The sequence below is a fragment of the Phocoena sinus genome, chromosome X, assembly GCF_008692025.1.
Source record: "Phocoena sinus isolate mPhoSin1 chromosome X, mPhoSin1.pri, whole genome shotgun sequence".
NCBI classification, from domain to species: Eukaryota; Metazoa; Chordata; class Mammalia; order Artiodactyla; family Phocoenidae; genus Phocoena; species Phocoena sinus.
In genome coordinates, this window is record NC_045784.1 from 115,653,670 (window position 1) to 115,783,083 (window position 129,414).

Here is a 129,414-nt window from a genome sequence, read left to right on the forward strand (position 1 = left end):
AACCAAGTGATCACGGTTAACATTCTCAATAATGGGACAAAATGACATCATGTGTGTCCTGTGTGATGCACTGCAAAGGACACAGCATCGTTTCTGTGCTATTCCTGACAAAAGTATATAACCTGAACTATGAGGAAAGATTAGACAAACCCAAATTGAGGGACATTCTATACAACAGCTGCTGGTCCACTTCAAAAAGGTCAATGTCATGAAAGTCAGACAGGTTGAGGAATATTTCCACATCAAAGAAGACTAAAAAATAATGACAGCTAAAAGCAGTGTGTCATCCTAGATTGGACCCTGGATCAGAGGGGAAAACCAATAAAGGACATTAGTGAGACAGTTGGCTAAATGTGAATACGAACTCTATAGGAGGTAAGAGTACATCAAGGTAAGTTTCCTAATTTTGATGATTGTACTGTGCTTATGTAAGAACACTTTATCCCAAATACCTAAGCTGGCATTTTCCTAAAAATAATATTACATGTTGCCAAGGGATGCCTACATATGTAGCAAAAGTATGAAGGTACGCACAGAAATCACTACCAGCAGGGAATTTTTTGGATGGTAGTGTTTGAGGTAGCAATCAAATATAATCAAGATTGTCCTTGAAAATCTCTTAGGTAGTCACCAACCCTTCCACTGTTTCTATGGTTGAGCCCTGAATTCAATAGCGTGCTTGAGGTTGGGGGGACATGTATGGAAATCATCAGACTCCTAATTGGTCTGGTGGGATGCTCATAGCAGGAAAGAGAAGGGAGAACAATGACAGCCTGGACCTTCACCAGATTAAGGGTCTGTTGTATTGTCAGAAACGGGGACAAAGTCTCACCAAGCTCAGCACTCTGTGTGGGAGGGTACTTCAATCAGCAGAGCCATATGGCTATCTAGACCTTCGAGTTTCCAGGGATGGATGGCTCATAACATCCCATGATAGCCTTTCCTGGTGTTTATCAACCCCTATCATCAATAATGACTTATTTATGTTTAACTCATATCTCCCACTGCAATTTTAATCCATTTCCTATTACTCTATAGATACAGAGAACAGATGGTCAACATTCTCCTTATAACCTTCCTGAGAATGGAAGATAGCCATTGAAGCCCTTCCTCCTCAGGTGGTATTTTTTTTCTTGACCAAAGGGTTCTGACCTCTTCGTTTTTTTGCACATTTCGTTTTCCCGTCAATTATTTCATTTGCACTACATTGGATTAACAAAAACCCAGTGTTTTTCTTTGAAAAGGCAACACATACAGATGATTACAATTCTAATAGTACAAAAGCATATGCAGAGAATAGTGAGTTTCCTTCCCATCCAAGACCTCTCAGTCTCCTTTCCTAGAATCAGTTATTCTCACCAGGGTCTCCTTTCAGAGATTTTTAAAAACATATCCAAGTATGTATGAATATATTCTCCTCTAAATTCTTTTTCAATTCAGCAAATATTCGTTAAGCACGTACTATGTGCCAGGCACTGTGCTAACTCTTGGGGCACGAGAGGAGAGATGTGTTTTCCTGTCCTTAGGAGGGGAGCAAGATGTAGTCATCCATTCATCAAATCTTGATTGAGTGCTCCATGTGTGCCAGGCAATGTGTGAACCACTGAATAACATGGAGCCCCAGCCCTTCCAGAGCTCCTGGGGGACGGGGAGAGACGGACCAATGATCAAGCATGGTGGGAAATATAAACCACCGCCAGGGGGCGCCAAGATGCCTAGCAATTGCCCCACATCCTCTTGTAAGCTGCATGGCCCCACGTAGGGAGCAGACCTCAAAAGCTTAAGCCTTGTTGCTGGTGAAAAGGGGAAGCGGTGGAGTTATATGCAGGAGCAGGGGGCACTGACACCTGTGCCAGGCCCTGGCCTAAGCCCTTTACACCCACCGTCTCACGTAATCTTCACAGTGATATGGGGTGAGTGTCATTATTCACGTTTTCCAAACCAGGACATTGAGGGCTCCAGAGATGTTAGGGAACTGGCCGTAAATCACACAATGGAGATTCAAACTCGTCTATCTTCTGCAAAGCCTGGGCTCTCATCCACCATGTTGATCACAGTTTCTGGGCTTGGGGGTGAGTAATGCGTGATTCTGATACACCCCTTCTCCCCCCCTCCCCCCATGGAGTACCTACAGATAATAGGTTGACTCAACCTCTTATTTTATTTTATTTTATTATTTTATTTTATTTTTTGGACTCAGCCTCTTTTTAGACTGACTTTTTCCATTTAAGGTGTGAAGTGGAAAGGAAAATACATTGGTCTGGGAGTCAGGAGCCTCGGTTCTAGTTCCTGCCCTGCCTCTCATAAGGTCCATGACCTTGAGCAAATCATTCTACCCTGTGGACCTCAGGGTCCTGAGCTTGGAAATGCAGAGGGTGGCAGGAACCATCTCTGGATGGTTGATGGGATTTGATATTTCCATCATCCCAAAAAGGCTGTAATGACACATTCTGGGGTAAAAACTACATCCCCCATCTCGAGAATGATACCAACAAACCAGTTCAGTAAGTCTACTTCTTTTTTATTATTTTAGCCACACCTAGTGGCTTCCAGGATCTTAGTTCCTGGACCACAGATTGAACCCAGGCCTGGGCAGTAAAAGCGCTGAGTCCTAACCACTGAACCACCAGGGAAGTCCCTCAGTAATTCTACTTCTTTTCAAGGCAACTTGAAGGATGGATCTGCAGTGACGGTAAACTGCTGGCTCCCCCATACTGACAGTGTGAGATGTGAACAAGTTAATACTTTCTTGGCCTCTGCTTTCTGCTCCACACCCCCTCCCCACTTCCTCAATAAAGTGAAACGAGCTTGAGTTAAGTGAGCAAGTACCTGTTTAATAGATCTAATTTAATTAAAGCCAAAATCAACTAGCGACTGAAGATAATCGTTAGTGAAAACTGGGAAAGAGCCCTCAGATTAATGGGTTATTGCGGGTGTGTAATAACCTGAGAACTTTGCTCATGCTGACTTCATGCTCGGGAGAGCAGCCCCATGACGTGCTACCAGCCACCAAAGAGAGGATGTGCCCAACCAACAAGCCCCATAAAGCTAAGAGCAGAGAGGCTGGTCTGATCCACAAGGGAAGGTGAGTGAGGCATGGCCAGCAGATAATGAAGCTCCTGCTTGTTTTTGCTCGTCTCATTTCACATCAAACACAGGGATTCAGAGACCAGATCTGGTCATTGGAAAAGCAAACTCTTCTTTTGGACCCCACGGTGACACGGGGGTGGGAGGCTAAGGGAGTCTAGTTCTCAGGTAAGTGTCTTCCTCTCTTCCTTCCTTCCTTCTTTCTTTTTTTCCTTCCTTTAAATTTCTTTAAATTATGAAAGTAACAGATATTCATCATACAAAACCAAATTGCATGTAACTGTATGAGGCATTAAAGGTCCTTAATCTCTACCCTCCCTTTCTCTCTTTCCCTTTTCTTTCTTTCCTTCTTTCCTTCATTTTTTAAAAAATTATGGGAGTAATACAGGTTCACTGTAAAGTAATCAAGCAGTACAGAATGGTATGAGGCATACAGGAAACTGATTTCATTCCCATTCTTCCTTCCTATCTCTCTCGCCCCCTTCCTTCCTGTTTTCCCTCCCTTCCTCTTTCCCTTTCTTTCTCCTTTCCTTCAATTTTTAAAATCACATAGGTAACGTATGATAATTATAAAAGAATCAAGCAGTACAGAATTGTATGGTATATAAAGGAAAAGTCCTCAGTCCCTGCCCCCTTTACCAACCCACCTTTTCATGCCTGATAGACACAGAGACTTACCTTATTCCTTTTAATGATTGCATAGTATTCTGTAGAGAGAATGTCCCATGATTTATTTATGGGGTGTGAGGTAAGTTTCTGAAACATACCGTGAAATTGTTATAAAAGTTTAGAGGAAATTCAAGAAAGGTATAAATTAGATTGTTTGCTGCTGAAAATTCCATTTTATAGATAGCAATCATATCCATTTCTATAGCACTTTATACTTTGAAAATTGCGTTTGAAATATAACCTCATTTGATCCTCTTTTATAGCTGTTCTGGGAAATAGGCAGATTATTATCTCTGTTTTTACAGATAAGGAAACTGAGGCCCAGGAAAATGAAGGAACAGCAATACGGTCTCAAAGCTAGTTACGGATTCGCAGTCTGTTCCTCTTCCAGCGCTGGAAGCTGAAGCTGCCTTTCATCTTGCAAGTTATAAAAGATTTCGACATCCCCTTACTTCTAAGCTCGTAGTTTAGAAAATCCATCCAAGTCATACAAATGCCCTTATTATTCTAATGAGAATGGCAGTAGAACACTTGGTAAATATGAAGAGCTTTATTAATGGCTGGCGCTCATAGCAAGCCCAAGACTCATTTGGTTTCCTAATTGGCTTCTGTTACTTTAAATGTAAAGTGAGTCTATTCACTCCAAACCCTGCTTAGAAGTGGAAAGAAATACAATATGTTGCATTATCCTATAAAAAAATGTTTAAATCAGTAGTAAATCATTCAGAAGTGTATTTTATTTAAAATCAGAAAATGCCCATCAGCATCTTACTGCCAACCTTCTGTAATATGTTTCCATAGGATTTGTAGTTTCAATACCGTTTTGGTTGGAGAAAGGGGGACTTCCAGTGTGTTTCCCAAATAAGTAGCTTTAGTTACGATTATTTAAGGAGAGAAGGTGGATAAATGTAATGAGGTGGTCGGGTTTCTCTAAACAGGTCTGCTTTTTAAAAATAGCAATGATTTGGGAATTCCCTGGTTATCCAGTGGTTGGGACACTGTGCTTCCACTGCAAGGGGCATGGGTTTGATCCCTGGTAGGTCCCACATGATGTGCAGCGTGGCCAAAAAAAAAAAAAAAACCCAAAAAACAACAACAACAAAAATGATTTAAAAATAGCAATGCTTTGATGAGTTACTTTTGTTAATAAGATCTTGCATAATGCTTCCTCCAAAAAGTTTAGGATCATTAAAACAGCAAGTTGTTGGGTTGAAGTTGTGTGCATTAATGTTGAATATATCACATTGTGTAATTATGCATTTAATGGCTGCCTTCCCCTCTGGACTAAGTGCCTCGTGAGGGCAGGAATCTCTGTCTTGTCTTCCCAGCACTGTATTCCCAGTGTACAACACGGTGTCTGACACATAGTAGGCACTCGATAAAATGTGTTAAACGGATATGCAGAAAAATCAGTCGGTGAGGTTGCAGCCAGGCTGCATAACTCAGGCAAGGGTCTATACCGTGGCTGCTGCCATGGCTTTGAGCATGAGGAAAAAGTCTTGTGTGGGATGCGAAGGAAAAGTATAGTCTCATGTACTCGGAGATCGTTTGTTCTGAATCTGAACTGGGCATATTTCTGACTTTTTGAACGCAGGTTTAGACAATGAAAGAACACATCATATATCAGAGGCTTTATCTCATGTTGAGTTTTATCTTTCTCTCAGGTAAGAAAATGTATTATTATCTTTTTCAATATCTCATGGACAGTAGGTTACCGAAATAAATCATTTGAAAAATTGCTGGGCTGCCTCTCAATGGCTTCCTGTCGGTCCATATGGCTATAGGACAAGCTGGAGCTTCAGCAAGTGAATCCACTCTCTCAGGATTCCCTGTGACTGGTGGAGAACTGGCCCCAAGTACACAGTAGCTTGGACTACTGCTGTCTTTGACATATCTTAATGAAACTCTGACATGCCATTTGGTGGCTAATACACACCTAACATAAGATTTGGGTTTTCTTTTAGGCTGTTTTCTCTTATGCATAATGCTTTATTTAAAGCTCCCTGGAGCATTATGATATCATCTTTCTGTCTCCATTATATATATATATATATATATATATATATCAACAATCATAGAGTATAGACAGGGAAGCTGAGGTGTGACAAACAGGCATCTGTTCTGGGAGGCCCAGTCCTTGCCTAAACTCTGATCAGAATGGAGATAGATTCTGTCTTTGTTTCTATTCTGCAGCAAATAGATGATGGAGACAGTTGAACGGAAGTAGCTGGTAATTTGGAGACATAAGAACGAGGTTGTCTTGGAAGACTGCAATCTCGTCCATGTTAAGTGAATTCAGTTGGTAATATTGCTCATTTAGCACATCAGTCTTAACTAAAAGGCCATACATGCCCATGAGGGACAGTTCCTTGATGAAACAGAAGTGGGGTTTGATTTGAGTGGCCCTCAGATTTGAGAGCTGATCTTCTGGAAAAATACCAAATCATCATCGCCATCAACAACAAGCACTGACTGTGTGCAGAGCCTGATGGGAAACCATGTTTCTTATCATAAAGCTTGAAGTGGCATCTAGGGGGCACAGTGGCAACTGTGTCGCCTGGCCTTGACTACCTGCTAGGATGTTGATTTCTCTTTTCCCTGACTATTTCCTCAAAGGCAAGAAACTGTGTTTGCTCCATTTCTTTATCCAAAACATCCAGCACAGGTCTTGACACACAGCTTGTCAGTACATATTTGCTGATTTAATAAATTGATGCAGTTTGAAATGATAAAACCTTGAACACCTGTACGGTGGTGGTGTATGTGACACAAACTCTAAGTGGATTTGTGTGTGTGTGGGCAGGGCATGGGGCATGGATAAGAGGGATCTAGGAATAGAGCGATCTAGAAGTCTTTAGTGTAGTCATGGAAGAAAAAGTGGAAGAGTGTGTGATACTGGAAGGTTAGAATGGGTTTTGTGAGGAATGTCATTGGTCAATGAAAATTATGATAGATGTGCAGATTGTAAACCTTCAAATCCATGAGGCAAGGCAGTGTTTCTTTTAGGTTATTAAACAGTTTTCATTGTCCTTCAGTTGGTGAGAAAGTCATCATTTTCTTCCTGGAACAAAAATTGGTTCTTGAAAAAAATAGTATGACTAAGGTTCAGTCCCCTTCAGGCTCCAGAAGAGTCACCAGCCTCCCAACTGTGAGGGTCATCGTGGGAGACAGGGCGAGGGCCAAGCCTAGATCGGGCAGAGGGTGATTCAGATGCTGTCGCTGGATGAGGCCTGAGTGTGGAGCAAAACCATGTCCATGGAGGAAATACCAAGGGTCAAGAAGAAGAAGTCAAATCATTGTAAAGTCTAAAGGTGAGAGCAGTGCCAGAAAGAAGGGAGGAAGACTGAGGTCAGGAACTGAATAGTTGCAGAGTGGAGCGGGGGAGGGAGGAAGAAAGGGTAGACTGTAAGGAATAAAACAGAAATAGCCTCTGGGCTCCCTGCTTTTATTCTTGCTCTGCGATAGCCTATTCTCAACACAGCAGTCAGAGCCATCCTTTGATGTATTAAGTCAGATCAGTCACTCTTCTACTCAAAACTTGCCAATATGTCTCCATCACAATTAGAATACAATCCCAACTCTTTAATTAGCCCTAAAAAGCACTGCGCTATCTGGTCTCAGTGCCTCTTGGGCCTCATTTCCTACTATGCTTCCTCTCCCTCTCTCTCACTCCAGACACACCAGCTTCCTTCCTAGTCCTTGAGAATGGCAAGCATAGTCCCACCTCAAGGCCTTTGCGCATACTATTACCCATGTCTGGGTCACTCTTACTTCACATCTTTGTAACCCTGGCTCTTTTTCATCTCCTAGGACTAAACTAAAATGACTCTTCTTCATAAGTTTTTTAAAATGTGTATTTATTTATTTAGTTTTTGGCTACTCGACTTGCAGGATCTTAGTTCCCCAACCAGGGATCAAACCCGTGCCCCCTGCAGTGGAAGCGTGGACCTCTAACCACTGGACCGCCAGGGAAGTCCCAAATAACTCTTCTTCGGAGAGGCCTTCCTTAACTATCTGATTGAATGTAGACGTTCCCGTTCCCCTCATCCCTGCCCCTCGCATTATCTAGCTCATCAGCCTGTTAATTTCCTTCCGAGTACTGTTCACAATTTGTAATTCTCTCTCCTTGTTGAGTGACTGCTTCTCTCTCTCTGGAATGTTAAACTGACGAAGGCCAGGGACCTGGTGTGGACATGTGTTCGCTCTATCACTGCACTCCAACACTGCCACATAGTTGGGCCTCAGTGATCATCAGTGTCAAGTAAATGAATGGTCCAGGGTACTTCTGGCTTTATGAGTAAGGGCATCCATTTTGTTGGGTGAGACATGGGCCTTGGGCCCAAGTTTTGAAGGAGCAATCTCATTACCTTTGTGAGGGTAATTCTTTTGCCTCCCATTCCAACAAGAACTCTTGGCAGGCCACATGCGTGGTCAGCAACCTGGGTACTGGAGGAGAGGACATGTTGGATAACTCTGTAACTGGTGACTGGTGAGAGAAATGAGGCTCAAAGTTGGATGCTTCTATATATGGCAGATCTGGTTTTTTGGTTTTGTCTTTTTTTACATTTGTAGAGGGCAAAGTTATTCATTGATGGTAGGAAATTTCTTCCATATACAATGTTCCAGGCTTAATATATCATCTGTTTTTATTAACTAATTAATTTTTATTGAAGTATATTGATTTACAATATTATATTAGTTTCAGGTGTACAACATAGTGATTCAGTATTTTTACAGATTACACTCCATTAAAAGTTATTACAAGATAATGGCTAGAATTCCCTGTGCTATACAATATATCCTTGTAGCTTATTTCATACATAATAGTGTATACTTTTTAATCCCCTACTCCCTTATTGTACCTCCCCCTTCCTTCCCCCACTGGTAACCACTAGTTTATTTTCTATACCTGTGAGTCTGTTTCTGTTTTGCATATACATTCGCATTACATTTTAGAGTTCACATATAAATGATATACTGTATCCAGTGTCTGACTTATATCACTAAGCATAATATTCTCTAGGTCCATCCACGTTGCTGCAAATGGCAGGCTTTCATTCTTTTTTATGGCTGCGTAATATTCCATTATATAGATATAGATATAGATATCACATCTTCTTTATCCAATCGTCTGTTGATGGACACTCAGTTTGCTTCCACATCTTGGCTCTTGTAAATAGTGCTGCTTTGATTGTTGGGTGCATATATCTTTTTAAATTAGAGTTCTCATTTTTTCCAGATATATACTCAGGAATGGAATTTCTAGGTCATATGGTAACTCTATTTTTAGTTTCTTGAGGAACCTCTATACTGTTTTCCACAGTGACTGCACCAATTTACATTCCCACCAACAATGTACAAGGGTTTAATCTAAAGATTAGTTGGTTACTCACAAGACCAGTGGGAAGTATAGGCAATAGATGGCAGTAGCTCTGGGCCTCTGTGGTTGTCCACAGGTTGGCTATGGTGATGTGGGTAATGAAGCTCCCCAGTATCAAGCATGAATCTACTGTATCTACTCAGACAGCCATGGGTCTGCCAGCACCTGGTCTACCAAGTTTTTCAATGCTCCTGGCTATTCATTTGCAAGGATTTGTGATACTAAGAGCCAGAAGAGCCCTTTTATGAGTGAGTAATGACATTTCCTAGTTGAGGCAGGCATGGTGCGCCCTTGGCAGAATGCTTACCTTCACAGTGGGCAGTTTCTCTACAGGATTGAAACAGCCAACGACTCCGGTGGGACCCATCCCCCAAATCTGCTCTGCCCCCTCTCCCTCCTTGAATAGAAGGTATTGCCAGGTGGTTAGCTGGGCCTTGAGCCTTATGCAGTATTATGAGTTGAATTGTTTCCCTCCCACAATTCATATGTTGAAGTCCTAACCCTCAGCACCTGAGAATGTGATCGTGTTTGGAAATAGGGTCATTACAAATGTAATTAGTCAAGGAAAGATGGAGTCACACTGTAGTAGTGCGGACCCCTAATCCAATATGATGGTGGTCCTTATACAAAGGGGACATCTGGACACAGACAAGCACACAAGAAGAAGGCTGTGTGAGGATAAAGGCAGCGATTGGGGTGATGCAGCAGAAGCCACGGAACACCACATATTGTCAGTAAACCACCAGAAACTAGGAGAGAGGCCTGGAACAGATTTTTCCCTCAGAGTCCTCAGAAGGAAGCAACCCTGCTGACACTTTGGCCTCAGACTTCTAGCCTCCAGAACTGTGAGACAATACATTCCTGTTGTTTGTGGTACTTTGTTACAGCACCCTAGCAACTATTACACTCAGACTCTGATGCTCGGTCAGGTTCTCTGGATCAGAACTCTTGGGTAAAGTAGAGGAAACAGGTCACCTCATGGGGGAGAAACAGTGACCAGATCATGCCCACAGTGCCCAACCAGGGGTAAACCTCATTCGTCCACTCCTCCTAAGATGATGCAGGGCAGTGCACCTAGAATCTCAGTCCCCTAACCTTTGAAATACTTTCACATTTCAAGGAGAATCTTTGCCAAGAGAGGACAGGAAAACAAGTATAGAATATATCTGATGATTACTAATGCTGTCTCAGAAAATAAAGGGACTTTACTGAAAAAAAGTCATGCAAATTATCTATCTCTTAGAGTTCTAAACGTCTTATTCACTGCCTTTAATTTAATTAATTTATTTGTTTGTTTATTTATTTATTTATCAGCCACGCCTCGCAGCTTGCGGGATCTTAGTTCCCTGACCAGGGACTGAACCCAGGCCATGGCAGTGAAAGCCTCCTAACCACTGGACCCCCAGAGAATTCCCTCACTGACCTTTATTTTTTTTTCATGGTCCAAGTATGTGGCGATTTTTATTAAGAACAACTTTGGTTCTAAGAATTCCACCTTGAATTCTGTAATGCTTTCCTTTAAAAACAATTATACAAGAGCAAATACAAAGAATATTAAATTATGAAAACAAATCCATTAAGGCTCCCTTTATATATATTATATACACTCAAACAAGTCAAGATTTTTCAGAGTAGAAGAATAAAGTCAAATGTGATAGCTTAGAAATCAACACTACTTTAGGGTGACTAGAAAACACTGAGCTATTTTAAGAAAACCGCAGAGTGGAAAAATGGAGCCATTTTTGTCCAAAAATGTGGCTCAAAGCACTGTCCATGAGTCCTAGGGGTTTGGACTGTACAGCATTGAAGTGTGAGGGGGGAATGATGCCTTTTTAAACTCAGGCTTATGAGCCGAGCTGATCTGGCAACTACAAAGAGCTTCTCTATCTGTACGTTCCACTGTTCACTGAGGAGACATCAGTGAACACTGATTCAATACAATGAACACTTGACACAATTTACAAGTCTTTTGGCCAGACCTTGGACCTAATCACTAATAATTTTGCAGATTTGCCTCACTGACTTTTTTTTTTTTTTTTTTTTTGCGGTACACGGGCCTCTCACTGTTGTGGCCTCTCCCGTTGCGGAGCACAGGCTCCGGACGCGCAGGCTCAGCGGCCATGGCTCACGGGCCCAGCCGCTCCGCGGCACGTGGGATCCTCCCGGACCGGGGCACGAACCCACGTCCCCTGCATCGGCAGGCGGACTCTCAACCACTGCGGCACCAGGGAAGCCCAACCTCACTGACTTTTAAAATGGATGTATTTGTTACTTTTGGGGTCTGATGGGGAGAGGGAACTATCTCCTGATCTTTTGCCAAAGGTTCTCTAAAACAGAGGGCAGGGCACAAGTTCAGTCTGTAGTTCAGAATTTGTCATCCTATGCCAGATGCTTCACCCACAGCACTGATACTTTTGCACAAGGGACAGCCCTCCATATGCTCACCTGTCAGCTTCCAACTCAGTACCCTAATATAGGGAACAATGATTATATTCAGTAAATAGCAGTAAAGTACCTACTACGTGCCAACCATTATGCTGAGCACTGGAAACTGGCAATAGTGGCCAAGACTCCAGTTATACTACTGCCCAGAAAATCAGATAATACAAAAGTAGGAGCATTCTGGGAAAAACTGGCATTGTTTTATGCTCAGTGAATTCAATTCTGCTTTAAAAATTGCTTAAACTTGGCATCCTCAGGCAAAGCAGTTTTAGAATTTAGCAAAAAGCAAAATAGAATGACATCTTGAGTGAGTATTGTGGCAATATGGCAAGAGTATTATTTTCCCTCTGGCTCCGCCAGAGAAAGACCTGGGGCACATTCTCTTGCTATATCAATCTGCTAGAGAGTTATAAAATGGTAGCTGGCAGATAAAGATATCATGAGAAAAGAAAACTACACACCAATATCCCATATGAATCTAGATGCAAAAATTCTTAACAATATACCGGCAGACTAAATCCAGCAGCGTATTGAGGATTATCTACCCTGATCAAGTGGAATTTATATTAGGAATGCAAAGGTGTTTCAGCATATAAAAATTCATCTACCAATGTAATACACTACATTAATAGATTGGAGAGAAAAAAACATATGATCATCTTAATTGATGGAGAAAAAACATTTGACAAAATCCAACACCGTTTCATGATAAAAGCACTCAACACTCTAGAAATAGAAGGAAACTTCCTCAAGCTGTAAAGGGCATCTATGAAAACCTAATAGTGAACATCATACTTAATTGTGAATAGGTAAAATCTTCCCCTAAGATCCGGAACAAGACCAGAATGCCCACTTCTGCCACTTCTATTCAGTATTGTGCTGGAAGTTCTAGCCAGAGAAATTGGACAAGAGAAAGAAATAAGACATCCAAACTGGAAAGAAAAAGTAAAACGATCTCTGTTTGTAGATAATACGATCTTACACAAAGAACATCCTAAAGAATCTGAAAAACAGATGATTAAGTTAACAAACAAATTCAGCAAATTGCAGGATACAAGAGCAACACATAAAAATTAGTAGTACATTCTATGCACTAACAATGAACAACCTGAAATGAAGTTAAGAAAACAATTTCATTTACAATACTTTCTAAAAGAATAAAATACCAAGGAATAAATTTAACCAAGTAGGTGAAAGACTTCTACACTCAAACCACGAACATTGCTGAAAGAAATTAAAGAAGACCTAAGTAAATGGGAAAAACCCCATGTTTACAGATTTAATATTAAGATGACAATATACCTCAAAGAGATCCAAAGATTCAAGGCAAACTCTATCAAAATCCCAATGGTCTTTTTTAGGGAGTTCCCTGGTGGTCCAGTGGTTAGGACTCGGTGCTTTCACTGCCGTGTGCCTGGGTGCAATCCCTGGTGGGGGAACTAAGATCCCACAAGCTGTGCAGCGTGGCCAAAAAGAAAACATTTCAATAAATAAAAAAAATTCCAATGGTCTTTTTTACAAACATGGAAAAGCCAATCCCACAATTCACAAGGAACTGCAAGGAACACTGAATAGCCAACACCACCTTGAAAAAGAACAAAGTTGGAGGACTCACACATCCCGATTTCAAAACCTACTACAAAGTGCAATAATCAAAAGCAGTGTGTTATTGGCATAAGGATAGACATAGATTAATGGAACAGAATTGAGAGTTCAGAAAGAAACCCATACATGTATGGTCAATTAATTTTCCACAAGGGTGCCAAGACCATTCAATGGGGAAAAATAATCTACTTAACAAATGGTGATGGGAAAACTGGGTATGTAAACATATATGCATGTATACATACAAATACATGTAAACACATGTAAAAGAATGAAGTTGGACCCCTACTTCACACCATATATAAAAATTAACTCAACATGTATGAACAATCTAAATGTAAGAAGTACAACTATAAAATTTTAGAAGAAAGCATAGAGGTAAATCTTCATGACCTTGGATTTGACAATAGATAGGTTCTTAGAAATGACACCAAAAGAACAAGCAACAAGGGCAAAAACAGATAAATTGGACTTCATCAAAATTAAAAACTTTTGTGCATCAAAAGACACTATCAAGAAAGTTAAAAGACAGCCTACAGAAAGGGAGCTATATGCAGGTCATATATCTCATAAGGTCCTAGTATCCAGAATACATAAAGACTGCTTACAACTCAACAATAAAAAGACAACCCAGTTAAAAATGGGCAAAGGGGGCTTCCCTGGTGGTGCAGTGGTTGAGTCCGCCTGCTAATGCAGGGGACACGGGTTCATGCCCCGGTCCGGGAAGATCCCACGTGCTGCAGAGCGGCTGGGCCCGTGAGCCATGGCCGCTGAGCCTGCATGTCCGGAGCCTGTGCTCCGCAACGGGAGAGGCCACAACAGTGAGAGGCCTGCGTACCGCAAAAAAAAAAAAAAAAAAGGGCAAAGGACTTGAATAGAAGATATGCAAATGGTCAACAAGCACATGAAAAGATGCTCAATGTCATTAGTCGTTAGGGAAATGCAAATCAAAACCACAATGAGATGTCACTCACACCCTCGAGGATGGTTATAATACTAATTTAAAAAAACCCAGAAAACAACAAGAGTTGGCAAGGAGGTAGAGAAGTTGGAACCCTCATATGTTGCTAGTGGGAATGTAAAATGGAGCAGCCACTGTGGAAAACAGGTCAGCTGTTACTCAATAAGTTAAGCATAGAATTACTATATGACCCACTCCTAGGTATATACACAAAAGAAATGAAAACATGTGTTCAAACAAAATGAATAACATGAATGCTCATGGCAGCACTGTTCATAATAGCCAAAAGGTAGACACAACCCAAATATCCATTAATACATGAATTAATTTTTAAAATGTGGTATACCCATACGATGGAAATTATTCAGCCATATAAAGGAATGAAGTACTGGCACATGCTACAACATGGATGAACGTTTAAGACACTACGCTAAGTGAAATAAGCCAGACACAAAAAGCCACATTGTATGATTTCATTTATATGAAATGTCTAGAATAGGCAAATCCACAGAGACAAAAAGCAGATTAGTGGTTTCCAGGGGCTGATGGGAGGGGCAGATGGGGAGCGACTGCTTAATTGGTACAGGGTTTCCTCTGGGGGTGATGAAAAGTTCTGGAACTAGATAATGGTGATGATTGTACACCATCGTAAATGTACTAAATGCCACTGAATTGCTCACTTTAAAATGATTAAAATGGTGAATTTTATGTTCTGTGTATCTTCTCGATACAAATACAATGATGCCTGGCACTCCTGGGGGCTGTAACATAGTCATTTAAATGGGGTTTATGATAAGGTTTCCCCAACAGGGAAAACACTTATGTCATAATGTTAAGTGAGGAAAGCAGGGTACCACATTTTTCATACAATATGATCTCAGCCACATAGAAATGAGCAAAACCCATGCACAGAACCAAAACAGCAAAAGAAATATTGTAAAATGTTAATGGTGGTTGTCTCTGGGTGGTGGAACTCTGGCTGAGTTCGTTCTCATCTTTTTACTTTCTAATACTTTCCATTTTTTTCTTTTAAAAAGCATGTACAGTATCACTTTTATAATGGAAAAAACACCTCTTTTTTTTTTAAAGTGGGGGAAACAATACATGTAATTTAAAACAAAAGGAAACAGAGGATAGAGGCGAAGAGACACAGAGGATGGCCAAATCAATTGCTTCAGGGGAGCAATCATGCAATTTGAACTTGAAAATTGCCAGGGAACAGATGGCAGCGTTCAAGCAGACATCTGCAATGGATAGTTAAATCATATGCAAAGACACAAGTGGCTTTTGAAGTGGGCCCTGGAGAGGCCCGCCAGAGAACACTGGTTGCCTGGCCAAACAGAAGGGCAAAGCTTCTGTCCCAACTCATCACAGCCCAGCCTCCTCCAAGCCCTGCTCAGGGCCTGGAGGCTGCAGCAAGGGCTCAGCGCAGACGTGCTTGCATGTGTGAGGGCGCAGAAGAGGTTGTGGAAGAAGAGGCCTCTAATAATGACAATGGCAAACATGGCAGCTGACATTTACACGGGGCTTCGCAGTTTATCAACTTTCTCACAAACGTGACCTAAACATTAGTTGTTGCATCAGTTTGTTAGTTATTGCATCAGCTTTCATAACGTCCCTACGAGGTAGGTAATTATTACTCCCATCTTACCGTGGAGGAATGAGGTTCAGAGAAGTGACGTGAGTTTAACATTCATATAGTGCTCACTGTATGCCAGACGCTGTCTTAAAAGCTTTCACATGGGGGAGGGATAAATTAAGAGTTTGGGATTAACATGTACACACTACTATATACACATTACCATATGTAAAATAGATAACCAACAAGGACCTACTGTATAGCACAGGGAACTATATTCAATATCATGTAAAAACCTATAACGGAAACGAATCTGTAAAACAATATACATATTATATATGTATATATATTATATATGTATACATAATATATATGTATATCCAAATGACTTTTGTGTGCACCCGAAACTAACACAACATTGTAAATCAGCTATACTTCATGAAAAAAAAATTTTTTTAATTTTAAATGCTTTTACCTGCATTCATTTCCCATGTTCACACAGCTAGGAAGGGGCAGAACTGGGACTTGAATCTGGCCTTTTTGGATTCCACTACACCACACTTCTGCTCAGATCTAAGCAAGACTTACCTCTGTCTGCAGAACCTTAAGGATGGCCACAAGTGGTTTCTATCTATCTGTCCTATGTATCTATGTATGTATGTATATATGTATGTATGTATGTATCTATCTATCTACCTATCATCTATCCATCCTTATTTTTCTGATTATAAATGTAACACATTGTTTATTAAAAAACGCAAATATTACTGAAATAACATAGAAAGTAAAAATCTCCCTAAATCTCAAACCTGAAGATACTCATTCTTATCTGGAGTGTATTCTTTCAGATTTTTTTCTAGTGTATGCCAGCACACACATTTTTCTCTTATTTTTGAAATAGGATAATACTATATCTATACTTATGTAACTCCCATTTCACATAATAGTAAACCTTGGAAATCTCTCCATGACTCTATACATCTACTCTGTTTTACTATTCCAGCGTATAGAGGTGACAATTAACTTCTTGAGACATAGAGATTCTCCTCTTTTTTTCTCAATTACAAACAATGCTGCAATAAATATCCTTGTACTTGCAGCTTTGTACACATGTATGTTTGTCTAGAATAAATGGATAGAAATGGAATTGCTGGGTCAAAAGCATATGCACAATTATGTACAATTAAAATTTTCATAGATATTGGAAGGCAAAAAATGGTATCTTATCGTTGTTCTAACTTGTGTTTTAAAAATAGTGAGAGCCCATCTTTTTATATTTCTGATTTAGTTACTTGCTTGTTCATGTCCTTTGGCAACTGGTTTTATACTATCTTACTGCAGAGAGCAGAGGCCCTTGTAGAGCATGTGAAATTATGATACATTCTCTTTTAAGGGACAAGTAAGCCCTGGAGATTTATGTTCACCATAATAACCATTCTTAAGTGTTGTATTTGACGTCATTTTGGAGGGCTGGACAGAAAAGCAATGTTAACCAACCATAATTGAGACTTGGGTTTCACAGCAATTATTGCCATGTGGGATTAACTCTTGATTTATTAGCCACATGAAAGATGATGATACTATAATCACATAAGCCAAGGACAGAAAAGAGTACTTGCTCATCCACCATGAATGGTTCAGAAATAGCTCCCTGGCAGGTGGATGCTATGAGTTCTGGCGTATGGTTCTGTGTGTGTGTGTGTGTGTGTGTGTGTGTGTGTGTGTGTGTGTGCAGGCGAGTATGTGTAGGCAGACATGTATTTATTTGCTTTTGGAAGATACTCAGTGGAGGAATGGAGGGAGAGAATTCTGTAGGGCTAGGGAGTATCTAGAAGCTTTCATATGGGGACATCTTCCCAAAGCAGGGAAGTTGTCACTTCCTGCCAGCCTGTGTAGTGTGCTCTTACAGCTGTCAGTTCTAGAGTGGCGGTCCCAACATTACACCCCTAATTCAGAGAAAGGTTAACATTCCATTCTGCCATAAAGCTCTTTTTGCTTTGTCTTGGGCTGTGCTGGGAGTGGAATTAAGTTGATGTTCGGCAAGCCTCAGATATTTGCCTAGTGCCCTGGGTTGTGAGGTATGCGATGGTGATAGTATCATGATTCATTAATAGCTACCTATGAAACAAAGGGCATACTCAGTTTATACTTTCATAGATATTGCCAAATTGCCCGCCAAAAGACTGTACCAACGCGCATGTCCTTCAGCAACATTTGAGAGCACACATCATGTCACTTAATCTTCAAACAATCTTGCAAGGACAGCAGGTAGGGGTGTTATTTGGCGTAGACTATAGTGGTGGCCCTGGGTTGTGCATTCATGCAACACTGTGGCCCTGAATTCCCATTTTACTGAAGCAAACGGTGAGGCATCTGGAGGTTAAGTTACTTGCTCAAAGCGACCCACCTGATGAGCGTCAGAGCTGGGATTCCAACCCAGGTTGCCTGACTGCAGAGCCAGTGGTAACCAGGTACGTGGCCGTCTTGAGCCTCTTAAAGCTGCAGCCCCCTTAGTGAGGAAATGGAAAGGAGGAATCAGGATACACTCCGGGCAGCGCCCTTTCTCCCTTTCCTGAACGCAAACGGAAGCCCTGCAGCTTCAGCATTGTCCATCCTTCAGGCCCCTGTCAGTGCCTCAGTGAGAAGCCGTCTCCAGAGACAGAATAAATCAGGTAATTTGGCTCAGGAAAAGGCATTGGGGAAATAAATTGCTGTTGCACCGTGAATACAAGAAGGCAGTTAGGTAGATGGAAATAGTCATCTTTTGATTATATGAGTGAGGATTATGTGCAGCAAATTTTAAGTCCAAGCTACCTTTTCCTTGGTCTCCCCCCAACCCCACTTCTAACCGCCCCCTCAAAGTGTTCAGTTGGTGTGTGCTCTGGGAACACTAATCTAACTTTTCTTATTAGCCCAGGCAAAATATAATTAGGAAGAAGCTCTTCTGCCAAAGTCAAGTCACATGCTAACGTCAAATAGAGATGATTTTTGTATATCAACTATTTTGGCTTACTTGCACCGGTATTGACTCATAATAGTATTGTATAATCTGGATTTGGCTCTATGGCTAAAAAAGATGTTAAAATTGATTTTTTTGTTACAAAAAATTTCATTTGTTTTCTCTTTTCCCTCCCCCAAATGTGGACAGGTGCACTTTCACTAAAAGGAAAAAGGTTGGATTTTTATGGCAGAGCTGACACATATGTGAGCCTGACCAACACCATTCCCGAACTCAGTCGATTCACAGTATGCGTTGACCTGCGATTTGTGGGTGCCAGATCAAATGATTGGATGGCCTTCTCCTATATTACTAAAACTACTTTCCTGGGTAGAGAAGACATAGACCTTGGACTTGCAGGAGACCATCAGCAGCTAATCGTGTACAACTTGGGCAAGACCTTTTACATCCGTTACCACCTGACTCCATTTCAGTGGCACACAATATGCTTGATATGGGACGGTGTGAAAGGCAGATTAGAGCTCTTCCTGAGTAAAGAAAGGATACTGGTAATGATCGATCAGCCACAAAACCTGGCGCCTAATGGGACGCTGGTTCTAGGACATTTTCGCAAGAAAGGGGATGACCGTGTTAAAGACATGGTTCCTAGGTTCACCAGCAGCTTGTACTACTTTCAACTCTGGGACCACATCCTGGGAAGTGAAGAGTTTATGAAGTGTTTGAGCGGAAACGCGGTTAGTTGGGAAGAAGACGTTTGGCTCATCAACAAGATCATTCCAACCGTTGACATGAGAGTGCGCTGCGGTGAGTAACTGATGAATTGTCTTCCTTAGCAAGGGTAGTGGTGGTGCAGAACTCTTCTGCTTGCTACTATAAACAACCCACTCCTAGGCCCAGGCTCTGTCTTCCTCAGAGGGGCCCAAGGTTGCCACAGTTTTGTCGTCTACTTTTTAACGTAGAGCAAATAGTACTTTTTGTCTTGTATTTTGATATGATTTCAAACTTACAGAAAAATTGCAAGAATAGGACAAAAATTTTCTATATATTCTCTACCCAGCTTCACTGTTACATTTTCCCCATATGTTTTATCATTCTCCCTCTCTCTCTGTCCCCTTCTCTTTCCCCACTCCATACACACACACACTCTCTCTCTCTCTCTCTCTCTCTCACACACACACACACACACACACACACTCACAAACTGTTTCTTAATAATTTAAGATTAAGTTGCAGACATAGGGCCTCATTTCCCCTAAATATCTCAGTGTGTAATTTCCTGAGAATAAGGACATTCTCTTACATAACCACAGTACAGTTGTCAAAATCAGGAAATTTAACATTGATATGGTACTAATATCTAATTCATAGTCCATATTCAAATTTAGCCAATTGTACTAATAATTTCTCTTATAGTTATATTTTACTTGGTCCAGGATCCAATTCAGGATCATACATTGCATTTAGTTATGGTGTCTCTTTAGATTCTAATGTGGAACAGACCCTTAGTTTTTCCCTGTCTTTCATGATGCCAATTTGTCTCAATACCAGTGACGGTAACTTTGATCACTTGATGTTAATGATGACAGATTTCTCCACTGCAAAGTTACTCTTTTTCCATTATAATTGAGTAATTTCCTGAGAGATATTAGGAGGCTATATCAATATCCTCTTCTTATCAAACTTTCACCCAGTAGTTTTATATCTATCGACGATTCTTGCCTCAATCACTTATTACTATGATGACTGCCAAATGACGATTTTTAGAACTCCATCATTTTTCTACATTTATTAGTTAGCATTCTATTGTGAGGGAGAGTGTTCTCTTCTACATTTACTTATTTATTCCTTCAGTTGTTTATATGTTTATATCAGCATGAATTCATGGACTCTTAGTTTATTCAATGGGTTGCAATCTGTTGCTGTCATTTATTTTATCGCTCAAATTGGCCCAGATTTGGCCAGTGGGAGTCCTTCAGTCTGGCTCTTGTGTTCTTTTGACACATTCCCATTATTTTTCGAGCACTTCCGTACTTTCTAGCACAACAAGATGTTACAGGCTCATCTTGTAGTCTTCCCACTCAGCCCAAGAATCAGCCATTTTACCAAAGAGCCCCAGTCTTTGGTATTGATAATTGATAATACCAATATTTGATATTGATAAACCAATTCATTTTTCTTTTGAGAGCAATGACGTTGTGGGAGAACTGTTAGATGGAATTCTTGTAAGAAAACTGGGTTTTTGGAATTACACATGTATTTCCTCCCTTCTTTCCAGTTTTTAGGAGGAAATATAAGGTTGATTTTCTCTGTACAACCCCACTCTCCCGTCAGATCCAATCTTCTCCATCGTCAACAGCTGCAGTCCTGAAGCGTGGGTAAAGTCACTGATAACAGCAACAAGATAGAATTTTTTCTCATTTCCTGAAATGTTCACTTATTCTTAGAGGAATAGTATTTACTGTTCTTATGGATTTGGGAGGGGGTAGCGAGGGAAGGGGGGCTAGATCCATGCCTAATAGGACTCCTGCAGACTATGGAGATAGGTTTTCACCAACGGTCTGGATGCTGTTTGAGTTAATGGCAGAGGGTTTCTGTGTTTCTTTGAGCTCAGACTAATGCAAAGGAACAGGAAAGCCATTCCTTTGAGCTACTACCTGAAGGCATTTGGTTTTTCTCCTTTCTGAAGGCTTGAAAATGAAAGAGAAAAGTCCTAGCTGGCTCTGATTACAAAAGCGAGCTACTAGGTTAAGCCTGAACAGCTCGCTCAAAGCAGTTTAAGGTAACTTTATCATTGATGGAAGGAACCAGAAGTATGGCTCTATTAAATCCATATGCTTAGCAGTGGTCTTTGAAAACCTAATCTGGCCAGTGAATTGCCATGGCCTTTCATACCACTTTGCTGGTAAATGACTAAATCTAACTGAAGTGATAAAGTGTTAGGTGACCCTCATTTATTTTGCTCTTTTGTACACTTTTTAATGTACAATCTATCCTCTTGGTCTGATTAAGTCTTGGTGGGCATAATATACAAATAATCCAATACAACAAACAAGCCAAAGAAAACATAACCTAAAATGACAATCAGTAAAAGGAGTAGAAAATGTTATTTCTACTATTCAGGTTCCTTCAAATGTTCTTTCCAAACCTTAGACAGGGTTTCCTAACCTGAGGTCCAGAATGGCCTTGACAGGTGAGCAAAGCCCTTGAGATGGTACGCACCATTCTAAAAATGCAAGATGAATTTTTTCCTCCGGAGGACAGTCTATAGTCTTCATCATATTCTAAAAAAATGTAATCGCTGCCTTTTACTAGGTCCTTGCCATGTGTCACCCATCAAATCAGTAGTGGAGCTGGGATTTGCACAAAGATCTGTCCTGTTGCAAAGCCCATTCTTTTCACCCCACACACCTTGCACGACTGCCTCGAAGGAGTCTGTGGCCCCAAAACAGTCATGAGCCACTCTCTTAGAAGCTTCCTTTGAAGAGAATTGCTGGTGTTGATAATCCACCTGGGGAAATTAAGCTACCAGCTATGGTCACTGCCTGTTCACCACTGAAGGAGCTGTAACACCATAGAATTTCTTCTACCTCCATCTTGCTGTCTGACATCTGGGGAAAATGAAGGCAGTTATCTGAATAAATAGGAGTGGTTACTACATGTCTAGCTTCAGCTTTTGCCTAATAAATTGATATTTATGGTCCATAGAGGGATTATGACCTTTCAAAACTAAATTTTAATGAACACATTGCTAGGTTACAATTCTCAATAAATCTATTTACACATAAACTATATATGTGTATATTTATGTATTCATGAGAACAAGGCTTTGGGGGAACATTTGCTGAAAACCATGAATGCTACCTGGGTTTAATAAACAAGTATTCACTGTAGTTGGAGATGTCTCAGGAATATTTAAACAGTGCAGTGATAAATAATAATCATGGCAAAGGTGCTAGTCATTAGTAATTTAGTTTTGGAGTAGTTTTTAAGCATTTTTTCTTTATTAAAAAAATTACAAATGCGATAAATGATTGTGAATAAAACAAACTCAAACAATGCAAAAATACATGAAGCATAAAGTAAAACCTACCCTGCGTCCTCTCCACAGAGGTGTCTATTTTTTTTTAGAAATTTTTTTCCTATGGATTTATAATGTGTGTGTGTATGCATGGGTGTGTATGGATGTGTATAGTTAAAAAAATAAAAATAATATATGCATATGTACATATAGGTTTACAATTTGATTTATTTTAACTTAATATTATCATGGACACATCAGTAGGTTTATATCCAGCTCATCCATTTTGGGGCTTCATATATCCATTTATAGATGTACTATAATTTATTGAACTAACTCACCACGGTTGAGCATTTAAATTGCTTCCAAATTTTTGCAGTTACAAGTAATGCTACAACGAATTTTCTTGTACACACATCTCAGTATACATGGGCTTGTAATTTCATAGGACACATTATTAAACGTACAATTTTAAGAGAAAAGGATATAAGCTTTTACAATTTAAGTTGGTTTACCTTTTTTGCTAGTTATTTTATTAAGTTAACTATTCATTAAAATTGATTTAGTTTTTACAGTAAAAGTAATAGACATGCATGGTTAAAATTCAAACAATGCATAAAGATATAAATTAAAAGTCTCCTTTCTCTTCGACCCCCTTACCCCAAGTGCTTCTCTCTAAAAGTAATGATTAAAAAGTTTTTATATATCCTTGCAGAAACAATTTAAAACTTGGGTTTGTGTGCAAATATTCTTTGTTTTTCTTTTTCACAGTTGGGATCATCATCACAAGCATAGTCCTCTGTATCATTTTTTTACATTCAATGATATATTTTGCAGATATTTCCATATCAGAAAGTATAGACCTACCTGATTATTTTGGGTGTAGGGGTTATGATAGAGCTATGCTATAATTTATTCAATGATCTTTCTTTGAAGGACTTTTAAGTTGTATCCAGGTTTTAGCTGTGACAAAAATCTAATGTATTTTTAAAAGGTATGGATGGTGACTGGAATTTCTTGACGTGATCATTAGGGACTGATGAGAAGCTGAAATTCCTCTCTAGGTAAATTGAGAGTAATTTCCTAATCTCAGCTCAGACACGTGATCCAACAAAGGATTTGTTCTGACTTCCTATGTATGTAGGTATGTAGATTAAATCACTCTTAGTTAATGCATTTGAGAAATCCCTTCTTGGGAAAGAATGAAGTAACATGATTTGAGTCCATTCTGCAAAATCTACCCTGTATCAAAACATAGGGTTCCTGTGTGTGTGTAGCTATCGATTTGCTAAGATTTATTAATTAATCTAATGCTCCAGCTGCTTTGAATTACTTTATGAACTAACCATTCTTAAAATATGCAGAGATTGACTATATAGTTTATGTACTTTCTAAGGCCTTTGGCCCACTATTAAGCCTTCTATCCAGTTATCAGCTCTGATAGGAAAGGTTTCATTGTGATGGGCTCTTCTAGCTAAAAGGCAATTTGGTTTTGCCCCTGTACATCAGTTCTCTGTGCTATCCTCATTTTTCATCACGCAAGATAAGCAAGAGCTGTTTGTAGTTCATTCAAACCTCCTAATTTGTAGTCTCCTGCACAGGGTGACATTCGCCTATGGATTCAGAGATGGAAGCTTCTAGCCTGTCTCTCTCTCTATTGCAGGATTCATTTTTCATGTCCTTGCCTGGAAACTGAATACAGACAACATTTTGAAAACAATTTTTTTTTCCTCATCATGTTAAAGATGCTCATTTCATATTTTTTCTACCCCACAGGCAGATGTGTCTGTGACAGTTTCTGGTCACCATTATCTCTCACAAATCTAATAAACACGCTCTGAATTATATTTCCAGAGGTCGTGATTGAAAGAAAAATCAGATGCAAAATGTGGGCTAGAAAAACGCAAAGATTTAATATGAGGTGATATACCCAAATCACAAGCAGAATTTGGTACCTTAGCAAATGTTCTACTTAATATTCTGTTGGCAGGTACATCCGCAACAAAATGCCTCATAAATATGCAGCTACTCTATACCTCTGTTCTCCAGCTCCCAATGATTACAATAATACAATTTGGTCTAAAGTGAAGGAGCAAATGGCAATTAAGCCCACAGGCCCCTGTGAATTAGCATGGATTATCACCACTTTAAAATACAGAGACAGCAAAGCTCATGCAGATCATTTGTGCAAGTGATCACTTGTTCACAAATGGGAACAGGATGAATGCGGCAAAACATGTTTGTAAGCCCTTCAAAGATGGAGGCCAGACTCCATGGCTTCTGTGGTCCCTGCAGTACAAATGGACATTCAGTTATCATTCAACTACCTGCACGGTGCGGGCTTTTGCATTTGCTTCTTTTAAGTTGAATTTTTATTGAGATAACTGTAGGTTCACATGCAGCTGAAGATCTCTTGTACACTTTGCCCAGTTTTCCCCAATTGTAACATTTTGTAAAACTATGGTATAGCAACCAGAATATTGACATGGATACAATCCACTGATCTTATTCAGATTTCTCTAGTTTTACTTGTACTCATTTGCGTGTGTGTGTGTGTGTGTGTGTGTATTGAGTTCTATACAGTTTGATCACCTGTGTAGGTTTACGTGTCCACCACCACAGTCAAGATACTGAATGGGGGCTTCCCTGGTGGCGCAGTGGTTGGGGGTCCGCCTGCCGATGCAGGGGACGCGGGTTCGTGCCCCGGTCGGGGAGGATCCCACATGCCGCGGAGCGGCTGGGCCCGTGAGCCATGGCCGCTGAGCCTGCGCATCCGGAGCCTGTGCTCCGCAACGGGAGAGGCCACAACAGTGAGAGGCCCGCGAACCGCAAAAAAAAAAAAAAAAAAAAAAAAAAAAAGATACTGAATGGTTTCAACACTGCAACCATCCATGGTGTTGCCCTGTTATAAACACGCCCACCTCCCTCCTTCCCTTTTCCCCCACTTCTGCTTCCCACATCCCTAACCCTTGACAACTACAACTAATCTGTCCTCTGTTTGTAAAATAACTACAACTAATCTGTCCTCTGTTTGTAAAATTTTGTCATTTCAAAAATGTTAATAGGGCTTCCCTGGTGGTGCAGTGGTTGAGAGTCCGCCTGCCGATGCAGGGGACACGGGTTTGTGCCCCGGTCTGGGAAGATCCCACATGCTGCGGAGCGGTTGGGCCCGTGAGCCGTGGCCGCTGAGCCTGCACGTCCAGAGCCCGTGCTCCGCAATGGGAGAGGCCACAACAGTGAGACGCCCGCATAACGCAAAAAAAAAAAAAAAAAAAAAAAAAGTTAATAAATGGAGTCATGAAATATGTAACCTTTAAGGATTGGCTCTTTTTTCCACTTAGCATTATTCTCTGGAGAGTCATCCAGGTTGTTGTATGTATCCATAGTTTGTTCCTTTCCATTGTAGAATAGGATTCTATGGCATGGATATATCACTGTTTGTCTAGCCATTCACCTCTTAAAAGGCATCTGGGCTGATTCTAATTTTTGCCTATTACCAAAAAAAAAAAGCCTGCTATGAACATTTCTGTACAGGTTTCTGTGTGAGAATAAGTTTTCATTTCTCTGGGATAAATGCCCAAAAGTGTAATGGCTGGGCATTATGGTAGTTGCACATTTAGTTTTATATAAAACTGTCAGATTGTCTTCCAAAGTGGTTGTGTCATATTCTGTTCCACCAGCAAAGTATGAGTGGTCCAGTTTCTCTGCATCCTTGCCAGCATTGGGTGTTGTCACTATTTTCCAATTTTACTCATCCTAGTAAGTGTGTAGTGATTTTCATTGTGTTTTGTTTTTTTTTTTTTTTTTTGCAGTACGCCGGCCTCTCACTGTTGTGGCCTCTCCCGTTGCGGAGCACAGGCTCCGGACGCGCAGGCTCAGCAGCCATGGCTCACGGGCCCAGCCGCTCCACGGCATGTGGGATCTTCCCAGACCGGGGCAGGAACCCGTGTCCCCTGCATCGGCAGGCGGACCCTCAACCACTGCGCCACCAGGGAAGCCCTTCATTGTGGTTTTAATTTGCATTTCCCTGATGCCTAATGATGTTGAATATCTTTTCCTGTGATTATTTGCCATCTGTATAACCTCTTCAGTGAACTATTCATGTCTTCTACCGATTTTTCTCTCTTTTTCATTGAAGTATAGTTAATTTACTATGATGTGTTAGTTTCAAGTGTACAGCAAAGTGATTCAGTTATACATGTATATATTCTTTTTCAGATTCTTTTCTATTATAGGTTATTACAAGATATTGAGTATAGTTCACTGTGCTATACAGTAGGTCTTTGTTGTTTACCTGTTTTATATATAGTAGTGTGTGTATGTTAATCCCAAACTCCTAATTCATTGCACATTTTTTTCATTGGATTTTTTATTTTTAATGTGGAGTCTTGAGAGTTCTTTATATATTCTAGTCCTTTGTTGGATATATGCTTTGCAAATATTTTCTCCTAATCTGTAGATTACTCTTTTATCCTTTTCACGTGGGCTTTCACCAAGCAAAAGCTTTTAGTTTTGGTGAAGTACAATTTATTGATTTTTCTTTTTGTGGATCATGCTTTTGGTGTCAAGTCTAAGAACTCTTTGCTTGGTGTTAATTTGTATCCTCCAACCTTACTGAACTCACTTTTAAGTCCCAGGAGGTTTTTTGTGTTTTAGGTTTTTTTAGGTTCCTCGAGATTTTCTACATGGACAATCACATAATCTGCAATGCCTTTTTTTTTTAACATCTTTATTGGAGTATAATTGCTTTACAATGGTGTGTTAGTTTCTGCTTTATAACAAAGTGAATCAGTTATACATATACATATGTTCCCATATCTCTTCCCTCTTACGTCTCCCTCCCACCCTCCCTATCCCACCCCTCTAGGTGGTCACAAACCACCTACCTGATCGCCCTGTGCTATGTGGCTGCTTCCCACTAGCTATCTATTTTACGTTTGGTAGTGTATATATGTCCATGCCACTCTCTCACTTTGTCACAGCTTACCCTTCCCCCTCCCCATGTCCTCAAGTTCATTCTCTAGCAGGTCTGTGTCTTTATTCCCGTCTTACTCCTAGGTTCTTCATGATCTTTTTTCTTTTCTTAGATTCCATATATATGTGTTAGCATACGGTATTTGTCTTTCTCTTTCTGACTTACTTCACTCTGTATGACAGTCTCTAGGTCCATCCACCTCACTACAAATAACTCAATTTCATTTCTTTTTATGGCTGAGTAATATTCCATTGTATATATGTGCCACATCTTCTTTATCCATTCATCTGTTGATGGACACTTAGGTTGCTTCCATGGATCTTTAATCCCTATGGATCCTGGTTAAAAAGCTACTGACATTTGATTGGATTACCTCTATTTGGGATATGAGTGATTATTTAAGGAATATTGTTTCAGGGCATGGCTGTAATTGGGATCCACATTGGGTTTCAATGCCTAGGCTTGCAAGGGTGCCTTCATGTTTTGCTTTAGCACTGTGATTCTCTCTTCTAAAATTTGTGTCTGACTATTTTAGGTGATAGCTTTCTCTTGAGCAGTTCAGCATTTGCAGAACTTGGCTTTTATTATCTAAATTTGCTAATTCTTGATTCTTTTAGGTAGAGTCTCTTCTTTCTCCAGGGTTTGTGATGATTCTGTGTAAATTGAGGGCATGCACTTATGGGTACTGGATAATTGAAGCACTAGCACACACTGTCTTATTTCTTCTCTACATATTTCACCGGTGGAAATCTCATCTCAACACTGAACCTCTCTGGGCCTAATATCTCAATGACGGGATTGAATACAATCTCCAACACAGTGCTAAAATTCTGTGATTTAATTAAGGAAGATTTGAGTTTTTATTAATAAAGACTTTAGAGGAAAAACCTTGAGACAGTAACGTCTCTGGAAAAAAACCACTTTCATCTGAAAGATTCAATGGGAGGTTTGCTGAATTATACAAATCCAGGTTTTAAGTTAAAATGAACGTTGCATTCATTCCTAGGAGATATCTAGTACTTAAAATGCCACCTGTTTGGCAATTTTGTTCAACTCATTTGTTTTTCTTTTTCTCAGTCTTATGCTTCTTTTTGAGATGCTTACGGGAAGTGTCAATAACAATTAACATCTATAGCTCAGCCCTCTCCAGATAAAAATATCACGCCTAACTCCCATCCTCCGTGTTCTAATAAGAGTTTACTCGTTATGGATTTCTCTAACGGTGCTATTTGAATGCTGGATCAAAGAAGATTACTTAAGCTTTTGTGTTATGTAGTGTTTTATTGTCTTCCTAGAAAGTTAACGCAGCTCAATCATTAATCATTTGTAAAGGAATGGGAATTGTGAAATCTTCTCTCAACAATTAGTGCATTCATAGGGAGTGATTCAGGCCCTGGGATGCCACACTCCTCAAATGTGATATAAGTGACACTGTAACAGGTTTGCTAAGCCAGTTGGCTGTGGTAAAGCCATCTGCAAAAATGGGAGCCAAGATCCTGACAATTCTCTTTTTACTTGCAGTTATGGAAAAATTTGAATGCAGAAGCTTGAAATAAATATCGTGCTGCTGAAATGTACCGGTTTCTTGATACTGCCTAATAGGATGTGAATCTCTGATAATTGAAACGATGCTGTAAAATTAAGTAAAAAAGTACTTCTCATATCACTTTGAGTTTTCTTTTTATAAATGTGTGAACTTTTGTCTACTCATCTATACAGTTAGTTGCAGGTTTCTGATCGTCACTCATTCTACTTGCTAATGACCACGAAATCCCAAAGAATATCCCCCACACATCTCAGAATTTCTATATATGCAAATTAAAAGTAATTTTCATGCTCGAGACAGTGAAATAAGTTAGTAGATTGTCTACCACCATAATTATTCCTACATCATAGGTATTATGCTTCCCAGGTAGATAAATTCAAAATGCTAATTTCCCAACGGTAAATATGCATGATTTCATTTTGGGTGATTTGAACTGGTAAAAAATTATGACTCAGTGTTGAATTTTACCATGCACCATTTTCACTTGGATGTTCCACCATCATTCCAAATTCCACTTATCTGAGCCTGAAGCGGGTGTTTTTCTTCCGAGTGAGGCTGCCCTCCCAATTTTCCTATTTCTATGAATATCACCACTGTTCTCCAAGTAGCCCAAAAGCAAAAGTCAAGTTCTCTGACATTTCTCTGTCTTCATCTCTTAAACCTCTTCACTAACATAAACTGTCATGTCAATTCTTCCTTTGCAATAGCTGTAGGATTAGGGTTCCCCACACTAGTCTCATCTCATTCCAAGCCTTCATCATTTCCACTTGTTCAGTTAGCCTGCAAATATTTATTGGACATCTACCACATGCCAGGCCCTGTACTAGGCACTGGGAATGTAATGGTGAGCAAGCAAAGAAAGATGAAGGCCCTACCCATAAAGTGTAGTGAGGAAGACAGGTATTAATAAGCACACACACATGAAAAACTGCATCTGTGACAAGTACTATGAAGAAGAGGTATGAGGGTTGTCATAAGAGGTATGTCATAAGAGCCTAGAATAGATTGGTTTGACCTAGTTATGGAGGCAAAGGAAGGCAGTCTTCCCTAAAAAGTGATGCATGAGCGAGATCTGGAGGCAGAATAGAAGTTAATCAGATGAAGAAGGGTGGGAAGATCATTCTAAGTAGAGGCAACAGGACATGCAGTAGTCTTGTGGTGGGAAAATAATGCCAAGTGTTGCAGGACTAAAATGAGGCTGCCGGGCTGAAGCCCAGAAAACAAGGGAGAAACTTAGTACAAACTGAGGCTGGAGAGGCAGGTAGAGCCCAAACCATGCATAGTTGTTTTAGGCTCTATTAAGAAAACTTTTTAATCCTATGAGTAATACAAGGCCACTAACGGGAGCTGAGTATGTGAAGGTGTGTGTGTATGTGTGAGAGACACGTGATCAAATCTGCATGTCAAAAAGATCATTCTGATTGCATTATGGAACAGATTGGAGGGGCCCCAAGAGTAGAGGCAGAATCTAGTTGGGAAGCTACTGTAGTAGTCCAGGTGAGAGATTGATGGTGGCTTGGTCAGAGTGGTAAGTGATAAAGGTGAGGCTAAACAGGTGGAGTAAAGAGCTATTTAGCAGGTAAGATCCATAGGACAAGATTATGGATTGGCTATAGCAGGTGAGAGGAAATGAAGGAGACAGAGGGAGAGGGTTTTGGCTTACACAATTAAATGTATGATTCACTGTGGGAATACTGAAAGAGAACCCAGTTTGGAGAGAGTTCAAGTTGGGGCATATTGAGTTGAGGTGTTAATGAGATATCCAAGAGATGATGTCAAGTAAGCAATTAGTTATGTAAATGTGGAGCTCAGAATAGAGATCTGATCTAGAGATATAACTTTGAGATTCATCTGTATATATGTGTAAGTTGGAATCCTAGATGTGAAGAAACTATAGAGGGACTTCCCTGGTGGCGCAGTGGGTAAGACTCTGTGCTCCCAATGCAGGGGGCCCAGGTTCGATCCCTGGTTGGGGAACTAGATCCCACATGCACGCTGCAACTAAGAGTTCGCATGCCACAACTAAGGAGCCCGCATGTGTCAACTAAGACCTGGTGCAGCCAAAATAATTAATTAATTAAAAAAAAAAGAAATTATAGAGTGAGAAGAAAAGAGGTGCTGGGACCAAGCCTTGGGGAGCCCTGATATTTAATGGCCAGGTGAAATAGGATGTGTCTGCAAAGGTGATAGCCAGAAGGAGTGGTCAGAGAAGTAGGAGAAAAACCAAGAGTGCGTTATGTCATAGAAGTCAACTCAAAGAATATCTTAAGAAGGAGGGAGTGGTCAACATTATCAAAAGCTGTTGAAAGGTCAAGTGAGATGAGAACTGAAAAGGTATCCATTGTATTTGTCTACATGGAGGCCATTGGTGGCCTTAGTGAGTGCTCTTCAGTTGAATGATGATGGCAGAAGCCAGATTACTGTGGGCTAAAGAATGGGTCAGGGGAGCATGAAGACAGCCAGTAGAGATCAATTTTCTTTAAAGAAGTTTGGGTGTGATGGGGAGCAGAGTGACAGGGCAGTACCTGCAGAAGGATGTGGGTTTTTTTAAATCTTATTTATTTATTTTTGGCTGCTTTGGTTCTTTGTTGCTGTGCATGGCTTCCTCTATTTGTGGCGAGCGGGGGCTACTCTTCGTTGTGGTGTGCAGGCTTCTCACTGTGGTGGCTTCTCTTGTTGCAGAGCACGGGCTCTAGGCACGTGGGCTTCAGTAGTTGTGGCACATGGGCTCAGCAGTTGTGGCACACGGGCTTAGTTGCTCCACGGCATGTGGGAATCTTCCCGGGCCAGGGCTCGAACCCGTGTGCCCTGCATTGGCAGGCGGATTCTTAACCACTGCGCCACCAGGGAAGCCCGGGGTTTTTTATGTTTTATTGCAACAGACTGGAACATGTTTTAAATCAGGAGGGGAAGGGAAAGGAGGGATGACTGTTGGTGTCAGCTTTCTGAGACGGTAGCACAGCTAAGTTTCTACCTGATGACTTCCTTTGTTTTTTTCCTATGAAATAAGAGGAAAAGGTTACTTGATAAACATGTGAGGGTAAAGTTTGAGAATGGGGAAGGTTTTCAGTAGTTATTGCAGAGAGTAGGAGCATAAATTGACCAGAGAAAAGTGGTAGGCTGGATGGGCAGTGTGAAAAGCTTATTTGAAGTTGGTGATCATGAATTTATAGACATACTAATTTATCCTCCTGTGTGACTGTGCCCATCATTACATTAGAATGCAGGAAGAACATATTGTGAAACTTCTGTTTATATTTATTTTTATCATATTCTTTTTTTTTTTTTTGCGGTACGCGGGCCTCTCACTGTTGTGGCCTCTCCCATTGTGGAGCACAGGCTCCGGACGCGCAGTCTCAGCGGCCATGTCTCACGGGCCCAGCCGCTCCGCGGCATGTGGGGTCTTCCCGGACCGGGACACGAACCCGCGTCCCCTGCATCGGCAGGCGGACTCTCAACCACTGCGCCACCAGGGAAGCCCTATCATATTCTTTTGGCATATTTTGAGTATGTTTTTAATGTACATAATGTAAATTTATTATACATATGTATACATTATTGGTAAATATATATACACAAATGGCATATGTTAAAGAAATTTTAATCTTGGGGTCCCAGATCAAAACATTTTCAATTTATAGTACTGAGATGAATAATAGGCATTTGACAACAGTTAATCATTTTTTGAGCACTTCCTATATGCCAGGTGCTATGCTAAGTATTTTACATGCATTAACTCAATTCTCAAAACAATTTTTTAAGGTCGGTGTTATTATCTCACATTACAGAGGAGGAAACTGAAACACAGAGAGGTTAGCTAACTAGTCCACGATTACATAATGAATAAATGAGGGAGCCAGGATTTAAAAATACATCTATTTGAATCCAAAGCTGGTCCTCCTTTTTTTGGAAGACTTTAACCACACAATCCCATTTCTGTCATAGGTATAGGACCGTTCAAGTCATCTATTTCTTCTTAAGCGAGTTTGACCACTTGTCTTTCAAGAAATTGGTTCGTTTCCCAAAGTTAATCCTCTTACTCAGTGTGCTGCTCTAGTATGCACCCCTCTTTTAGGAGTGCCTATATTTTTTTATGGAGACACGATGGAATGGATATCCTTCTACCTGTTACTTAACCAGGGCATTATGAGAACCATATATAGATTTTGGAAAGCAGAAAATCATCTTAAGAAAAACCAAGTAAAAAAAAAGAAAGAAGGAAGGAAGGAAGGAAGGAAAGAAAGAAAAAGAAAGAAAGAAAAAGAAAAATCAAGTACAGTTGGCCCTTGAACAATGTGGAGATTAGGAATGTCAACCCTCCAGAGCAGGGAAAATCACGTTACAATTTTTTTGTTTTGGCTGCGCCCCGTGGCATGTGGGATCTTAATTCAAACCCTGCACCCCCTGCAGTGGAAGCGCAGAGACTTAACAACTGGACCACCAGTGAAGTCCCCCCATTACAACTTATAGTTGGCCCTCTGTATCTGTGATTTCTCCACATCCGCTCTTCCACATCTGAGGATTCAGCCAACCGTGGATTGTGTAGTACTGTAGTATTTACTATTGAAAAAAAAATTGCGTATAAGTGGACCCACACAGTTCAAACCCTATAATTCAAGGGTCAGCTGTAATCACATGATTTGATTTATATCTGATACTTATCTCCTCTTAAAAATGTGAAAAACCATTATAGAGCTGTTTCTTAAATTGTCTCTGACTTCTAAAGTTGAATCCAAAGTGACACATGCTTTGTAATTTTTCAGTTGTTTCTGAAAATATAGCAATTCAGGAAACAACTACAACTCTTTCACAGCAAATAGATTTGACAACACCACTCCAAGTTACTGGACTAAAACCACAAAAGACAGTATATTCTTCTACCGTGGAGTCTAAAAGCATGCCTGTATTTGCAACTGATTATACAACCAGATCGTATTCCAATACAACATCTCCACCTCTGGAAACAATGACTGCACCAATTTTTAAAAAGACATCCATAGCTGAGACAGCTACATTCGCAGCAGACATTTTGTCTACTTCAGCATCCATTGCTCTGTCTACCAAGAGTACCTCCATAGGCCCTACTGCCAATTCCATGAAAATAAGTAAATCCCCATCTTCAGAGAGCACAAGGAGAACAAAAATGGCTGAATCCATTGCTACTGAGACCTTTCATCCGACAGTAGCTACTAATTTTCTGTACACGTGTGGATTTACCAAGAGTTAATTACATTCAAAACTTCAGTGACTGGATCTCAATCGGCTTTTAGGAGGACAACATATTTATTCTCATCTATTGAGTCGACATCCATGTCTACAACATCTTGACCCAAACACAAATCCACAGGTATGGGGGCACTCCCTATCTCCACAGCTAGCCAGGAGCTTCTTTTTTTTTTTTTTTTTTTTGTGGTATGCAGACCTCTCATTGTTGTGGCCTCTCCCATTGCGGAGCACAGGCTCCGGACACGCAGGCTCAGCGGCCATGGCTCATGGGCCCAGCCGCTCCGCGGCATGTGGGATCTTCCCAGACCAGGGCACGAACCCGTGTCCCCTGCATCGGCAGGTGGACTCTCAACCGCTGCGCCACCAGGGAAGCCCTAGCCAGGAGTTTCTTGCATCTACAGCTGCTGGAAGTGTACCTCAGTCCACGGTGGACCAGACTTCAGCTACAGCTACTCACGTTGGGACTGGATCAGCACTGCCACCTGAGTCTGTGCTCCTCTCCACAGCTGTTCCAGTGGATTCTGTATTTCCTAGAAATCAGACGGCATCCACATTGGCAACAACTGATATGGAAATACCCTTTACAGTTTATTCAACTAGGTCTATTGAAATGACACCTGCGCTAAGAACAGTTGAAACAGAGCTGGCATTTACAGATTTCCAGGATGTCTCTTCACCCAGAGTGGAGGGCACAATATCTACCTCTGTGCCAAAAGAGGCCTCTTCCGTGGCCCTTTCTTTTAGGACATCCTCTCCATTCACCAGAGCTCAGAGTGTACAGACAGTTATTGATGCTGAGACTCCACATGCAGCCTTGACTACTGGGATCACACTTGCACCTACAGTGGCTGGAACTATGCTTTACCCCACAATCACTGGGCCAGTATATACCCAGAATACACCCCCCGGTGGTGAAAACATGCTTCCTCTGATTTCCACTAGATCAGCTTCCACATCCAAGGTGTCTGAGTCTGGTCCCACATCAGTAACTGATGAAGGTAACCATCTATCCTCCACCAATGAGATCATTTGGACTTCCAGGCCAGAACAGACCCTGTTGACATCAGCATTCCATGGGAGTACTTCTAATACAGAGCATTCATCCACAACTGCTAATATTATCATCCAACCAGAAGCATCCACAGAGAGTGAGGCCACGACCACTGCTGATGTTACTACCGACAGATATACAGCAGTTCTATCCAAATTGACATCTCCGTGGTTTGCTAATTTCTCCACAGTTTCTGGAGCCACACCTGTAACCAAACTGCCTGAGTGTAAACTTATCAGCTTACTACTAAAACCCACCTCTATGTCCACAGTAGCTGTAAATGAACTTCTTTCAACACCAAGGGAGACAGTTGTTCCACCAGTAGATAGAATATCTACCCTTGCTTATGTTGAACCAAATTTCTACTGTTCTGAGAACACGCAAACAGAGACAAATGGTACAATTGCATCTGGAGAGACAATAGCCCCTGTTGCAGGGTCTGCAACAGCACAAAGATTCAGAACTGCTGTGACAAGGAAAGAAACCACTTCCCATTTTCTTAAGGGAAAATCGACTGTAGCAGCGACAACCGAGGTTTCTCCATTTGCAACGATACTGGAAGCAACAGATGAATCTGTTTCCCCACTTCCTGATATGGAGAAACTGACTACCCAATTGGATAATACAACTGCAACTACTGAAGCGAGAGAAAGTTGGCTTTCTACAAAATCGGTGAAAACCACACCTAAGAATTCACCTAATGGAACTACAGAAATCTTTAATTCCACCCACATCTACACAGCACATTGGACTTCAGAGACTCTACCTGAGGGGAATCCAGCTCCATCTCCCACTTCTGGGAGCACAGAGACATTTTCTGAACCCCTGGGTGCTTCCAGCACAAGGATACTGAGGACGAGTTTTGCCACTATCCCTATAGACAGGACAGCTGTGTCCTTGACTGCTGGTGCCTTGTTTCCACAGCCTATAGCCACGCATTCCTCAGCAACCCCTGTGCCTATTACCCTTGTGTTCTCACTGCCGGTTAATGTCTCTGCTGTCACCTCTATGGTGCTGTCTGAGGAGACTAAGGTTACCATGCCTGGGCCTTCTACATTGGCCAGGGCTTCCTCCACATCTCTGCCCTCAGATATCTCAACTCTGTCATCAGCTGCAGTGACCACAGCATCGATGCCGCCATTGGATCAGAGCACTTCCACAGCCAGCGGTACCGTGCCTTCTCACAGAGACTCCATCCACACCACTTCAGAGGCCACAGGGATCTCTGTCAGGATGACACCCACGGCGGTTCCCTCTCTGGCAGAAACTCTAGTCCCCTCGCTGAGGCCTCCCACTCCTGTGGCAACTAAGGCTGAGACCACCATTCTGTCCCCGTCAGCTGACACGGTAACCCCTTCCACACCCACTCTTGGCTGCTCTAAAGCTCTCCCTGACAACACTCGTGTTGTGTCCTCCACTCATGTAACCTCAACTATGTCTACACCATTAGCAACCCAACCCATAGCTCAAGTGGAGACGACTTCTACCCCTGCTCTCAGCTTTCCATACACTTTCAGTGGTAGTGGACGTGTTGTTAGCTTGGCTACCGGCACCACAGACACTTCCATTGTTGATGACACTATGCCCTCACACATCTCTGCCAACAAGCTTATTACTTCGCTCTATGGTCACATTTCTCAATCTTCCACACATCTTGTAAACACACTGGTCCCCACCTTATTAGAGACTGACATTTCTACCTTATCTTCTGACAAGGAGCAGATGACCACCTCCCTGGGAAAGACCCCTAGAACTCTGAAGGTGACAGAAATGTCCTCATCAAAGAATCCTCTTATTTCAGACTCCCACAGTACTTCATCCTCGGAAATGACAAACACAGGATTTGCTGAGGGCATGAAAATTTCCAGTCACCAAACACATTCACTTTCAGAGACTCCGTTTGTGACTCCACCTAATGAGAGTCCAACTTCATCTCCCACTTCTGGGAGCGCGCACACTCCACCTACCTCAACAGCAGATGTCCACATTTCAGAAACGCCTCCCAGTCTTGGGAGGACAGCTCTCCCTTCACAAGCTCTGACAATGACCACGCTTTTGTCTCCTGAAAAAGAGAGCGTGAGTGCCCTCTCAGTATATACTCCCAGGACTGAGAAAAAGGTAGTAAGCACTACCTCTGTGACTCACCCGTTCTCACACCGCCAGGATACTTCATCTGCAGATACCATAACTTCTGGGACAACCAGGATATCAAATCCTGTAAACGATAACACAGCTCCTTCACACTTGCTTTCATCTAGGACTCAACCTGAGGTGTCTTCAGTTGCCTCTCCTATTTCTGAAAGCACACAGACCTCCCCTGAGACTCCGTCTCTTTCCACAGCTCGACTATCTAATGCCAATTTTACAACTATGTCTCCTGACAGGATCGTTACAGCCCTTTCTGCTCCAAATGTACCTACAGCACTTCTTGGGAAAACCGCTATGGCAACGTCCATTCCCATCTACCAGAGGTCCCCACGGCCAGTTAGTGTCACTGCCTTCACCTCCAAAAGCATTTCTGACACTCCCACGGTACTAATGACTGAATCTTCTAAAACAGCGCTCGCAGATTGTTTGAAAAGTCTTTCTGTAGCCACTTCTGGACCTGTGGCTGAGATGTCCTCAATGTCAGCTAATGACTCTGCGCTTCCACCTTCTGCCGTTTCTTCTGATGCTTCCACAACAGGTGGATCATTCTATACTTATTGTCTTCAACTACCCCCAGGCCTTCTATGACCGTGCAAACATCGACATTGGATGTCACACCTGTGACATATGCTGGGTCTACTTCAAAAAGCACCGTGGCTTCCTGTGCTTTCACTACTTCAGAAATAACCGAGGTGTCCTCCAGGATCACACCTACATCCTTATCCTCCCCAACAGAGCCAACTTCTCCTTCTGTGAAAACTATTCCGACCACTATAATGGCTGGGATAGTGACTACATTTGTAAGCACGCCTGCCTCTCCTCTACTCAGTTCTAAGAACATGAAGGTATTTCGTCCATTCCAAAGAGCACATTTTCACCATTTCTATCAACAACACGACAACCATCACAACGATATGAGGCCACCACTCTGGGCATATTCTCTGGGATTACTAATAGCTCTCTGTCTACTGTAAGCAGTGGTAAAGTAACGGTTCTCACAAATACTTATTCCAGAATTGCCACCCCTGAAAGTGTGCTTTCATCTACTCCCTCAGAAAATCCCCATACTTCCTTGAATATTCAGGTTTCCCCCTCTTTGACTGGCTTTAAGAGCACTCCAGGACCCACAAAAAGTGTAAAATCCACCACTTACCATTCTTCAAGTACAGAAGAGATGACTTCCTTGTCAGAAAATACTTCAACAGCCGGGACAAAAGGTGCCACGTCTGTGAATGCACCTGTTTCATACCCTCCCTGGATTCCATCCAGTACAGCTCCACCCTCTTTGACATCATTTCTGTTTTCACCTCAAAGTACTGAAGCCGAGTTCTCTACTCCAAAGACTTCTTTTCCTCCTACATCCCAAATGGTTAATAATAGTTGAATGGTTGAATTGACCGCACCCGGTCTATTGGTGCCATGCTTCTACCTAGCCCTACAACAACATCTACATGGAGCAGAATCCCAGCTGCATCAGCATCCCCGACATTAGTTCCTCCTAAGCCCACACAGGACTCCGTTTTACATACAGCCACCACTACATCCACTGCTACTGGAGCCCCATCTCCACTCATACCCACTGGAGTAACACATCCTTCTACAGCAACTGTGTCTTCACTACCGCCTTCCTCTTTTGAGACAACCTGGCCTGACTCCACACCTTCCTTTTTATCTATGGAAACTTTGACTTCACCGATTGCTGTTAAGTCCAAAGTTATGTTCCGCAATATATCACAGAATGCGTGCACAATGGGATGTGTGTTCTCCAAGGGAGCCAGTTCTCTGAAGGCAGAAAGGTAAAAAGAAGGGTACAGGTATTTCTTATTTATTTATTTATTTTTTGCAGTACGTGGGCCTCTCACTGTTGTGGCCTCTCCCGTTGCGGAGCACAGGCTCTGGACGCGCAGGCTCAGCGGCCATGGCTCACGGGCGCAGCCGCTCCACGGCACGTGGGATCTTCCCGGACCGGGGCACAAACCCGTGTCCCCTGCATCGGCAGGCGGACTCTCAACCACTGCGCCACCAGGGAAGCCCTAATCTCCTTATTTTTAATTACAGTTTCCTTCTACAATATTGAAATGAGCTTCTCTGTCTTTGATGAAGAGCTAAGGATCCCTATTACCAGGGTTGTAAAAGAATTTGCAAAAAATTGGTAAATAATCTTTTGAATATTTATGCTACCTAAAAAATACGTGAAAAAATATGACTGAGTAGATTAAAACTAGGCTACACTTTTTTTCTACCCATAATACATTTCACAGCAAATTGGTTTTGATTATTTTTGCTGCAAATTTATCCACTCTGTAATCAACACCATGAGGTTGTATGAGGTCTCTCTTTCATAGTGCAAATGCTAAAAGCTTTTATGGGATGTTATTATTTTAATTGGTTTAGAACTGTACATTTCCCTCCACTGACATGAATTCTGGGTCTTTGCCAAATTTCCCTATTTGGGGAACCTAGGAGAGCCGTGATAACATAGCATATGCCATTATACTTAAAATATTTTTGTTTTCTGCATTTTCATTTCTTCTCTCTTTTACATAAGAGGTGTTTCAGTTATCCTTACATTTTTCTGATAATAAGAGTAATACGTAAAAAATTCAGAGACTAAAATCTGAAACCCAGAAAGTAAATATCCTCCCTAATATCGCTTCTTGTATTAACTCCTCTTACCAGTTTAAAGTATATTCTTTCAGACTTTTTCTATACATATAATAACAGTGATCCATGTGTGTTCTTTTACAAAAGTAATTAGAATCAGTAATTACGCTATTCGGCAACTTGCTTTCTTTTCACTTAACCCTGTATCTTTGAGCACATTCATGCTGGTAAATATAGATCTACCTCATATACTTCAACAGGATTTCACTGGATGGTTGTATTGTAGTATTTCTTTTTAATCCAGGCATCTTTTTGTGGACATTTAGGTTGTTTCTATTTTTTTCTCTACTTGGAAACAATGCTGACAATGATGCCCTTGCAATAAATTTGGGGGGCACTTGAGTATTTCTGTAGGATAAATTCCTAGAACTGGAATAGCCGGATCAAAGGACATGAATGTTTCACATTTTAATAGCTATCACTAAGTGACCTCCCACCAACAGTAAACGATGATGTCTGTTTTCCCTCTCTCCCCATCAGCATTTATTTTCAAGTATATACGACATGATTATAAGTGCTTGAAAATGGGGGGGTATATTCATCCACCAGGGCTGCCATAACAAAATATGATGCACTAGGTGGTTTAAATGACAGACTTTTCTTTCGTTTTCTTTTTAATTGAGGTATAGTTGACATACGACACTGGGTCAGCTTCGGGTGTATAGCAAAGTGGTTCAGTTATGTGTATGTTATTTTACAGACATTTATTTTCTTACAGTTCTGGAGCTTGGAAGTCCGAAATCATGGTGTTGGCAGGGTTGGTTTCTGGTGAGGCGTGTCTCCTTGGCTTGTAGATGGCCACCTTCTCACTGTATCCTCCCACATGGCATTTTCTGTGTGTGTGTACGCAGAGAAAGAGAGATCTCTGGTGTCTCTTCCTCTTATTATAAGGACACCAGTCCTATCAGATTAGGGCTCCACCCTTATGACCTCATTTAGCCTTAATTACCTCCTTAAAGGCCCTATTTCCAAATACAGTCACACGAAGGGGTTAGAGCTTCAACATGAATTCTGGGGGGACACAGTTCATCCCATAACAATAGGTGAAATGTAAATTGAAAAGCTGAGTGGAGAGATGGAGATGTTGAACCAACCGAAATAATGAATGCAGCTTAATGATCACATCATCTCAGGTAACGTTGCTGGGTTAAGAAAGAGCAGCAGGAATCCTCAAACTGATATGTTTTATCTTTTACAGTTGACTTCTATATTTCAGGACAGTGAATCTGTTCTTGCTAATCTGGCTGTTCAAATTAAAAGCAGGTATGTGAGTGTCGTCCACTGTGGGTCTGTTTCTATCCCGAGGGGATTTCCTTTGTTTTTGTCTGAGATTTAGAGACTGCTGCATTTTGAGTTTCATCTTCCCTTCTGAGTGTAAGTTCTCTTCGGAATGAGAAAAAAGTTTATATTGTTACTGTAGGGTATAAAGCCAATGGGAGAACAAAACAGAAGAAAGTAAATAGGGGAAACAGTAGAATTGGACTCAGTTACCCCTAATACCACTTTTAGCTTTAATATGCTATGATTGTGTGACTTAAGGGAAAAAAAAATCATGTCTTAAAGGGATGAAAGGCTAGGGATGGCCATTGCATGAGGATTTATAAGGCCTTTTACTTTTGGATAATGCACTTTCAGGAATTAGAAATTCCAAGGGAGCTTGAAATGTTTAAAGTGAGTAAGGAATGCTGGTTAGTTCAAGACCTGCCTGGGGCACAGATTTGGAGAGGTGATTGCAGTGAAATTGGCAGGCACTGAGTAGTATCCAGAAGACCATGACAAAGGCAACTGGTCATCTGAGAACTATTTTCTCTGCTCCTGCCCTGCACGTATACTAGTCCCCTGTCAAAGGGACATCCAGAAGAATCCCTTTGAAAAATAAACATGGTTCTGGTATACCATGGTAAGCTGATTTTTTAAAACATTGAATGTGACTGCCTGTCTTCCATACCCTGGGATTTTGGTTTCTTTTGCATGTTCAAACACAAATGGGTTCAAGAAAGTTCATAGAATGTAATGGAAGTAAATCCACGATAGGTTATTAAAAGAAAATTGGAAATGTCTGGAGTATACAACATTCTTTTAAAGAACTGTGTCTATGATTTTTCTTTATCACCAAGGTAATACGTGGTCCTTGTAAAAATCTTAGAGCTTTACAGAAATATATAGCATGGATAGCAAAAATCTTCAGAAACCTGCCTTTCCCCACCTACTCTGGTTAACAGCTTATTTTATATATTTCTCTAGATTTGTTGCCATGTGTTTACTAAGAGAATGGGCTCCCACTCTACATACTGTTTTACAACTTTCTTTTCTTGTTTTAGAATACCTCATGTACATCCTCTCAGGCCAATACATACGGATCTAGCTTATTCATTTTGATGACTGCGTAGAATTCTTTTGTACGGGTGTGCCTTGGTGTATTTATCCAATTACCTTAGTGATGGACATTTCAGTTACTTCACTTTAGTATATATATTTTATACACCCCGGCCGGTATAGATTTCTAGAAGTGGGATTGCTGAAACAAAGTCTTACCACCATTTTGGTGTGCAAATAATGACCCAGCTCTTTTAGAGTGTCTCCTTGGAGCCCTAGTATTATGAGAATTCCAAGCTGGGGGATGTTACTGTTCTGCCTGAGTTGTCTTTCTCCTGAACTTGTTCCCTCATGTATTTGGTACTATATTTCATTTTTCTATAATTTTTTTTTTATAAATTTATTTATTTAATTTTATTTATTTTTGGCTATGTTGGGTCTTCGTTGCTGCATGCAGGCTTTCTCTAGTTGCGGCGATCGGGGGCCACACTTCATTGCGGTGCGCGGGCTTCTCATTGTGGTGGCTTCTCTTGTTGTGGAGCACGGGCTCTAAGCACGCGGGCTTCAGTAGTTGCGGCACGCGGGCTCAGTAGTTGTGGTGCACGGGCTCTAGAGCACAGGCTCAGTAGTTGTGGCGCACAGGCTTAGCTGCTCTGTGGCATGTGGGATCTTCCTGGACCAGGGCTCGAACCAGTGTCCCCTGCATTGGCAGGTGGATTCTCAACCACTGCGCCACCAGGGAAGTCCCTCATTTTTCTATAATTTTTTGATGATTTTGGTACAGAGACATTACTGAGGAAGAAATAACCATGCACCGAACGTTTGTAAGTAATTTTTCAAAACAAATCTACTTGCAACCCATCCTATACCTGATTAGATATAGCTAAATAGCTCTTCCATTCAAGTGTATATTATCAGGCAAAGTTCAGTTGTGATAACTGAGGGTCAAATTACATTACTTTCTTTGGGATCTGCACAAGAAGCCACTAAGAAAACCATCCTCTGCTTTTCTGAACTGTCTATGTGGTAGTTTTTTGAGGCACATTTTTGGGGCTACAGTAGTATGGAATGATTTGGGGATTGTAAATGATAAATGGAATTTCTTGGTTGTAGACATCTGGCAAAAAAGCCTGGTTTTTCCAAGAGTGACACAATTGTTTGCAAGACAGGCATTCACGTAATAAATCCAGAGTGTGACAAAACCATCTTCCATCATCTGTTCCAGTGCCTCAAAGCTTTACAATGTTAGATTCTGAAAGAATTAGTATGCGCCCAGGGTTTAAGGTGTTTAAATCTGAGACAAATATTTTGACTATACAAAATACAGTCAAGCCTACAGTGCATTCCAAATTACCTGCCATCATTTAAAATACATTCTGTAAATACCTGAGTCAGAATTTAAAGATTGAACACAGTATAGATAACATCACATAAGTAAAATTCCTGTCAAATAATAGATGTAAAAACCTTTTGGTGATAATATGGTCCCCAGAGTCAGGCTGCCTGGGTTAGAATCTCTGCTTTTCCACTTCCTAACTGTGAGACCTTGGGCAGCTTAATTAAACTCCCTATGCCTCAGTTTCCTCATCTGTAAAATGAGGATAATAATATTACCATTCCTCACAGGGCTGTCGGAAAGATGGAACGGGATAACTTACATACAGTGCTTAGCACAGGACATAGAGTGCAGTGAAATCTTGCTAGTGTTAAAATTATCATCGCCATGTTTGGATCCAAATCCTGTGAGCCATCAGGTGTGGGATACTGGGCAGATCATTTAAGTTCTGTGAGACTAGAAAATGGGGTGACCATCCCTGCATTACCTACCCTACAGTGTTGGTGTCAGGACTAAATGCATTGATGTTTTTGCAGGTGATTTTTAGATGGCAATGGGTTACATAAATGTAAAGTATAATTACGATCGTGGTTGTTAACAATAAGCCCCCTAGTCAATTGTGACGTTTGTTTAAAGATTTCAGTGACTACGTACTTTTCTTTTGCGTTATTTGAAACAGAGAGAAGGGCAAGGAATGGCTACAATTTCCCGTGTACCATACAGGTAGGAGCTGAGTTTATTCATAGCTGGTACATTTAGTTCTGATTTTCCTTCCATTTAATTCTGTATGTGTAGCCTGTTGGTCAGAGTTGTCAGAAGGAGATCAAAGTACCTGGTGGTTATTTTACAGATGCTGTAAATGGGCTCTTGCCTTCACGAAATAAGTTGTTTTGGTTGGTCACGGCACAGCCTAACAGCCTGCCTGCTGCCTCTTTGTAGTGAAGAGAAAATGGGGTCCAAAGTGGTCATAATTTGGGGGTAGGGCAATAAAGCATTTATTGTTATCAAAAAAGTCCAGGAAATACTGAGCAGGGAAATTGAAAAACAACATGGAAAGCAGGCTCGGTCCTGTTCAGACTCGTGGTCTGGCTCCTCCCGGAACACTGTCTATTGCTGGTCTGCTCGATGCAGCCCAAGAAGGACATATAGCCATAGGAGGCTCGTGGAAAGGTCATTAAAATGTTCAGGGTGCTAAGGGTAGAGGGTCTGTTCTACTCTTGCAGCAAGAGGAGAGGGTTAAAAAAGAAGAGTCCTCTTCAGACTGAGAAGATGAAAGCTGAGAAGATAGTCTACCAGGGGAATGGGTAGGATGAACAGGGACTTCACCAAATATGGATCAGTCGCGGGGGGGGGGGGCATGGCTTCGATTGGACATAGAGAGAAATTTTAGGTAAACACAGGCGCATCTGATTTTCAAGAGCTGATAGGAAATATAGGAAATGTGTTCTTCCAAAAGATGTATCTACAAATGGAAATGGAGAAAAGGCATAGGTAAGTTTGTGAATCTGAAATGTGCTCAGTAATGGAGGAGTAGAGGAATTTAGAATGTTTGAGGACCTCGCTATAGAGATCGAGGTTAAGGACAGCCCTATTCTTTCATAACATATCTTTTAGTAGACAGAATATTCCGAAATGAAATATTAGGTCTTTGTGACCTTGGCTAAGGCTCAGTTCCTTCATCTGTAGAATGGGGATAATAATAGCACTACCTCATAAAGTTCTTGTGAAGATAACATGAATTAAAAACATGTAGAACAAGAGCTCTACAAATGTTGGCTACTGTTATTATCGTTATTATTCTATTATAGAAATAGGCCTTCTGCAGAACACAGCTTTACAGACTAATTGAGCATGTAAAAGGGTAAAAGGTTTCCTCTGAAGTAATAAATCCTGAGTACTCCATCTTCCCTATTAATTATCACAGACTCCTAGAAATCGCACGGCTAGTCAATTTCAACATAATGCAAATGTTGCTGACTGTTCTTTTGAAAATGGGTTTTGAGTTGTTTGTTTTGGATACGAGAAAATTTATCAGATGACTTCAATATGCTGTCTTCCATCATTTCTTGAGATTTGCCACTTAATAGCTGTAAAATGCTTGATATTTATGGACTACTAATTAAGTCATCTGCAACGCAGGCCAAGTTGCACTCTGTGGCCATAACTCCAACATCTTTTTTTTTGCTCTTCTTTTTAGCTGTGCTTGTCAGGTCATCATAAAGGCCAACTCTTCTTTAGTGCCCACCAAATTAATCAGCAGCATCAAAAGTAAAATACATGGCAACCTCACTCATGGAAACTTCACACCAGATCAGTTGATGTTATTAGCAAAGTCTGAACACGTTGCAGTGAAAAAACTAGGTAATTTCCATTGGGTATTTCCATATAAATTCACTCTTTGTTATAAAGCTCCAAATGCATACATAGTAAGAGATTCTGCCTTCAGAGGGGGAGAGAAACTGTCTTCAGTTTCCTTTCCACATCCTCAGTGCTCGTCTTGCCCTGGCAACCTTTCTACCTGGAAGAGCTTATAAAAACGAGTGCCAGAGGGGTTACCAGAGACCATCGATCTGCTCTGGATATTAGCAGTGGCCAGTTCATCAATGGAGTTGGCGGACTGTTTCTCTTGCTTAAATACACCAGAGAGGGAGAGGAAGGCGTCTTACATCCTCACTCAGAGAGAAAACTGGGATGGTTGGGCAAGGCTGGCTGGCCCGCTTCTCCGGCCACCCTGATTTCTGGAATCAGGGTCATAAACCTCGTGGGTGGTCAGTAAAAACTGGGACCTTGGGAATTCCCTGGTGGCCCAGTGGTTAGGACTCCATGCTCTCACTGACGTGGGCCCAGGTTCGACCTCTGGTCGGGGAACTAAGATCCTGCAAACCGCGTGGCGTGGCCAAAACAACTACCTCCCCCCGCAAAAAAAAAAAAACCCTGGGACCTTACCATATAAACTTAGCTCAGGACATGTCTCCCTTAATGTGACAACACTTGGCAGCAAAACCTTGCCGTCAGCATCAACAAGAGAACAGAGCACCCTGGTCTGTACTACCAATGACAAACACACTGAGTTTCCTAAAACCAAATCCGCCCCAGAGCCCATTAAGAAGGGAGGCGCCACCAGAAAAAGAAGCCAGCCTTTAGCCTCCTGTCACTGCACCTCAAACTATTAACAACTGCCACTCAAAAGGAAGGCAATCGACAGGTGGGGACTGATTTGATTTTTTACTCTACATCCCTTTGCGTGGCTTGATTTTTTTCAATGCCTATGTACCATTTTAATAGAGCCAAAGCAGAAAAACTGGCCCATCAAGTGGTAGTTTTAAGGCAAAGGACCAAATGTGAGATCGTACTGGGAGCCTTATTTAAAAAAAAAAAAAAGATTCCATTTAATGTTATTTTCAGCCTGGTTTAAATTGCCTGGTAGAAAACTTTCCCCTTTTATTAGCTGATGTTTACGTGCAGGGTAATAATGTTGGGTGATAATGGATGTTCATGAAACTTTTAAGTGCCTTTTGCCCTTTCAAATGTGCATACATTTTCTCTGTAGAGCCCAGAAAGTGCAAAGCTGAAGAAACGGCCTCTAAATACAAAGGGACATATAAGTGGCTCTTAACCCACCCTACCGAGACAGCCCAAACTAGATGCATAAAAAATCAGGATGGAAACGCTACTAGAATCTGGTATGTACCAGCCGAGTTCTAATTGAGAGTTCAGATACATAAAGGTCTGCTTAATTGGGAGCATGTTTCCATGTCATTTGATCATGCTCCCTCCCTTTCTTTCTTTTACCTTGTGGACCTACTTAAGCATACACATGCCATACAATAACATTCCAGAAAAAATTTCAAAACAGAAGAGAAAAAAAAAGCACCCATAATCCCACGACCTGAACACAGCTTTTTTAAGTTGTCGTATTTTTCCATTTGGCCTTTCACCGTATGCCCTTTAAATTTTTTTTTTTTTTTTTTTTTTTTTGCCCTTTAAATTTTATGTAGTGGTATTCACCGTCCTTATGGCACTAATGTCATTCACCCTTTCACTCAATGGTTTAGCAAACGTTTTCCATGCTTTACATTCATCTTCTTAATGACTTTCAAAAACCTGCCTCAGATGCTACCCCATTGATGGGCCATAATAATTTACTAAATCACTCTTCTATTGTTGACTTTAACATTTTCCTTTTTAAAATCATCAGCCCCTCTTTTCCTACTCTCTGCTACTGATTTATGCCATTAACTTAAGTGGGCAGGCCAGGGGGGCAGCAGGTTTTGACAAAAGTTTAAAAATTCTCTTTTGGAGGGTGACATCTTGGACTGGGTCCTACCTCTTCCTGCCTGCATCTAATCACTTAGCAAGTAATGCAGCTTTTGTGGTCATAATCAGAGCTCACATCTACCCTTTCTTCTCCTACCCCACTGCCACTCCCTGGGTGCCTACGATTAAAGTAGTCTCCTTGCCTTCTAACTGCCCACTACCCCCCCAGCTACACTCCACCAGCGTGATTTTCCTAAAGTCTGGCTGGCATCGTTCCAATCTCCCACGCCAGTTCCATATTGCCTCAAGAATTAAGTCCAAACCCCTAAAGTACTCATAGACCTGCAGGCTCCTTTCCCTAACATGCACTCCAGCCAACAAGGGCCATTGCCACTCTGGACTTGCATCTCTTTCTCTGCTTGTGCTATTTGCTCTGCTTGGTTGCAGGAGTGGGGGACACTTTCTCCATCTCTGTCCTTTTTTTTTTTTTTTTTTTTTTTTGCGGTACGCGGGCCTCTCACTGTTGTGGCCTCTCTCGTTGCGGAGCACAGGCTCCGGACGCGCAGCCTCAGTGGCCATGGCTCACGGACCTAGCCAGTCCGCGGCATGTGGGATCTTCCCAGACCGGGGCACGAACCCGTGTCCCCTGCATCGGCAGGCGGACTCTCAACCACTGCGCCACCAGGGAAGCCCCATCTCTGTCCTTTTAGCGTCCAGCTCAGCTCAAAAGTTGCAAATAAGTTCTCCTTGATTGATGGCTCAACAGATTCTGTTTTGTTTCTACACTTTTTCCATCTCATATCTTGCCTAATAAATGTAGTTACATTTACAGTCTCAAAGCACCAAGTTACAAGCTCCTCAAGGGACGAGACCTTGCCCTGTTTGTCTGTAGTACCTACTACCAGTCCTAGAACACAGAAGGTTCCCAATAAATGTGTTAGCTGATTTGAAATGAACTGGCTTGAATTGGATGGGGCATTGTGGAGGGTGGATGATGAAGGCCAATTGAGTCACAGAGGGTGCTATACTAACTGCCTTGAGTAAATTAATAGGCTGAAATAGAGAACACAATTCTAACAGGAATTCCCTCTTAAAATGAGGGTAAGGGGCAAAAGTGAGGGTAGGAGTCATGTCCAGAGGGGCAAAAATCTCTGCCTTGATTCTCGGTCCGATGGATGTGGCCCTGTTCCATCTCAGCCTCTCTTGCCTGTTTATACCTCCTGCATGGGGACCCTAGATTCACTTGCTCCTCAAGAGCAAAGTTTTCTTCACTGTACAAACACTGGGCTACCACCTTTGCTATCTCAGCCAGGAGGCTGGGAATGGGCAAAGGGGAGGCATGCCAAGGGCACACCGTGTTCCTTCACCATTCGCTTTCAAAGTATTCCGGCCTCATCTTCCAACCATGAAGCTTTTTGTTATCTCTCCTCTCCTTTTCAGCTCAATCAGTATCAACACTGGCAAATCTCACTGGGAAAAACCAAAGTTTAGACAATGCAAATTGCTTCAAGCGCTTCCTAATAAGATTGTGGATCTTGCTAATATTACAATAAGTGACGGTAAGACTGTTCTGTACACGTTAGAGAAATAATGGAACTCAGTTTGTCTACTTGACCCGAGACCAGAGAGAGTACAGGCAAACCACCCGTAGGAATACCTACCTGACAACAATCCAATTTCAGAAACGAGGTAGTTACATTGGTGGAGGTGGGAGTGGAGCATGAGAAGTCAGAACTGTCAGTGTTTTTTGTTTTATACTGTTTTTTATTCTATAATTGTTGGCTAATTATTTTTGTTTTATTTTAATTTTTTAAAGGTTTTAATAGATAATACTTCATATAGTTCAATACTGAAAAAATAAAGAAATGTATGCAGCCATTCAGTTAGTATCCAAGGAGATATCTATGCATCTATAAGGAAATGCATGTGTGTGTGTGTGTGTGTGTATTCTTCTTCCCTTTTTGTATGCGAAGTGGAGCGTGCTATACATGCTGTTCTGCACCTTGCTTTTTCCTCTTAACATTATATTGCAGATATTATCATACTAGTATATGATAATATAATACACATTTTTTTTTTCACTGAGTTGTATTAACTGCATGAATATGCTACAATTGATTTCTTTAGCCTGTTGCCTGCGGATGGTAATTTAACTTGATAATTACACTTTACTTTGAAAATACTGCTGTAATGGATATCATGCATGTGTCATTTTGTGCAAGTATGGTATTCTTGAAGCATAAATTCCTAAAAGTAGAATTGCTGGGTCAGTCATACTTTTCTTTAAGATAAATTATCTTTATTTGCTATGCCAAAACATTTTTGAATTGATAAAGCTGGACTTTACATTATCATTTCTTTTATTTCTTATTTGTCTTATTTCTTTTAGTATTTTTATTTTATTTTTTAATTTTTTAACGGTTTTCCTTTTTTTTCTTTTAGTATTTTTTAAATTGAAGCATAGTTAATTTACGATGTACAGCAAAGTGATTCAGTTATACATGTGTAAATACATATATTCTTTTTCAGATTCTTTTCCATTATACGTTATTAAAAGATATTGAGTAGAGTTCCCTGCGCTATACAGAAGGACCTTGTTGTTTATATATTTTATTTTTTTTTTTAATTTTTTTTTTATTTTTATATATTTTATATACAGTAGTTTGTATCTGTTAATCCCAGACTCCTAACTTATCCCTTCTCCCCCTTCCCCTTTGGTAACCATAAGTTTGTTTTCTAAGTCTGAGTCTGTTTTGTAAGTTCTTTTGTGTCATATTTTAGATTCCACATATTCGTGATATCATATGGTATGTGTCTTTCTCTGTCTGACTTACTTCACTTAGTATGACAATCTCTAGGTCCATCCATGTTTCTGCAAATGGCATATTTCATTCTTTTTTATGGCTGAGTAATATTCCGTTTACATATATATTATATATATATATAATATATATATATACTATATCTTCTTTATCCATTTGTCTGTCAATGGACTTTGAGGTTGCTTCCATGTCTTGGTTATTGTAAGTAGTGCTGCTATGAACACTGGGGTGCATGTGTCTTTTCAAATAAATCATACTTTTGATGGTGTCAAAATGCTCGCTGTAATAATTGCACCAACTTAAACTCCCACTTGCAAAGTGTGAAAGTGCCTGTTTCAGAACATCTTCAAATCAACACAGCATGCTATCAGATTTTAGGATCTTGATTTGATAAGTATAAGTTAATCTCAATGTAGTTAAAATTTTTTATGGAGGTACTGACATCATAAAATTCAGCCATGTAATGTGTACAATTCAGTGTTTTTTAGTCTATTTGCTAGATTTTGCAACCATCACCACTAATTCTAGGACATTTTAATTACTCCTAAAAGAAACCCCATACATGTTAGCAGTCACTCTCCATTCTCTCCTCCCCCCAACCCCTGGAAACCTCCAATCTACTTTCTTCCTTCTTTTAATTTTATTTTATTGTAGTAACTACACTTTATGTGAGATCTACCTTCTTGACAATTTTTTTTTACATCTTTATTGGAGTATAATTGCTTTACAATGGTGTGTTAGTTTCTGCTTCGTAACAAAGTGAATCAGTTATACATATATATATGTTCCCATATCTCTTCCCTCTTGCATCTCCCTCCCTCCCACCCTCCCTATCCCACCCCTCCAGGTGGTCACAAAGCACCGAGCAGATCTCCCTGTGCTATGCGGCTGCTTCCCACTAGCTACCTACCTTACGTTTGGTAGTGTATATATGTCCATGCCTCTCTCTTGCTTTGTCACAGCTTACCCTTTCTGCTCCCCATATCCTCAAGTCCGTTCTTTAGTAGGTCTGTGTCTTTATTCCCGTCTTACCCCTAGGTTCTTCATGACATTTTTTTTTCTTAAATTCCATATATATGTGTTAGCATAAGGTATTTGCCTTTCTCTTTCTGACTTACTTCACTCTGTATGACAGACTCTAGGTCCATCCACCTCATTACAAATAGCTCAATTTCATTTCTTTTTATGGCTGAGTAATATTCCATTGTATATATGTGCCACATCTTCTTTATCCATTCATCCGATGATGGACACTTAGGTTGTTTCCATCTCCGGGCTATTGTAAATAGAGCTGCAATGAGCATTTTGGTACATGACTCTTTTTGAATTATGGTTTTCTCAGGGTATATGCCCAGTAGTGAGATTGCTGGGTCATATGGTAGTTCTATTTGTAGTTTTTTAAGGAACCTCCATACTGTTCTCCATAGTGGCTGTACCAATTCACATTCCCACCAGCAGTGCAAGAGTGTTCCCTTTTCTCCACACCCTCTCTAGCATGTATTGTTTGTAGATTTTTTGATGTTGGCCATTCTGACTGGTGTGAGATGATATCTCATTGTAGTTTTGATTTGCATTTCTCTAATGATTAATGATGTTGAGCATTCTTTCATGTGTCTGTTGACAAGCTGTATATCTTCTTTGGAGAAATGTCTATTTAGGTCTTCTGCCCATTTTTGGATTGGGTTGTTTGTTTTTTTGTTATTGAGCTGTATGAGCTGCTTATAAATTTTGGAGATTAATCCTTTGTCAGTTGCTTCATTTGCAAATATTTTCTCCCATTCTGAGGATTATCTTTTGCTCTTGTTTATGGTTTCCTTTGCTGTGCAAAAGCTTTCAAGTTTCATTAGGTCCCATTTGTTTATTTTTATTTCCATTTCTCTAGGAGGTGGGTCAAAAAGAATCTTGCTGTGATTTATGTCATAGAGTGTCCCGCCTATGTTTTCCTCTAAGAGTTTGATAGTTTCTGGCCTTACATTTAGGTCTTTAATCCATTTTGAGCTTATTTTTGTGTATGGTGTTAGGGAGTGATCTAATCTCATACTTTTACATGTACCTGTCCAGTTTTCCCAGCACCACTTATTGAAGAGGCTGTCCTTTCTCCACTGTACATTCCTGCCACCTTTATCAAAGATAAGGTGACCATATGTGCATGGGTTTATCTCTGGGCTTTCTATCCTGTTCCATTGATCTATCTTTCTGTTTTTGTGCCAGTACCATACTGTCTTGATTACTGTAGCTTTGTAGTATAGTCTGAAGTCAGGAAGCCTGATTCCTCCAGCTCCGTTTTTCGTTCTCAACATTGCTTTGGCTATTCGGGGTCTTTTGTGTTTCCATACAAATTGTGAAATTTTTTGTTCTAGTTCTGTGAAAAATGCCATTGGTAGTTTGATAGGGATTGCTTGAATCTGTAGATTGCTTTGGGTAGTAGAGTCATTTTCACAATGTTGATTCTTCCAATCCAAGAACGTGGTATACCTCTCCATCTATTTGTATCATCTTTAATTTCTTTCATCAGTGTCTTATAATTTTCTGCATACAGGTCTTTTGTCTCCTTAGGTAGGTTTATTCCTAGATATTTTATTCTTTTTGTTGCAATGGTAAATGGGAGTGTTTTCTTGATTTCACTTTCAGATTTTTCATCATTAGTGTATAGGAATGCCAGAGATTTCTGTGCATTAATTTTGTATCCTGCTACTTTACCAAATTCATCGGTATTTGTTTTTCTCTTTCTGACTTACTTCACTCTGTATGACAGACTCGGCAGGTGGATTCTTAACCACTGCGCCAACAGGGAAGCCCCTGCATGACGTTGTTGATGATCACTATTAATTGTTGTTATTTACACTTAATATCTCATCTACTTCTCACAAGAAACCAAGACTCAAAGAGTGCTGTGATCTGAATGTTTGTGTCCCCTCAAAATTCTTGTGTTGAAATCCTAACCCCCAAGGTGATGGTATTAGCAAGTGGGTCGTTTGGGCAGTGATTAGATCATGAGGCTGGGGCCCTCATGAATGGGAATCATGCCCTTATAAAAGAGGCCTCAGAGAGCACCCTCACCCTTTCCACCATGTGAGGACACAGCAAGAAGGTGCCATCTATCAACCAGAAAGCAAGCCTTCACTAGAACCCAACCATGTAGGCATCTCGATCTTGGACTTTCAGCCTCCAGAACTTTGAGAAATAAATTTCTGTTGTTTATAAGCCACTTAATCTGGACTTTGTTATAGCAGCCCTAACAGACTAAGACAAAGAAGTTAAGTAGTTTTGCCCAAGGTCACACAGCTAGGAAGTGGCATAGCTAGGAATTAAACCCAGGATGTCTGACTCCAAAGTTCAAGTATTTAAGAGGTTCATACGTTAATGCCTGGGTGTGTTTGCATTTTCTAAGGATGCTATCCAAAGAAATGAATTTCTAATGGTCAAATTTTCACAGAGTTATTTTTGGGGAGGTTGTACTGAGCCAGCTTAAACATACCACATACCAACTCAAATATAACACATTATCTCTAGCTATGTCTGTATGATGCTCAGTTTTCCTGGAGTTCTGTAACTGCTCCCCCTCTATCTAAATTCTATTTGTTCCTGTGGGCTTAGCTCAAATTCCACCCAGGAAGTTTGCCTGGAGTTCATGAGTCCCTGCTCTCGTCCTCACCCCGCTGCTTGTATTCTTGTCTTACACCCCTGCATAGCTTCTAGACTGGTATTCCCAAGGAGGTTGTGGCATACATCATGGCTCAGGCATGTTTTATTTTCATGGCACCTAGCACAAGGCTAGGTACCCAACAGGTTTTCAGTAGCTATATATTTATTAGACTTTTTTTTTTAATGGAAATAATAGGTTGGACCCAGGACAGGCCAGTTAATGAACAAATAATTTTAATAAAAATTAAGAATGTGGTTCATAGCACTCAGACCCTTTTGGTGAGTTTGTAATTTCTCTGTATCATCTCAGATGCCATTATTTTAGTCTTAGTTTCTCTCCTTTCTTCAGAGAGCTGTGCTTGTTTTGTAGAATAAAAGATAAACCTGTTTTGCATAGATTTCACACCTAATAAGTCATTTTTATTCACTAACACCTTCCACTGAAAGAGATTTAAGATCTTTGCCAAAATTAGCCTTCAGACGTCATAGTGCTAGACGAAGGAGGATTAGAAGTAGCCTACCATCAATTTCAGAACCGGAAGGGTCCTTATAATTCATCGTGTCCCATCTCCTCATTTTACCAATGAGGATATTGAGACCCAGAGAGGAAGGGACCTGCTGGAGGTGACACAGTTTATTCATTTATTCACCCAGTTATTTATTCAGTTAGGAAATATTTATTAAATTCCTACTATGTGTCTTGTGTGGTGCTGGATGGTGGGGGGAGGTTCTCACATGGAAGGGGGTGACCTGAGGCTGGGACCTGGGCCACTGTTTTGGGGGAGTAAGCACTTACAAGAGATGCCACCGTTTAACTACATCCCATCCCCACCCCCAAGTTCTGAGTCTCACAGCCCTGCTTTCACACTGCTTCTTCTAACATCTTTTAATCAAAATCTTAACTGTCATTACAACATACTACCTTAAGTATCGTTGATAAGACACCACTCCTGGAAAACACGTGCCTCCCCTTCCACCCCTCCACTAGCGGGCAGTCCTCGGGGAGAGGGACAAAGCACGAGGCAAGTACAATACGGCACAGGGGCTCTGGAAGCACGGGGATGGCACCTACCCCTGTGTGGGAGCTCAGGAAAGGCCAGCTGTAGGAGAGGCATCAGCTGAGACCCGAGGTTGGGTACCAGCTAGAAGATGAAAAAGGGTGAGGAAAGGAGGGAGGAGTGTTTCCGGCAGAGGACACTGCTTCTGTAAAGGTTCCGAAGTGAAATAGGTACAACTGGAGCCTAGAGCCAGAAGGTGGAAGAGTGAGCAATGGTTTACTTCCTTTCCCTGAACAGCCGCCATTTTGTAAGTCAAGGAAATAAAGCCAGAGAGCAGGTTAATTCAATCCTGGGTCACAGTGTGTTTCTCCAACTTTGGCCTTTTCACTGCAGAAAACTACATCTCTTAGACTAAGTTGGGAGGGTTGTCGTGTGCCACAAATAAGACCCTGCACAGACAAATAAATATTTAAAAAAAACATTGGCTACTTAACAGATGTGATTCCAAGACTTAATGAAAATTGTCCCATTCCAGGTAGCAGAGGTGTATTGTAATTGGGGCCTTCTAGAAATAATGCCTTAGCCTAAAGGGATAAATAATATAGTGGGTTTCTAGAACAATGGCAGATTGGCAGGGGAGTCACTGGGGGGCAGGTGGATCTTTTGGTTGTCCCATCACTCTAAATGATATTTAATTCCGTTTATTTTTGAGGGAGGCAAATCACTTAATTCAAAATAATGGAACATTTTTATCCTTTGATTTTCCATGAAGAGCATTAAAATATGTATTAATTATCACCAAAGGATTAAAACCATAGTCATATGGCATAACATAAAGAATATATTAATAAACGATCAAATTTAGCCATGGTATAAGAATGAATTACTATTCCATTCTTTGATGCTAATGTATGTCCAGTATGGAGTCTTACTAGCTTCCTTCATTGCCAATCTAAAGACCATATGGTACAGCATAGTTTTCATAGACCTTAATTCTAGAAGGGAAGAAGGAAGAGTGGGAGAGGGAACTTAAACAGAAATAGGTACGAAATGAAGCATGTTTCATGGGTAAGATCTCTTCATTCTGGCTGGGGCCACAGCTCTCCAAGCATCCCCCATAACCAATTTCTCATTGCCCTCCATTTCCTTGGAGATTGCAAGAGTGTTTCAGGAATGTTCACTAGGCCTAATGATAGGCAGCTCAATCTTGTATCCATAAGGCTTGACCTCAGCTGTGAGCCCCAAATTCCACAGTTCCACAAGAAACACCCACCTCACATCAGACCTGCATTGACCATCTACAGTCCCCTCCTGGACTTTGCACCAGGAGGACGTGGCAAATTCTTATGTTACCAAATGCTTTAAAGGACACATACCAGTTCACCATGCAGCAGTAACATACTATTTTCTCACTTGTAAACCCCAAGATTCTTGGGGTTCGTTTTAAAACCAACTCACAAACGGTCCGTCTGTGTGTGTGTGTGTGTGTGTGTGTGTGTGTGTGTGTGTGTGTGTCTAGTGTTTGAGAAAACATTGAGAAGAAAACACTTTGTGTGTAGTTGTCATTGTATGGTAACGATCACAAGGAAAGGTATTTGCCTCTGATTTTTCTTTTTTCTAGAATTATGATCAAGTTCACTGTGCCTTTTGGGACCTTGAGAATAACAGTAAGTATTTTTCTTAGCAAGCTTTGGCCTTGGTTCTCAATGAGACTTTGCCCCTGACCCTCAATGAGACTTTGCCCCTGCTATCTGGCAGTTACATGGGAGCGAGTTGTACTGAAGTTACTGTCTTATCAGACCCTACAGGGGACTCTGAATGACCAAGATACAAATATGGGTTTCATATCTAATTAGGGCATGGGAGTTTTTGTAAAACTTTCTTTTTGAGAAGAAACTTATTTTGGAGATCAGGAAAAAAAAATCACATAACTCAGCAAGCTGGAAGAAACAAAGTTGCAAGACCCAGTACAGAGCAGTCCTGAGCTGTTTGAAGAAAGTTAAGGGATGAAGATCTGGCTCTCTTTATCTGTCTTTCCCATTAGACTTGCCACATTTTTCCTTCTTCTCTTCTACATTGACTGTGTGACCTTGGGCGGTCCATTTACTCTCTAGGGGCTTCAATCTTTTTATTTTTTCACCAAGGGGATAAGACTTTCTAGTTGGTCTCGAAGGGTCCTTCCTGCTTGGCTGGGTATGAGTCTTTGGGGACCATAAGAGAAGGGGTCGTGGAAATAATGCCATTTGCAGCAACATGGATGGACCTAGAGGTTGTCACACTGAGTGAGGTAAGTCAGACAGAGAAAGACAAATACCATATAATATCGCTTATATGTGGACTCTAAAAAAAATGGTACAAATGAACTTATTTACAAAACAGAAATAGAGTCACGGATGTGAAAAATTGGATTTTTTACATGGTTACCCGGAGGGAAAGGGAGGAGGAATAAATTGGGAGACTGGGATTGACATATACACACCACTATATATAAAATAGATAACCAACAAGGACCTACTGTATAGCAAAGGGAACTCTACTCAATAGTTTGTAATAACCTATATGGGCAAAGAATCTAAAAAAAGTGGTTATATGTATATGTATAACTGATTCACTTTGCTGTACAGCAGAAACTAACACAATGTTGTAAATCAACTATACTCCAATAAAAATTTTTTTAAAAAGAGAGAAGGGGTCGTGGAAGGGGATTGCTGAATGGGCTCCTCTTAAGCTTGTCATTGCCATTGGAATCTCCAGGGATATAGCCAAATCTCAGAGAATTCCACACGGAAGCAATGGCCCCTGGAATGCCAGGAGTGGCCCTGGGACCAGTCCTTCCACCTGTGGAAGCTCTGCCTGGGACTTTTCCTTTTTTTAGTATCCTCGGAGTTCTGGGGGAAAAAGGGGGAAATTCTCTTCCCATTCGACTCCCTGGCGTGTGGAATACTACTGCTTTCCTATAACAGAGATAGCGCTGTCCTTTTCTGGTCCCCTCCAAGTCGCCCAGGATAAGATTTCCGTAAAATGGTAGGCTTTGTTCCCCACAGCCTCCGTAAGTTGATCTGTGTGTTCATAATGCCTCTTGCTGGGCTCCTCCCAGGTCATCTTTGGCCCCTACTCCTCTGTCCATGGATCCAGAACTTCTGGGATCTATTGTCATTATCCTGGATGGACAAATTTTGACCACACTTAGATGCCTGCCCTAGGATAACCCCTCTGGTCTAGTACTACTCTGGAGGTTTTACCCTAAACCTGGTCTAGTACACAAGCTCTACAGGTTCTTGAGTTATGTGGGTTAGTTCTAGAACCCTGAATATGCTTAGGAGTGAGAAACTAGGCAGGTGGCAAATAGACCAGAGGCTTTAATTGGCCCTGAGGAGTTCCAGACCATCATCTGGCTTAAATGCAAAGCACTTGAGACCATTTGAATTCTGGGTTGAGCTGGCTGTTTCAGATGTCTATTCCAGTCCCACCAAGGAGGCCCACGTGTCAGCCTATATTCCATAGCTCATGCCCTTCAAAACGTTCTAGACCTACCTGTTTCCCCTTTGTGCTCCTTGAAAACCCAGTCCTTACTCTGTCATTCCAGCATGGTGGTAGAACTGTTGTTCATCATTAGAGTCTGTCCTAATCTGTAGAAGAATGGGAAAAGTGAGAACCAAAGAAGTTATGCCATTTATGAAGTTCCCCGCAAGTCACTTTTGCCTATTAGACTTAATTTAATTTCAGTGTTCAATTATACGGCTATCCTGCTGTCTTAAATGATACTAATTATAGCACACTTCGGAAAGGTACATATAATGAAAAGTTAAACATTTCTGAGAAAAGCAAAATTGCTTTGAAATTCCCTTCTGTCGCTTGCAGAGGGGCAAGGTGGACGGAATTCGTCAGGCTGTAAAGTAAAGGAAGCAAACCTAAATCACACAATCTGTCAGTGTGACCATCTCACCCATTTTGGAGTCTTAATGGTGAGTTGTCTCTCAGTCACTCCTTGATAGAATTTTGACAACTTTTTATTAGATTACAGACCAGAAATATATGTGTGAACTAAGTTGTGGAAAAGTTCCACGCAAGTGGAAAAACAGCCCCCTACCTTGTTCATTCAAAGTAGAGCAAATCGAAACAAATATTTATTTTTCTCCTTATAAAATTAATGCCTGTGGGCTTCCCTGGTGGCGCGGTGGTTGAGAGTCCGCCTGCCGATGCAGGGGACACGGGTTCGTGCCCCGGTCCGGGAAGATCCCACGTGCCGCGGAGCGGCTGGGCCCGTGAGCCATGGCCGCTGAGCCTGCGCGTCTGGAGCCTGTGCTCCGCAACGGGAGAGGCCACAATGGTGACAGGCCTGCGTATCGCAAAATAAATAAATAAATAAATAAATAATAACTTATAAAAATAAATAAATAAATAAATAAAATAAAATTAATGCCTGCTTGTCAAAATTCAAACATTCCAGAAAAGGTCCCTATAATCCCCCTCCCAAGAGATCACCACCTTTAACACCTTTATGTATATTCCTTCAGGTTCTTTTCCTGTGTGTATATTAATATATGTTTTTGTTTTATAAAAATAGGGTCGAATTATTCATACTGTTTTTACCACTTGCTTTTCACCTAACAATATATATTGGACAGCTTTCAGGCAAATACATGTCCATCTACTGAATTTTTTAAAAATACATTTATAGTATTCCACTGTGTGGATTTAACACAATGAATTTAACTAATCCCCTATAGGTAGGCATTTGAGTTGTTACTGTTTTTCTCCGTTATGAACAATGCTGTAATACGCATTTTTATTTGTCTTCTAATATTGGTGTAAGCATTTCTGTAGAATAAATGGATGGAAGTAGAATTGCTTCCAATTAAAATATTAAATTGTAATAGATATTGTCTATTTGCACTGTAGGGAAGTGCATATTTTTTTGGTGCTCGTGGTACTTAACCAAACAAGAGTTATCTGATCAATTCGCATATCCAGGCTTAGAGCCTCGGAGTCATCGTTAACCTTTCTATCTCCTTCGTTTCCTATGGTCCTCCCTAACATCAGGACTTGATGCGTTTTCCTTCAGAATGGCTCTCAAATGTGTTTCCTTCTTCTCTATCCACCCTTGAGTACTTTGTTAGTTCTCCTAAATTACTTTATTGTACATAGTATATACTAGTATCTGAATGTGTTGTGTATGAGTTGTTTCTTCTACTAATGGTAAACTCCTTGAGGGCTGAGAGTCTGTTTTATATTTTTCTTTCTTTTTACCATATCTATTCAACAAATAAGAGGTGCTCCACTGATAATTATTGAACTTTAAGAATTTTGTTTACTCCCCTGCAAATTGGTTAGAACATTATGGCATGAGTCAAAAGACCAGGGCCCACAGTCCAGCTCTGTCACTAACTATCTATGTGATCTTGGTCGGGTTATTTCACTTGTTTGGACCTTACATTTGTCTTCTGAAATGTGAAAGATTGGAATAGACCAGGGTTTCTTAACCTCAGCACTATTGCTCTTCTGGGACAAATAATTCTTTGTCGTGGGTGCCGTTTTGTGCATTCTAGGATGTTTAGCAGCATTCCTGGTCTCTACCCACTAGATGCCAGTAGCACCCTCTCTAGCTGTGACAACCAAAAATGTCTCCAGACGTTGCTACATGTCCCTGGGCAGGGGCAAAATTGTGTCCAGTTGAGAACTACCAAAGTAGACCAGCACTTCTTAACCTTTTATGAGTCACGAAGCTCCATTACCATCTGATGAAAGCTATGGACTGTCTTCCCAGTACGATGCATACCATTCAAATTATTTTGCATACCATTTCAGGTCTTTTATGGTCCTCAGGTTAAGAAATTACTGGTTTATGTGATCTCTAAGGTCCACTTTGTCACTTAATTTTATGAAAATTATTTAAGGTCTAAGGGAAAGGAACATTTTTTGATGTTCTGTGCAGTGTTTTGGGACGCTCAGTGCAGATAATAATTCACTTTGTATCCCAAATTCACATCTATTAGTTTGGTTATATTTGAAGTGTGGAACATGTTAATGACAATAAAACCAAGGACTAAATGTTCTTCCAGTACTGTTGATGGCTCTCCATGCCCTATACACAGTAAGTTGCACTAGGCATACTCAACCAACAATATACAGTGTTATCATATATCCATGTACATACTCTGGTTTTATAAGAGCTTTAACAGAGATGCTGTATATCCTGGGAACCTCCTGTTAGTGAGCACTGGAAGTGTTTTACCATAAACTTGCCCTGGCAAGTGTATAAAATACAACACATTGCATTCCCTAGGATTTATCCAGGTCTGCAGTGGATGCAGTGAATGAACGGATATTAGTGCTTATAACATACATCGGATGTGGCGTCTCCTCCATTTTCCTGGGAGTTGCAATAGTGACATACACAGCTTTTCAGTAAGTTGGTAGAGTCTTACTCTAAATTTAATTTGGTTTGATGGATGCTATTGGCATTGTGACCTTGTTAATTTCATGTTAGTTTCACAAAAAGTTTCTTATCACAATAGGGAGAGGCCAGATCCATTAGATTATGAAGTGGGCAGGTTAAAAACAAAACAAAACAACCAAGGCTTCTCTGAAAAAGAAAAAAGATTGTAATTAAATTTTAAGAAAGCAAGAGCTGGGGTAGGGAGGGTGGGAGGGAGATGCAAGAGGGAGGAGATATGGGGATATATGTATATGTATAGCTGATTTACTTTGTTATAAAGCAGAAACTAACACACCATTGTAAAGCAATTATACTCCAATAAAGATGTTTAAAAAAATCTAATGAATCAGAATTACTCAAATAAATAAATTAGTAAATAAATAAAAAAGCAAGAGGGTTGAGGTAGGAGAAGGTTTCTCTAACAGGATACAAAAACACTAACCATAAAAGAAAAAGTTGACAAATCAGACTTCATTAAAATTAAGAACTTCTTTTCATCAAAAGATACCATGAAAGTAGTGAAAAGGCAAACCACAGATTGGGAGAAGATATTCACAATGCATATATCTGACGAAGGATTTGTATGCAGAATATATAAAAACTACAGAGCAAAAGGCAAAAGAAAGACAATACAGTTAAAAATGGGCAAAAGAGGGCTTCCCTGGTGGCGCAGTGGTTGAGAGTCCGCCTGCCGATGCAGGGGACATGGGTTCGTGCCCCGGTCCGGGAAGATCCCACATGCCGCGGAGCGGCTGGGCCCGTGAGCCATGGCCGCTGAGCCTGCGTGTCCAGAGCAACGGGAGAGGCCACAACAGTGAGAGGCCCGTGTACCGCAAAAAAAAAAAAAAAAAAAATGGGCAAAAGACTTGAACAAGCACCTCACAAAAGAAGATATCCACGTCTAGTCCTAACCTCTACCCAAATGGCTAACAAGCGTACGACAAGGTTCTCAAAATCATTACTCATCAGAAAAATGCTAATCAAAACCACAATTATACTTTTATGCCCCCACCAGAATGGCTAAAATTAAAAATACTGAAAATAGCAAGGGTCAACAAGGATATGGAAAACTACAAATGGCACAGACACTTTGGAAAATTCTTTGGCGGTACTTACTAAAGATAAATATCCATCAGCTGTTGACCCAGAAATTTCACTGTTAGGGAGAGATGATTGTATATGTCCACGGAAAGATATATACAAGAATATTCACAGCAGCTTCACTTATAGTGGCCCAAAATTGGAAACAACCCCAATGTACATTAACAGTTGACTAGTTGAATAACTTGTAGTATATTCATAAAATAGAATGCTTCACAGCAGTAAAAATGAATAAACTACCATTGGCCCTTGAACAACATGGGTTTGTTGTTCAAACAAACTGTGAGAGTTCTCTTACATGCAGATTTTTTCAATAGTGAATACTATGGGGACTGCATGATTCTGGGCTGGTTGAATCCGAGGATACAGAACCGAGGATAAGGAGGAGGGACAACTACAAGTTATAAGCGGATTTTCGACTGCTCGGAGGGTCAGTGCCCCTAACTCCCAAGGTTCAACTATACTTCTACATGATATAATGTAATATCTAAATCTCATAGACAGAGAGTTGAGCAAAGGAAGCAAGAAAAAGAAGAGAACGTGCTGTATGGTTCCATTTATTTGAAGTTTCAAGTAGAGGCAAAACTAAACCTATGTGGATAGAAGTTAACTATTGGTTACCTCTAGTGGAGGGTATTGAATGGGAGAAGGAATGAAGGAGCCTTCTGAGACGCCGAAAATACTCTACCTCTTGATCTGTGTGGGGGTTCCACGGGTGTATTCATTTGTAAAGATTCAGTGAGTTGCATTCTTAGGACTTGTGTACTTACCCCAATTTAAAAAACCCATGTACACACAAAATGAAAATTGCAAAATTTAAATCAATAGACATATAATAGAAATGAAAAAGAATCAAAGGGAAAGATTTTTTTTTTAATTCGGAAAATACAGGATCAGTTTTCACAAGTACAACTGTGATCACTTAGTGAAACTTAAGGTCGTATTTCCATGATGCTAAATATCTGGATCTTTGGAAATACCCAATTAGCTACTTGAAATGGTTTCCATAAGTCATCCTGCTATTTGGTCATATGTAGATCCAGCCTTGAGTCTGCTGAAGGAGTGGTGGGAGAACTGTAGTATCCAGGAAACTCTTTCCTTCCTTCTCTTCAAAAGAGAAAAAGAAACAGAAAAAAGGGGACTGCTTAGCTGACAGAGGCTATTATAATTCCTGTCAGTGAAGGTCACCATGTTTAGAATACTTTGACTCTACCTGGAAAGAGAGTGGGGGACTCGAAAATTTAGTACATATAAGATAATATGAATAATTTAATTTTAATAGGCAGTTCTTTTATTCTTTCACTTATTATGCAGATAAAACATGGCGATGCTTAATCAAAAACAGAGACCCTACCTAACATTGTGCCTTTTCCTTTAGCAAACTTCGAAAAGATCATCCTTCCAAAATCCTGATCAACCTGTGCACAGCACTACTGATGCTAAACCTGGTATTTCTGGTCAATTCCCGGTCATCATCATTTCAGAAATCGGGCCTTTGTATCACAGCCGCTGTGGCACTTCATTACTTCCTGCTCGTTTCTTTGACTTGGATGGGTCTGGAGGCAGTCCACATGTATTTTGCTCTAGTCAAAGTCTTCAACATATACATTCCCAATTATATCCTTAAATTTTGTCTGTTTGGTTGGGGTAAGTATACCTGCCACGGTCCTTGATGTCTTTGTTTCAAGCCTGTGTCTGTCTAATTCTAGCTCCATTAGACAAATTATTTGGGACCAAATGCTGTTATTATCATAGGTAAGGAGTTAAGGATTGCTTCACTGGTGTTTGGGTGGGCATTTCTTTTTCTGTATGTATTGCTCTATAAATTCAACTTTTAACCTCTATGGTGAGGAATCGGTCCACACATATTTACTGAGCACCTGCTTGTGTGCTGTGCTAAATGCTGGATCTACAGTAGTGAACCTGTCAGCTTTTATCCTCCCCTTTACTCAAGTTACAATCCCAGCAAATACACACGGATACAACAGCCAACACTGAGGTAGCGCTCCATGTGCCTGACGCGGTTTGAAGTGTCTCGTTTAGTCTAACTGTCTCATACTCATTTAATCTTCCCGATACCTCTCTGGGAAAGGTTTCATCATTGTTCCCATTTAAGAGATGAGAATGCTGAGGCACAAAGAGATTAGGTAATTTGCCAGAGTTTACACAGCTAGTAAGTGGCAGAACTGGGATTTGAACCAGGGGGTCTGTCTCCATAGTTTGGACTTTGACCTCTAGGATCCAGTCATATTGTTTAAGGGCCAGGGAAAAGACTTGCAAGATGTGAGAGGGTGCTGGCTCAGACATGCCCCCATTCACACCACGCCTCATGACTGTCACCGTTCTGCTGCCCTATAGAAGAAGCCAGGTAGGAACTCAGCATGAACAGTTCCTGACTTAAATGTCATTTCATTGGTTGGCTTTCCTGCATTCCTAACTGACATGGACAACTCAGCCCTTCCCCACCCCTTGCCTATTCAAACCGGCTTTGAGGTTCAGAAAATGTGTTGGATCCATAAGGGATGTGTATTAAGTGAGATGCGTAGGATACCTGGGAAGATAGATTTTATCCTCCACTGCCTTGGTGAAGACAGTAGCTTTGCAATTAGCTACTCATCCTTTTAATGAGTTCATTAACGTAGTACATGCTTTCTTTGGATACACGGTTAGTGCTATTAGCCACGGTAATGTGGGGAGCAGAGACGGGCAAATGCTAAACAAAGCATGATCTAAGAAATGGTTTGAGTATAGTTTGGAACCCGTCAGAAATACAAAGCCCAAAGCAGTCAGAACACTCCCTTTTGTGCCTGGCAACCCTCACCTCGAGTCAACTGGAAGACTGAAAAATGTTGTGGAAGAGGCTTCATGAATAACCCAGAAGGTGGATAACCCACATCTGGCTAACTGTGCAGGGGCTGGGAATAGCACTCATTCCCCCGGCATCACTCATTCTCGGCTTCCTCGTCCGACCCTTCTTCCTTCACCTGCTCCTTCGTGTTGGTATTCCCCAGGGCTGGCTTCTCATCTCCTTGATCTGCACATTCCACACACACTTTCTGGGGTGCAGCGGGGAGGCAGGCAAGGCTAAGGCTTGGTAATTGGAGGCAGGAAAAACTTGAGGAGTGTCAAGTACACACCCAAGCCAAGGCCAAGCCATGGTGAAGGCCTGACCGGCTCAACCAGTAAAGATACAATGAGCCGCTTTCAGACTCAGTCGATGACTTATGTAGACGGTGAAAAGACAAGTAGCTAAAGCTGCCAGCTCCCAGGTCCTTTCTCCCCACACTACAAAGAATGACACCCAAACCAGAGAGAGCAGATGGCTGCCACACGAGTCGCAGGATTCCCTGCTGCTGACGAGCCAGCTCTCAGGTGAAGCTCTGTGGTTTCTACCGTGCAGCTCTGTTCTGAGGGCGCGGGGTGCAAAGCCCCACCCTGCCTCAGAGCCCGGGAGGCGATGAGAAGCTGCATCATGACAGCCTTCTGGGGAGAAGAGTAGGAGACGGCCTCGGAGCCCCTCCTCACAGGCCTGCCTCGTCTTCTCGAATTCGTGGAGGATCACAAGGCATTCCACCCAAACTCAGATCAGTCGTGGTACAAGCCTTTGCCTGCTTGGTCTCTGGATCCCTGCAAGGTCGGCCAGGGAGCCACTGCAGAGCTGGCCCGCTACAGGGAGTCTCAGAGCATTTAAATATTAGACAGATGCAATCAACTGTTAGGAAAATAAATATTAGTCTCTGTTTGTGTTTGAAGTTCTGTCTTCCTAATGCCGAAACAACCTGTTGAAAAGGTTTCATTCCTTTATTTAAATCCCTGTCGAAGGCAGTAGATATATTTGTCCACATTTTTTAATAGCAAGTAGGCATCTTTTTTGGTTTAATTAGCAAAGTGTTAACACAGCTTGGGGACTGTCTCACGACTTTCTTCCTAAATGCGAGACCTCCCTCCATCCCTCCCTTCCGGCCCCAAACTAGTATTGTTTTCATCTGTGTCGTGCTGGGCCCTGTGCTAGGTGTGCCACACACAGAGCAGAAGGGACTGTCCTGTCAATCACAGGATAGGACGATGGAGGATTTCTTAAGATGCTTGGCACTCTGGGGTTTGAAACAGCTTTGGAAAGTATCTTACAAAACCCCTAAAATGTGTGCAGGTGTTATGCTCTTAATTTAGGAGAAATACATTGTGAAAAAGAAAGAAGTCTTTTAAGTTTTGCAAATGTACAGGTAATTGGATTTTTAAACCCTGTGTCTATACTCATGTCACGTTTGACCACTTTGACTGAACTGATTGCTTTATTATACTTGGGCTGAATTGACTGATCGTTAACTGGTCGATCTAGTCAAAATGTCAAACTAGTAATGAGCGTGGAAACGGCTTCCCTGTCAGAAAAGCACTGAAGGCTGCAGCTGATTGCCTTTGCCCTTCCTCCAAGGTGGCCTAGACAAAAAGAGACCGGGAACTAAGGGGCAGTGTTGAAAGAGAGACAAATTGGCAGCCGATCCTCCGAGAAGAAACGCTTTATGCGAACTTGCATTCCCATGAACTAGATGTGCCAAGTTGATTTTTGGCACTTGTGCTATTTTTAATAACCAGTGGGTGCTGTACTGAAGCCATTGGCATGCTGTTTAGTTTAGCAGATTAGAGAACTCCTAGAAATGTTTAACCTGGAAGAATTCACAAACATTTTGCAAACAATGGTATTTTGATGCCCACACATCTGTGGCTCATTTAAAGTGTCTTAATGTATCAGTGCCAACACTCATTGATCGGGAGCCCTCCCGCTTCCTAATGGGATGCCTTTGGCTTGCTTTCTCGCTCTAGGAATCCCAGCGATTGTGGTGGTGATTATACTCGGTATGAAAAAAGATCTGTATGGGACTCTGGGCTCAATGACTCCATTGTAAGTACCAGCATGTCTGCTTCTCCAGTGGTAACGCTCTTGGCCATCAGGGTATGGTGAGGTGCTCCCTGGCCTGAGGCTTGGTCTTGACACTGGCTTCAGGGAGGAAATTGGTCTCAGCCTTTTTACCCTAACAAAGTCATGCGTGCACTGATACAATGGTTAGGTGTCTGCGCTCAGTATGACCTTGGTCAATCAACTTACTTTACCTCTTCCTTCCATTTCCTCCTCTGGGAAACGGGGATAATAATGTTTGCTCTCAGCGTTGGGTGCAGATTAAAATGACACCATGTATATAAAGTGCTCAGTATGTGGCCTGTTCCATCGGTGATACATATCTGGTAGCGATTATTAATTAATGAATAGTTTATTTATCTATTTAATTTTTTGACTGGTAAAGAGCTCTCAAATTTATTAAATGGGACTATAATAATGATGTAAATACAATGCAAGAAAACATAATAAATAAAAGAAATCAACATTATAGACATCCGGCTGCTATCATGATTAGAAAGCTTGCAGAACCTAGGAGTTGGAGCGGCCACTATAACGAAATACTGAAACGGGTTGGAAAACGTTTCTGTATTTCAACGACAAAGGTCTCCCCTGAAGAAGACTCCACCACTTTCCTCTGTAAATTGGCTCAGCTTTGTCGTCCTGTGGTTGTACTTTTCTTTCTTGCTTTTTCTTTGCTCTTTTTGATATATAAAGCCCATCTCTTTGGTTCTCTCAACCACAGGTGCCAGAGAGTAGCTATTCAAGTCGCTTTACCTCTCCAGAACCTTCTTTTACAGGCCTGTAGATAGTTACCATGCAGTCCTTCAGACTGCACAACCTCGCTACACTTTGGATTGTTTTTTACTTACCCGTATCCATTCTCTGTACTGTAGCCTCTCAAGTTCTTTTTCACTATAGAGTTCCTCTCCCACTGGACTGGAATCAAATGCACAAGGTCTTGCCCTCCAAACTTCTTCGTCTTTCATATTGAGATGACAGTTTCCAGAGGGTCAAAATTATATTGCCCCTGCCAGCAGATGCCTTGTAATTATAATTGCTCCTTATCCTTTCTCTTTCTCCCTTTTCTCTTCCCTTCCTTTTCATCTTCTCCTCCATCCTCCCTCCTTGCTTGTTTTGTGACTTAAAGGGTCCCCAGTGTGTATCTAATGGTGATTCTTCTTCAAAGATCAAAAGCAAAAGCAAAACCAGAACAAAACCAACTCCACTCCCGCTGAAAAAGCCCTTTCATGTGTGAATTGGTTAGTAAGAGGCAGACTGCTCTAAGAGCTTTTAAAAAATAATTATATTTTGAAGAAGTAATACATGCACACGGTAGAAAATTCAAACGTACAAAAGGGTAGAGGATGAAAAGTGAAGTCCACTCCCAACACCAAGCTTCCCAGTTTCCGTCCCTTGATGCAACTTTTATTGCCAACAATCGAATTTGTGGAGATATTCTCTTGTACACTTTGTCACCCAAATAGTAGATATACACTGCTTCGTACTTAACAGTATGTCTTGGAGATGATTCTCTAACCAAATATATAGCGCTGCCTTTTTAAAAGAGTTTTCTATAGCCTCTTTTAAGGCTGAAGATGATATTCAGGGAAATTAAGTTTTTCTGGGTTTTTTTTTTTTTTGACCACGAAGTTGAATGTCTTTATTGTGATAAGCCACAGACATTTTGCAATGAATGCCCAATTCATTGCACTTCAGGTTGGCTAATAAGCATGTGCAGGAACGCAGCAGCAATATTTATTAAATCTAAAATCTTTTTGAAAATTTATTTAAAAAAATATTTATTTATTTATTTTGGCTGTGCTGGGTCTTACTTGCAGCACGCGGGAATCTTTAGTTCCAGCATGTGGACTTCTTAGATGCAGCACGCATGCGGGATCTAGTTCCCCGACCAGGGCTCAAACCGGGGCCCCCTGCATTGGGAGCGTGGAGTCTTACCCACTGGACCGCCAGGGAAGTCCCGACAATTTATTTTATTGAGGTAAAGTTGATTTACAGTGTTGTGTTAATTTCTGGTGTATGGCAAAGTGATTCAGTTATACATATGTATAATAGTTTGCATTCGCTAATCCCAGACTCCCAATCCATCCCTCCCCCATCCCCCATCCCCCTTGGCAAGCACAAATCTGGGGAACCCTAAGTATTAGATTCTATTAGGGAAATTAAATGCTTTACCCCTACTCCCTTGAGACCCACACAAACACACACAAACTCACATACAGATGAAAGTATCCACACCAACGTGAACAATATGACCACAGGGGATATTCCTAGCTCTGGAAAAGAGGTCTCAGCTAAGTTGACACACAGTTAAATTAGTGAAGCTTGTCTATGTTCAAAAATCACAGGTAATGCATGTAGTAATTGGAAATGTTATGAGATGAAGTATCTGTTCCTATAAATCACTGCATAATTCTTCTTTAATAGAAACTGTAAAGCCGTGAATCAATCCAGTGACCAGTGTTGCCTTTTGGAATTCAAACCTGTAGCTGTGGTGCGGGGTTGAAAATAAACATCACGTTTGAAAGCAATACAGTTAGAGCTGTCTTCTTTTTGTTGAATTTTCATTAACTCTGATGATCTCATCGCTATTTGATATAGCAGTCCAAAAAGCCAGTCATCACCCGTGTCCTTTCACTGTGAAATTTATCATGCGAAGTAGAATTTATCCTGCAAATACAGGTGTAAGCCACTTTGGGGGGAATTACATAATTTGTTTTTCTGCTATTGTGGAAGAGAATAGCTTCCCAGGGAATTGGACTGAGAGGTTTCTGCATGTGTAGGGCAGAAATATCCTCTAGGATTTTTAACTTGACGCTGGGAAGAACCCTGGACTGGGGCTCAGGAGACTGGGGTTCTGGTGCCAGCTCTGCCTGCAGAGAGCATGAGAGAACTCTGACGAATTGGTTTACACCCTAGGCCTAGGTGTTCTCATGTGAAATGAAACTGACTCAGTGATCATCAGAGTCGCATTAAAAATAGGAGTTCATGTTTCTCTACCTCACAATGGCCTTCTCTCCTTGGTCTCTTCCAGTTGTTGGATTAAAGATGATCCTATCTTTTACATCGGTCCGGGAGGATCCCACGTGCCGCGGAGCGGCTGGGCCCGTGAGCCATGGCCGCTGAGCCTGCGCGTCCGGAGCCTGCGCTCTGCAACGGGAGAGGCCACGATAGTGAGAGGCCCGTGTACCGCCAGATATATGCGTGGGGCTTCCCTGGTGGCGCAGTGGTTGAGAGTCCGCCTGCCGATGCAGGGGACACGGGTTCGTGCCCCGGTCCGGGAGGATCCCACGTGCCGCGGAGCGGCTGGGCCCGTGAGCCATGGCCGCTGAGCCTGCGCGTCCGGAGCCTGTGCTCCGCAATGGGAGAGGCCACAGCAGTGAGAGGCCCGCGTACGGTAAAAAAAAAAAAAAAGATGATCGTATCTTTTACAGTTCATATGATTGCCTCATATTTCTCATGAATCTCCCCACGTTCTGCACTGTTCTTTTTTTTTTTTTTTTTTTTTTTTTAATAGTGTGCTTGGGGCACACTATCACCTATTCTGCCTTTTATTAATTTTATTTATTTTTGCTGTGTTGGGTCTTTGTTTCTGTGCGAGGGCTTTCTCTAGTTGTGGCAAGCGGGGGCCACTCTTCATCACGGTGCGCGGACCTCTCACTATTGTGGCCTCTCTTGTTGCGGAGCACAGGCTCCAGACGCGCAGGCTCAGTAGTTGTGGCTCACGGGCCCAGTGGCTCCGCGGCATGTGGGATCCTCCCGGACCAGGGCTTGAACCCGTGTCCCCTGCATTAGCAGGCAGATTCTCAACCACTGCGCCACCAGGGAAGCCCCTGCACTGTTCTTTTGCTCAACCGAATTCCATGAAATCCCAAAGCCAGAAGACTCGACGGAAAATGATGCTGCATGACCTCAAAGGCACAACCGGCCTGACGTTCTCGCTTGGCCTCATCTGGGGGTTTGCCTTTTTTGCCTGGGGAGCTGTGAGGATCCTTTTCTTGTATCTTTTTGCCATTTTTTTTTTTTTTTTTTTTTACTTTTTTTTTTTTTTTTGCTGTACGCAGGGCTCTCACTGTCGTGGCCTCTCCCGTTGCGGAGCACAGGCTCCGGACGCGCAGGCCCAGCGGCCATGGCTCACGGGCCCAGCCGCTCCGCGGCATGTGGGATCCTCCCGGACCGGGGCACGAACCCGCGTCCCCTGCATCGGCAGGCGGACTCTCAACCACTGCGCCACCAGGGGAGCCCTCTTTTTGCCATTTTTAACACTTTGCAATGTAACTGTTGCTTCTCTGTACTTTCTCTGGCTAGCTAAACCTCCATCAAGGTTTTTGCTGCTTTGGAAAATCTTACCTTTAGTATTCAGTATTTTTTCAAAGGAGGAAAAAATAATCCAAGGGGCCTCTGCTGCCTCTGCTGACAGGCAGCCACTAGAAACATTGGCTAGATGTTAGGGCTTCATTAAATGAGCCCACTCTCTCTTACTCAGGGATGTAGAGAGAAATCCAGATAGCTAACTCAACTGCAGCTAGTTGGCCACGTCTCTAGCGAACACTGATTGGCGATACACCCTACAGTATTCATTACATCAACACATTGAGCTTGTAAGTGTACAGATTCACACCTGTGTTGACATTTTGAAGTACATGATCCCATGGAGCATAGCAATTACTGGACAGTAGAAACATTAAACTGTTGACCCCATAGACTCTGGCCGCATCAGATATCCTCATATTGTGGGAAGGAGCCAGGCTAGGAAATTGTAGAGCCATAGAGGATTGAACGTGGAGAGCAAAGAGCAGTGGGCCATGGCAAGAAGCCAAGGTTCTGGTCTTGGTTTGGCTACAAATCAGTCTTGAAAACGTCACCACAGCTGGTTGAATTAGATGACGCTAAACGAATGACTCTATAGCTCTTTAGTCTCCTGTCTGTTTTCTGGTGAAAGGAACAAAGGATTCATGAAGTTATTAAATGGTAGGCCAAAGATGGCATGAGGAGTAAAGGGTAGGGCTCTGGTTAATACACCCCTGATAATTGCTGCTGTTCATTATAATCTGACGTTGCTTATCTGAACATCTTGGCAGGAAGAGGCATGCAGCATGATTTCCTGGGCGTCTCAAAGTCCACCCCATGCTCTTATCCTCAAGTTTGGCCCAGCTCATTTGGGGTACTGGGGCAGGCTGTGAGTCGACTTGGGCAGTCCATTGAGTTAAGGTCTCCCTTAGTGCTCTTAACTACTTATTCATTCAATAAACCCTTTTACCAGAGTACAGGGAACTGGTGGTCCCACAGGGTGCTTCAGCAAGAAACAGTTCCATGGTCAAAGAAATTTGGGAAATGCACAAAACTACCCCTCCCCATTCTTGAAATGACACAGTGTTCACTAGCATGGTACAAGCTCTGAGAAATTCTGCTGGGGGAAAATAACTTTAAAAATTTGTTTTAAATTGAACATTTTTTAAAACCTCAGAATCCTTTGTTATTGTGGTTGTTAACCCCTGAGGAACCTTGGGAAATATGAGTTGCTCTGCAGTTAATATAAGCCAGGCATTGGCAAGGTGCTGCAGGGCGTGGGGGAAAAATCCAAAATAAAGTATACTCTTTGACGGCAAGTCCTGTGATTCAAGAAACCATCTCATTTTAGAGCAATGCAGTGTATCAGTTGGAACTTTTGTCCCACTGGATTCCACCAACCTTACATAGCCAATTCTGATTGGAATATAAAGAGACACAAGATATGTTGTTCTCCGTCCGTGTGCCATCTTTATTCCTTCTGACACTAGGGACAGAATTTTTAGGAGCTCTCCACACTACTGTCACGTGGTTTCCTTTGAGGCTACCAGCGCTTGGTTGTATCTTAGATCGTCAACCGAGGGCCCGGTGATGGTTCTACACTTTACTTCTTGACTTTACCTGGCCTCCACTGAGATAGCCTTGTCTCAGTGGCCTGATGCTTTGAGAACGAAGCTGCCTTGCTCTAGAATGTGGACAGAGGTAGATTCGTGAACTAGGTGCCTGTGTGGATTTCTTCCTAAGCAGTAACTCCAGGCTACTCTTGGGCTCACGAGTTCTGAGGAGAAACACACTCAACCTTATGGAAAGAGGGGTTAAAGGAATAGCTGACAAAAGAACCAGAAAGCAAAGAAGTTTAGAGCTTAAAGCGGGGGAGGGGTGTTTTGCAAAAACAGCATGTGCTCCATTCCTGTGGTGGAAGGAGAGAGTCGTGTCTAAGCGGGAAGCCTGGATGGGTAGATGCAGAATCCAATGGGAGATCTCCTGAGGACGAAAACCAAAGCCCAGATCCAACGTCAACAGAGCCAAGCTGTCTCCGTCTGTCAGATGCACTTTATGTCAATCGAGCACCAAGCCTTGCTAGTTCCTAGTCCCGCCTACAAGGTAGAATGTGCCATCTTGCAGAAGGGGGTGTTTTCAGAGCTCTGAGTTTCAAACTCGAGTTCCATGGACACACACACACACACACACAGGTCTCAAATATTCAAAACAAGAATGCAATGAAACAAGTGAACAAATTAGCCATTTAAAAGACAGATGGCAGGGCTTCCCTGGTGGCGCAGTGGTTGACAGTCCGCCTGCCGATGCAGGGGACACGGGTTCGTGCCCCGGTCCGGGAAGATCCCACATGCCGCAGAGCGGCTGGGCCCCGTGAGCCATGGCCGCTGAGCCTGCGTGTCCGTGAGCCTGTGCTCCGCAACGGGAGAGGCCACAACAGTGAGAGGCCCACGTACTGCAAAAAAAAAAAAAAAAAAAGCAGATGGCAAGTTTGTAATTCTGGCTGAAGGGGGTTGCCCTGTGGTCGTGTGAAAAAATGATGCTGTTGCTGAGCCATTTCTGAAGGCGGGATGCACAAATAAAAATGCAGGTGACAAAAACCTGACATCTTCCTCCTGCCTATGTGCTGGTGAGTAAGCAGATCAATCTGTTATTGGAAAGAAAAAGGAAGGCTGTCAGGAAGAAAGGGCGAGCTGGCAGGCAGCTCATTGGAATTCACAGAATAACCTTTAAGTCTGAGAACTAGCTGAACTCCATGCAGGAAATCAGAGCAGTAAGAGGGGCTGGTTGTCGCTGTGGCCCCTTGTTCCTGCTGAAGCTGGAGGAGTTTTACCTGCTTGGAGACTGGGATTTGCTCTCATCAGGCTGCCGGACCACCTTCCAGGTAGCTGCTGCTCAGAAAAAGAGTGGAGGCTGCAGGCTTCCTCACCACTGTTGTTTGGTTACAAATGGAGATAACGCCCTCAGGGGAGGTAGTGGGGCTTGTCACTTGTCACCGTTTAGGCTCCAGATTGCTGCCTCCCACCTGGAATCAGAGAGTCTCAGCGCTGGGGCCAGGAAAGCCAGGTCTTCCCGATCCAACTTCCCATCGAGTGACAGGAAGTCACAAGCCACCACTTGAAACTTCCTAGAGACAGAGAGCTCCGCACTCCATAAAGCAGAGCGTTTAACATCTCTTTTCTTTTCTTTCTTTTTTTAAATTGAACTATACTTGCTGTACAATATCGTATGTTACAGGTGTAACATACAATTATGTATGTTACGTAATTCTTAAAGGTTACACTCCATTTAGAGTTATTATAAAATATTGGCTCTATTCCCTGTGTTGGACAATATATACTTATAGCTTATTTATTTTACACATAGTACTTTGTACCTCTTAGTCCCCTACCCATCCCTCTCTCCACTGGTAACCACTAGTTTTAATGTCTCTTTTTTAAAATTTGAAATATATTTGACATATCGCATTGTGTAAATTTAAGGTGTACAACGTGTTGATTTGATACATTGTACATCGTAATACAATTGCCATTGTCGCTTCTAATCAGCTCTGAATCTTATCTGGGTCATCCTTTCCCGGGGCGGGGGGGGGGGTGGGTTGGAGAGAGAGAGAGAGAGAGAGAGAGAGAGAGAGAGAGAGAGAGAGAGAGAACAACATCTTTTATAACCTAATCTTGGAAGGGACATGCCATCACTTCTGCCATATTCTATTGGTACAACATGGGAGGAGACTACATAAGGATGTGAATGACAGGATATGGGTATCACTGAGAGCCATCTCAGAGGCTGGTTCCCACTGCAGACCTTATCTCTCAAGCTCTAGGACAGACAGCAGCCCAGGAGGAAGACTGCGGTTGACATGAAACCTTGATACAGACCTTCTTGCTAGCACTGCCATTGAGAGGGAGGCTAGAAAGGTGACCTCGGAAAGCTAGTAATGGCCTTGGGGTTCCTTAGAAGGAGTATTGATGGTGACAAGAGTAGGCTTGAGTCTAGGCATTGGTGACAGCGAGTGAAAGAAGCTGGAAAAGACTGACCTTCTTCTCCTGGCTAGGGTTCCTCATTTTTGTGTTCCACTGGGTGATGAAGGAGCATGTCTAGTGGATACTGGTAAGATGCCATTTGGGGTAAGGTATTGAATTTACAGGTTTTCCAAACTGATGAGATTTACTTGTCTCCTGACGAGTTCATACACCATCAGCATCAGATGGAGACTGTTTCCATGTCAGGAAAAAGATTTGTGCTTTTGTGCGGAGATGAATGAAGTCAGGTGAAGGATGTGACTTCGGCCATATCTTAACATAATGAAGCTTCGCTTTTGGCCCAGATTCCTTGGACTGCTTGTCCTTGCTGTCACTTAAGTCTCAATTCAATTAAAAGAACATTGATTGAGTGCCTACGGTGTTCCGGGCACTGGGTCACAGGGGCTTTCTGGCCTGTAGCCGACAGTTGACTGAGCAGATGTGGGAAGCAAGAAGTCATGGTGGAGGAGGGACCTTGTCAGCATCCCTAAGATGCCTGGCTGGTGGGCAGCCCAGATGGACCAGTGGCCCTTCCTGCACGGTGGGAGGTATAGTGGACTCTGGTGTTGCCTCTGAGAATATCTCCAGTTCAGGCAAACTGGTTTTCTATGCATCAAAATGCTCTTCCATCCAATTCAGGTAGCTTCGCTCAGTCTCAATGCGAAGCTCAGTTTATTGCCTTTAGGGAAGGCGATGCTTGAGCTAGAAGATGCTATAAGTAGCACAGAGATCCAGTTCCTTTTTGCTGGGCATGTCAGTAACCTGCTGGTCCCCGTGCTGGGCTCTAGGGAAAGCGGTCTTCCTTGGTAAGTGGGTTGGCCCTGCCTGTACCACACATTATAGTTCAAACTTCTCACAACTTCATAGAAAACCTGCCTCCTTGAGGTACCCAGAATGAACAGACTGTACATTGGGCTTTATATTTTTAACAGGATCCTTAAGGTATAATTTACCCATTTGAAGTGTAGAATTTGATGAGCTTTCTGTTTTTAACTGTTTGGGCAGCAGCCGGTGTGGGCTCAATGTTGGGCAGAAACAGGGAAGACTGAAGAAAACCTTTGTACGCAACTTGTTGGCACCGTCCGTCAAGTCAACTGCAACTAGTTCCATTTTCAAATCTTTAGGCTCCGCCCAAGGCACTCCTTCAAAAACAAGCTCCCCAAATGGTGAGAGAAAAGGCCACACTGTCTATACTTATATTCCAGAGGTATTGAATTAGTGTGAGGCCACAGACGTGGTCTTGGGAAATGATTCCTGCTCAAAACGAAATGCACCTAGTGAACTTAGCATGTACAAATCAGTGGGTTATTAGATTCATGGAGGAGAGAAGAGACTGGAGGTAAAGAAAAAACTTGCATGGGTAATTGCAAACAATCGTCACAAACTGTTAAGATCCGAAGGCACCTCATACATTGTCTAGTGCAATCCCCTCATTTTACAGATGAGGGACCTTAAGCAGGAAGAGGAGAACGCCTTATGGACAGTCCCGTCAGCAGCAGAATTGGGGCCAGAAGCTAGTGGCCCCCAAGCTAGTGCTCATCACACCCCACCGAGAATACCGGCTGAGCTGTGCATTACTCTTAGAGGCTCACCTTCTTCCACAGGAAGCCAAGCTTCTAGGTGCAGAGACAGACGTGAGGTGGAGACGGGTGTTAGGAGGGAAAGTGTAGGGAAAGGATTGCTGTACAGGCCTAAAGTAAGCAGAAAGGCAAACTAGAGCAAAAACTTAAGAACTTCAAGGTGATGTTATGATGACTCCGTGTTCTGTGCTTCCAGATGGACCATAGTGCAGTGGCCTTTGGTTGCCTTTCTTAAAGACCAGAGTAGACTCCGGTTCACACACAGAACACCTCTGGTGGCCTAGCTGTAGTCATTCTCTCCATCTCAGTGCTGCTGGTAGAATGGCCTCATCCCCCTGTAGTTTTCATTCTATTGGCTCCGTCAGCAGTTCTATTTCCGAGGGCTGTAGGCAATCTGGAAGCAGTACGGTGGGTTAAAAAAGAAAGGCACCAAACTTAGAGTCAGAAGAGCTTGGCTCAAGTCACTAACCCCATGACCTTGGGCACATCACTTCCCTACTCGGAACTACATTCCCTCTACCTTCAACATGGTGGGGCGTGGGGGGCAGGATGAATCATCTCCAAAGGGCCTACCAGCTTCAGGACTGTGTGAGGCCACACCACTTTCCAGTTTAGGCTCATTGACTAGTGTTGGAGTCTCTGCCTCCATTTCTACATGGGCAAGTCGGTGCATGTGAAGAAAATCTTTCCGTGGCCACAAGCGTCCATCACATTTCTGGCCAGCTAACTTGCAGATATGTTGGTGCCCATGTGGAGCCACTGGGGAGCCATGGCATATAGAGGCACGAACTGTGGAAGGCTTTTAGTGGATAATAGTTGGATCTGATTGGGGAATATTTTCAAGAGGGTGAGTTAGGCTTGGCTCCCCTGCTGTCCTTGAGGGATATTGTTTCATCAGCAAATATACAGCCCAAATGGACATACTTTTCTTTGAAAGAGTAGTAGTAAATACCATGTCCAGGATTTTAATGTCGTTGGACCAAGCTATAGACCTGGAGAGCCCAGGGGCCTGCAGCCAGCACTGAGATGCTTGTCAGTTATGACAGTAACTCAGCCAGTGGGGCAGGTAGTCCAGCCTCTTGGGCCACAGGTTCTACGACTGCAACCTGGATGCTGCCATCAGACATATGGCAGCCAGAAACTCGATTCCATTGGCACTGAGTGAAAACTTGCACCCTCTGTACCACTAGGCACTCTCAAACTTGAGAAACAGCTGAACCTTCAGAGCAGGAATATCAAATTCATAGGGGATACAGATAGGTGTGTTATCATTTTATGTTGTCTTTTCCTGAAGGCCTCCAAGGTTTGTCCATGAGTAGCCTCCTCTAGGTTAAGGTTACTGTGAATAACATAGCCTGTTATTCACAAGGCAGGAAGAACAGATGCACTTGTAATTGCTTAACAGTACTGTCAGGATGAATTAATTCACCCCAAATTTAGATTAAACTATCCGAGGAAAGCACCACAACTTTTACTTCCTTTCTAATTCTTCTATTTACTCCTTCATTTGATAAACATGTCTTATGATTCTACTATGTGCAAAGTCCCTAATGCCACAGCTGAAAATGCTCTTTTTTTTTTTTTTTTTTTTTTTTTTTTTGCGGTACGCAGGCCTCTCACTGTTGTGGCCTCTCCCGTTGCGGAGTGCAGGCTCTGGACGCGCAGGCTCAGTGGCCATGGCTCACGGGCTCAGCCGCTCCGCGGCATGTGGGATCTTCCCGGACCGGGGCACGAACCCGTGTCCCCTGCATCGGCAGGTGTGACTCTCAACCACTGCGCCACCAGGGAAGCCCTCTTTTTTTTCTTTAATGCAGACAACTTTGACGAAGATCTCAACTGTTTCTCTCCTTTGAGTTGTGAAGCTGTACCTAATTGTGTGAGAAGAATATTACCTGTGGAAATCAAAATGAATTCCATTCACAAACAAAGATTTCTTCAATAAATCCCAGCCGAGATACCCACCTTCCCCTACCCCCAGATTGGGGAAAATGTTGATTTTGTGAAAGCATCTGCTTCAACTTTGTATTCTAAATATTATTTTGGAAGGGGCAGAATGAGATAGCATTTAGTGAATATTAAAGCCAGAATAATTCTCCTATTCATTGTAATAGTTGTTTCTTACATTTTTTGTAGAGAAGATATGAGCCTATAGTTATGATATGTTAGGGGAGAGCTGTCTACAGCGTTGGAGATTTTGTTTCGAAAGCTCTTGTGTCTACATCCTGAAAGGAAAAAAAAAGATCGTGATCAGGGTCCTTACAGTGCTGGGAGTCAAACGATTTCAGGCGGCAGAAGTTTCCAGATACCCAGTTGGCCTGACACCCACGCAGGCAGTAGATAAGAAAAGTCACAAGGTCATACCTTTTGGGGAAAAAAAGATGCTATCCTGTTGGCTTGTCATGACAAAGCACCTGAAATCCCCTTTACTAAAGTTACTCTTTTGATTGAAGCCCCTTGTTAAAATGTCAACATGTTTTGTGAAAACGATGGCTCATCAATCCACAGACACCCATCAGTCCCTTAGTGGGGACGAACTTCTCAACCAAGACAGCCCCTGAGGGCACAGGAGGCAGGGTTCTGAGGAAGGGAACAGAACAGGAGCTGTCTGAAGCTGGTGGTTTTTCCTAGGGAGCAAAGGTCAGGGTGAGCAACGGTAAGGGATGGAAGAGAGCATCCAAAGGCAACGGAGTGACCCTGAGGATGAACTTTGCCTGCCTTACACTGTGTGGCTAAACATGATGTGTGGCCTTCTTTTTTTTTTTTTTTTTTTTTTTTTTTTGCGGTACGCGGGCCTCTCACCGTTGTGGCCTCTCCCGCCACAGAGCACAGGCTCCGGACGCGCAGGCTCAGCGGCCATGGCTCACGGGCCCAGCCGCTCCGCGGCATGTGGGATCCTCCCGGACCAGGGCACGAACCCGAGTCCCCTGCATCGGCAGGCGGACTCAACCACTGCGCCACCAGGGAAGCCCTATACCATAACTTTTTAAACAGGTTTCTTAATGATGGTTTCCAAATGTTTGCTATTTCAAAAGAATGCTGCAGTAAATAGTCTTGTACATGTCCCCCAGAAAAGAAATAGGTTTGTGGACTTGAGGTTGGGGGACTATTTCCTAACACTGGGACCAGTGGCCATACAGCTAGTGACTGCTTCCTTTTGACTGAGTCCAGAAATGTGAGCAAGTAAAGGTTTCAGGGAGTTCTGACATTCTTTTAAGCTGTTTATCTGACCAAGTACAGCAGTCATTACAGGTGCTTCCTCTGGGCCCAGCCCTATGCCAAACACCACAGAGGATGCAGTGATATATAAGCCACAGTGCTACCCATAAGAAACTGGGGCTGTCCTTGGGGTAATAAAACATCCACACCAGTAACAAATTGTAGTAACAAATGTTCACCCTTCAAACTGTGTGGTAGAGACCCTCAGGCATAATATACAGAAGTCACTTAATTATAAATCTAATTCCTCAAATACTTATTGAGAATCCACTATGTTTGAGGTGCTAAATAAGACAGATACAATTCCTACAATTGACTGGGGAGACAGGAAACCAAATGTCCAATAACAATACTGTGTGTGATACTGTCATACACTATTACTGGAGGTTCCAATTTATACAGCTGGTGGGAGGACAAATAGATACGGCCTCTTTGGAGAACTGTTTCGTAGTTTCTAATAAAAAATTAAACAACTCTATGACCCAGCAATTCCACTCCTAGGTATACGCCTTAGAAAAATGCAAACATACGTCCACAAAAAGACTTGTACACAAATGTTCATAGCCGCTTGGTATTCATAACAGCCCAAAACATGGAAACAACCCAAATACTCATCAGCAGTGAGAGCAAACAAATTGTGGGAGGCTCATACAGAGTAATACTACATGACAGTGAAAAAAGAATGAACTATGGATACACAGAACAACATGGGTAAATGTAAAATATATACTGAGTCAAATAAACCAGACATTAAAGATTATATACAGTATGATTTCATTTATATGAACAGGCAAAAATAATTGATGATTGTAGAACTCAGGATAGAGGTTATCTCTGAGAGAAGGGTATATACTGGGAAGGTGCAAGAGGGAAATTTCTGGGGTGCTGGAAATGGTATATATCTTGATCTAGATGTTGGTTACAAAGGAACATACACATATAAAAGTTCATCCAGCTGCACACTTAAAATAGAGCCTTTTATCCACTTTATGTATGCTGTCTCTCAACTGAAAAGTAGAAGGGAAAAACTTTTTGGAGGGTACTTTAGCAGTATCCACCCAAACTTAAATGTACATGTAATTATCCCCAGAAATCCAATTTCTAGCATTTTATCCTAGCATAGAAATATAAAGATGTATGGGCAAAGTTCTTTACAGCAACCCTGGAACAGTGAAAACTGAAAATAAACTAAAGCCCAGCAATATCATAATGGTTAAATAAATGTGGGCTATATATAATATGAGATAATATGCAGCTAATAAAAAGAATAAGTTACATCAGTATGATTAATAATGTAAAGATGTCCACAATATAGTTTGTGCTAAAAAGCAAATTGCAAAATAGTACATATAGTATGATAAAATATGTGTAAAAATAAAACCGTGTGTGTATGCATATCCATATATACGTAGCCCACAGAAAGTTTGTAAGGATACACACCCTCTTGTTAACAGTGGTTTACCTCTGGGGAGAACGATTGGTGGGGACTTCCACTTTTTATTTTATATACTTATGGATTGTTTTAATTTTTATAAAATTAAAGCCTATATACTTTTTGTAACTTAAAATGTTAGTAATAAAAAAATAAAATTTTAGTAATGATCAAATACGTGTAGTGCTCTGAGTTTCCCTGTCTTGGCTGATATCATTCACTCACTGAGATAGTAACAGTAGAAGTAATCAAAGGGGGATTGTTGAGAAAGATGACGAATTCAGTCTTGGACATCTGGTTTTGAGATGCCTGCAGGACATTCAGGTGTAGATGTTTAGAAAGGAGTTGGATAGGTAGGCCTGGATCAGAGGGGAGCAGTTAGGGGTGGAGATAGAGATTTGGGGGGTATGGATGGCGATCAAAGCCACTGCAGGAATCAATGTGATTATTGAGGGATAGTATATAGCAGAATAATGGAAGCAAGGAGGCCCAGACATGAGGAACACGAAGGGGTCGACAGAAGCGGATCAGCCTGCAAAAGCCACCTTGAAGGAATAGCTAGAGAGGTAGGAAGGAAACCAAAAGTATGAGGTGTCATGCAAGCCAAGAAGGGAGAGATTCACAACAGACAAAGTAGTGACGATATGCTGTGGAGAGTGGAAATATGAAAAGGGGAGAAATATCTCTTCAGGATTTAGTGACAAGGAAACTCTAGTGAGATTAGGAGGTTGAGTGTGTAGGGGGGCAAATGTAGCTCTTTCATGCTTAAGGAAACTTTTTTTTTTAATATAGAATTTTTTCATGGGAGTCAAACTATTGAAACAAATGCCACTACCCCCCCCCACTAGCTGTTATTATTATTTCTTGTAAACATTTCACTAATTCTTAGAGAATGGTCTCATGGGAAGCTGCTCTGAAGTGCTTTTTCAGTTACTTGAGTCTGCGATCAGTGTGGTAAGTTGCTGGCAGGCATTCTGGTGAAAGACCCATCCATAGTTAGGAAGGATGAGGCCAGTGGGCAGATTCTAAACCTACACTGATTGCTCAAAAATATAGCTCTTTCAATAAATTTAGTTGCTACGTTGCAGGAGGTGGTGGTGGAGATGGGGGTCACTGGAAAGGATTGAGGCTGAGACAGATTTTTTTTTAATATAGTATTAAAATCAGAAAGACTTGAACACATTTACATGGTGATGGGAAGCATCAATAGCTAGTTGAAGTATAGAGATTGAAATACTGAGGGGGAGAGGGTACAATTTAGCCAACCGAGCAAGGAAGGAGGGGATGGGATCCATAGCCCAGATGGACAGACACCTCCTAGAGAGAAGGTGAGACAGCCCATTGTAACAGGAAGGAAGGAGGAAACGGTGGGAGTGGATGCAGGCAAATTGATAGATTTGGTAATAGGAATTTAAGGTAGTTCTCATCTGATAGCTTCTATTTTCTCTCTGAAGTAGGAGGTGATGTTACCTGCTGAGAGTGAGGGGAGAAGTGATAAGATGGAGAAGGTTTAAAATAGCTGCTATGGAGAACAGGAGGAAGCGCTGAGTGAGGAAACAGAAGAATTTGTAGGCCTCCTTCAAGCTCCACTTGAGGTCATAATCGGGGGGATGGTGTGAGTTCATCTCCTGGGAGTGAGGGTAGAGGTGGAGGGTCTACACAATGTCAAGATCTCTGATCAACTGGGTTACTTGATTCAAACAACTAGTTAATTCAGTGAAGGAAACCTGCTAACATAATTACTTGGCACTAGAAGAGCCCAAATCGTGATTACATCCGCAGTGGCAGCGTTTGCATTGAACTCCATCACCAGAGGCTCTATAGCATGTTGGAGAAAAGGAGACTTAACAGTAGCACCTCATTACTCTAGTCACAGCTCAGAAGCAGCTGCCTTTACTATTCGCACCCTCACCGACAATACTTTTCTAATTGGAATGTTTCTTTGTTTTTTGTTTTTTTTTTTTTTTTTGCGGTACGTGGGCCTCTCACTGTTGTGGCCTCTCCCGTTGCGGAGCACAGGCTCAACGGCCATGGCTCACGGGCCTAGCCGCTCCGTGGCATGTGGGATCTTCCTGGACCGGGGCACGAACCCGTGTCCCCCGCATCGGCAGGCGGACTCTCAACCACCGCGCCACCAGGGAAGCCCTAAATTGGAATGTTTCTTATTGCAGCATTACTTATGGTGACAGGAAGTTGGAGCGGCAAAATGTGGTGGACACACGTTTGGGAGTCGTCTTCAGCAATTAGAAGCAAGGGATTAGATGTAGATAGAACAACATGTATAGATTTTGAAAACAATACTGGGTAAAAAAAAATAGCAAGAAACAGGATAATATTTACTGTAATACCATTTACAGAAATTAAAGACATTCATTGAAAATGATAATACGCATTTTATAAGAATACATACAAACAAAAATATAGTAATTAACCAGAAGAGAATGGTGGCCAATGAGGGAGGAGAGTGTGAATGACATGCTGGGATGGCCGGGAATAAATAAATTCTGTGTTTGATTAACTCAACCTTCTGCACCTAAGGCACTAACTAAATACAGAGGTAAATAAATCCAAACACTTCCTAATCTCTTGAAGACTTTGTTTCAAGCAACACCTTTATCTCCAACCCAGAATAATGGACTCATACAGGATCAGAGCTGGGGGAGAGCGTGCAGGTCATCTAGGGCTGCCCCTCACCTCACCACTTATTTTTATTGAGGAAGAAACTGAGGCTCTGAGAAGGGAAATGACTTGGCCAAAGTCACACTCTCAGTTGCAAAACTTAGACTAGATTCAGATCTCCCAAGCCCTGTACTCCTTCCCCTGAACCCTGCATATCCACTCGAGAGAATTCTCACTTGTTTTGTTGTCGTTGGCCTCTTAAATGAATTCAACTTCATCCTATGGTTTCTGTTTATTTTTTTTAATCTAAAAATAAAAGCAGGAAAAAGGTGTACTGCCCTGCTTTGCTTACACAGGGGAAGAGCGGTTAAAACCAGTGAAACTTATCCCAAGTGCAAGCGTTCTCAACAATTTTTTTAAAAGTCTATGACACACTTTTTAAAAACTTTTATTGGGATATGAGCTAGATTGAAGGGCTTTTGAAAGTTTACTAAACAAGGCAGTAATAATAATAATGTAGTCCCTACTTCACTGCTACGTCTCACAGGGCCTGGGATAGCATGGCGACATTAATCCACGTGTTTATCAGCACATGTCAACCCTGTGTCATGGTTTGAGTAGAACAGTTCCCTGCACTGACCACCCTCACTTATATACCCTTGAGGCATGTGAACATGCAATCTTTCTGGACCTCTGGAGTGATTTTGTTCTGTGACATCCATTTGATGTTGTTTGATGTTGCCCTATGCCTCTTCCCCCTTTGCAGGTTGAACTCCAGTCTCTTCTATATTGTGTGGTCTACTCAACACAATATTCTTTACGACGGTCATCATCGTGACATTTTGCATGTTTGGTCATAGTAAAAGTACATCACTTTCTTGACTCACCAGAGGGGTTCAGGGCACACCTGCTGAGCCCCACTGCCACAGGCTATAATGGAAGGCAGCAGAATGGAGTCATTATTAGTATCAGAGAGGCCAGGGTTTAAATGCTAGACCTGTCACTGTGTCACCAGCCCTTGGCAACATACTTAAGCTATTTAATACAATCCAACAAAAATTCATGGACCTATTATAGGCAAGGTTCTGTTCTAGGGGCTCGGGGGTACGGTAGCAAATAAAACAGATGAAAATCCCTGCCCTCATGAGCTGGCATTTTAATAAGGGGGAGATAGACAACAAACAATTAACATAATAAATAAGTTAGAAGGTAGAAAATGTCATGGACTAAATAAAAAGTTGAGAAGTGTGCTTGGGTATTGGGTTGCTGGGGAGAGGGTGCAGGTTGCAGTATTAAATAGGGTGGTCAGGGTAGGTCTTATTGAGAGGTGACATTTGGGCAAAGAGGAAAGGAAATTAGCCATATGGCTACCAGTGGTGGACAGAGGTATTTCTGGCAAGATCAAGGAACAGGGAGGTGGCAGTGGAGGGGTGAGGAACGCTTGAATTCTGGATATATTTTGAAGGTGGATCCATCATGATTTCATGACAGATTGGGTATGGTGATTGAGAAAAATAAGATATCAAGAATGACTCCAAGGTTTTTGGCCTGAACAACCAGAAGGATGGAAATCCTGCCTGTAACTGATGAAAGGTATAGTTACTGCCCACATCTGATGAAAGGCAGAGTTTGGAACAGGTTTTCCTTCTTTCTTACTTGTTTATTGTGGGGAAAGATCAGAAACAGTGTTTTGGACACGTTGAGATGTCTATTAGAAATGGTAGTGGAGGATTTCCCTGGTGGCACAGTGGTTAAGAATCCTCCTGCCAATGCAGGGGACACGGGTTCGAGCCCTGGTCCGGGAAGATCCCACATGCTGCGGAGCAACTAAGCCCGTGTGCCACAACTACTGAGCCTGCGCTCTAGAGCCTGCGAGCCACAACTACTGAAGCTCACGCGCCTAGAGCCCATGCTTGGCAACAAAGAGAAGCCACCGCAATGAGAAGCCCGCGCACCGCAACAAAGAGTAGCCCCCACTCGCCGCAACTAGAGTAAAGCCCGCGCGCAGCAATGAAGACCCAATGCAGCCAAAAATAAATAAATAAATAAATAGAAAGAAATCCTAGTGGAGATGATGTTGAGTAGGAACACAAGCCTGAAGTTCAAGGGATAAGTCTGGGCTGGAGGTACAAATTTGGGAGTCGTGGGTATAGAGATGGCCATGAGACTAGGTGAGACCACCTGAGGAAGGCGTGCAACTAGAGAAGAGCTCCAAGGACTGATTCCTGAGGCCCCACAGCATCAAGAAGTCAGAGATGGGACACAACCAGCAAGGGAGACTAAGGAGTGATCTGTGAAGTTGGAGGAAAAGTAAGACGGCGAGGTGTCCTGAAAGCTAAGGAAGGAAGTGCATGGAGGAGGGAGTTATCCACTGTCTTCAGTGCTGCTGACGGGTCAAGGACATCAAACCACATCTCACAAGATGACCTCCAAAGAACACATCAGCTGAGTTTTCATCACATCTGTGTTCCCTAGAATGTAGTAATTATATGTAACTACCAGAGGCCTAGGAAAAAAGCTTCTTTCAAAACCACAATCCTCTCTCAAAATGGGACAAGCATCTCCATTAGTGAGCATATCTCTTAAGTGTGACAAGGCCGTAAAGTTGGCCTCCTTTTTTCCTGTATATACATTATTTTTTTCCTCTCTCAGCCCCTAATTGCCAAGTTAAATGTCACAGAAGTAAACTGACATCTGAGAATTTTCTCCTGTCCAAGCCAATACACCTTCTAAAATCTTTTTAAGATGGTGAACAAACGATATTACATAAGCTACAAGTTGTGAAGCCTGAGCAGACCTGAAGAGAATTTATCTGTGAAATAAAATAAAACTTAAAACGAAGTTAAGCTGAGAAGTATTGAATATATAGTGGTATACACAATAGTTAGCGTGCCGTATGTTAATTAGGCGTAAGTGGTGAGCTATTAGCATGAGTGATTTGAATTAGTTATTCTGTTACACAGCCAAGCCTGATTGCATCTTTCCTCTTTGTTAATTTTCCAGGCACTAATATTTCTATTAATGATGAAGATGTTGATGTTCTCCAAAACATCACATTCTATCATGTTTGTTTACTTGTTAATTCCTTTCTGTTTCCAAGAAAAGGTGTTCTTCCTTTCTAAGAAACACACTTCCATCACCTCCTCAGGGATCTACCTCCATCAATTCCTTCTCCTCCATGACCCAAATCTGTCCTTTGCTCACAATGTCCAAACCTCTGGCATGCTAAAATTCCTTCCCCAGAATCTGTCTCCCCCACAAGCCAGCACCCTATTCTACTTTCTTCCAGCACCAAACCCCTCACAATCCCCAGTTTCTCATTTTTCAGTCCTTCTTCCTCCCCTGCACTACTGAAACTGCTTGCGCAAAGATCACCAAGGACCTACTAATTAACTTATCTGATGATTTCCTCTCAGCCCTTATCCTTTTCAACCTCTTGTAGCATTCCAAACTATTGACACCCCTCCATGCTAAAACTTTGTCCTGCCTCAGCTTCCTTGACACCATTCTGTCCTGGCTCTTATTGGCTTTTCCCCGAGTTCTCTCCTCAGTCCTCTCCTCTTCTTGCTTTGTGTATTCTCCCTGGGAGAGATAATTCACTCCTATGGCTTTTGTTAGCAATAATATGCTTGTAAATTTCATGTCTGTATCTCTAGCCTAACCCTCTCTACTGAACTCCAGCCCTATATTTCCAACTCTTAATGGACATCTAAATGACTCCTAGACACCTCAAAGTCAACATGCTCACACCCCAACTCATTAACTTAATCCCACCTTCCCAAATGAGAAATCTGGGCGGCATTCTCAAGTCTCTCCAATGTCTGGCCACCCACATTCAATTTGTTCCCCAGTTCTGAAATGCCTCTGGAGTCCTTACTTCCCTCTTCTTCTCCAGGTACCAAGAACTTGATTCAGTGTCTCTGCATCTTTTATATGAAGTCTCTCCTCCCCCATCAACTCCACTGGCTTCAACCACATGGAACTGCATAGCCTTCCCTGAAAGTGCAATAATGTCTTCCACTAAGGAGCAGAGCCTAACTTACTTATATTTCTCAAATGTATTTCTTATATTGTAGAAAATGCCATCTGTGTTCAACCTACAGTATATGCAGGCTCCAAGCCAATTATGCTGCGTTACTGAGTATTCAGTGTAAGGAAGCTCTGGGGCTGATGGGCTGCAATGTGCTTTGTTGTATTAACAGGGCCCTTTGGGTCCCTCGCTGGTCTGTGACCCCTTCCCTCTGCCCCGCTCTGGAAGTATTATGCAGATTAGAAAAGATCAACTAATGACCAGATATCATTCAGGGGACTCCTACCTTATTCTGTGCAGTGAAGATCTATAAAAGGAAAATGCCCATTTACTCATCCAAAGCAAAATGGAACCCCATGGTAAGCTGGAAACTGTAGGCCTAATTCCCGGTAGCGGCCTTTCCCCGGTGCCCTCCACTCAACCCATTTGGAGAGAATGGATCTGATTGCAGTTCTCTCAGCTCATTGTAAAGGAGTATTCACATTCAACAAAGGTGTATTTTAAGAATATCTCTGTCACATTGTTACATTTTTGTTTCAGACAAGAAACCCTAGCATAGTACAGTATTTCTTAGATCTTTCCTTCATTTCTCCAGCCATAGCCCAAATGCAGATCTTAACCACGTCATTCCTGAGCAATTATAAGGTCTCTCCACCTCCCATGTTAGTCTACGTGATTCCTCTTTCCAAAGCCATTCGCTTATTTATCCAGTCTGCCTATTGGTTCATCAGTTAACAAGCATTCACTAACAGTTGTGCACTGGCCACTGTGCTAGGCCCTGAAATAAGGGAAGGGGGGGAAGATATAAAGTAAATCAGGGGACTTCCCTGGTGGCACAGTGATTAAGAATCCACCTGCCAGTGCAGGGGACATGGGTTCGAGCCCAGGTCCGGGAAGATCCCACATGCCGTGGAGCAACTAAGCCCGTGCACCATAACTGCTGAGCCTGAGCTGTAGAGCCCATGAGCCACAACTACTGAAGCCCGCGCACCTAGAGCCCGTGCTCCGCAGCAGGAGAAGCCACCGCAATGAGAAGCCCATGCACCGCAACGAAGAGTAGCCCCCACTCGCCGCAACTAGAGAAAGCCCACGCGCAGCAAAGAAGACCCAACACAGCCAAAAACAATAAATAAATTTATTTAATAAAAAAGTAAATCAGACCCGCACAAAAGGTCCACAATTCAGCGCTGGAGATAGACATCTCTGCCTGGAGAGACTCCATTCTCCTCTCTGTGCGAACAATTCTTCGTGCTTCAACTCAGCACTCAAATATCACAGGCAGAGGGGTTTGCTGCTCCTTGGTGCTCCCCCAGCTCTTTGTTTACACCTTCACTGGGGTGCCTGTTGCAGTGGATTGAATATTCTCTCTTATCTCAAGACAGTGACCTCCTTGAGAACAGGGATTATGAGCTTTAGACGTGTAGAGCTTAATGCATCAGAGATGGCTCAAACATCACCGAACGAAGTAACGCAAGAAGAGTTCAACTTCCTGCCACACTGAGTTCCAAGCAGAACGCCACCTGTTGAAGGGCGGGGGCTCTTCTTTATTCTGCGAGACCTCTTCTGCAGCCAGACAACCTGCTTGCCAGTCCATGAATAAACAATGATTCGCCTGTCTCCAGCACCCAGACATCCCATTCCTGGCCCACCTGTTTGTATCCCAGTGCTTCTCAACTTAAATGTGCACCCAAATCAGTTAGACATCTTATTACAATGCAGATGCTCAGTCAGGAGATCTGGAAGAGGTGCCTGAGATTCTACATGTCTAATAAGCTCCCAGGTGAAACCCGTGCTGCTGGCCCAAGGACCAGACTTGGAGTGGCGAAGACTCTAGCCAGCTTTCCCTATTCTTAGGCCTGCTAGTTATTTAAGTTAGGACTACCCCATACGGCTTTGTAGAAATGCCCAGCATCAAGGCACCCAGCGGAGGAGGATAATGATGGTTGAAAGCTAAACCGTGCTTACCAGGCTCTGCACCCTGGCACTGGCCACATCTGCTGGCAGGAAGGGGCACCTTCCCCCTGCCTTTTTTCTACTTCCCACAAAGGCTCTGTAAGCCCTGTGCACCTCCGGGACTGCATCCATCGGAAGGGAGCACCTTTTTTCTAATTCACACAAAGCTGCCCTATGGTCTAGCAGCCTCGGTCATGAGTGACACCCAGCCTACCCCGCTCCTGTATCTTTTGCTCCTTTCTGACTAATCACTCAGGTTGCTGGTTCTGTATACAATTTGGTTTTGTTCTGTCACTTTCATGGGTGCCCCTGCATTTGTTGAAATGTGAGAAACAACAGGATGTTGTACTGTACTGTACCCTTCATCATAGGACTTGGGCTCTGGACCCAGCTCCTTTTTTACTCACCTCATGACGTCAGGCAAGGCACATAAAGCCTGTGAGCCTTGGTTTCATCATGTATCAAGTGAGGATTGTTAAGACCTGCTGTACCGGCTTCTCTTGGTTATTGTGAGGATCAAAAGTGATAACCTGGGGGAAAGCCCTTTGTAAATTGTAAGGTTCTGTACAAATGTTAAGGATTATTACGAAGGGGTTAGGTGGCATATCTTTAAATCCCTTTGTAATTCTCCCCAGCCCGGAAGCACAGTGACCTGCGTGTGGCGGCTTCAGAGCATACTACTGGTCGACCAGCTGACTCCACAGGCGTGTGCTCTGCAGATTCTCTCTAAAAAGCCCAGCGACTTTGGCGAATGCATTGTGTGCCAAATTTAGAAGGAACTGTAACTCAAGTCCATCAGCTTGCAGAGTCAGCAGGAAGCTAACATCTTTCATGCAATCACAGTGGTTTCACAGGAATCAGTCTGTACAGAAACACCAAAGACACCAAATTCCAAAAAGTTGCTTTTAAAGGTAATCTTTCATTTTTTTCAGATTTGGAAGGTTGACTCACCTGTTTATATGCTAAAAAGAACCCCCTTATTTTGATTTCTGAATACTTTCCCTCCTAGTAGTCAAACTTATTATAGAATAAAACATTTTTATAATTGCTTTTTAATATGATGGAAGGTTGGAACCTTTTCCAATGACAAGGAAATGAGAGAATATAATGGAATGATGTCTTGTAATTTTTATAACTTCCAAATAGCAATGAGAGAGTCGTTCATTTATTCACTGAAGTTTCCTTCCAGAATCACAGAATTACTCCTACACAGCAATTAGGAGGGAGAGATGAATGTTTAAGCCTTAGCTGTAACTTCTTCTGGGGAGGAGGGGACTAGGTTTAAGCTGTTGGCAATGGGAAAAGCTAATTAACAAATAGAAAATTTTAGTTATTATTTTCCTATGTTCTGAAAAGCTTTTCCAAATTGAGGAGTTAAATAAACCATCGCTGTAATCTTCAACAGTTTTCTTTTAGAAAGGAAGTCAAGGTAAATAAATCTAAATGTTTATATTTTAAGTGTTAATCTTTACTTTAAAAATATGGTTCTTTGGAGAAAGGTTTCTTACCTATCACTTGTCAAAGTCCATGGCTGGGCAGTTCAGTGGGTAGGAGCCCAGAGCTAACAATTCCGCATGTTCAGAACCTTGTGGGCCCCTCAGCTTCCCCCCTTCTCAAGGTTACAGCCAAGCCTGCCAGTGTGGGTCACAACTCACCAAGGGCACTGGCCAAGAGAGTGGGGAGGGTTTCAAACAGAGCCATCCTCGCTCCTGGAGAGACAGCTCAGAGTTGATGACTTACTCTTGGGACTTCATGAATTATTTCCTTGATTGCCAGAGAGGCCAGGACAATTTCAGCCTTCAGGTGCAGTAACTTTCTATCTTCGGCTCCTAGTCCATTCCTGTCCCTCCTTTCCTGATGGAGTTGCTGATTTTTCCTCCTTATCTTTCCTTTAGCTTACCTGGGAATATGTTCTCTCCCAGTCTCTCTATCTCTGCCTCTGTCTCTCTCTGTCTTTGTCTCTCTCTCTCTTACAGTAAGCCTCTTCAGATCTTCTTTAGAAGTCGTTGGCTGTTAGATTTAAGGACAGCTGACTCAACAGCATATCCCAGTGGGCAAAGCTTACCTTCATCTTCTACTTAGAATCTTTATTTTTTAAATTTTTTTGACACTTCTCTTCTTCATCTCTCCTTGACATTTGTTTTCTCACCTATGTACTTGACCAGTTAGTGCTGAGAAAAGAATAACAAAAAATTAATGAGAAAGGACATGTGTGTTAGTATCCCATGTATTCAAGCTCTTCCAAGAACATTACTGTTTTGCTGAAAGTTGTGTGCGTCTGTCAAGAGTGTAAGAGCAGAAAATGGGATTTTTGAAGATGGATTTTTATTTCTTACTGCTTTAAACCTAGAGACTAGTTGCTACAACAAAAATCACTCGCTGGCTCTCCTCTTCAGCAATGTCCTAATTTTATATTTGTCCTAATCTAAATATACGTGACTTTCAAGCTATGTCAAGTCCTTTTGGGAAAACGATGGTGTGCAGATAAAATGTTTTCTTTGTTTTGTTTTGTTTTGTTTTGCCTTGCCTGCTGTTTTAGTGTTTTACAGGCTATGGTGTGTCTCCAGCATTCATTCATTCACTCCTCATTCATCATTCATTCATTCATTCATTCAATAATCACTTAGGAAGAGCCTCACTTTGTGCCAGCTCCTTTGCTAGGCCCTGGGGACACAAAGATACACAAAAATTAAAAATCCCTTTCCTCAAGGAACTAGGTATAAGGAAGAAACAAAACTGCCCTCATAGAGCTTACACATTAGTGAGAGATGCAGACATGTTCACAAATAACTACAATATTACAGAGAATTTATGTGCTATGAAGGATACAAGTAAAGCTAATGATAATGCAGAGGATGCAGTGACTAATTTTAAGTTGGGGAGGATGAGGAAGGCTTCACAGAGGAGGTGGCTTTTAAGTAGAACCTTGAAAGATGAATTGGTTTCTCTGGGCCAAGGCGTAGGAGAAAGGTATTCCAGGCTGAGGGAACAGTCTATGGGAAACCTCAGAGGTATGGAAGAACTTTCTGTGTTCATGTCGTTAGGTGGGGAGAAGATGATGAGAGAGGAGGTCGGGAAGCAAGTGGGAGCACTTGGAATACCAAGCTAAGGTAAGGACCACTCAGCACTCGGGGGCCTTCTCAACATGCTTCCAACCTTGCTTTCATCCTGATCCCGTCACTGTCTCCCATGGTCTCCCATTTTCCACCCCACTTCTGCTGGTGGGGGTGTAGTGACTGTACTGGTTTCCCTAGCATGACTCTCAATACCCATTAAGGACTTGCACTGGTACTTCTGCCTCTTTCTACTCCTGGTTGCTTTGGGTAATTCTCCATCTTAGCCTCCAGTCCTTGGGATCTAAATCCAACTGCCTTTGGCCTATATCCTGGTTAATTCTCTGCCCCCAGGCCCAACTTCCCTACACTTGCAAGGAGGGTCAGACAGCAATACGATCAGACAGGAACTCAGCTAGCAGCATAGGGCTGTGGGCTGATGATTACTGGTTTCCTGTGCAGCTTAACTAGCTAGAGGCTAGGGAGGGGGCGTTCTTGCACCAAAGAATACCCCCAAGAGGCAGAATAAGACTACAGTTAATTTGATATTTTAGGAAATTGAGTTTTGAAAACTCAAGGTTCTAAACATAAGGACAAATATCACAACATTGTGGCACCAGTGAGTGGCTTCTTGGAAAAGAAAAAAAGCAAATGTGGATGATTGAAGGGGAAGTAAAGGTGGCCTAATTTTCACCTTAAATACAGTTATTTTTCCTGAGCTTTTCGGTAATATTGGGGGTGGGAGAAAGTTTGGAGACACATTATTGATATCTTCAGGCATTTCAATGAAATAGTTTATATTTATCCATTGTCATTTTTCTTCATTTTCTTTTCCTTTTTTTCCAGGTTAGCAGAATGAAGAACCTGTAGTGTGGGTCTGGGTAAGGCAGATCTGTATTTGAATTCAGGCTCTGCCACATATTAAAGGTGTGACCTCAAGCAAGGCATTTAATCTCTTGGAGTCGTAACTTCTTCTCCTGTAATATGGAGATAGCAAGTAGTACTTACTTGGTAGGGATGTTGTGAAGATTAAATAAGGTAATACATATAAGGCATTCAGCAACAGTGCCTGACACATAGTAAGTATTCAGTAAGTATTTATTTTTGCTGTTGTTATTGTCATCATTATCCTTTCATTGTGCCTCTTCTGATACCTTCATTCACAATTCTGTTCTTAAAATGTTATCTCCAAGGCAATCAATATTAAGGAGGCAGAATGGTTGAGATTTTACAGATTAAAGTAAGTATAAGGGTCACTGGTTATCTCTACTTAGAAGTTCAGTACTGTAACTGACATCAGTTAGAGAACAGCCATTGACCATCAAGCTCCCATTAATTTCTTTGAGATTATCCCCAATAGATAACCCAGGAGCAATGGATGCCCAAAGATATCAATAATGTGTCCCCAAACTTTCCCCCACCCCCTGTACACATAAAAAGGCTCAGGAAAAATGTATATTCTAGACTTAAACAGGAAACACCTGTTTCATTGGCCAGAGTTACTTAAACAATCTTTTAAGGCCTGCATAGTCTCAAGGGAGTTGTCTCTATATGCTTGGATTCCTGCACAAAGGATTGGTCCCCTAACTATTGTACTTTCATCTAAGAGCACTGGAACTGATTTGTGTCATACACGATTGCTGCTCTGTCCCAGGGAGGGCAATTTGCCTGGCCCAGGTAATTAATTGGTCATTTGATAAAATTATAGAACCCTCCCTTACTCGAAAACATCCCTTTTTAAAATATTCATAGCTGTCTCAATAGAACGATAAGTAAAGAAGCCAGATCTGAGAGAACTGAGGAATGAATGGTAGGTAAGAAAGTGGAGAAGGCACAACATGTGAAGACAACTATAAAACAGTTTTGCTGTGAAGGGGAGCAGGAAAATCTGAGAAGGGATGTGGAGTTATGGAATCTTTTAAGAAGGGAGATTATAATAGATTATGTTCAAATGCTGATGGAATGTTCTAGTAGAGATGGAGTGATTGAAGCTGTAGGAAAGAGGGGAATAAATAAAGGAGTCAAATCCTTGAGTGGGTGAGAAGAGTTGGGCAACAGCTTGCAAGAAGTGAGCTTGAAAGAAGGAGGTAGTCTTCACTGTATCAAGAGGAAGGAGCGGACATGTACAGATGAAGGTAGAATTGTGGATTTGGTGATGACACGATTCATTCATTCAATGAACACATACCAGGCACAGTTCTGGGCTCTATCTGAGGATAACGTGAAATAGACAAAGTCTCCCCTCTCACGTCATGGAGTTTTCATTCTAAGGGAGAAGACATATAATGAAGAATTAAAAACATAGAATATATAATAGAATTTCAGAGAAATACAAGTGTTAGGAGGAAACATAAAATAGGATAAGGAGTCACTGGGTGGTTGTGTGTATGGGGGAGTTGAAGTGGTTATTGTTTCAAAGGGAATCAAAAAATGTCCTCTCTGAGGAGCAGAGCCCTAAAAGAATGTGAGGGGAGAATGTGTCAGAGAAATGGAACAATGAGCAAAAAATCCCTGGGGGAGAAACATGCTAGAAGCACTGATGAAAGAAGGCAAGTATTACTAGAACCTAGCAAAGAAGAATAGAGTCAGAGCTGGAAATGTGGGCATGGGAAGTTTATGATCATCCTTATAGGCCTTGGTAAAGACTTTGGATTACATTCTAACAGCAATGAGAAGCCTTTACTTTTATAAAGGATCACTCTGGCTACTTTGTAGGTAATGGACTGCAGAAGAGCAAGAGAAGAAGCAGGGAAACTAGGTAGGAGGCTATTACAGTAAGCAAGGTGAGACATGACTATACCTTGGACTGGGATGGTGCTGTGGAAGATGAGAAGTAGTTTAATCGGTCATGATTTTGATAGTAGAGTTGAATGGACTTGCTGATGGATTGGTGTGAAAGCAAGACAGTAACCCAGGATGACGCCTAAGCTTTGGGGCTGAGCAAATAGGTAAATGGTGGTACTATTAACTGAGATGGGAATGACTAGGAGAAGAATAGAGTTTAGTGGGAAAATCTAGAGGATTTTTTTGGAAGATGTTAAATGCAAACTCTATGTTAGACAACAAGTGGAGATGGAGAGTCAGCAGTTGGAGAGATGAGGCTGGAGCCCAAGGGAGAAGTCACAACTAGAGACATCAGTTTGGAAGTCATCAACTGAGTGCTGGCACTTGAAGCTATGGACATTGATACAACGACATTAGATAGAGAAGAAAAGGAGTCTGAGGAATGAGCTCTGGAGCACTCCAACATTTAGAAGTTGAAAGGATGTGGATGAACTAGCAAGAAATGCTGAGATGGGGACTTCCCTGGTGGTCCAGCGGGTAAAACTCTGCGCTCCCAATACAGGGGGCCCAGGTTCGATCCCTGGTTGGGGAACTAGATCCCGCATGCATGCCGCAACTAAGAGTCCACATGCCGCAACTAAGAGGTCCGCATGCCGCAGCTAAGACCCGGCACAGCCAAAATAAATAAATAAACAATTTTAAAAAAAGAAAGGCTGAGATGAAGTGGTTACCAAGGTAGGACAAAAACCAGAAAAGTGTGGTTTGCAGAAAGTCAATTGTATCAAGAGGGAGGGAAGGAGGGAACCACTGTGTCAAATGCTTCTGTGAAGTTGAGTAAGATGAGGGCTGAGAAGTGAGCTATTGATTTGACACATGGAGATCACTGGAGAGATTATTAAGAGAAATTTTGGTGGACTAGTGGAGATGAAATCCTGATTCGAGTGAATTCAAGAGAGAATGCGAGGAAAGTAAATGAAGACAGTGAAATTCTATAACTCTTGAGGAGTTCTGCTGTAAAGAGGAGAAGAGAAAAGAAGTGGTACCTTGAAGGATATTTGGCTTTTCTCTGATGAATGATAGAACACGTGTTTGTATGCCGAGGGTAATAATCCAGTACAAGAGGAATCTTGATGATGCAGGGGATGGGGCCATATATGTTGGAGCTGTATTCTCCAGTAGGCAAGAGAGGATGGGATCCAGTGTACAGGTAGAGGGGTTGGCCTCTGGTTTGTGTGCGATTGAATTACATGGCTAGAGAGGTAGGTAAGTTGGTAGATTTTGTGATAGAGACATATGAAATTTTCTTTTTATCATATCTATTTTCTCAATAAAGTAAGAAGAAAAGTCATCTTTTGAGAGAAAAAGTAAAGAGAGTCTTGGAGATTTAAGAGGAGAAGCTGTGAAATAATGGTCTGGAAGAGTAGGAGAGTAGCTTGACTAGAGAAATGTATACAGTAGGCCAGCCAGCCAGTACTGAGAGCCCACTTGAGGTCTTGGCAAAAATATTAAGTAAGATGAGTCAGTATGGTTGCGTGCTTTCCTTCAGACAGGCTTATCTGCTCAGGAGCTAGCACGGAGTAGGTGGAAAGTTGGGTTTAACCACCACTGAGGTTTTGTCAGGCAAGAATGATGGTGGAAGAAAGGGATCAGTCCTTTGAGAATATATGCAAGAGGGTGGTCATAGTATTGGAGTCTAAGCTTGGTAAGGAAGAAAATGAAGACATGAGAGTTTCAATTGGTTGGTGGAAAAGTGGTAGGGTTACTGGATTGGAGGTCTAGATAAGAGTCAAAGAATGGTTGGCATAGGGGAACTAGAAGAAGTGAGCTGGAAGGGTTGGAGGTGGCAATCAGAGAGATGCTTGAAGTCAAAATTTTGCAGATGGTGCATCTTTGGACAATGACTATGGGAATGAGTGGCTGAAGTGAGTTGGAGGAAAAGATCACAAAGAGAGAAAGGGAGTCATGGATCTGAGCAGCTAGAGTGTTGGACGGATCCTATACTTAGACGTTGAAGTCACCAAGAATATCAAGAGTTTGGGCTGAGAAGATGGTAATTCAGGTACTAAAGTCTTCAGTGAAAGACTAGGAATAGCTGGGGGAAGGGTATGATTGATAACTGAAGTAAGGAGGGGATTCCTGTAAGGGGGCTTCTATTATCTCAATGAAATATAAAGTGAGGTCATCTGCTAAGAATGAGGAGTATAGCAGGTTTGAGGAGAGAGGAGAGACATGACACGATTATTTTGGAGAGTGATAAAATGAATTTACCAGGGAAATGTACCAGGATTTCCTGGTGGTATGAAGTGCCATTTGATCCTTGTGATCATGAATTGAAAGTGAAGGCAGGCATCCCAGTTCTGTGATTATCTCCAGAAATATTTAGTGGCTCCGATGCTGAGTTCAATCAGAGTTGGACTTTTGCCAGGTGAATACGATGGGGGAGGAGAGAGAGACGAGCGAGGGAGAAAGAGAAACCAGGGAGTTGCAAAGAAGTGATTATAAAAATGGCTCATGGAACCTAAGCTGGACAAGGAAGGAAGGATGGGAGAAGGTGAAGAACTTGAGAGAAAGTGATGGGGTGATGGATTGGAGGGCTCAATGAAGTTGGAGCATTTAGACGTGTCTGAATCCTAGCTTAGCTTCAAACCTGAATGAGTCTCCCCACTCCCCACACCATTGACAGAGCCAAGTCCTAACACCTACACAGCCAATTGGATCCACCGTGTAGCAATCGATTGTTAAGACATTTGTACAACGGTTGAGGCAGTGGAATATTCTAAATTCATTGGATAGTTATACAGCCTTTGACTTGACTTTAGCTATATAAACACAAGTACTAAAAACCCAAAGACCTTATAAAACCTCCTTAGGGTGGACTTTAGAATGGTTGAATCCATTCAGGTTTTGCAAACGTTGTTCCCTAAGGTCACACCAAACTTTAGGACATTCACAAAAATTGGCTCTGAGTCCTTGCACAGTTTTGCTACTGAAACTGTGAGAGTCAATTCCCTGCTTGGCAGTACACTTTATGGGGGCACAAGTTCTTCTAGGATCTGGGCTAGAGAGCATTTGATTGAGACCACTCTGGGTCCCAAATGCATTCTTTGATGACTTCAAAGTCAAGACCAAAGACACAAGTATATTCTCTCTCTCTCCCTCTCCCTCCCTTCCATCCTTCCTTCCCTTCTTCCTTCCTTTTTTAAAAATTTATTTATTTACTTGTTTATTTATTGGCTGCATTGGGTCTTCGTTGCTGCACGTGGGCTTTTCTCTGGTTGTGGTGAGCGGGGGCCACTTTTCATTGCGGTGCGCGTGCTTCTCTTTGCGGTGGCTTCTCGTGTTGCGGAGCATGGACTCTAGACACGCGGGCTTCAGTAGTTGTGGCTCACGGTCTTCAGTAGTTGTGGCTCACGGGCTTCAGTAGTTGTGGATCACAGGCTCTAGAGCGCAGGCTCAGTAGTTGTGGCTCATGGGCTTAGTTGCTCCGCAGCATGTGGGATCTCCCCAGACCACGGCTCGAACCCGGGTCCCCTGCATTGGCAGGCGGATTCTTTTTTTTTTTTTTTTTTAGTTGTTTTTTTTTTTTTTTATTTTGCTTTGTTTTTTGTGGTACTGTTTTGTTTTTTGTGGTACGCGGGCCTCTCACTGTTGTGGCCTCTCCCGTTGCGGAGCACAGGCTCCGGACGCGCAGGCTCAGCGGCCATGGCTCACGGGCCCAGCCGCTCCACAGCATGTGGGATCTTCCCGGACCGGGGCACGAACCCGTGTCCCCTGCATCGGCAGGCGGACTCTCAACCACTGTGCCACCAGGGAAGCCCTGGCAGGCGGATTCTTAACCACTGTGCCACCAGGGAAGTCCCCCTTCCCTTCTTTTTCTATCTTCTTCCTTAGAGTGAATTTTCTGTCATCCTGGGGCCTTCCCCCATTCCCCAGCCAGAGGTTAGGGCACTCTTTGTGTTCCTACTTTGTCCCAGAATTTTAATCCTAGTATGGGAGACTCAATCTCTAAATCCCTTTTGTGATTCTTCTCAAGAGGCCCAGCGGTCACCATACAGATAAGGAATCCTTATGTTCTGGCTTGTCAGCTCAGAGTTTCTCATGTGACTTTTCAAATTAGATTCCTACCATTACTCTTGCTTCACTTTTAAAAAACTATCAAAATACCAAGAGGTTCTTTTTAAGCGAGCTCACTATAACTGTATGTTAGCCAGTTCATTGGTTATAAAGTCCTTATAAGGAAAATAGTGCAACATGAGTTACAAATGAACTCTGCAACTAGACAGAACTGGGCTCTGCTGTGACCTTTGGTAAGTACCTCACCTCTCCAAGTCTCAGTTTTCTCATCTGTACCATAGGGCTCATGACCACTGCGAAGACTAAAGGAGACAACGACCCACGTAAATTACACAGCACAATGTCAGGTGCATTGCAATTGCTCTACGAATATTCTTCCATATTATTATGGCATAGAATGCAAGTACTACGAGAGCAGAGATTTTTTTCTGTTTCATTCACTGCTATATCTCTAGTGCCTGGAGCACAGTTTGGTACACAGTAGACACTCATTGACTATTTGTTGAATGAATGAATAATACATGTCTTATATAGTCTTTTGTAATTCCCACGGTGTTAGGTACTTGTAAATGTCTATTAATCCCATGAATCTTGAAATAGTATAGCTATAAAAACTTGAGAGATGGGCTTCCCTGGTGGCGCAGTGGTTGAGAGTCCGCCTGCCAATGCAGGGGACACGGGTTCGAGCCCCGGTCCGGGAAGATCCCACATGCCGCGGAGCGGCTGGGCCCATGAGCCATGGCCGCTGAGCCTGCGCGTCCGGAGCCTGTGTTCCACAACGGGAGAGGCCACAACAGTGAGAGGCCCGCGTACAGAAAAAAAATAAATAAAAATTTAAAAACTTGAGAGATTATGACCAACATTTTTATTTTACAGATGAGGAGACTGAGGTTCAGGGAAATTGAGTGAGGTGTCCAAAGTCACAAATCAGTTAAAGACAGTACGGATGGTTAAGAGCTCAGACTCCAAAGCCAAACCACATAGATTCAAATCCCTACTCCCACTTACTAGCTGTGTGATTTGGGCAAGTTACTTTACCTCTCTGTACCTCAATTTCCTCATGTGTGAAGTGGGGATAATGAATAAAACTCCTTACTCATGGAGTTTTTATGAGCATTAGACAAGTTAATATATATGCCTGGCATATAATAAGTGCTTTATGTATTAACTATTATTATTTATTAGTTATAGAGCTGAGAGTCTTCCTACTTTCAGTCCAAGTTGTTTCCTAGCACATTGCTTGGTTGAGGTAGGTATTTCTCCACTGGAATGAATTTCTCCAGCTTTCTAGAAAGTATATAATTGCTTCTGTGAAAGGCAGAGCAGATTAGCCTGCCTCAGATCCTCATCTTGTGTCTGGTGGTTTTTCACTGTAACATTTAGATCACAAATGCACCATTGTTTACCCTGTCACCTGGAATGGGAATATGTACTTTCCTTGGTGCCGATAGTGTATCTTGTACAAACGCTATTCAGGGTCTTCATCATCTTTTAATTCCTAGGGTCTGGCACACATTCGAGTTCAGTTAAATATTAGCTATTTGTTGAGGCAACGTACCCTCCTTTAGATCTTTTGTCATATGATCGTGCAGTAACAGCAGGAGTCAGTGAAGCTTTTTCTGTAAAGGGCCAAATAGTAAATACTTTAGGCTTGGGAGCCACTCAGTCTCTGCCATAGCTACTCAATTCTGTTGTGAAAGCAGCCCCAGGCATAAACAAATGGGTGCGTCTGTGTTCTCATAAAATTTTATTTGCAAAAATAAGTGACTGATCTACGCATGGGTCAGAGTTTGCCAACTCCCGGTTTACAGAGTAGCCAGAGGTTTAGAGACAGAAATGGATAAAAGCGATACATCTAGTTAGGAACATGTACTCGAATGAATTTTAAGCATTTAATTTTCATTAAACGAATGAACAGAGGTTTAAACCGTAAACAAATTCATTTGAATTCTAAGCTTTTCTGTTGGATGTTGTCTGGACCTGTGTTATCCATGTTGATAAATGAATCAAACAACAGAGACTATTAAATTAAAATTAACAAGGTACAAATTAGTATGGGGACCAAGAGCACAATGCTTCCAAGTTAGTGCTTTTTTACTCTTTGGGGTTCTTACACTGGATACTTTATGAGTGCCAGTAGTTGTAGACCATATGACTTAGGGCATGGTTGGTCAGGGGCTCAAAGGGACAGTAAAGCATGACTGGGGAGTCCTGCTTGCCCTCTACCTATTACTTTGACCCCAGAACGTACACAATAAAGTCTCTACTCTTGCTTTTTTAAATGTGGCAGATAACAACAGGGAGAGGGGACTTATTCATTTGACAACCAACTGAGCATCTATTCTATGACAAAGATTATGAGAACCTAGAGAAGGAAGCTAAAAGGATGAAAATATGCATGATCCCTGCCTTTACAGAGCTCCCAAGCCAGTGGGGTAGACAGATCAGCAAACAAGCAATAACCCTTGCACTGGAGTGTGATATTCTTAGCGTCGCTGGAAAGCATTGACTACTCCTAGAGTTTTAAAATCATATAGTATATTATTTGGATACTGAAGACTTACATGGCACTTTGAGGATGTTCACACCCAGTCGTTAGTATAAGCAAAATTAATTGCTATTATAACAGTTAATTTTATATGTGTATGGGTGTGCTTTCAGTCAAATCTCATCCCTAGAAACAATACACTCAGAGAAGAAAGAATGTTTCTCCTTTGGTTAGCTTATGAAGGAGCCATTAAAGATCCCAATTTGTCCGGAAGGATAACAAAGCAAAACAGACCTGGGAAGAGGCAGAATCCTTCATCCTCTCATGATCAATAATAGACTGCACAGAACAGGGTGCAGAAAATAAGGAAGAAATACCACTCATTATAAATATGTCACGACTAAACCCTATCTGATGTATTTGGCATAGGAGAATAATTGGAAATTCTATTTATGGCCCTATTTACACTTCAATTGTCAAAATTAATGATTCACTATAAGTGAGAGGTTTTGCCTATATTCATCACCATCAGTGCCTGTGACTAAGTTAAAATGTGTTTATATTTCCATAAACCTTCATTTTCATTGCCAAGCCCCAGACTCAAATTTTATGTGCTAACATTCATGACCAATAGCCTAAAGTATTCCCTAAATCGGCAAATCCTTACCCTTCCAAACAAACATTTATTTAATAGGTTTTATTAACTACTGAACAGCTAGAATTGTCTAGCATACGTCTAAGGAATGGCTATGAAACAAACCCTGAATGTCGGCCATCAAGAAACAAGAAATAAACATGTTTTAAAAATTAAATTTACTTTTGTATAAGTAATGCATTACATGCTATAAATTCAAAATTTACAAGAGGGTATACATACGTTGAAAATTCTATCATTTTCTTTCATGTAAAACCCTTCCTTATTCTTTTTTTTTATGCGCATCCTCCGGTATACTTTATTTTATTTATTTATTTTTTACATCTCTATTGAAGTATAATTGCTTCACAATGGTGTGTTAGTTTCTGCTTTATAACAAAGTGAATCAGTTATACCTTATTCTTTTTATGGCCGCAGAGTATTCTATTTATAGATTTAACATCATTTATTTAATCAGTCACCTACTGATTTATATTTTGCTTGTTTCTAATATTTTGCTGTTATTTTTTAAAATGCTGCAATGATTAACCTTGTGTGTAAATTATTTAACACATATATGAGTATATCTGCAGAATAAATTCCTAGAAGTGGAACTGTTTGGTCAAAAGGCATGCATATTTTGTTTTCTTTTCTGTTTTTTTTAAAGGCGTGAGTATTTTTATACAGAGAAAGTATATGCTTCTACCGGCAATGCATGAGAGTGCTTGTTTCCCCACACTTTCATGAGTGAAATATGTCATTAACCTTTGTCGATGTTAGAGGTGAAAAATGGTATCGTGGTGGAATTTAGATTTGCATTTCTCTTATTACCGAAGCTGAGCATCTTCTTTTTTTCTGTATGATTCCCTTTATATGAAGTTCTCCAAGAGGCAAAACTAATCCCTGATAATAGAAATCAAAATAAAGGTCTGGGGTAGAGATAGACTGGGAGGAAGCATAAGAAATTTTTCTGGGGAGATGAAAATGTTCTGTATTTTGATAGGTGGTGGGTGTGAACGCTACCTCAATTTAGAAAAAAGATAAGCACATAAGTACCTCGCACGGCATCTGGTTTGTAGCAGGTGCGTGGTAAGTGACTGCTGAATGAAATGACCGCTCCCTAAGTGATGAAGGTGAGGGAGGAGGGATTCGTGCTGGACTTCTCCCGGGATCCACTGCCTCCCACGGGCAAGAACTAGCTGGGACCGAGGGTTGCACTTAGGACCTCCCTGAGCATCTTTTCTTATGTCAATAGCCATTTGTATTTGCTCCTCTGTGAACTGTTTGTTCATCTTCTTCACCTATTTTTCTAAGGCTTGTTGGTCTTTTTCCTATTGACTTGTAAAAGCTGTTCATTTAGGGAAATTTGCTCTTTATCTGATATTAATCCCTCTTCTCCCCAGTTCATTTGTCTCTTTACTTTGTTTAGGTGGTTTTTCCATTCATAAATTCTTTATTACTATGTAGTCTAATGTATCAATCTTTTTATGGTTTGGGGGTTTTCTGACATATTGAGAAGGTCTTCACTCCAAGAGTAAAAGCAACAGACATTGAAGCAGAGCTGTGATTCCTGAATCTTCCTGCAATCGAGTGTAAATACTATTTTACCTGTAACATCTCTACATCTGACCTCAGGCACTGAATGGAATTGATTGGGTATAAAGAATTCTGCATGGTGACGCTTCAGAAACCCAGTTGCTATGGAAATTTGATCCAGCTGTTGTTTAAAACACACTCATCACTTGTCTATTATGAGTAAAACACTGTGCCAGGCACCCTGTAGGATACAAGGAGAAAAAAATGGATCCTTTCCTCCAAAGAGCTTGCAGTATAGTGTGGGAGATAGATTTGGTTAGAAATATGGGGGGTGGGGGGGAAGGAAGAGGAAAATGGTGTGTAGGGATGAGGGGTAGGGCTCAATGTAGGTTGAGTGTCGAACTAGCTAGCTTTTATTGGTCTCCATATTGGATCACCAATGTTCTTTTCTTAAAAATTTATTTTATTAAAGTATAGTTGATTTACAATGTTGTATTCATTTCTGCTGTACAGCAAAGTGATTCAGTTATACATTCTTTTTCGTATTTTTTTCCATTATGGTTTATCACTGAATATAGTTCCCTGTGCTATACGGTAGGACTCTGTTGTTTATCCATTCTTACTGGGTTGGCCAAAAAGTGCCTTTGGTTTTTAAGTAAAAATAAAAGGCACATTTTTCATTTTTACCAAGGACTTTATTGAACAACGTATTCACCCTTTTGTTCCACTACCTTCTGCCATTTTTCAGGCAACTTCATAATTCCATCTTCCCAAAACTTTTTATCTTTTTGAGCAAAGAACTGTTCCAGGTGCCTTTTACAGTCTTCCAGGGAATTGAAATTTTTTCCATTAAGAGAATTTTGTAACGACCGAAATAAATGGAAATCCAAAGGGGCAATGTCTGGCGAATATGGTGGATGAATCAGAACTTCCCAGCCAAGCTGTAACAGTTTTTGCCTGGTCATCAAAGAAACATGTGGTCTTGCGTTATCCTGATGGAAGATTATGTGTTTTCTTTTGACTAATTCCGGATGCTTTTCGTTGAGTGCTGCTTTCAGTTGCTCTAGTTGGGAGCAGTACTTGTTGGAATTAATCGTTTGGTTTTCCGGAAGGAGCTCATAATAGAGGACTCCCTTCCAATCCCACCACATACATACCATCACCTTCTTTGGATGGAGACCGGCCTTTGGTGTGGTTGGTGGTGGTTCATTTCGCCTGCCCCACGATCTCTTCTGTTCCACATTATCGTACAGTATCCACTTTTCATCGCCCGTCACAATTTGTTTTAAAAACGGAACGTTTTCATTACGTTTAAGTAGAGAATCGCATGCAGAAATACGGTCAAGAAGGTTTTTTTCCCATAACTTATGTGGAACCCAAACATCAAAGCGATGAACGTAACCAAGCTGGTGCAAATGATTTTCAACGCTTGATTTGGATACTTTGAGTATGTTGGCTATCTCCCGCATGGTATGACGTTGATTGTTCTCAAGAAATGTCTCAATTTGATCGCTATCAACTTCAACTGGTCTACCTGACTGTGGAGCATCGTCCAGTGAGAAATCTTCAGCACGAAACTTCGCAAACCACTTTTGACACGTTCAGTCAGTCACAGCACCTTCTCCCTACACTGCACAAATCTTTTTTGCATTTCAGTTGCGTTTTTACCTTGCTTGAGATAATAAAGCATAATATGCCTAAAATGTTGCTTTTTTCTTTCCATCTTCAATATTAAAATGGCTACACAAAAATTCACCAATTTTGATGTCTTTTTATAAATGCACGCTGATATGACAGCTGTCACATACAATCTAACAAAATTGTTTTGGAATGAACTTAAAGACAACTAAGTGCTACTAGAACCATCGTAGGAGAAAAACCGAACGAACGTTTTCGGCCAACCGAACACATATACCAGTTTGCATCTGCTAACCCCAAACCCCCAATCCATCCCTCCCGCACCCCATCTTGGCAACCACAAGTCTGTTCTCTATGTCTGTGAGTCTGTTTCTTTTGCGTAGATAAGTTCATTTGGGATGATTGATGTTCTTATCATGCAGAGCAGGGGTTGGCAAGCTTTATATGTAAAGGGCCAGCTGAGAAAATTTTCCGCTTTGCAACTATTCAGTTCTGCCTGAACAATGAGAGTATCTATGTTCCAACAAAAGTTTATTTATGGACACTGAAATATGAATTTCATGTAATTTTCATGTGCTGTGAAATATTATTCTCTTATGTTTTACTTTTTGTCAAGCAATAAAAAATATAAAGACAAAACCACTTAGTTCAAGGACCATACAAAAACAGATGGGAGGCCATATTTGGCCCACGGGTCATAGTTGGCCAACCCCTGATGTAGAGGAACGACCATGAAATTCTACACCAGGAGGAAAGACGATTTTGGGGGAAGCTATCAATTATTGAAACCCTCAAAAATAACTCTAAGTTTGGTACAAATCATTAGGTATAATATAAGCTACAAGGATAGATTTACAACACGGGGAATATAGCCAATATTTTATAGTAACTATAAATGGAGTATAACCTTTAAAATTTTCAATCACTATATTGTACACCTCTAACTTATACAATATTGTACGGTAACTATACTTCAATAAAAATAATAATAATTTTTAAAACTTTAAGTTCATCACGTTAAGTTTTGCAAAAGGAACGTGGAAGCAATGAATGGAAAATCAGTGAATACGTGACCTGCTGCTCAGATTCCTTCCATTAAACTGCCTTTCACCTAATATTTCTGTCAAAGAATCTAGAAACTATGGTGATTGATGCCATAGAAACACATAGCTAGCGAGCGAGCAGGGTGATGAGCGTGTGGATCGTGGCATGGCTGAGAGGCAAAAAGCTTTTTAGCTGCCAATCTCCAGGTTAAGTAATAGAATAAAATGCACTGCAGCTAGCATGTGGGGACCTTTGCTGTTTACAGAGCACTCTTCACGTATATTATCACCTTTAATTTTACTCAAAACTCACAATCACCCTGTGTGGTCGTTATTTTTATGATTTTACAAATGAGAATCTGACTCTTATGGCATTATTCACATTGCCCTATGCATAAGGACAAGATGTTCCTCAGGGCTAAGGCTAAGACCACAATTAGTAAATAACACGTATCTTCCTCCATTTACAATGGGGTTATGTCCCAATAAACCCATCATAAGTTGAAAAAATCATTAAGTTGAAAATGCATTTAATACACCTAACTTACAGAGCATCATAGCCTAGTCTACCTTAAATATGCTCAGAACACTTACATTAGCCTACAGTTGGGCAAAGTCATCTAACACAAAGTATTTTATAATAAAGTGTGGAATGTCTCATGTAATTTATTGAATACTGTCCTGAAAGTGAAAACAGAATGGTTGTCTGGGTACAGAATGGTTGTAAGGGTATCGGGTGTTTACCTTCGTGATCGCGTGGCTGACGGGGAGCTGCTATGGCTGCCACTGCCCAGCATCACGAGAGAGTATCTGACCGCATATCACTAGCCCAGGAAAAAATCAAATTCAAAATTCGAAGTAAGGTTTCTACTGAATGCATATCGCTTTTGCAACATCCTCAAGTTGAACCATTGTAAGTTGGGGATCATCCGTAATGAAGATGATAGTAAAAGCATGCTGGTCACTGGATGTTGGTCACGTTCCAGACATTGAGCTAGGCAACTGACATATGATGGCTCATTTTGGCCTCACAACTGCCCGAGTATGGAGTCATTATGACATTGTGTTTTCAATCACACGCTTTGGAGTCAGATAGATCCATGTTCAAGCCTTTGTTCTGCCACTTATAGCCCTGTGACCTGGGGCAAGTTACAGAACTTCTCCGATTTTCAGTTTCTTGATCTGTAAAAGGCAGGTGACATAATGCTACCTATTTCTTCTGGCTAGGGTATGAATCAGATGGGATAATGAATGTAAAATGCTTAGCACAGTAGCTCACACATACTAAATACTTGATAAATCTTTATTATTACTACACAGAGCTTACAATAACTCTGATGATCCTGCAAAGATGATGAAGATAATTTAATGGAATCCACACACACACCTGGCATTCAGACCATTAAAAAAGCTTTGAAATCATTATAGACTCACAGGAAGTTGCAAAACTAGTAGAAAGATCCACACACTCTGCCCCCAGCTTCCCCCAATGGTGACATCTTATATAACTGTAGTACAATATAAAAATCAGAAAATTGACATTAGTGTAATATCATTAAAGACTTTATTCGTTTTCCACATTTTTTAAACCTACATTCACTCATGCGTGTATAGCTCTATGCATTTTCATCCCAAGTATAGGTTTGTGTAACCACTACCACGATCAAGACACAGAACTGTTTCCATTACCACAAAATAACTTCCTGGTGCTCCCTCTATGGATTTGCACCTAACCCCCTTCCCTGTTCCATGGCAACCACTAATCTGTTCTCCATCTCTGAAGTTTTGTCATTTCAAAATGCTATGTAAATGGAATAATACGGTATATAACCTTTTGAGATTTTTTTTCACTACATATGATGTCATTGAGATCCATCCAAATTGCTGCGTGTGTCAATAGTTCATTTATTTTTTTACTGTGTTCCACCATGTATGAGAGTTTGTGCAACCAACACTCATTGAAGAATATTTGAATTATTTCCAATGTTTGGCTGTTACAAGTAAAACTGCTATGAACAATAGTGTGCACTTTTTTGTGTGGACATTAGTTTCCATTTCTTTATGCCCAGGAGTGGGATTGCTGGGTCACGTGATAAGTGTATATTTAAAATTATAAGAAATTGTCAAACTGTTTTCCAGAGTATCTGTATCATTTTACATTCCCACTAGCAGTGCATGAGTGATCCAATTTTTCCACATCCTCACCAGCATTTAGTATTATCACTATTTTTTATTTTAACTGTTCTAATAGGTGTATAGTGATAACTCCTGGTGGTTCTAATTTGCATTTCCCTGGTAGCTAATGATGTTGAACATTTGTTCCTGTGCTTATTTGCCATACACGTCTCCTCTTTGGTGAAATATCTGCTGATGTCTTGTACCCATTTTATAACTGGATGGATTGTGTTTTTATTGTTGAGTTTTGAGAGTTCTTTATATATTATGGATATAAGGCCTTTTTTGAATATATGGTTTAAGTTGTGGACTTAATTGTGTTCCCCCAAAACCCCGGTACCTATGACTGTGATCTTATTTGGAAATAGGATCTTTGCAGATATAATCAAGGTAAGATGAAGTCATACTGGATGAGGATGGGCCCTAATCCCATGACTGGTGTCCTAATAAAAAGAAGAAAATTTGGGCACAGACATTTAAGGAGAACACCATGTGACAAAGGAAGCTGGGATTAGAGTAATACATCTACAGCCAAGGAATGCTAAGGATTGCCAGCAACCATGAGAAACTAGGAAGAGGCAAGGAAGAATCCTTTGCTTACAGCCTTCAGAGAAAGATACTGACACCTTGATATTTGACTTCTGCCCTGCAGAACTGTGAGGGAATACATTTCTGTTGTTTTAAACGACCAAATTTAAACCACCAACCACTGCGCCACCAGGGAAGCCCCTATTTATTTATTTATCTTAATTTTTATTGGAGTATAGTTGCTTTACAATGTTGTGTTAGTTTCTGCTGTACAGCAAAGTGAATCAGTTATACATATACACATATCTCCTCTTTTTTAGTTTTTCTTCCCATTTAGGTCACCACAGAGCACTGAGTAGAGTTCCCTGTGCTATAAGTAGGTTCTCATTTGTTATCTATTTTTTTTTTTTTTTTTTTTTTTTTTGCGGTACGCGGGCCTCTCACTGTTGTGGCCTCTCCCGCTGCGGAGCACAGGCTCCGGACGCGCAGGCTCAGCAGCCATGGCTCACGGGCCCAGCCGCTCCGCGGCATGTGGGATCTTCCCGGACCGGGGCACGAACCCGTGTCCCCTACATCGGCAGGCGGACTCTCAACCACTGCGCCACCAGGGAAGCCCTTGTTATCTATTTTATACATAGTAGTGTATATGTGTCAATCCCAATCTCCCAATTCATCCCACACACCCCTTCCCCCCCAGTATCCATAAGTTTGTTCTCTACATCTGTGTCTCTATTTCTGCTTTGTAAATAAGTTCATCTGTACCATTTTTCTAGATTCTGCATATAAGCGATACTATACTATCCATTCTTTAGAAAAACAAGACCATGTGATCTAGAAGCTAGAGAGAGAGAGAGAGAGAGAGAGGTCAGATAAGATGCCTAGAGGGAGTAAGCTGGAGAAAGTGTATCTCACTGTACAGTGAGAGGACACTGTACCTCTCACTTCCCTATGGTTTTATGGTATATAGTAAGTCTTAACATTAGGTAGAGTGATCCTTTCCACTTTATTCTTTTTCAGAATCGATTTAGCTATTCTAGTTCCTTTGCCTTTCCATATATATTTTGGAATAATCTTGTCTATAGGTACAAAACATCTTGCTGGGATTTTGATAGGAATTGCATTAAACCTATCGATCAATTTGGGGAGAATTGACATCTTTGCTATGTTGAGTTTTCCAATCCATGAACAAGGTATGTCTCTCCACTTATTTAAATATTTGATTTCTTGCATCAGCATTTTATAATTTTCAGCATAGAGATCCTATACATATTTTGTTAGATTTATACCTCATTATTACATTTCCTTAGGAGTGATTTTAAATGGTTGTATTGTTAATTTCCTTCCACACGTTTGTTGCTACTGTATAGGAATGCAGTGGAATCTTGTGTGTTGATCTTGTGTCCTGCAACCTTGCTAGCTCATTAATTTTACAAGCTTTTCTTTTTGCTGATTTCTTGGTATTTTTTACACACTGTGACCCAGCTATTTTTTTAATAATCAGGATGCAAGTTTGCACTGATCTAGTGGTACATATTCAAGGAGGAAGTATCAGAATTATTGATATACCAGCTCAGAGTCATAACTCTAACTCCCCTTCACTCACTTAAGTCTTCTGAGGGTGGCGGCACATATGAGAATCCTTAGTTACAATTATTTATTTTAAAATTAACATTAACTTCCTAATATGAAGACAAGAGACTTGTCTCACACGCATGCATTCCTAAACTAGAATATGTCTTAGCAGCTAAGCTCAGTTCCATTGATCAGTCCGGGGAGCCATGTTAATTTCCTTCCTTCCTTCATTCAGTCAACAAACAATTAGTGAGAGCCTACTCTGTATAAAGTCACTGGAATAGATGCTGTGAACCCAGAAATAAACAAGATGCACATATTCTCAAGTGTATTTGCCAAGCAACATCTTGAGCTCAATTAGCCAGTGAGTTCCCAAAGTGTTTTATGATGTGGCATTTACATTGGGAAAAGCATGAGAAAGAATACTGTGGTTATAGTTCTATTGACATAATGCTATATCTTTGAAAGCAAAAAATTAAAATAATAATAAAAGCAAAAAGAAAAGGAAAAAGGAACAGCCACCCACCCTGTAGTTTGATCAATGTGGTCACCATCCCCCCAACCCTACTTTTAAAGGCCATGACTCATTCCCAGGGTCTTCAGGTCTCCCTTCTTGCTAGGAGATGATAATTTGACCCCCAGTTCCAGACTTAGCAGCATCTCCAGGCCCTAATATTGGTCTCAACCCTTGCCATACATTAGGAATCACCTTGTGAGATTTTTAAAATACAGATCTTAGGGACTTCCCTGGCATTCCAGTGGTTAAAACTCCATGCTTCCAATGCAGGGGGCACAGGTTCTATCCCTGGTTGGGGAACTAAGATCCCACATGCTGTGCGGCAAAAAAAAAAAAAAAGAAAAGAAAAATATATATACACACAGATTTTAGGGATCCAGACCAGAGCAATTGATTCAGAGCCTCTGGGGCTGGGACCTAGGCACAGGTATCCCTTAACACCTCCTGAGATGATGCTGAGGTGTAGCGAGAACTAAGAATTACTGTAAATCTAGCCCAACCTGCTGGATTATGGTTGTGTAAATCCAGTCTTTGTGGACCAAATTGTATAATTGGATTTTGTTAAGGATCCACTTACTATGTTCCAGGTACTGTAGTAAAGCACTTTACACACATTGTTTTGCTTTGTCCTCATGAAGTATTTGAGTCGGGAGGTGGCTTGAAGGATGTCAGGGGGAAGGAAAGTTTTAGCTTTCCTCCCATCTCCATCATATCTCTGAAAAACAACTCCAAATAATTATATACAGAATGAAAAGACACGCTGATTCCTTGGTATTTTTTACACACTGTGACCCAGCTATTTTTTAGGCCGTCCCCTCCAACTAAACAACTGTGCCTGAGTCACTCCTGTATGGAAATCCAGGAGCTGCCACTGCTTCAAAACAACCACACGAGGTAGGTATTATCATCCTTACTTTACAGTTGAGAAAACCAAATCACAGGGCGCTGAAGTGATTTTCCCAAGATCACATAGCTAGCAGGAGAGCGGAAGCCATTTCTGTTCGTCCACTTCACCAGGGCTGGGACAATCCTGTCTTAGTTGTCACTGTATAGCCTGCATGTAGCCCAGCACCTGCACCTGGTGCATGATGGATGCTCTAAATGAACGGAAAGGCAGCAAAGTCACGCTCTTTACCACTTTGCACGTGCCTTGTCCCAAGGTCCAGGCTCCCTTGTCCCTTGCTTTAGTTACTGGATCTATGCTTCTTCCCCAAGCCCACTGTTCTACCTAGGACTCTCATCATTATGATCTGATTCAGCTCAGTGCTGGGTCTGCTGTTCTCTCCTGCTTAAAGGTATTGGATGTCAAAACACACCACTCCAGAGCCAATGTTTTCAAGTGATTCAGAGGTTTATTTTTATACATACGTCCCCAGAACCAGGTGCCTGCCCACCCGCACTCTCCCTCTCTCTCTCCCAGGGACTCCTCTCACTTTGCCCATCCCTGGGTGGGTGGACCCACTGGTTAGAGGGCTTTCTGATGTTCAAGTGGAGGGAAAGAGAGAGAGCACACCTGGCCCTGGGTGGGGATACACACACACACACACACACACACACACACACACACACACACACGTATGTGATAGGAGCCTACCTGCAGGAATTTTTAATAATACCGGGGCAGTCATCACATTGCAGGGTTTGGGGGGAGATCAAAAGAAGCAGGACAGGTTTCTTGTAAGGAAGTTATCAGACATAGTGATTAGAGCTGGGGCTTCCGACAGTTCCTGACCTGGCCAATGTGAATGGTTTGGTCAAATGTCATTTTGCCAGCAGTGACTTACTGCACTCAATTTTATTTTCCCACAATTACCCCCTGACATTAGGTCACTGTGCCAGGACTCTTGTAAGTATACTTGCATGTAGGTGCTGCTGGTTTGCCACACCCAGCTGAGTATGGAAAGTCCACCTGCCATCGGGAGGGACCCTGAACAAGGCGCACAGCCAGTCTCCCCAGGCTGCAGGGGATGCCCAGGAGAAAGGTCTGTAGGAGTTCCCAGCACCTCATGTAAAAGCTTAGTTATATTGTTAAGTGTTTTAGTTAGATGCTACATCTGTCTGGCTATTCGTGTGGCCAATTCTAAGACGTCCTGTTGTCCCAAGATTGTTTTCCCTGAGATTTAGTGGTTGCAGAAGGCTGAATCTCTACGTTTCCAGTACCAGCAGGTCTGCTGGGGAGCTTGCAATTTTGGCCCCAATTTCTGCCTTCCAGGGGTTCACCAAAATGGTAGACTTATGGGACCATACCAAATCTACTCAACAATTGTCTGCCTTCTTCTAGTGAGTTCTAGTTACTAAGGCCTGAGTCCCACTACAGTGGGGTGGGCCGGGCTGTCTGTCTGGCCATGGAAACAAAATGTAGGAGAGGGAAAGATAGGGTCCTCCTTCAGGGACTATGATATTCTGGATGGGCCCTTTTTTGTCTTTTCTCTCTTTTTCTTTTCTTTTTTTTTTAAATTTCAAAATAAACTTAGAGAAAAGTTGCTAGTACAATGCAAAGACTTCTGTTTTCTTCAGTTGACACTAAGTTGCTGACCTGTTGTCCCCTGTGTAATAACCAGGTCTTTTAGTTTTTGTATTTTGATGCTCTGACATCTGGGCTCTGGGGCCTTGCTGACCCTGGAGGGACTGCCCCCTCAGGATAGCCAATTCCTAGAGATAACAAACAACTTGTGGGTGAGGTCATTTCAATGTGAATCAACCACTCCAGAGTACCCCTCGCCCAACTCTCCACTCCAGCCACTATCCACCTGCCCTAACGGCCCCAGGGCCAGGTACCAGACAAGCAGGGACAGCTCCTGCCTTGCCTATTCCTTCCAATGGAAACCTCTTGTATGTCATCAGCCTCTGTTGCTGTGGTGCTTCCCTCCCCCATCTGCCAGAGCCTCCCGTTTTGGGGGGAGAGGGGCACAGATACTGATCCCACTTCCTGCACCAGTTATGTGTTATGGTCATTCTTTACCTGCTGCTCTGGCCTTTACGCCAGGCCTGAAGTAAAGAAAAGCCCAGGGGTTGGCACCAAACCCTTCCAAGTGTCACCTGCTGCTGACTGCCTCCGGCCCTACCTGATCCCACCGTGTCTCCCTCATGGTGCCCCTCAGGCCCTCACAGCCTTGGGCAGCTAGAGCACACCCAGAAAGTTAGCACATACCAGGTCCACCAAGATGCCCTACCCACGTTTGCACCGAGTCTGAGAACACAGAATATTCTGCAAGAAACCAGCTGGAGAAGGCCCCCTTTAAAGCATAAAGGCCCCACCCACCTGCAGGAGGTCCAGCTCTGGGATCATGTGACCAGACCACCAGCCATCGCCAACACCGAGCTAAGGCAGACCGCACACGCCATCCCTACCAGGGAAAGTGAGCTGCTCTCTTGGGGGCCTTCCGCTGGTCCCCGGGTCAGAGCCTGAGCTACAGCCTGTTCTCCTGGGAGAGTCACCCTCACAGACCTGAAGAGAAGGGCAGGAAGGCAAGAGAGGGAAGGAGAGTGGCCAGGAGGAAGGAAAGAGCTATTGGAGGGCGGTGGTGGGGGAGGACAGCCCGCGGGGTGTGAGATGCCAATGCTTCCATCAGGGATAGCCAACAGGGGCTGAGGTGTGGCCCCCTGAGAAGAAGAGGGTGAGCCCCTCTCGCAGACAGTGCAGCCGTGAAGCAAACCTGGGGGCAGGAGCGCCCCTGCAGGCTAGTCCCTCAGCCTGACCCCATAGCGCCCCGAGTTAATGCTCCCCTTCCTGCCCCCCGTGCCTCAGCATGGGAGAAGGGAGGAGCAGGGGTGGGGTAGGGTCAGGGGAGGGAGGCCTTGCCCTTGGCCCCCAGGGCACACCTCCTTCCAAGTAGGAGTAGCCAAATAGTGGGAGGCTCCAGGCAGAAGGGGTTGTGAGGGGATGGGAGGGGGTGGGGGCGATGGAGACTTTCCCCAGCAACCAGAGAAGACGGTCCTTCTGAGCGGTGGCTCATCCACTTTTCCACTTTTTTTTTTTTTTTTTTTTGGCTGCTTTGGGTCTTCGTTGCTGCATGCGGGCTTTCTCTAGTTGTGGCGAGCGGGAACTACTCTTCATTGCGGTGCACGGGCTTCTCATTGCGGTGGCTTCTCTTGTTGTGGAACACGGGCTCTAGGAGCGCAGGCTTCAGTAGTTGTGGCTCACAGGCTCTAGAGTGCAGGCTTCAGTAGTTGTGGCTCGCGGGCTTAGTTGCTCCGCGGCATGTGGGATCATCCCGGACCAGGGCTCGAACCCGTGTCCCCTGCATTGGCAGGCGGATTCTCAACCACTGCGCCGCCAGGGAAGTCCCGTCTCATCCACTTCTGATGGGTTTTAGTTTTAGAGACTCTGATAAAATGGGACAGAGATGAGAGAGAAGGAGGTAGGATGGACAAGGAGGGGCACAGCCCCCTTAAGCACGGCTGGCATCAGAAACGGCTGCGCCGTCTGGTTGCAGGTGCACTCTAAAAAGACTCCTGCGCGTCACAAAGCCATCATCCTTTCTCCACCTGTCCGTACTTTAGTTCCACCACTGCCAATTTAGTCCTGAGGTCAATACTCAATTACCCCCAGGCTCCTTCCTCCCTTGGGCCCTTTTCAAAGCCCTAGAGGACGTCATCTGCTAACTGATCCGTTTCCCTTATGAACCAGCACACAGTTTTCCCTCCAGAAAAGGTAAAGCAGGAACGCAGACCAGGCACTAGGGACTGCAGGCCCCCACTTGCATAAGGAGAAAAGCCAGAAGTATCGGTAAAAGGAGAAAGGCAGGCTGGTGTAGAGTGAGTGAGTCTGTTGGCATATTAGAAAAGGCCCAGAAAGGTTGTGCAAGTGGGACCAGGGCAACGATGTTTCCCTTTCTGTTCCTGTCATTCCACAGAATACTTCCAGAGGTCCCTAAACAGGGCCAGGCTCTGGCAAACCAGCCTGAGCTGTCTTCCAGCCCACCTCGCAAGGAAAGGATCACTACTGATGCAAATTTTTCTACCGCAAATCACCACCCACACTGCTCCCTTCCACATAGTTAAAGCTCAAACATGATAGAAATGCTATGAGTAATTCTAGGCACCTGCCTCTGTAAAGGCAGGCACACAGCTGCTGTGGCCCAGAAAAGGGATCTCCCACACCCGCTGGTCCAAGGCCAAAATGTGTTCTCACTGTTTCTACCACAGTCTAGAGGACCAATATCAGAGTTCCCGGTCTGGGTCTTCACACTTAGCCTCCCTCTCATAGGGGTAACACCTAGGAAGGGGCAGCTAGCGTGGACAGGGCAGCAAATTTGTCCCTGCCGTTGCCACCAATTTTTTGACTAACACCAAATCTCCTTGTCTGGGCCATCCAACCAAGTCTCCCCCTGGGCTTCCTCCCAGCCGCCTAGTAGGGGGAGGATGTCTCCTGATCCATGCCCCTTAACCAGTGCATGATTGCTTCTATTGGAAATAGATCAGACTCTGGAAAAACAGAAAAGCTGATGCTATTTCCAGTTCCCGGTCCCTGCAGAGTCCCTAAGGCAACTGTTCAATTTCAGAGGGGAGGGGTCCGCAGAGACCACAGGCACACCAGCAGAGGCTTGTGAAGGAGGCTCTAGACCTCATGGGGCACCAACATTTCCTCCACTGTTAGTTATTTTCTCTGGACCAGAGCTCCCTTTAATTCTCCCTTTGGTCTGTGTTCTACCCATCAATCAAGGGGAAGATGACTCTTGACCTGTCCCCTTAATAGTCAATACCCAACTGCTTCTACTGGAAATAGATCAGGCTCTGGGAAAATAGAAAAGCTGATGATGCTTCATGGCCCCAGCCGCTGTAAAGGCCCAAATGCAGCCGCCCCATCTCAGTCTATCCAAGGCAGAGGAGACGGCAGCAGAGCCGGCAGTGTAGACTCAACAGGGCAGAAAGGAGAGTGGAGCAGAACGTGTGGAGAGTGTACTGATCCTTGGGTAAAGAGGGTCAATCAGTTTCGGAAAAGTTTGAATCCTTGTTTTCTGGCTTTTGCTTTTAACCTCCTGAAAGCCATGATCACAAATCCACCTTTCTACTCTGTTGAGTCACTGCCAAAAATTCAAGGATTAGTCTTGGTTTATTAGTTTTAGAAACCTAGAGAGATAGTGTCCCCTTGCCCATAGTAAATTCAGCTGAAAGAGTAAAGCATTACCTAAATCCCTTACCCTAGCCCTGTAAAGGCCCTAACAGTTGTTTTATTTACAAGGGAGCTAAAGAATGGGTTGAGGCAGACAGCTCCACACGCCAGGCCTGTGAGAAGTGGAGTCTTGACTCTCAAGGACTCTGGAGCAGCTGTGTTGGCAAGTCATTGTTTCAGGCTCTCCGACTTCTCCCCCTTCCGTACTCAGGATTGTTGTCACCACATAATCTTTTCAAAGTCTTCCAAGAGATCATCTCTGAGACTACGTAAGTAACTGCGTATTGATGTGTGCTCAAACATGTGGTGTGTGAGAGAGAGATGTATGAAACAGTTCATTTCATTACCCCGCCATAAAAATGACTAAGGCAGGCTTGTTATATACTCTTAAAGACAGGAAACTTTGAGGTGGTCGAGGAGAGCCTTGCTTTGGCAGCCTTTCTCTCATCCTGCCTCTGTTAACCAACCTCAGGTTAATCTGGGGATGTTCATTCCCTAACCTCATGTCCATCATGGACCCCTACTTAGCCAAGGGCTGTGAGACTCAGAGACTCGGGACCTAAGTCCACGCGACCGCCTTGATAAGCAGCCTGGGACACAGGCGTTTCTCCCCAGCCTCACACCACGTGAAGGAACAAGCCTGCCCAGTGCCTCTGAGGGTGTGTCGGGCGTACTTGAATCCTAAACAAGGAGGAAGAATGAGAACTTTGGTCTGTCTGACAGACTGCACGGGAAAGCCATCTGGGTGAGGTCGGCTTCGGAGCGGAAAGGCCAGTTGTGCGGGGAGCTCCCAGCTGCGTCCTAACTGCCCCCTGCTGGTGCCGGGACCATATGCTCTGCCACCACCACCACCCCCACCCGGTGGAAGGGGCTGCCCCCCTTGCTCTTGTACATGCCAGGTGAGGCGGTGAGCTATTTTGCACAGCACCCCGCTGGAAAGAAAGTGGATAGTCTGAAATGGAGGAAGAGCGTCTCAGAAGTAACAAGAGAAAGAAAACGGGAATTGAAGCACCACCTTGTCTTCGCAAGGCCATGGCAGTCTGTTTCGCTGGTCAGGAGTTCAGGGTCTACTTCTCGTTGTTATTTACGTGCATCTCCAGAGCTTCAAACTATCATTAGAATAAGATCAGATGCAAAGAATGCAGGCTGTTGCCGGTTGAGTGCATGCCAGAGCACCCCTCTTCTGGGCAGATCCCTGGTGCATGGGATAACAGTAGTAAAGCCGCCATGGGCCTGCTCCCTAGACCCTGAAGTCTATCGCCTGAGAGATGGGTGTCCTCGGGGTTAGCCCTGCCCAGGAAAGTCACTATACTGTTGTAGCAGACGCTAAAGCAGTTCCTCGGGCCTGTGAGAGGGGCAGTGCAGATCCTGTCACATCCTCCATTCCTGGGACTGTAGGACGCTCAACTATGTATTCAGTTCCAACTCCCACCTCATGTGACTGAGGATTGGCTTTGAGGCAAAGGGGTGTGTAAGGAGCTCCAGCCAGCATTTTGGACTTGGCTTCAAGCTCCTTTATTACTTTATGTGGCTCTGCGTTTGCCTTTAGTTTAGATGGCCTTCCATGTTACCTTTTTCCTACCTTATATAAACTCGGGCCTAAGTCCTTCTCTTAATACTTTACAAAGTACCCTTCATTTTCCTTCCTCCACGGGGAGTTCTCTTGTTTCTTGGTGGAGGGTAGAGGTGGGTGACTCACAAGTTGGAAGTTACTGTGAGGTTCGGGAAGAATCCCTGAAACAGCTCGGGTCACCAATCCTTCTCCCCCCGCTTCCACGGACCCATCTTCTCTAATTTACACACCTCCCCTTCCTCCTACGGTCACTCAAGAAGCTCTAGCTGCTTAGCTTTATTGTCCATTCCTTCTCCCAGATGAACCCAACTCATAGAAACCAGGCTAGATCCCGCAAGTCGGAGCTGCCCGCAAGGGGCTGGGGTTCCCAAGGCAGTGCCAAAGGAATCTCCACTGAAGAGCAGCCGGGTCACTAATCAAAAAGGCCAGGTTCTTAGAGAGTAGATCTAAACAGCCTCAGCTGCCCCTACACCATGCACCAGGGATCTGCCCAGAAGAGGGGTGCTCTGGCAATGCACTCAACTGGCAACAGCCTGCATTCTTTGCATCTGATCTTATTCTTTCTTCCAGTTCGTCCTTATGCTTTGTTCTTTTCTGTCTGGCCTTAAGGATGAATAAAAAGAAAATAGACCTTGGTACTAGAGGGCTCAGGCTTTGAATTCTGGCTCTTCCACTTACAAACATGTGTGACCCTAAGCACATTTCTTTACCTTCTGAGACAATTTCTTCACCACTAAAATGCAAAAGTCTATCACCTACCTCTGAGAGCTGGCTCCGGATTAAACGGGATAACGTGCATGGAGAACACATTACAGCACCCAGCGCACAGTAGGCGCTCAAGTCCATGGTGGCTGTTATTCCACCTCCAATCGAGCCTCACGGAAGTCTGGTCGTGGCCAAACGTGCATACTCTGCTCTTCATATCTGAACCTCGCGACTCTCCAGCTAGAACACTTCCCTCCTCAACCACGTGGCTTCTATCCCCCAGCATCGGCTCCAGCAAACAGGCTTTTTAAAGTTGGCATGGCCCTAGGAACCCTGTTTTGAAGCCCCTCCTTCCTATTTCCAGCCCCCCACGGCACTCCAACCAGCCCTGCTTGTACTGGGTGGGCCCGGAAAATGGGAACTGGAAAAGCAAAACAAAACCAGATATTCAGACCAAATAAGACTTGGAGACAATGTGGTCAAAGATAAGATGAGGTATGGGCAGGTTAAGGTGATGTTCAGAAATGATTCCAGGGTCACAGCCAATCTGCCCTAGTACACCCCTTAGGTGTGGTTCAGTGCACCTCTTAAGGGACAAGGTGTGTCTCGGGTGTTTTTAAAGGAGCCAAGCTAATCCAGACACCCACTTTAATTCTCTCAACCACAGGTGTAGTGTGGTGGCTGTACCCCTAAAATGTCAACCAAAATACAGAAGAAGGCTCCCGGAGTATCTGGTCTGAGATTGTGGAGAGGGGATCTGACGCCATCGTTCTTCGGCTAAAACATTGAAATAACTTCTTATTGAAATGACTTCTTATTGCCTTTCAAATTAAGTTCAGTCTCAGACCACAGCATTCAACTGTTTTTCACAAGTTAACCTCAACCTACCCTGCCAGGCTTATCACTTTGCTTCCTTTCCACCCACACTTCAACCAAACTGGACTGTTTATTCCCTGAACATGCCCATGTACACTCCCACCCCTGTGTCTTTGCTGTTTATCTTATTATTTTTATTTCAGAGTTTTGGTGTTCTTTTTTTTATTGGAGTATAGTTGATCTACAATGTTGTGTTAGTTTCAGGTGTACAGCAAAGTGATTCAGTTATACATACATACATATATATATTTTTTTCAGATTCTCTTCCGTTATAGGTTATTACAAGATATTGAATATAGTTCCCTGTGCTATACAGTAGGTCCTTGTTGGTTGTCTGTTTTATATAGTGTATACATGTTAATCCCAAACTCCTAATTTATCCCTCCCCCTTTCCCCTTTCCCCTGTTTATTTTTATTTATTTATTTATTATTTTTTTTTTTATGCGTTACGCGGGCCTCTCACTGTTGTGGCCTCTCCCGTTGCGGAGGACAGGCTCCGGACGCGCAGGCTCAGCGGCCATGGCTCACGGGCCCAGCCGCTCCGCGGCACGTGGGATCCTCCCAGACCGGGGCACGAACCCGTGTCCCCTGCATCGGCAGGCGGACTCTCAACCACTGCGCCACCAGGGAAGCCCTATTTTTATTTTTGACTCCTTTCCCGTCCCTCATCACTACCTACTGAAATCCTCCAGACTCCTTCTGAAAAAATGGACTCTCCCATGAATCCTTTCCTGATCCCTCAGCTCTCCTCCAACAGGACAGAATTTACTTTCTATTTTCCTTGTGGCATGGATTCTAGCTAGAGCCTAGGTGCTGGGGTTGAGACATACTGGGCAGTCTGGTAAATTGAGGGAATGGTGGTGGGGCTAAGGGCCTCTGAGGAGATAAATCCTCCTGAGGGGAGGAAATAACCAAGCATGACAGAGCTACCTCAGGCACAAAGGCCAAGTCGGTAGTAGGAAGCCGTGCATTGGAGTACAATGCGAAGGCTCTTAACTGAATCTGCCCAGCCCAGCTTCCCTGGATGCCTGCTTCTGTCCTATCCAGGGACCTGTTTGTATCCAGGAAGGCTTGTCATGGCAGCAAAGGGAATGAGATCCTAACCCTCTCTTCCTAACACAGCCCACTGAGGTTCAAACGAATAAACCAGCGGCCCCAAAACTTTTTGGCACCAGGGACCGGTTTCGTGGAAGACAATTTTTCCATGGACAGGGGAGCGGGGGCGGCGGGATGGGGAGGGTGGTCCAGGCGGTGATGCGAGCGATGGGGAGCGGCAGATGAAGCTTCGCTCACTCGCCCGCCACTCACCTCGTGCTGTGCGGCCCGGTTCCTAACAGGCTGCAGACCGCTACCTGTCCGCGGCCTGGAGGTTGGGGACCCCTGGCATAAACGATGTCTAATGGCCTGGAGTGGTCCCAAATGAGGTCAGATTGCTGAGAAGGAACAAGGAGGGTGCTCTGAGAGGAGGCTTTCCATAAAAGGGGAATGTGGACAGGCTCTCGGAGTCCAGATCATTGGAGGGCATCTGGTTCAGGACACGCAGTCATTCTGGATATCCTGTGGATGCTCCTCAAAAGGAAAGAGCTGCATCCGAGCCGCTAAAGGGTTAGAATCCTCCAGGGCCCAGGCAGTCTTTCTTCAGGACCCTTCTGAGCTGAGTCTGACAGAGTAGAAATGGCACCTTGAGAAACCATCTTGATGAGGATGGACCACGTCAGCACTCCGTGCTGGAACCAGTTCCAGCTGGTGGTTTGGTCGGGGCCACCTCTGATTAACGGGGGTAGTGGTTAGTAGCAAGGACTCTGGAACCAGCTACCTGGGTTCAACAGCTTTCTCATATGTAAATGGGGAGAACTGAATCGGTCAACTGAGAGCAGCAAATGGGACCACCTTGTTGTTAACAGCTGTGAAGTCCATTTCAGGAGGCAAGATTAGGTTGCCAATAACCCAGCGGACTAGACCAAACAAATAAAGTAGACAGCTGATTCGTGCATGTGTGGAAGCGACCCTAGAGATACTTGGGTCAATTTAAGGAGGGGAACCATTAGAATTCTTTCTGGAAAAAACATGAGTGTGTATGGGGGCGGGGTCTCAATGCCATTGTAATCTGGATACTGGAAGATGAGACTTTTTTTGAGGTATTTTTGGCCTACAGCATTATATTAGTTTCAGGTGTACGACGTAATGCTTCAATATTTGGATATATTGTGAAATGATCACCACAATAAATTAACATCCATCAATATGTATAGTTTAAATTTTTTTTCTTGTGATGAGCAGTTTTAAGATTTGTGGAGACTGGGACTTCCATGGTGGCACAGTGGATAAAACTCCACACTCCCAGTGCAGGGGGCCTGGGTTCGATCCCTGCTCAGGGAACTAGATCCCACATGCATGCTGCAACTAGAAGTTTGCATGCCACCACTAAGGAGCCCATGTGCCGCAACTAAGGAGCCAGCAAGCTGCAACAAAGAAGCCCTGGAGCCACAACTAAGGACCCCGTGAGCTGTAACTAAGGAGCCCGCCTGCCGCAACTAAGACCCGGTGCAACCAAATAAATTTACAAAAGTAATAATAAGACTCAAGGAGAACTTATTTTTTTTTACATCTTTATTGGAGTATAATTGCTTTACAATGGTGTGTTACTTTCTGCTTTATAACAAAGTGAATCAGTTATACATATAGGAGAAGTTATTTTTAATGTGCAGGCTTATCCTACCCTACTATACTGGCAGAGCCTCGCAGACCAGTGGTGCTCCCTGGAGAGGGACTGCCGTGCTCGGTGGGGCAGTGGAGAAGACCACGAGGCCTGGCAGAGTGACCCGGAGATGGTAAGGCACCCAGTGGAGCAGCAACAGCGCCCGTGAGAATATACTTGTTCATGAGCACATGGAAGACACTAGGAAAAACCTTGAAGAGTTAAACGATTGCCACCAACTCTAGCACAACCTGAGTCCCAAACTACAGCTAAGACCCCCATCCTTAGGGGCTGCCAGAAATACTTGAGGTGGAGGACTTTGCAAGAAGCTGAAGATCCTGCGTGAGCCCGTGTGTGTAGGTGCCCGAGAAACTGAGGTTTCCTGGTTGTGTCCTTACCTCCTCTCTCTCATTAAGTTCTTTGAGGACAAGTGCTATGTTTTACTTATCTCTGTATCTCCCCAAAGCAGGAGCCCTAGTCCTGGCAGACGGCTGCAGGGCAGAGTCTGGTGCCCGGTGGGGCGGCAGCAGTGCCAGCGAGAGCAGCCTTGATCCAGGCACAGGTGAGACTCTTCCACCTCGCCATCCCCCAACAGCATCTAGCCAGGGACTTACTATTTTCTTCTCATTTTTCAGCTCCCTTGAAGTATAATTTACATATCATGAGTTCACTTATTTTCAGTGTACAGTTTGAGGTTTAATAAATTTATACCATCACGCAGACATCATCATGCCACGTCATTACGGAACACTTCCATTATCCCCAAAGTTTTCCTTGGGCTCCTTAGCAGTCATCCTTGCTCCAACCTCCAGACCTAGGCAACCACTGATGTGCCTTCCATCACCATAGTTTCGCGTTTTCTACAAATTTCATATTAAGGAATTATACAGAGTAGCTAGTGTCTTTCATTGCCTATGTTTGAGATTCATCCCTGTTGTAACACGTATCGATAGTTTGTTCTTATTTGGGATCAGCGGCCAGTCTGAACTCATGACAGTTTAGTGCTAATATGTAGGAAAATCAACTCTCCCAAGTTATTCCAATCCTACGGTCAAGGTGAGAGTGGAATGATCAAAATGCATTTAATATGCAATTTTCAATTTGCAAGAGTCACCATTTTTGTCTGGGACGATTCCCACTACAGATAACAGATCATGAAAGGGTTTCATGTTGCTAACTAAATAGCCACAGAATGGTAATACTTATGTCTCATAAAAAAGTAAAATTAATAACCAATAAACTGGATTTTAAAAATAATACTGTTCTTTTTTGAATTGCTGACTAGTAGTCCACGGTATGGATAAGTCACATTATGTTTACCCTATTGCTAACTGATGGACATTTAGGATGTTTCCAGTTGTTTTTTTTTTGTTTGTTTTTGCGGTACGCGGGCCTCTCACTGCTGTGGCCTCTCCCATCGCGGAGCACAGGCTCCGGACGCGCAGGCTCAGCGGCCATGGCTCGCGGGGCCCAGCCGCTCCGCGGCACGTGGGATCTTCCCGGACCGGGGCACGAACCCGTGTCCCCTGCATCGGCAGGCGGACTCTCAACCACTGCGCCACCAGGGAAGCCCTCCAGTTTGTTTTGATGAATGATGCGTCCATGCACATTTGCATTCAAGTCTTTGTGTGGACATATGTTTTCATTTACTTGGGTAGATACCTAGGAGTGGAATTGTGTGGCCTTTATTGACTTAGAGTCCCTTAATAGGGATTATGCTGCAGGAAGCTGAAAGTAAGCCCCGTGAAAACGGAACACGTGATTAAGGATATGTGAGAGAATTTTAGGAAAAGGGAGGTTACTGAGAGGTAGAAACGCACTAAGAGATAAATTTATCTACTTCATAATTTGTACCTCAATATTTAGGAAGCCTAAACATTTTTTTTAATTTTTTTTTTTTTTTTGCTTTATTTATTTATTTATGGCTGTGTTGGGTCTTCGTTTCTGTGCGAGGGCTTTCTCTAGTTGTGGCAAGCGGGGGCCACCCTTCATCGCGGTGCGCGGGCCTCTCACTATCGCGGCCTCTCTTGTTGCGGAGCACAGGCTCCAGACGCGCAGGCTCAGTAGTTGTGGCTCACGGGCCCAGTTGCTCCGCGGCATGTGGGATCTTCCCAGACCAGGGCTCGAACCCGTGTCCCCTGCATCGGCAGGCAGATTCTCAACCACTGCGCCACCAGGGAAGCCCCTAAACATTTTATCTGATGCAAAACTGCCTCCATCTATTATAATTGGAGACTCATTGACCACAGCATACAATGTTAGGCATGTGTGGGTGGACAAGTACAGTGGTCAGGGCATGAAAGGCACCGAAATCTGAACAGCCTACGTGGTTGTTCACTTTTTCGGAGCCATCAGTAATTATGACAAGAATTTGCTTTAACGAAAAATTCCACTTAAAGATTCGAGTGGAATTTCTACTCCTTGTAGAGCCTACCATTACATAATTTTTATTTTTTTTAACCTGGTCTCTGCAGAGACCATTCTGAATAGTAGTCTCCTCTTGAAATATGGAACTATACCAATAAGGTTTTGAAGCAAGAAATTATGAGGGAGAACAGAGAACTCTGTGATGGCAGGAATCACTATTACATAGATCCAAATACAGCCACAAGTCAAACTTGTCCTCTTAAAATTGATCTAACCCAGTTAATTAATAACAAAGAAATCCATCCTGTTTCCCAGACAGAATTTGACCTTGAGTCATAGGCCAAAAGTTTAACCACTTCGTCTTTCTCCCATTGGAAAGATCACCTCAAGCACCCTGAGTCATTTGAGCGCAGGTACCCGATGGTTCAGTAGATGTGGCTTACCCGGGACTGAGATTCATACGGAGGATTTTTGAAGTATCCATCACATCACAGAATTCCTTTTTCTTTAATGAAGACCTATAGAAATCTCTCTTCGACCTCAATATCAGGAAAAACCATGCTTCTCCTGAACAACTGGACTGTTTTCATTTTTATCCTATGTAAGTGGGAACCTGTTAGAAATGAAAATGCTCAGGTTCCACCCCAGACCTATCAAGTTAGAAACTCTGGACGTGAGACCCAACAATCTGTGTTTTGTTAAGCCTTCCTGGTGATTCTGACGCAAGCCAAAATTTGACAACATTAACTGAATTGGACTGAAACCAGGAAGACCAACTTTAGAAAATTGGTAATTTATTTGTTCAATGTCTCATACTTCCTTTTGAGTTAAAAGGTTACATTAAGGGCTTCCCTGGTGGCGCAGTGGTTGCGAGTCCGCCTGCCGATGCAGGGGACACGGGTTCGTGCCCCGGTCCGGGAAGATCCCACATGCCGCGGAGCGGCTGGGCCCGTGAGCCATGGTTGCTGAGCCTGCGCGTCCGGAGCCTGTGCTCCGCAACGGGAGAGGCCACAACAGTGAGAGGCCCGCGTACCGCAAAAAAAATAAAAAGGTTACATTAAGGTTGTATTACAATTGCTTAATCTACAACCAAGTAGTTGGTTTTGAAAATCTAGGATGATAATATTGGCCAATTATGTACTAAAAACAAACAAAAAGGGATTTCATCATCTTGTATAGGCTAAGTGCCCTGCAACTTGAACTACAGACAATTAACTAGACACGGTTATGCTTTGTGCGTGAATTACAGGGTGAATGAAGTAGATATTAAAGCAGATGAACTTAAATGATCTATCACGATTTACTTGTTAGCCTGGAAATCTCTTGTTCTTTAGTTAATAAAACACACAGAAAACCTAAGTCCACGATGCCAAGTGAGCAAATATGGCTCATTGTCAGGAACTGAGTGTTTTTTAGCTCTTGCCGCTTTCAGAGTCCAGAGGGAACCTGTTTCCATCTCAGCTCTGCTATGGAATGCTTTGTGTGACCTCATATGAGATAACTGTCCCCCTCTGAACCTCATTTTTGCCTCTGAAAAAATTGAGGATTTGATTTCATCATATTTAAGTTCACTTCCATCTTTGATCTGCTGGGATTCTGGAATTCTAGAGATCCCCAAACACCAACAGCACCCGGGACATCACTGCTCTCTCCTGACCTCTCCTGACCAGAGGGCAGAGGAAGGAGGGAAAGCACACGTGGGGTTGCAGCCTGAGGCAGGCGTGCCTGAGATCTTCTGAGTTCAGATCATTTTAAAAATC

At 42.5% G+C, this 129,414-nt stretch overlaps 1 protein-coding gene across 1 annotated transcript; it reads left to right on the plus strand.

Annotated features, from left to right (window-relative positions):
• Positions 1–18,244: 18,244 nt before the first annotated feature.
• On the plus strand, positions 18,245–116,729 carry ADGRG4 (adhesion G protein-coupled receptor G4). Its single transcript, XM_032618987.1, is given in 26 exon segments — positions 18,245–18,395; positions 18,872–19,486; positions 33,985–34,443; positions 34,446–34,605; positions 34,826–38,199; positions 38,202–38,486; positions 38,489–39,015; positions 41,509–41,573; positions 43,411–43,457; positions 44,640–44,685; positions 46,160–46,323; positions 47,513–47,645; positions 49,660–49,778; positions 50,347–50,363; positions 55,675–55,821; positions 57,306–57,351; positions 59,546–59,649; positions 61,971–62,092; positions 64,603–64,871; positions 68,046–68,124; positions 71,174–71,227; positions 71,574–71,626; positions 71,986–72,153; positions 77,435–77,614; positions 79,843–79,904; positions 116,589–116,729. Coding segments are annotated over 26 exon segments (7,587 nt in total).
• The last annotated feature ends 12,685 nt before the right edge of the window (positions 116,730–129,414 follow it).